Raw genomic sequence first — 142,116 nt, 5'->3', positions numbered from 1 at the left:
TTTAAAAATAGAGACGTTTCTATCATCATATTTTAGTCTATAGTTTTGGTCCAATCCTTAATTTTTGTGTACATTTATTTCTTTCACTTCTTATATTTTAATGTCTAGGATTCAATCAACTCAAAGAAAAAAACCAAAACATGAAAATTTGAAGGTTTTTACCGAAACCACAGGCTGTTTAAAATTATGAATTAAATGTCTCTATTTTAAAATGGAAGACCAAAATTACACAGTGATTAGAATAGAAATAAAAATATATTTAAATAATTTTTTAAAAAGAATATTTTAAAAATTGAAAACACATTCAAAACAAAAATTTATGTTAAGTTTATAAGAGAAACTTGTTTTCGTAATAATAACATCAATTCAAACTTAAAGATCACTAATTTAAAATCAATTTTAATAAACAAAAAATGTTCGGTCAAGTCAACATTATTTTGCCCATTCCAAAGAAATAAAGCCAAAAAGGTCCACAAAATTGGTTGGTAGATGGGTGATTCCTTAAACATGCGAACATAAATTCGATTTCTTGTATGAAAAAACTTTGTTAAGAGAAGTAAAAAAAAAACTATTTTATGATCTTTACATTTTAGGATATATATTAATATTTTCACTTTCAACTATAAAAATATTGCTTTGGAAAGAAACCAGTAACACTAAAAATAAAATAATGATAATAATAGTAATAATTTTATTTAAAATTCATCATACCACTCATCCAAACAAATAGTTACAAACATATTAGAATAATAGGAAAACAATTAAGGTTTTGTTTTCCTCATATTGTACGAAAGATTTTGTATTTTTTGGCATAAAAAAACAATAATGAAGTGTGGTGAAGTAGGTTCCAAAGCCATAAACTATGCAAGTTTCACGTGAAAACCAGCTGGCTAATGATGGTAATGGTGATCTTTGCATTTATTTGTTTTTATTTTATTTTTCTTCCATGTCTCAATCTTCATTGATTTTTGCATACTAATTGGATCCCATAAACAATGCCATAATAACCCTCTTTTATTTGCAACTTTTTCTTAGTAGATCACACATAGTTGACCAAAAAAGATAATTAGAATTCACAACATAGTTCTCGCCAACTTTTTCCTCTTTATATATAATAATATATTCTTCTAGATCACATCGATGTCATCATGATCTTCTAATATAAAAAATAATAAATCTTTGGTCATCTATAAACAAATAGGCTTAGAACCAATAATGCATATTATAAAAAACAAGATATTTTTTCATAAACAACTATTAAATGAGAGAGATGACATCATCAAATGTAAATAAATTAAAATATTGATTCATTCATAAATACTACGAATTCATAGGTAAACTTTGCGTTTAATTCAATTTTGTAATGTAAAATGAAATTTGTACTACTTATATAATATAAATTAATAATATTTTTAGTTTATTTAAGACTTTTAACATTTTTTTCATATATTTTGAATGAATTATCTGATAATGTGTAAAATAATAGTTAATAGATAATAAATTTTGTTAGGATAAATTTTAATTTACGAATTTGAAATTATATAATCAAATTAATTTTATTTATAATGATGTGAGTCTTTCAATGAATATTATATTATTATATTTAACGTTTAGTTAATATTAGACATAAACGTAAGATTGCAAATAGAATATTATTATGTCTAACGTTTAGTAAAAATTAGACATAAAGATAAGATTATGTTAGCTTAAGTAATGAATATCATGTTTAAGTTTTAATAGTTGCATTCAATATTTGAACAGAAACTTTTCAAGCGTTATTAATTTTTATTATATGTAATCTAAATTAAAAAGAACCATATTACTATGTCCTTTTCTAGATGGGAAAATATACACAACGCAGATTATATTAAATATATGGTCTGATTGCTATTCTAACATGATTTTGACATGTTTTGTTTTGTACTCACAATTTTCATAGTGTTTGTAAACATGGATTATACTTTTGTCTCTAATATGGTTTTATACATACAGTCAAGCATGTCTTGCATCTTAATTCTTCGTTAACACGTCATGATTTAAACTTATTTTATTTGCGTGATTTCCGTCGCAATTACGGAATCAATTTTACCATTTACAATAATAATATTTAATTTAAACATGATTACAGAACGGGGAGAAAAAGAATTATATGCTTTCGATTGTTTAGATTGTTTAGAGTGTAGTTAAATCAAATTATTTATTTCATATTCAACTAATCTCTATTAAAAATAGTCTATTTTGGGATATAGTTAGTTTTCATTTTCTTTTACCAGAAATAAAGTTTTCGTGTCAATGCATAACTGATAGTGTGTGAACTTTTTTTTATAAAAATGAAATAAAGTTACAGTGTTTTCATATTAATTTATTTTAATAAATTTGTTTGTGTGATAAAATATGAGTTTTATATAAAAGAGAAAAGTATGACCATTGTCAAATTATAAAAAAGAGTAAAATAGATTGACTAAGAGGAAGTTTTAGTTAGATTAAACATTTTTTTTCTCTCATTTTTTAGTGGAGGGTTACTCCCTACACCACTCCACTTTGCTCCCTGCACCACCACATTTTTTTTTAAATTTCAAAACTATCCTTCATATTTTAAAATATCCTACATCCACACCTCTTTTCTTTGACGGATGTCAACATCCGTTGAAGAAAAAATACTTCAACGGATGTGTCACGTCCGTCACATCCGTTGAGTTTTTTTTTTTAATTTTTAGTTTTTTAATTTATTGTATTTTAAATTAATATATAAATATTATTTAATTTTTTTAAAACTATTACTTAATTATTTATAAATTAATTTTATTTTATTTAATAAAACAATTATTATTAATTTAATTTATGTATTATTATTTAAATAATAATTAAAATATTTTTTATAAATGTATTAAAACGGATGTGGATGTGGTGACATCCGTCGACTTTTTTTTTAGTTTTTAGTTTTTTAATTTTTTATATTTTAAATTAATATATAAATATTATTTAATTTTTTTAAAATTATTACTTAATTATTTATAAATTAATTTTATTTTATTTAATAAAATAATAATTATTAATTTAATTTATATTATATTATTTAAATAATAAATAAAATATTTTTTAAAAGTCTATTAAACGGATGTGGCACATTCATTAATGGATGTGGCCACATCCGCTGAAGTTCTTTTCTTTTTAAATAAAAACAATAAATTAAAATATAAAATATGCAAACGGATGTCAACATCCGTTCACGGATGTCAACATCCGTTGAAGATGAAACAGATGTTAACATTCGTTTTATAACAAGGGCAAATTAGATATGGAGTGGTGCAAGAAGCAGTTGGTGGTGGTGGAGGAAGGGATTCTCTTTTTAGTGTTGGATAATTGGTGGATTACTTGGGACTTTATTGGAATTTTAGAAGTGTCAAAAGAAATACTTAAGTTTGTTAGATATATGTATATGAAAGATGTTATATGTCGTGATAATATAAAGCATACATGTTGGATTAACTTGGAGTTGAAAAAATGTAAAAGGATTAATTTGGAGTTGAAAAAAATGTAAACGAAGCATTTGATGCTTTGGCATAAAGGATGGTTGAAATTTTCATTAGTTTTATTTTCTATTGGTTAAGAATGGGTGTTTTAAGTTAATATTGTTAAAACGATGACCTATGTTATGTAAAATATTATGAATTTTAAGATATGTATATAAAATTTATATATATTAATAAACTAAAAAAAGTGATTATTTTTCTTAAATTATTCAACCAGCCAATTTAAAATTTAATATTATAAATTATAATTAATGTTTTTTTGTATTTATTTTTAAAACATATTTTTCCAAAAAACTTAGAGACAGTAAATAATTTTTATATTAAATCTCAAACGGAAAATTAAGACTAATTCAATACAACAATATATTTTAGCATATAATAAATCACATGTCAAACATACAAAAATGAATAACCTATTGCAACATTATATAAAACTATATTCTCATATTAAAAATAAATTTAAGACAAAATAAATATGATCCTAGGAAAAAGGCGGACAACAATGGAGAACAATGTAACTATTTGTGTTTTGGAATGGACCAAAAGCCCATATAATAAACAATACCTGGACAGAAATATAAAAAAATATATTAGCCTCATTAACCAAAAATAACTAAAAAAGGTAAAGAACGAAGGAACCAAAGTTTACCATGGAAAAACATGTTTAAGAATGAAAGACCACTAAGTAGGAGTTTAGACCATGTCAATGAGGCAATGACGGCGGTGTTGGAGGCAATGATCATGATGTTCAGAGTCAATTGAGCAATATTAGCATAAAGGAGGGGGCGTTCAAGAGCAACGAAGAAAAACGTAAAAGAAATTATAATGGGATTTTGTGAATTTTCCTTTTTTTTACCATTGTGAAGACATATTGCCTTGATTATTTTAATAACTGAAGCAATAAGGAGTCTATGTCCTTGGTTCTACGAAGAACCAATGCCAAAATCATCCCAAATATTTAAAAATAAAAGTTTTGGAGTCATTTTTGACTTTTGGCTCACACCTTTAACATCAGATCTTTGTAAAACTGAAGAAAAAAAGAGTCTATGACATCGGTTCTTTGAACAACTAAGGACATATAAGCATTTTAGAATTTGAACAGTTTGAAGTTCAATCATAGCATGCAAAATCAGGATCCTATGACATCAGTTATGCAAAGAACCAAATGCCATATACCTATTCAGAATCTGAAAAGTCTGACACATCTCTCTACAAGGGAGAATGTTATTAGGATCTTATGACATCGTTTATGAGAAAAACCGAAGTTTCAATTGTTTATTAAGTGAAGAAAAGAAAAAGGAGAATATGACATCGATTTTATATGTTAATTTTAACATTTTTTATTTTTAAATAAAAAAATATATGGTGAAGTGATATTGAATCGATTTTTTTTAATGATAAAAATGTAAAATTTTAGATTTAGTATTTAAATCCATCAATTTAAGATGGTGATTATCATATGAACTTATGGTTTTGTAATTGCAGTATTGATTTTAATAATAAGAGTAAAACCTATAGTTAAGTTATTTATGAATTTAATGTTTGAATTAAAGAAAAATTATTTGAAACGAATTGATAGGCTTTTGGAACCATTAGATTAAGTCTAAAGCTTCTGGAATGATTAGATTAAGTCTAAAGGCTTTTGGAATTATTAAATTAAGTCTAAAGGTTTTTGGAGTTATTCATACAATTGTTTTGGTGGAAAAAAACACACATAATTATTTTTATATGTCTAATTTAAAATTTCTTTTGAGTTTTTGTAATTGTTATGATAATTTGAAAGTCAAAAGAGTAAGTAAATGGAATTGATGATGGAGGAAGGTTCGAGTAAGTGTGTGTGTGTGTGTATATATATATATATATATATATATATATATATATATATATATATATATATATATATATATATATATATATTTATTTATTTATTTATTTTCTCAATGTTGGTTTTTGATCTATGCAGTAGTGGATATATGTATTATATTTATCTTGCTAGTAATATAATAATGTAATTTGTACCGTGTTGACGACATTTGATACATAATTATGTGTGTGATATATGTATAATACATTTTAAATACTCAATTATGTAACTAAGATATTGTTGTTTGAAATTTGTAAACTTTATTATTATTTTAATATCGAAAAATCCAATTGAATTAAGGAAAAAGTACACATTATTTTTTTATCTCGCTTTTCAAACTATATGGATAAGAAATTATATATAATGAGATTATTGTTTTCTATATAGTTATAAAAAATCGTGCATAAGAGAATTAATAATTCGTTGATAATATAAATTTGTGAGTAAAATATGTTTTTAACTTTTTAATATTCAGTATTAATCTTTATTTAAAATTTTGATCAATTTAGTTTTTTAATTCTTGAAATATGCGAGTTTAATTTTTTTAATAAAATTTTATTAAATTTATTTAACGTTTTAATTGCATTTCACGTTAACATTTGTTACTTTATTGTTTTAAACGTTAATAAGATTGTGTTAAAAGAGAACTAAATCTATATTAATTATTTAAAGTTCTGAAAAAGAATTAATTTCAATTTTCATTAAAAATTAGAAAACAAAAAATATATTTAATTTTAATGTTTTTTATATGATCACACTCTTAATATTAACATAACTTCGACAATTTATATCTATGTTTAGAAGCAGCTAAACTTTAGGTTATTAGAATGTTGTTCACCATGATATAATATAATAAAACCCATTTGTAACAGTGTTTATTTAAAATTAATTATCGAGCACGGAATATCTATTATTATATTTAAACAGATATTTGGTGGCACTGAAAAAAGGGAAATATTTTGTTAGTTATCCAAAAGTGGTATTTATGTCGACCTCGTTATCTCACCGTCCACCGTTCTCAAATTGAAGGCAACAAAAGGAATTCAAATGCAGTTGAATTGAGACATGTGCAAAGGAATTGATCTTATTGCTTTTTTTTTTTTTTTTATAACTAATTGAAGGAAATGAATTGATAATTTTGGTTGTTTTATTTAGAGCAATCTCTAATTCTGGTTTAATTTTCAGTTCTGTCTATATTTGTTTCATAAATTTCAATTAAACCATTTCTAAATTATGTTAACTGAATGCGTTATATTTAAGATTTAATTTGATTAGAATGAATAAAACGTATGTAAAACTAAAGACTGTAGAAACTGATGAGTTTTTAAAAATAAAAAGACCAAATGTTTTTAAAATATGTGAACAATGTGAACTGAAAAAGAAAAAGCAGAAAAATAAATTGTGTTGAGTAGTTGAAAAGTGGTAGACACAAAAATGAACCATTATAGTGAGAAAATCCTGAATTTGGGTTGGAATTTGATGGCAGGGGAGACCGTAGAATATATGGAAGCGCAAATCTTTCAGCCAGCCATTGATTTTAAATTTGTGTTCATACTTCCTTTTTTTATTTATTGTAGCGTAAGGGAAGAATTCAACTTAAGAGGTTAGATCACTCTCACACCCACTGACTGATATTGAAAACGATTTTTGAGGTCAAATTGAACGTAAAATTTGTTTGAAGATGTTAAATATATAAAATACATTAAAATTAAAGAACACATACTATATATATATATATATAATGTATTACTACTAATTAGTTTAGTAATCATTAATATAAACAGATAATTTATATATAAGTATAAATAAGTTTACATAATTATATTAACATAATCATTGAAGGAATATAAATAATCAGTGTAAAATAAGGATTTAACGTGTTGCGTTAAATGTTAGAAAACGATGAAAATCAAACGTTAAACATTATTGGTATTATTTTTGTAAATAAAAGTTTAATTAAGATGTTGGATTTAGACAACAATTTGTTTTCATTTTCATTTTCAAGAACTTGTTTGTTGTATTGTTGAACTTGTTTTTCATACTACACTACCCAAAAATCCATATTTAATAATAGTGAATCGACAAACCAGAGCAAATGTTATAGTTGTTTAGAAATCCATAGCAGTTGACTTTCTAAATAAGTTTTATACATCACAGATAGAGACCAAAGTAAGGGCTCGTGGTGTTTTTTTCCTGAACTAGGGCTTCTAATGAATAGTAAAAACAATACAACCAAAATCAATAAGTATAGTTATTAAAACCAAAAATCATAAGTTAATACTACTATTGTTATAACTTTTGTTTATAATTTATAATTCATAGTTCATGCTGTATAAAATACAAAAAAACTAAATTACATTTTAATAGATCACAATTAATTAAGAAAACAAAAAAGTTGATTACCGAGTCGAACAAACGCAAAAAAAGACGTAACGTTAGATGACATCAATTAATATCGAAAATTGCTCTATATCTAATGTCAATTAACATTTGAATTTTTTTAAATCTCATGTCAATTTAACGTCTCCCCGATACGATGTCAGTATTTTTTTGGACGTTAAAGGACAAAAAGCAAAGACAGTTAAAACCTTTTTTTGTACTAGTGAATATACACATGTGCATATATAGAAAATATTTATATCTTAGAACCTTCCTCAATCTTATAGCTTAGTATTCCCATATAAAATACTTATGTAATACATGATAACAATATGAAAAGTAGAACCATTATTGGGGTAAATTTGTGTATTTAAAAGATCACAAATATAAGATACGTCAAATATTCTATTAGTAAATTTAAGCTATTAAATATTGTGTTAGCTATAATTCAGACACTATTATAATTTGTGCAGATTTATAAGCTGACGATAAGGAATTATAGGACCCTTATATGTATATATATGATAATAAAATTTTATTTCTATAAGACCCTTCTATGTACATATATGGTAATAAATATTAGGAACGAAATCTCGTTTTATTTTTATATTTTGTAATATCACTCCTTTTTAACATGTACTTAAAAAAAACTAAAGCTACTTTACAACCTAATAGTAGAATTACGAACTATTATTCTCATATAACATATTCTAAATAAATTCTCTCAATGCTATTTTTCAATATCAATATATCAATATGTAAATGAATCATTTATTTACTCTCTTTTAATAGTAAAACAAAATATGGAGTTCTAATCTAAAAATTGCAACCTCATCAAACATGAATTTGTTTAAATCTAAGCAAGTAGTTTAGAATTGAAATCTCAACTATTTGTGTTAGAAGGTAAATTGGCATTTCAAGCTTCTTTATTAAGCTATAATCCAACATGCCATGTCGTACTTGTTGAAATCTTTGGGAATGCATGTGATTTTTTCTGATGTGTCAAGTCATTCTATCAAAATGTCAAATGTCTGTTGTGTTGTTCAGTTTCTTTCTGTGATTTCCTGAGGACATGAAATGGTTCAAGTTTGGGAGAGTTGATAAGTGTGAAAAAGAGTTGTTTTTACACTTATAAATGATCTCAATCTTCTAATTATTCATGTTATTACTCAATGAAATATTGTAATAGGAAGTAGATTGTTTTGTAAATTATTGTACAGGAAAGGATGTATAATTGGGAGTCTGTAAGCCAATTCTCGCATAGCGCAAGCCAAAACTCGCATTGCCCGGAAACGGAAATTCGCATAGCGCATCATTACTTGTGCGTTGTGCGAATAACATCAGTTGAGAGGCAGCAGTTACACGAAATTCGCATAGCGCACACACACCTGTGCGCTGAGCGAATTAGTGAAGTTATGTGGTTTTAAAAAGACGTGACAGAAAAGAGTAAAACATCTTCTGACACATGAAAATAGCCAGAAAAATACTGGAGAATTCAGGAGACGATCAGGAGACCTTTCAAGACATCAAGACTTCACTTTATGCAAGGAATTTTTGTAAAGAGTACGTTTGAGATGTCTAGGATAGACTAAATTTTTTGTTCATTGGAATTGGTTGTATGACGAATCATTAATGTAAATTTCCTGTGCAATATATGTTTCTGTTCTTGTTCTTTTCTTGACTTGCTTTTGATTATACGGAAGTATTAATCTCTTTAAAAGTTCTGTTGTACTGGGAAGTATTTTTAGAACCAGAAACGTAAGAAAAGAAACTAAAATTAACTACGCTAGGAATAACTTATGTGCTTTTGGTCATTCTCAACATCTGAATTTAAAGCAAAATTATCCGATGAATTAATTAAGAAATTAATAATTCAATAGATAATTTTAGAACTTGTTTTAAGGAATTAAACCAAGATACTCTCATGTGAATGCTTGAACAGAGAATATATTTTGTCTAGGATCTTACTGTAATGTTAGTCAAAGACCAATTCCAGTGATCTTTTATCGCAATTTTTAATCTTAATTTTTTTTACGTTGTTAATTTCATGTTTAATTCCAAATTGAAATCCTAAATGTTTTCATCAGTAACTGATCTTGATAAACAATTATAATTGAATAACGTAACTCAAATTCCCTTGGGAGAACGATACTCTTTTACTTATTCACTGTATTACTTGAAACGATTTGGTATACTTGCTAAAAAGTTATCCGTGACTCAACATAACTCAGAAACCTTAAATATTAATGACTCTAACTGGTTGTATATGAGAAAATCCAATGCTTTCTTAAGTAGAAAGTGACCTATTTGAACTAAAATAACCTTTTATTGAATCAGTTTGACTTATTGATAAATCAATTCAGCTTATGCTAAGAGAAATCATGTCACTAGTAAAAGCAACATTTAAACTCGCACAATAGGCCTCAGTTTAGGAGAAACCGAAGCTTATCAGAATTTGATGGCATTTTTATAGTTTACTCAAACTTATATGCCTCGGCTCAAAGGGAACCGAGGCATATAAGTTGTATTACCTTGGTTTCAATTCCAACCGATGCCTAATGCCCTAAAAAATTCAACTAACCCCTGCAAAACTGACTTCCCACGCTTGACAGCTTTTCAGATCCTACCTACTACCTCGGTTTTGTGGCGAACCGAGTCATATAAGTTGAATGTAATTTCAAAAATGTCATTTTATATTTATTTATTTATTTATTTATGAGGTGTATAGGCATTGGTTGCTTTGTTAACCGAGGCATATAGGCATCTATTGCCTCGGGTAAGTGAAGAACCGTGGTAGTATAACTTTTTATACTCTAGAACGCGTTAAAAATTTTAACCTACTGTTTAATCTTCTTCTTCCTCCCGCACCCAAGAAGTCTTCTTCTTCCTTGTGCAAGCCTCCATTGCTCTGGTGCCATCCTCATTGCTCACTTTCTTTACACGTTGGTGCCTCCGGTTCTCTCGCTGCTACTCTAAAGCGTCTCGCTGCATCCCTCCAAAGTGTCTCGTTGCTGCTCCAAAGTGTCTCGTTGGGCTTGGTGGAGTTTCGCGAGATCGGGAGGAAACTCTTTTCTCATGGCGCAGCGAGGACGCGACGACAATGACATGGTGGCGGTTAGGCACTGGATCTGCGTTTTGCGATTTAAGGCTTGATTTCTGGTTTGGTGATTTTTGTTTGTAGGTCGCGAATGGAGTTTCTGTGAAGACGAAGCTTGCAATGGTGCTGTCTCACAATTTCCATGGTGGCACGATGGCTTCACATGATGAAGATGAGTTCTTAAGGTGGTTGTTGCATTGAGTTTCGCGTATGGAGGAGATCGCGACAAGCTTGCGTGCTTGGAGGTTCGAAGATGTTGGCTTCACGACAACGCAATTTAGTGGAGGCGCGGAGAAGGAAGAAGACACAACTAGGGTTTTTTGAAAAATGGATGTGCGATTTGAACTAAAAGAATAAAAGAAAAATAAAAACACTCTACTGCTTCGGTTGTTTGTGAACCGAGGCAGATCCGAACCCTTTTGCCTCGGTTCAGAACCGAGGCAAAAAGTCTACCCTTTTTGCCTCGTCTGTATATGCCTTGGTTGCGAAACCGCTGTCTATAAGCGAAAATAACCGTTGTCGTTTCCCTTAACTGTAGTAGTGTGTTATCACACAAACATCCATACACTTTCACATATATAAAAAAAACACTATTACTCGTCATAACTCACCACTAATGTCATTCACAAAAATAATTCAACCAACTTAACAAAAGAATAATCAAATAATTAGTTTTCTTACCTAAACTTGAGCTACTATCTTAAAAAGCTCCAAAAACTCTATCTCACACAAGATACTGTATTTGTACAAAGAAAACTCAGATTAATGATTTGAACGCACCCTAACAAAGATTCATCTTAGATTGACACGTGCTTAAGCTCAACACCTCCATATAGTCAAATTTATAAAAGACTCAAAGAAAATAAAAAAACATGAATGTATTATGATTAAGCTTTTACTCGAATAAGATTATAGTAATCTCTATTAGGACTCTTATGACACATTGCAATATTCAAACAAACGAATTATTGGTCATGAGTGTAGTGAAAGAAAAAATTACACTTTTTTAGAGGAAAATTTTTTCAATCAACTAACTAATTTCTATTTATTGCTTTAGCTTTTTAATAATAAAATAATTGAGTACTATTTATAAAATTACTTCTATTCTCTTGGATATTTTCTAGAGCTTTATATAGAAAAAAATGAAGGAAAAGGAGCATCTTTAAGAACAACAAAAGAAGCTCTTCCTTATACCAATCTCTTCATTTTATCGATTCAAAATTTAGGAATTGTGTCCCAACAAGAGAAAATTCAATGCATGATCAAAACACATTAATATATCTTAGGATATAAAAGTGTTAAAAAAATATTTATCTCATACATAGAGTATCATAATACACCTATTTTATATCTCAAAATGAAATTATAGAAAATTTAATAATATAAGATCCGAGATCATATAAATTTTTGTAACATCCCAAAATTATAAAGTCAGCAACTATATAATAGAATATTTACATGTATTAATATAACAAAACAGTCTTACAAATAAGGAGATAATTCTAGCAAGTGGCCGAACGGCCTTACATAAATACACAAAAGTTTACGAGCGCTCAAAAAGTAATAAGGACGAACGGTTTACAAAAATAAATACCGAACGTCCAACTATTCAACTATAGCAAAAGGGCGCTCGTTCTAAAACGGCCCACTAACCTAACTAAGCTAACATTGTAACCGAACGCGCTACTGTTCGGCCTTCACTTCAACCTCCACAAGATTTTCTTCAGCAATGAATCCTTCTTCAAGCGTTTCTTCCAGAGACGCATCTCCCTCTGCTCACATCCACACGGATGATCATTGCAAGGACAAGACGGACATACATATACAGACAACACAATGGAAAACGCAAGGGTAAGCTTATTGAATTTAATTCAAGTAAAACATACATTTCATACATATCAAACACATCAAATAAGTTACAACACATACGTTCAATTCATTCGTTAACTCAGTCAAATTCCTGATACTAGACTGACCGTCCGGACTGTATGAATTCTGTGTAGCTACGACGTCCATGCACCCAGGTGGGATAACTGGAATACTCGTCAGCTGCCACCTGAGGTTAGTCCGTTCTGTCCAAGTTACAGTTATGGACTAAGACCTCCTGCCATTCCCACACATGACATACTCCTCTCTACTTGAGAACGAGCACTCACGGAATATCAGGATGACCCGCCAGCTAAGCTTACCACATTCATACTTTACAAATCTCAATTTTCATCCAAGAGTCGTTCCTCCCTGGAACGCTCGTTCAAAATCCACAAACATAATTTCATCTCTTGAACTGTTCGCACATCATAATACATCCTTTTATTAACATTTTCATTCTTTGTTCCACTTCCATAAAAAGACGAGCGTTCAATCCTCTTCATAACTAGGACGAACGTCGAGAGTGAGACTGAAAGAACTTCTTTTCTGAAGGGATAAAGCTGGCCCATCTTTCATGACGAATGTCATTACAATTTGAATCAGTTAAATGAACTGACTCTAGAACGATTCAACTTATACTTAGAATAATTCAAAGACCAAGATTCAGAGTCAATTCAACTGAATGAAGATACCAACAACGAGTACTAAATGTACTAAGTACAATTTAGTTAGAATAACCGACTGCCAGTAAATAACCGAACGCGGTACTCGAATTTACTGAAATTTAGGACGAACGCTAATTAAGTTTTAGGACGAACGCTATTTCAGCTCGTTGGAAATTACGGGAAGAACGAACGTTCGGTATAGGACCGAGCGTTCCTTTATAACATACGCATTGAGACGAGCGTTCGGTATAAGACCGAGCGCCACTTAGGACGTACGCTTTGGGTCGAGACCCATCGCTGATTCAAAATCATAAAAAATGGAATTTATATAAGATGAGATGTTTACAGTCATGATTTTAACAAAATGGTTAAGTGTCCGAATGTATAATTTCAAGCTTCTCAAATTCTCACACAACACTCAGGATATCTATGTTTGGCCGAAAGCTCAAACGTAAGACTAATATAAGAGGGCGTTCGTCCTCGACTGGAATCCTTTCCGAATGAAAGAATTCAATCCCAACGAATTTTGGTAATAACACCGAACGGTCAAAGACCGTTCGATGACGAACGTTCAATATCTTATAAAAATTCATATTTAAAGTTTCATTTACATTAAACACATTTCTCAGCATATACTTTCATATATTCATCTCATCATACATTTCATATTTCAGTTTACTTATACCATAGTATATTTCATCATTTTCATACATCAACTCATGATCATAATCATATACCAAAAATCAAATATCACAAATTCATACTTCATACAACACATAGAATGTGCATACAGTACAGTGCAAACATAAGAATTAAATTTAATAAGCTTCCCTTACCCGGATTCAGTAGTGATCGTTCTAAGAGTGAGTGATCTTGACTCGTCCAAATATGGCTCTCTCAACTTTTCTCTTAAGTTCTCCAACTAAAACTAATCAAAAGAAAACGAAAGGGCTTAGTTTACACCCTTGCATGCAGCTGAATCTGGGTTTGCATGAAATCTAGAAACGAGCGTCTTAGGTTGGAAAACTCACCGGATCCAGAACTGAAAGTTGTTCGGTCTAGGATGAAGCTCGCGGTGCAGGGGACGTTCCTACGGTGCTGAAACGTGAACGGAGAAAAGGATGATAAGTTGCAGAAGAGAGAAGGAGAAGGGTTTTTAGAGAGAAGGAGGAGAAATGAAAAGTCTGAGTTTTGGAAGGAAGAAGGTGCGTGCAGGAAAAGTGGGATGATTTTTTTCCAGAAAATACTTTTGTTTCATCCACTTCCAAACGGACGAGCATTCCCCTGCCGACACCTGTACCCCCAATACTGACTTCAGAAACTTCTACTGCAACACGTGGCTTTTGGTGCATAGATTACTAAGTGGATTTTTAATGCACCGAATGAGTGACGTGAGTGCATTAATGTAAGCAACTAGGTGACTCAACACCGAAATAATGAGACGTGACAATTTTTAATCATTTTAATATCATTATAAAAAATAATATTCAAATCTAACTCAAAATTATAAAATTAATTTATAAAATAAAATTCACACTTACTTTATACACTATAGTTTAACTTTATATAATACTTGATATAAACTTTTATTGTGTATTTTATTATTTATATATTTTCTGTGAGACTAATAATAATACTTTGATAACCATATTCCAATAACATAGGATAGATATGACTATAAAAATACTAGGGACTAACGGAATGGATAAGGGTTCTCTTCTCATCCCACCACATTCCATTTTTGAGAGGCAAACAAGAGATAGATAACTGCATAATCTTATTTGTTTACATATATAATAAGCTCATGAAAACTTTTATTTATTTAATGTTATATAAGCAAATCATATTAATTGAAGCCACAAGCCGCATATACTTTTGAAAAGGAAAAATATTAATAATATATAGTTTCAACCTATTTTTTATTACTAGATCACTAGACAAAATACAATCAACGTGAATGCAACGAAACGATTGTCTTAGTCTCAACTCAATAATTCTTTACAAATATGTGTGGCATAAGTTATTGCAAGCATTCAAAGTATCTTGAATTTACCCATAAAAAAAGTTTCCAATAAATATAAAAATATAAGCATATTTGTTGAGTTTTTTAAATGCTAAATGAAAAGTAAAAAGTCACATCGTAACTTTATTAAAAATAGAATTCATCCAATTCAGTAACGTGAAAGTTTGATAGTGAAATAATGGAAGAAATTTAGGTCATGGCGTGCGTTATTGTTTATTATTATTTTAAGGACTTTTAACTTTTGGATAACGTCGATTCCATGTGCGTTGTTAAGCATGCTTCATATGTTTTAACATTTTTGGATTTTTAATTATTTTTAATAACCTGAATTCAAAAATAAAAAATATATGTTTGAGTTGGAAAACGACTTAAAAAATATAATTAAATATATATTTTGATCATAAATTTAAATAAAAGTTTAAATTTGTTTTTATATCAAATTTTAATACATTAAATGTTAGTCTAAAACAAATTTTAACAAGAAAAAAATAAAGTTAAATTAAAATGATTATATTTATTTACTTTTAAAAGTTGGAGATCAAAATATAACAAAAACTAATTTCAATTTGGTTTAATAACTAAAACCATATTTAATTTTAAAAATTACTTTGGAGTTAAATGTCAGAAAACATTTTTTTATTTTTTAAGTTCAGGTTTCGAAAAGTTTTATGATAATTTAAACACGATATATAAGCTTTTGATCTTTTATTTTATCTGAAATTACTTTTATAAAAATTTGAACGATAATTTAAATTTGCTATACAATTTTTTACTAAACTTCTTCAACGGAGTATGTCTTTGAATGGGTTTCTCAAATGAGATTTAAAAAAATTTAAAATAATTTATTTTGATAAACTAAAATTAATTTATATGAACTTATGAAAACTTAATTTATAAAGTATCTTTTTATTTAAATTTTCAACTTCTCTTATGTCTTATGTAAGCTGATTTTAACTTATAAACAACTTTTTTCCTTTTAAAACTTCTATTAAAAATAATTCATAAAACATATATTAACTTGTTAATGTACATTGAATTTAAAAGAATTCCTTTTAAACATCGATTCAAGGATATGCTAGCTAAAATCCAAACATTAATACAAAAAGTGATGAAAATCCCATGAGTCCACTTATTATGATATTAAATAGAAAGGTTGTGTCTTTCATGTAAGTTATATGTTTTTTGGTTTATAAGTAAGTATTTAATCTAGCAATTGGTTTAGAGACTTTTTTTTTAACCTTTTGAAGTGTTTCTTGAAAAAGATGTAATAAATAATATTTACTATAGTTATTATTTTTTTTAAGCAAATACAGAAACTATATGAAAAGAAAATTTTAAAAAACTTAATTGATTACTTTCATTTTTTTGCGTTGTTTCTGAAAACAGAATATGAATAATCTATTATACCACCATTTAATTGATTAAATATGAATCGCAAAGGTAAGATAATTAATTGTTTACCAAATAATTTATTAGATATGAATGTATGTTTTAGAAAACGATAAGATAATAGATTATTACTAAAAATAATTAATTGCTTATGTAAACTGATAATTAATTATTATGTTTTAAAAACCAATGTATTGTCATGATAATGCAATGAAATGATTAAATTATTTTAATTAATTATTAGATATTAATTAAGTTTATAGATTAAAACAATATAAAAAAATAGTAAAAGAAAAACAAAAATGAATACGGATAAAATAGAATTGGTGGCAGTGCACTGTAGTATGCATTTCTATTTCAGAAGGCCCAATTCATTTGTATCTGGGCCTAGCTAGTGACCCAATTTGTTCCAGGATACTAGTAAATAACAACAGTAGTAAGGAAGTTTACTTCATCTTATATTCTTTTTAAAAGAGTGTTTTTTAATAAAATAAAATAAAATAAAATAATGTTTTACCAAATATTTTATTTTAAAATTAATTGTATTTATGCTCTATGATAAATAAATTTTATTTAATTCTTAAATATGTGATCTTTTTAAAATTATTTATTTCAAAATCACTTATTTTAAATTTATAAGGATGCATTTTTTTTTCCATAATTTAAACATTTGTCTTGTGTTATTCTTCTTGTATTGTTTCATAGTGTTATCAAATACACTAGTTCATATTTTTTATTGGATTTTTTCTTTTTGTATTATCCTCTGTTGAACATTAATAATACTCTTATGATTGTATTTTAAAATTATTTTTAATATATTTTAAAACATCAAACTCAGTGTTTATTATATTTTAAAGACACGTTGAATAACACCGAAAAATGTTACATAGAATCCAAATTCCAAATACACCCTTTTATAATATAATTGTAACTTATTGTTAACTACATTTAATATTATTAATCAATTAAAAAGTATTCTAAACGTAGTTTCAAATAGTTAATTTATTATTGAAGTATTAAAAATGCTAAATTATATTATATTTCTATTTAATTTTAGTATTTTTTGCAGCTTAATTGAACGATATTGATTTGAAAGTATTGTAAAAAAAAAGATAATGATAATTTGACAACATTTTTTTGACAACATTTTAATATCATCTACGTGTCATTATGTGATTGGTCTATGTTAGTGTTTATGATTATTATTATTGATTGTGAAGTAATTTTGGACCAATAATCATGTTAAGATGTCAAAAAAATGTTGTCAAAGTATCATTATCCTAAAAAACCAATATATTAAATGATAACACAAAGATTAAAAATTGTGCAATAAAATATTATAGTACATAAAAAAATTGATTAAATTCAATTTCTTTTTTGAGTTGATTTAAACAGGAACCTTTTCTTTTTAAAATATATTGGATAATAAGGTATATACATTATCAAATAACATAAACCAAGATAGATAAAAAAAATCTAGTGTAATAAATATAAAAATTTATAGCAAAAGATGAAAAGTGAATTAAAATGACAAATAGTTAATGCAATAAAAGTAAATACTGCATGGAAGCAAATATGGAAGAGCATTCACTAACTTGAAGCTATGAAAAACAAGCATATACAGAGTTACTGCAAACATCTCTCACATAATCGATACAAGTGTTTCTTGGACTGAATAACAAGAAGCAAAATCGAAAGTGAGGAGACAAAAATGGTAATGCACAAAGCTATGTATGTACAAACGAACTTATGTTGAGGAACAAGGACATAAAAGACTCATGCAACACCATCAGCAATACTCAGATCCTACGAGATGAATGTAGCCAAAATCATTTGTAAGTTGTAACTAGCCGGTCTACTACTCATGATTATTTTTTGAGAAAACTGAGATGTCAATACCGTCGCCTAGACAAGAAAAACTCATAATCAGGATGTCTGTTAGTACGTGTTTGGTTCCCCTTGTTCACCACAGCTCTTGCCAGCACACATGCTGTTTCCTCGAGTGTCTTCAAACGTTCTCTCAGGACTAAAGAAGGGTCTATGCCCACCATTTCTGCTGCTTCTGCAGAGTGCTTCAGCTTCAACCAGCATTCTCCCTGTTCTTATCACACGTCAAGCTCTAATTTTGAATGCATGGAAGAATAAGATGGAAGATAATTCATTCATACCTGGACATTGTAGCTTTGAAGACCAACAGCTGGAGATACTATGGAAGAACCTGATGTTGACAAATCTGAACCTGTTCTTCTACGAACCAAATGTCCAAGTGAATGGTAAGTCAAAAAAGATGCACGAAAGTTGCCATCTGGTATTCGGTAAATAGGATACCATGCAACTGAGAACCTGCAAATGAGGTGGTCTTAGTGCTACCATTTGAGTCAAGAAAAAAAACACTTCTTCACCACGTTTTCAAATGTAGATAGATCACTTACCAAGAGCTAGGGTGAAGATCTCGCAGCTTTATTGAATCCAGGTTTGTTGGGTCCCCATATGTTGAAGATTGGATTGGCATATTTCCTCTAACCAGTTCTTGTATCCTGTAAGAACATCAAAATCAAATTAAGCACCTGTTGAATCAACCAGCAAACCTGTTTCTTATAGCAGCCAAACATCTATTACTCCATGGACAAGAAAAAGATGAAAACCTCCTGTTCCTAATTCCTACACGGTATAATGTCATAAATTTTGTTGATGATCTTATTAAAATTACTCAGCATAATATAGTATGTCAAGGAACAACAAAATGTCAGGACCGTCTATCCCAGAAAACTTAAGACAGATGAATACCATTATGTTCTGATGATAAAGGAGAAATTCTTACTTCTCATAAAGAGGCTGTCTTTGTTGGGGTTGCTCAGATTCAAAATATTCAAAAAGAAGTTCTAAATCAGCAGAGCACATTGAGTTCATACACGGAATAGATCCATTACTGATAGAAGCTGTCTCGTTTGGTGTTTCGATGCTTGCATCCTGATTACGAGGATTAGGAAAGAGAGCAGAAAATATTGAATGTTGAGTGGCAGTAGATGAGTTTTCTGAAATATCAATCATTTGACATGCCTCTGAAACGTCACAATCTGAAAGCTTGTCACTGCTATTTACACATTGATTTTCATGGTTCTTAAACAGCTGAACTGCTGATAAAGAAGGGACAAAATACGCGCGGAATGGAAAATCACCAACACCTCCTTGTCTCTTTGGATTCTCATGATCCTGAGCACTTATTTCTAACCCATAGCTCCCATGTTTCTCATACCACTGCCACAGGCATCCCAAAGACAAGTTAGGGATCTCGTGTCTGCACAGTGAGACACCACCAGCATGGTTGCATGAGCAGGTTGAACAACTGACAGAATCAACTGATTTAGAAATCACAGGACTACCAAAATGAAGTAGTCTTTCAAACTCTGCAACTGGACCACCTGTAGCCATGTGCACCGCTTCACAAGCTAGTTGTGCCCTACATGCATCATTCACAGCTTGAGATATTCTGTAAGAATCCTTTTCTAACATTTCTTGCTTTTTTCTTTCATTAAACATGTGATTAGAATCTTCTTGCTTGTCCTTGTGTTGTGTCAAAGTAAATGCCTGCCCACCCAATTTTTTGTTCACACCCTCACCTAGACAAGACACATTGTTGTAAATCTCGCCATTTGATGTTCTGCTTGCGTTTAGTGAAGAATGCTTACTTTCAGAAGAGGCCACTTCTTGTTCAACACTGCTTTCATGGTTAATATTGTTCCAAGAGGATGCGTCAGAATAATCTGGTGGTGAAATATTAGATTCTGATATTTCCAACCCTGTATCTTTTTTCCCAACTGGTATCCATTTCCAGAGGGTAGTTCCAGAGAACTGGTTTTGTGCATTGTAGTCTGCAGAAGAAGCTTCTTTTTCTGTTTGACCAACCTCATCACCTTCAAGATTGCAAGACTCTGGAGACAGCTCCACATACATATTTGATTGATTGACATTCTCACTTGGCATTACTAACAACCTATCCTCACTATCTATACTTTCATTGTTTGTGTTTGCAACAGTATGGCAGGCACTATTTTTTGGATCTGACTCCTCCAGATGAAATTCTGCACTGTGAAGTTTTTCAGATGTTACCTGTTCAACCCCATTGGTCTGGACCCTTTCCATCAAGGAGTGCACATCAGAATTAAATCCAGAGTCATTGTTCAATCCATGCTGATCAATTTCCTGAGTTGAGATATGCAACATATCATTCTGTTCAGCACCAACCTTCCCATGATCATTTGACAAAGACCTGTTAAGATGCAAACTCTTTCTAGAATAATTGCTATGTCCCTTTTTTGATGCTGAGTCCATTTTAACTTTAGATTTCTTACCAATTTTATTTTTCATTTGTTTCTTATCCTCAGTTTTTGATACACAGTTCACACCAACAGATTTACATTCTTTGATAACCGAGGGATCCTTTTGCACAATAGAAGCAAGTTGTGACAAAGTAGTGTTTACTTTCTTCAAATCACCGCCACATTCATCAGAACTATTCTTCTGAACCTTTTGCCATACAGAATGACTGTTTTCCTTCCCTTTTCGACTGTGCAAAATTCCAACACCCCCAAATTTGTTTAAACCTGAACTGTTCGACATAGCTCTCTTCTGCTTAACTCTCTTATCATTACTGATGCAATTTTGACCACTGTGCATAATCCCCTCAATATGTTCACTGTTATTGTGAATACCATTCGTCAACTTTTGACAAAAAAAATACCCGTCTCCAGAATCTAAAGTGGTTGTGCAATTTGACTTGTTGGATTGTTTTCCTATATAATCTGTGTTTATACTCCCATCACTTCTGGAACCAACTGAAGCTGAATATAGCACTAAAGAGTCTTGTATATCGTTAAAACTGCATGGCTGAGCATGCTGGATGTTCTTAATTTCTCTATCAATGACTTGCTCAGGGCCCCTACCTTTGAGCTGATTCTTGGATTCAAATGTGGCACATTCTCCTGCAGAACTTGGAATAATAGCTGCAGAATCTTTTGACATCGCTTCCTGATCCAGATAAGAGTTACTATTGTTAGGTGCTTCCATAACTTTGACATTGTCATTCATCTCATTTCTGTCACAATCAGATTTTATCAATCTATCATCAGAAGTTAAAAACTCTGCCACGCCCTCCTTATCCCCAACATTGCTGCTGCAGGTTTCAGAAGTCAAACTTGGACAGACAAATTCCTCAGTAAGAACTTCACGTTCAGTTGAGCCACTGTCACTCGACTTCTTCTTACTCCTCCTAAATTTCTTTCTTGCCCGTTTTCTTGAGCTTTTCTTCAAGGACTTGTCGTCTTCCTTGGAATTACTTGCGTACTTATCAGATGAATTAGCCTCTGCAGAAGTATCAGGGAACAAACCAGGACTGCATACTAATGAGCTTTGAGAACTGGAATTGTTAGGGAGTTCGTTGAGTTTAGAAGCTCTGCTAGAAATCTTGTTTTGATATCGACGATGTACATTTGAACTGGTAAAGCCTTTTTTGGAACATGATTTAGCTGAATAAGCAAAGGAAGGAAGAGGCACTCTGGGGCCCTTACATTGATCAATCTTCAGCATATTAAGCGGAGGAGAGACGAGCAGTTGCACACCATCCATATTTACACCAGCAGCTAAGTTAATGTAACTGAGACACTGCCCTGGTAGGGCAACAATTCTCCAGGTTGCATCAGGCTCAAAGTTGAACGAAATGATGGCACACCTGATCAATGATTGGAAGAACTTAACCATGAATCACTTCCAAGAAAGCACCTTTGGAACATAAAAGTACATAATGACAAGTAGGGATAAATATGGTTTTACTACTTAAAAACACAAAATTAGAATTTGTCGGCGTCACAATAGATATATTTTGGTTTCTAAATTTTATAAATGAATGAATTCGTGTCCTTTTAATCCATTTAAGATAAATTTTTGACATTTCAAACACATTCTATGTTTGTATTTGAGTTGTTTATTATGTTTGACACATTTCATATCACATGTTAGTTTAGAATGCATGTATAAGAAACCCAAAAAATTAATGTCATTAGATTAATCATTTTCTAAATTTAGCGATTATAATGTATCAGTTTGAGACATGAACAATTTGGCTTGAAAGTTTAGATACTAAAACCATATTTATCTTTAAAAAAATATTTTACCTACTATGAGAGTTAATCCTTGACAGAGAAGATTCTTGACAACCCTGAATGAAAGAATTAAGTTTAAAGAGAAAACAAAACATACGTAAGGATCAACTGCCTTGCCAAACTCAACTAAAAAACCATGGAAAAATAGGGCTGAAAATTATTCCGACCTCTAAGTATGTGAATTTATGTTGTTGTTGATATGGAATCCTTTCTTGCTTCTGAAACTTTTGGACTATCATTACCTATCTCTTGAGGGGCACAATACATCTTCCTCGCCTGTGCATATTAGAATCATTGGCCAACAAGAAAAGGGAAACAATGAGAAGAAAGAAATGACAATTTTCAAAACAAAGATAAACAAGGTATTACTCTAGATAATTGATGCTTAAATATTTCTACTCTTTGCATTATCAACTTGTAATGATTCTCAATAAACTGAAAACCATCTAGATTTGAATTCCTAACCTTGTTTTGGCAATATTTGAATGCACCTTCTTGATTCTAACATAATGTCAGACGGCATCTAAACCCAAGAAATTCAACTTGTAGCTGATCCAATCTATGCAAGAACATTCAATTAAACAAAAAAGACAATGAAGCCTTTGTTCCCCCTAGCTGCTGATAGCCTTTGGTTCATATTCTATAGGACATGCATGAAAACTTGAAACTCCTCCACTTTTCCTGGTTTTCATGAACAAATGAAGTTGACGTCTACAGAGAACTATTCAAAATTAAAAAAAAAAATGAAGAAAGAATGCAATTCCACACACACAATAGATATGTGCAGGAAAGGAGAAACCTCAACTTGGGTTTCTCCAAATTAAAACCAGGAAACGATTAAATTAACCCAAAGGGAGTTGAGTTTTATCTACCAGTCAAAACAAAGATTACCCTTTTCTAATTTAACCAAAACCTCACTAAAGCCTATACAAAGCCAATCTCAATAACTCAAAACTACATAAATAAGAAAACCAAGAGGAACAAACAAAAACAAAGAAAATGAAACTTGAAAGCATGGCTTATTTGAACCATCCACACAAAATCTACAAGTAATTTTTGACTGAACCACAAATCCCCTACCTAAAATATCAAAAAGAAGGACTACCGCATCCTTAGCCATAAAACTCGCCCCCATATTTAGGCCAAAGTTTCAGATTATAGATACGCACTACAACACCCAAATTAGTCCATGATTTTCCAAAATTAGATTCCACCCACCCCATAAGCTCCATCATCTTCCTTGAAACGATTCAAATTGACATTAAATTAAATTCTTGTACTATAGACAATGTTGTTGTTGACTCGTATGATGAGATATTAGATAACTAAGTGTAGTCCACATGATATGTACATTGCATTTAGTATACTACTAAGTTTATATTTAGTTAATTCACATGCACATAATAGACCGTTGATCTAAGTACGTAGATACAATTTGATACCTTATATAATTATACTTTTCAACAACATAACGTATATTTTGAGACAAATGTAGTTTTTTTTATAAGGTGACATTGAAGGTATGCTTCTATAACATGAAAATTCTTATTTTTATGAAAGATGCTTAGATTTTATCATGTTGTGATGTTATCATGTTGTTGATAGTATAATAATAACTGCACAAGTCTCTTAAACTACTTTGAAGCAATATCTTTATGTTCTAACGAGTAGTTTCCAAAAAGGATAATGATACTTTGACAATATTTTAACACGATCTACGTGTCATTCTGTGATTGGTCCATATTGGTGTTTATAATTATTATTAATAATTGTGAAATAATTTTGGACCAATCACAGAATGACATATAGATGGTGTTAAAATATTGTCAAAAAAATGTTGTAAAAAATGTTTATCATTATCCTTCCAAAAATGCATAAATTTAGGCATATACAACTTAGTCACGACACATAAACAAGATACACATTTGTTACATGTATCTCCTATTTCCTAAGTATATCATTTTATCCATATATACTTTTCTTTGTGTAGGATTACTTGTACATTTCAACGATAATAAGATATTATTATCAAATGTGTATTCAAACAATATGAAAAGGAGAGCAGCAGAAAAGAAGTTGTCACCATAGTTTCTTGATTGACATTATTTTAGTATAGTTCTCTTCAAAGTCAATAAAATATTTTTGTATTCCACTAAACTCTTAATCATATTTGTGAGCTTGTGATTATGATATATACGAAACAACTTCACAATGACATGCAAATCTTTGTTATACTTGGATAAATACTGTATAACGTTATTATGTTAAAAGCGACTAACTGTACATTTAAAGTATATTTGCCTTGGATATACTATCATGGAAATCTATAGCAAATGCTTCCAATGGCGTACTCTTTTAGGATAATGCACTCTAAAATTTCTCCCATTTTAACTATAAATACTAATTTCCAGTAGGGTAGGTACCTTTAACTTCCGTAAAATATAATATATAATAACATAGAATCCAAAATTAATATTATAGATTATGCAATCTAAAATATTCTGATTTATTAAAAAAAAATAAGGTGACCTTATTAATTTTCTGATCTATTCTATTGCTACTCGAAAAAATATTTCTAATGCATTTTAATGCTTACCACGCAACTAAACACCGTCAACACCTTACTAAGTGTCAATAATAAATCTCATTATTTTTAATAACGAAAATACATGGCTTATGCGTATATGTATTCACATTTTTATTATATTAATATATATATTTTTTGTAAAATTAATATTAAAAAAGTTATGTAAACATTATTTTAGAAAATATATTTAATTATTTTGGAATAAAAAGAAGTTATTTATTTATTTCTTATTATATAAAGAAATACATTATTTTTTAAAAATAATATTAAAAAGTTATGTAGCTATTACTTTTTTAAATTATTTGATTATTTTAAAATAGAAAATCTATAATTATTTATTTTATTAAATAAATAAATTATTTTTTATTTACTAAAGAGTAAAATTGTTCAATAACATCAAAATGTGTATCTTTTTATATAATGGTACATAGTATAGTATCATTTTCAAAATTTAGGGTGTGGATAGAAATTGTGGAATGAAAGAAGTAAAAGCAGAAAAAGTGAGTTTAGTGGTAAAGTACAAGGAGCCCAAATGACTATGTAAATATACCCTACTTCTTTTATTTGAGTATAAGTATGCTTTTAAATATTTTATGTTATAACTACTTATTACTTTTAAAATGTTTGCATCTTATTGTACGAGTGAATATAGCAAAAGAAAAAAAAAACTATTCGAGCATGATTTTTGTATTTGAATTTTATTGCTATCATTTTATGAAAGTCATAATTTTTTTAATTTATTGACATGATAATACAATGAAATTATTAGTTTTTGGACATTAATTTAATTTATAGACTAAAACTACATTCAAAAGTTATAAAACACAAAAACAAAAATGAATTCATATAAAATAGAATTGAAGTGTCAGGTTACTGTAATGTGCACTTCTATAGTGAAGGGCCGGTAGGCCCACATCATTGGTAGTTGGGCCTGACAAGTGACCCAATTCATTCCATAAAGTAAGGGTATTGCTTACTGCATCCTATAATATTTCTCCCAACATCCTATCATTCCAGATTTCAATTTCTTGAACACATTAAAACAAATTCGGAAATTCTTTCTGGAAGACAATCACTCACTTCTATTATGGAAAAATTTTTCCAGAAACTTTTGATGAAGTGGAGTTAGAAATTTGATAGGGTGTAGGAAGAAGCTTTTGCCTAATAGTAAATAGTAACAATAGGATCTTACTTTCTGCACTCCCACAATTTCTTTGTGCTTCAAAATGATCAATTTATCCTCTATACAAATAACTTCCGGACACATATTTCAGAAGCTTTCTGGAATAAACTTTTTGAAAAGATATTTTTGAAATAGAATTTCCAAAGCAATTTTCGTAAAAAGATCTCTGGAATAGAATTTCTGAAACACAAGAAATACATTTCGCATTAAAGTTTTCCGAATAGAAGTTATGGAACAAATTTTTTGAAATAGATATAGTGCTTTCCAGAATAAATTTTTCGAAACATCCTACGTGAAATATATTTCGGAAAGAATTTTTAGAACATATGTGAAATATGTTCTAAATATTTTTTTCCAGAATGAGCTTTTTTTATTTGTATTTTCTCTGCAGTGTTCTTTCTCTTTTCTTCTCTGTAGCAGCAGTATGGGGATGGCGGTAATGATGGTGGCAACAGTGAGAATAGTGATGCGGTGTGATCTGATGCAATGATGCAATGACGAAGAAAGGTGTTTAAGTTTTTACCTAATGTTTTGAAGGTGTAATTAGCAATTATAGGAATACTGAAAGCAATAGCCCAACAATAATAACTAAGTTTATTTCATCTTATTCTTTTTAAAAGAGTGTTGTTTAATAGAATAAGAAAATTATGTTTTCTGTATTTATCTAATATTTTATTTTTAAAATAATTTATTTATGTTCTTTAATAAATAAATCTTGTTTACTCATTAAATATGTGTTTTTTTTTCAATTTTTTATTTCAAAGCTCTTATTTTAAATTTGAATAAGTTGGTCCAACATGATGTTTAAATGGAACAATTAAATTTACCATATACTTATTTCTTTTCTAAAACATTTATGGGATTGAATAAGATGATATAATTATTTTATGTTTTTTTAAATCATAAAATAATACTTACAAATCAAGAAAAAAAATGAAAATATATTTTGATTATTTGATAAATGATGAGATAAGTTTTTATTATTGAGTATAACAAATTCTAAAAATAAAAATACCCATTAACTATTATCAATTATCATTATTTTCATATTACTTTTATGACTTAATTATATGATGATCGTTACTTTAGAGATAGGAGTGTACTTAGTATCTGTTTTTTAAAAAAAATTAATTTTGTCCCATGTGTTAATGTCAATTAAGTCCTTTTTTTTCATGTTATTTAAATTATTAACGTTGACTTATTAGATATGTTGTCGTGACATCTTTTCTTATGACATGTAACCAACAAGGTCTTTCTGATGTGGAAATTAAACACTTTCTATATGAAAATTGAGGACTCCCACGGTGAAGAAGATCAGAAAAATTGGGGATTCCATTCATAGTAAAGTGAAAGAGAAAAATAATAAAAATATATTAATTTTTAACTTTTTAAATTAAATTTAATTAAAAATAAAATTAATTTATATTTTCTAAGGTTAACTTTAATTAAAATTAAATTTTAATTTAATTTATATTATATTATATATATTTTTTGTAATTTATTTAAAAAATGTATAAAATATATTCTTTTAATTTTTTGCAGGTATCCGCAGGTTTGAAAATATTCGCAGTATTTTCTAAGCGGATACTCGTGCAGGTAGCAGGTCAGATTTTTTTTACGGATAGGCACTACCCGTGCCTGACCCAACCCGTTGTCATCCCTAGTTGAAATTGTTGTGTCATATGGTGAATATTGCCACACTCAATGATCAAATTCACTTGTATGTTGTACACATGTTGTCTGAATCTCAAATAATAAATATATTAGAATATTTTCCTCTTGAGGGTGATTGTAACGAGGGTGGTTTTTTGGATGAGGTTCATGTGGAGGGAGAAGGTGATTGTGATGAAGAAGTTCATATGGAGGGTCAACCTTAGGGTGTTGTGGAGGGAGAGGGTGATTGTCAAGAAGAAGTTCATATGACGGGTGAGGTAATTATGGAGGGAGAGGGTGACTGTGAAGAAGAAGTTAATGTGGATAGTCAGTCTGAGGTTGTTGCGAAGGGAAAGGGTTAGCTTGAGGTTGTTGTGGAGAGTCAGGGTCAGCTTGAGGTTATTGTGGAGGGAGATGGTCTCCTTGATGTTGTTGTGGAGGGGGAGGGGGAAGGTTAGAATGACTTTGATCTTATTGGTTGGAATGAGTTTAAAGATGATGTTTTGAGTGAAGATGATCTAGTGGATGTTAGTATTAATGGAGATGAAGTGGAAGATGAGTTCTGGAAAGGTAGTGTCGAAGTTGAAGTCGTTGGACGAAGTGGGTCTTCTAGTCGAATGAAATTTGTACAAGATAGAGGTTTGTTTGACATTGAATGAGAGTCTAAAAGTTTATACATTGTTGAATTTAGTGATTTAAGGGATAAAAATAGAGACCGATATGGAAACTTTGGGATAATTCTCAATGCCCAAAAGTATGGAAGACTATAAATGAAAAGTTGACACATACTTCCCTAAAAAGGAAGAGTTCACTAAAGCAATAAGAACTTATGGTGTGCATAATGGTTGAAAATTGAAGATTTTTAAAAATGACAAATGATAGGTTTGTGTGAAATGTTGTGGTGCAAAAGGCAAATGTCAGTGGTACACTTCTTGTGCTTATAAGGCTGCACAAAGTACATGGCAGTTAAGAAAAATTATCAACAAGCATACGTGTAGTAGAGAATTTAATATCTATTTAATAACTTCAAAGTGGTTAAGTGATAGGTTAGAGAAGACCATAAGAAAAAAATCCAAATATTAATCTAATTGACCAGTGAAACAAAGTTTGTAGGATATAGAACATTGGTGTTTCTAGGTCTACAACCTTTAGGACAAAAACAATGGCATACACCAACATTGATAATTGCTTCTAAAATTAATATAAAAGAATATATGATTATGCTGATGTGAAGTCAAATTATGGACCTACTCTAAAGGTAAATATAGATCATAATAAGGACAATCTAATATCAATAAAATATTTAAGAGATTATATGTATGTTTGAAAGTATACAATGACAATTATTAATCCATAAAAAAGTATTCTAAATATAGTTTCAAAAAGTTATTACATAAATAAATAAATTTACTATCAATAACAAGTGTTATTACATAATAATATATAAATATTTACACAATCAATATTTTATAATTAAATTTATTTGAGAGGTACATAGCAGCACAATAACTTATTAAATGCAACAACAAATATTCAAATTACAAAGCCGACAACGTTAAAGACAGTTTGAAGTATTAAAAAAAGGCTAAATTATATTTATTTATGGTGTTGTTTGCTCCATAATTCAACAATATTGATTTGAAGTATTATAAAAAATAATCTAACATACTATATGATGAACACAAATGTTAAAAGAGTGCAATAGAATATTGTAGTGCATAAAAAATTTGATTAAATTCAATTTGTTTGAGTTGATTAAAACCGTAAACCTTTCTTTTTTCTTAACAATATTGGATAATAAAGTGATACAGCATGGCCAACAACACATGGTTCATATAAAAGAAAATTTAAAATGATCCATAATCATTTTTAAATGAATTTCTTCGACCATGGAGGTTGGTTGTACAACCCTTAATAACTATGTTCTCTGTAATTAGGGTTGTTTGGCCAAACTTTGTCCCTATTTAGGAGTGACATGTTTATGAAATGGAGCAGAGAAATATTTTACCCTAGTTCTTATGTTCTTCACTCATATTTTAGTATAATTGTAACCAAAACCTAACATAAAGTATACATAAACCAAAAATATTTATAAGTTTTATTGTAACATTATTTTTTAATTCCAAATTTGTATGTATGTTTTGGCTCCATATCTAATTATGATTTGGTAAACAAAACGAAACAGGATCAGAAACGATGGCACACGGTAAAGTAAGAAAGAGGAACATGAAAAAAAAGGGTAAAACTGGAAAAATAAAAAGAAGATATTTTTTAAAAGAACAATATAGGGGGAAATTCAAAAATAAGATCAGAATAAAAAAAAGAAAAAAAAATACAAAAGAAATGAATCAGGATTACACTAAAGAAAGTGGATTTAGACAGATTTTATTTGGAAAGTTGATGTATAGCTATAAAATATTTACATAATTAAATGAATACACTAATAATTAAAAGAAAAAGACCAACGGGTATTTGAAAATTCAAGTATAATTAATCATGTACGAAAATTCTTAAGTGTATGTAAAAGATATTATCATTTAAGAAAATACCATATTGAATTTAAAAAACATGTAAAAAATTGGAAAAACATAAATGCTAATTTTCATTTTTGCAAATTAAGATACTTAGCTTCAATAAACATAATATATGAGCCAGGAAAGAGGTTAAATGGTATTATGAAATGTTTAAAAGGAAATAAGATAATAGTAAAGAATTTTGTGAGGATAATACATGTTGATCAAAATACATAAAATTTATTACAAAAGATGCAAAGTGGATTAGAATGACAAATAGTTAATGCAATAAAAGTGATACTGTATGGAAGCAATATGGAAGAACATTCACTAACTTGAAGCTATGAAAAACAAGCATATACAGAGTTACTGCAAACATCTCTCACATAATCGATACAAGTGTTTCTTGGACTGAATAACAAGAAGCAAAATCGAAAGTGAGGAGACAAAAATGGTAATGCACAAAGCTATGTATGTACAAACGAACTTATGTTGAGGAACAAGGACATAAAAGACTCATGCAACACCATCAGCAATACTCAGATCCTACGAGATGAATGTAGCCAAAATCATTTGTAAGTTGTAACTAGCTGTTCTACTACTCATGATTATTTTTGGAGAAAACTGAGATGTCAATACCGTCGCCTAGACGAGAAAAACTCATAATCAGGATGTCTGTTAGTACATGTTTGGTTCCCCTTCTTCACCACAGCTCTTGCCATTACAGATGCTGTTTCCTCAAGTGTCTCCAAACGTTCTCTCAGGACAAAAGAAGGGTCTAAGCCCACCATTTCTGCTGCTTCTGCAGAGTGCTTCAGCTTGAACCAGCATTCTCCCTGTTCATATCACACATCAAGTGCTAAACTGTTAGCAAGCCTTAAAAAGTATATATCCACAATTACTTTCTAAAAGTTTTAAAAATTCATTTAAGCTTATGGAAGCAGCTTGATTAATTTATCTTCTGATTTTCTTTTCATATAAGTTTCTATTGAAAAAATTATCCAAAAGAACACACAGCAAGTATAATTTGAACAACTCCTTTCAGCACCATACTTCCTACATCTAACAATAATATTACAATAATATTCCTAATGTAAATAACTTATCCGTCATCTTCTCTTTTAGCAATCTAAAAAAGTTTCATCTTTTGCATTCTTTATTTCCTCAACCCTGGAAAGTCTGCTTCCAAATAAACTGTGATTTACATTATTAAATATGCCAGTAAAAGCTCCAATTATCTTGAAATCAGCCACAAAAACATAATAACTGTAAATGTGTCAAAATATTATTTGCAATGGAGTCATCCAAAAAAAAATTCTTGACCAACTGAAAGGTTAATTTTCAATGCATGGAATAATAAGATGCAAGATAATTCATACCTGGTCATTGTAGCTTTGGAGACCCACAGCTGGAGATACTATGCAAGAACCTGATGTTAACAAATCTGAACCTGTTCTTCTACGGACCAAATGTCCAAGTGAATGGTAAGTCAGAAAAGATGCACGAAAGTTGCCATCTGGTATGCGGTAAATAGGATACCATGCAACTGAGAACCTGCAAATGAGGTGGCCTTAGTGCTACCATTTGAAACATCACTTAAAATTAAGTCAAGAAAAAAACACTTGGTGTCATCTGATAAGGAAGATGCAATCACATTTTCTTTAGCACGCAGAATATAGTTGACATGTAGATCACTCACCAAGAGCTAGGGTGAAGATCTCGCAGCTTTATTGAATCCAGTTTTGTTGGGTCCCCATATGTTGAAGATTGGATTGGCATATTTCCTCTAACCAGTTCTTGTATCCTGTAAGAACATCAAAATCAAATTAAGCACCTGTTGAATCAACCAGCAAACCTGTTTCTTATAGTAGCCAAACATCTAGTACACAAGAAAAAGATGAAAACCTCCTGTTCCTAATTCCTACACAGTATAATGTCATAAATTTTGTTGATGATGTTATTAAAATTACTCAGTATAATATAATATGTCAAGGAACAACAAAATGTAATGACCGTCTATTCCAGAAAACTTAACACAGATAGATACACTGAAAACCATTATGTTCTGATGATAAAGAAGAAATTCTTACTTCTCATAAAGAGGCTGTCTTTGTTGAGGTTGCTCAAATTCAAAATATTCAAAAAGAAGTTCTAAATCACCAGATCCATTACTGATAGAATCTGTCTCCTTCGGAGTTTCAATGCTTGCATCCTGATTTCGAGGCTGAGGAAAGAGAACAGAAAATATTGAATGTTCAGTGGCAGTAGATGAGTTTTCTGAAAAATTAATCATTTGACATGCCTCTGAAACCTCACAATTTGAAAGCTCGTCACTGCTATTTACACATTGACTTTCATGGTTCTTAAACAGCTGAACTGCTGATAAAGAAGGGACAAAATACGCACGGAATGGAAAATCACCAACACCTTGACTCTTTGGATTCTCATGATCCTGAGCACTTATTTCTAACCCATAGCTCCCATGTTTCTCATACCACTGCCACAGGCATCCCAAAGACAAGTTAGGGATCTCGTGTCTGCACAGTGAGACACCACCAGCATGGTTGCATGAGCAGGTTGAACAACTGACTGAATCAACTGATTTACAAATCACAGGACTACCAAAATGAAGTAGTCTTTCAAATTCTGCAACTGGACCACCTGTAGCCATGTACACTGCTTCAGAAGCTAGTTGTGCCCTACATGCATCATTCACAGCTTGGGATATTCTGTAAGAATCCTTTTCTAACATTTCTTGTTTTTTGCTTTCATTAAACATGTGACTAGAAACTTCTTGCTTGTCCCTATGCTGTGTCAATGTAAATGGAACCTGCCCACCCAATTTTTCGTTCTCACCCTCACCTAGACAGGACACATTGTGGTAAATCTCACCATTTGATGTTCTGCTTGCATTTATTGAAGAATCCTTACTTTCAGAAGAGGCCACTTCTGGTTCAACACTGCTTTCATGGTTAATATTGTTCCTAGAGGATGCATCAGAATAGTCTGGTGGTAAAATACTAGATTCATATTTTTCCAACCCAGTATCTTTTTTCCCAATTGGTATCCATTTCCAGAGGGAGGTTCCAGAGCACTGGTTTTGTGCATTGTAGTCTGCAGAAGAAACTTCTTTCTCTGTTTGACCAACCTCATCACCTTCAAGATTGCAAGACGCTGGAGACAGCTCTACAGACATATTTGATTGATTGACATTCTCACTTGGCCTTACTAACGACCTATCCTCACTATCTATACTTTCATTGTTTGTGTTCGCAACAGTATGGCAGGCACTACTTTTTGGATCTGACATCTCCAGATGAAATTCTGCACTGTGAACTTTTTCAGATGTTACCTGTTCAACCCCATTGGTCTGGACCCCATCCAACAAGCAGTGAACATCAGAATTAAATCCAGAGTCATGGTTCAGTCCATGCTGATCAATTTCCTGAGTTGAGATAAGCAGCATATCATTCTGTTCAGCACCAACCTTCCCATGATCATTTGACAAAGACCTGCTAAGATGCAAACTCTTCCTAGAATAATTGCTCTGTCCCTTTTTTGATACTGAGTCCATTTTGACTTTAGATTTCTTACCAATTTTATTTTTCATTTGTTTCTTATCCTCAGTTTTTGATACACAGTTCACACCAACAGATTTACATTCTTTGATAACTGAGGGATCCTTTTCCCCAATAGAAGCAAGTTGTGACAAAGTAGTGCTTACTTTCTTCAAATCACCGCCACATTCATCAGAACTATTCTTCTGAACCTTTTGCCATATAGAATGACTGTTTTCCTTCCCTTTTCGACCTTGCAAAATTCCAACACCCCCAAATTTGTTTAAACCTGAACTGTGCGACATAGTTCTCTTTTGCTTAACTCTCTTATCATTACCAATGCAATTTTGACCACTGTGCATAATCCCCTCAATATGTTCACAGTTATTGGGAATGCCATTTGTCAAGTTTTGACAAAAAAAATATCCATCTCCAGAATCTGAAGTGGTTGTGCAATTTGACTTGTTGGATTGTTTTCCTATATCTTCTGTATTTATACTCCCATCACTTCTGGAACAAACTGAAACTGAATCTAGCACTAAAGAGTCTTGTATATCATTAAAACTGCATGGCTGAGTATGCTGGATGTTCTTTATTTCTCTATCAATGACTGCCTCAGGGCCCCTACCTTTGAGCTGATTCTTGGATTCAAATGTGGCACATTCTCCTGCAGAACTTGGAATAATAGGTGCAGAATCCTTTAACATTGCTTCCTGATCAAGATAAGTGTTACTAACGTTAGGTGCTTCCATAACTTTGATGTCATTCATCTTATTTATGTCACAATCAGATTTTATTAATCTATCATCAGAAGTTAAAAATTCTCCCACGCCCTCCTTATCCCCAACATTGCTGCTGCAGGTTTCAGAAATCAAATTTGGACAGACAACTTCCTCAGTAGGAACTTCACATTCGGTAGACCTGTGACTTGACTTCTTCTTACTCCGTCTAAATTTCTTTCTACCATGTTTTCTTGAGTTTTTCTTCAAAGACTTGTCGTCGTCCTTGGAATTACTTGCGTACTTATCAGATGAATTAACTTCTGCAGAACTATCTGGGAACAAACCAGGACTGCATACTAATGAGCTTTGAGAACTGGACTTGTTAGAGAGTTCGTTGAGTTTAGAAGCTCTGCTAGCAATCTTGTTTTGACATCGACGATGCACATTTGAACTAGTAAAGCCTTTTTTTGTACCTGTTTTAGCTGAATAAGCATAGGAAGAAAGAGGCACTCTAGGGCCCTTACATTGATCAATCTTCAACCTATTAAGCGGAGGAGAGACAAGCAGTTGCACACCATCCATATTTACACCACCAGCTAAGTTAATGTAATTGAGACACTGCCCTGGTAAGGCAACAATTCTCCAGGTTCCATCAGGCTCAAAGTTGAATGAAATGATGGCACACCTGACCAATGATTGGAAGAACTTAACCATGAATCACTTCCAAGAAAGTGCCTTTGGAACACAAAAATACATAATAAAAAATAAAAGAGTAAGGAGCTATACAACAATGGTAAAACTTTTTGAAAATGGAATCATGTAGCCATTACTAGCTTTCAACTTTGTGAAGAAATTAAAAAAATGTAATAGTTATTCCAAAAAAGGGTGCTATGGTCTCTTTTTGTCTTTTATAACCCTCAAATTGCAAGGAAAGACCAGACCACCTCATGGAAGTTTTTGCCACAGGTATACATCTGGGGAACAATTTTTTTCCAATCTCATTTTCTCTGTTGACAAGATAAAAACATTAAGGAATACTAGAATAATGCAAAAATTAAAGATGACAAGAAGATGTAGCATAAAGGGAGCAACTACTTTACATGGAGGCCAAACAAATGACATCATTATGACAATGCCAACATGGACTCAGGTTCCTTTACACCATGCACAGAATCAATACAATACCAACTTCATGTATAAGCCATATAATCATTCTATAAATAATATATTTCAAAGGAATATCATAGAAGGATAGAAGTACATTTTATATTAACATGTCAACAATGTCAATCAAAGAAATACGTAAATTAACAACAAAATCATATTACCATAAGAACAAAAGATAATGAAAGCAATGCTAGTCATAAAAAATATTTTACCTATTATCCAAGTTAATCCTTGAAAGAGATGATTCTTGACAACCCTAAATAAAAGAATTACATTTAAAGAGAAAACAAAATAGACGTAAGGATCAATTGCCTTGCCAAACTCAACTAAAAAATCATGGAAAAATAGGGCTGAAATTTATCGTCACCTCTAAAGATGTGAATTTATGTTGTTGTTGATATATTGTTGATACGGAATCCTTTCTTGCTTCTGAAACTTTTGGACTATCATTACCTGTCTCTTGAGGGGCACAAGGCATCTTCCTCGCCTGTCCATATTAGAATCATTGGCCAACAAGAAAAGAGAAACAATGAGAAGAAAGAAATTACAATTTTCAGAACAAACATAAACAAGGTATTACTCTAGATAATTGATGTTTAAATATTTCTACTCTTTGCATTATCAACTTGTAATGATTCTCAATAAACTGAAATCATCTAGAGATCAGTTTAAGTTATAAACAGACCAGGGTAACTTAAGAAACTTGAAAGCTAAAATAAGAACATGAGGAAACACAGCAATGATAATTCCAACACAGCACCACCATTTAAAAACAGTGACTGGGATAACTAATAAAATCAGCAGCCACATTGCTGAAATACAATAATTAGCCCTATTGTTTTAATCTGAAAAAAATGGCCACACAGAAATGGGACTTCTTTCCAAGAATGATAATATTGATATAAAAATGGTCGAAATAGGCCAGGAGTTATCAGTAATACAATGACTAGAAAACAGAATTTCGACACCACAAATTAAAAATTGTGACACACTGAAGGATAATAAACTAATAGAACTGTCATGGACTAAAGCTAGAGTCCAATTGGCATGCCAAGCATAACAAATAAGCCAATATAGAAAATAATTAACTTCTGTCAACAAATTTCATTGGAAAATTCCATGTCAAACAAGAAAATTCCTAACTTTGTTTTCGCAATATTTGAATGCACCTTCTTGATTCTAACATAATAACAGAGGACATCTAAACTCAACAAATTCAACTTCTAGCTTATCCAATGAACGCAGTACATTCAATTAAACAAAAAAGACAATGAAGCCTATGATCCCCCTAGCTGCTGATAGCCTTTGGTTCATATTCTATAGGAAATGCATGCAAACTCGAAACTCTTCCATTTTTCTTGGTTTTCATGAACAAATAAAGTTGACGTCTACAGAGAACTATTCAAAATTAAAAAAAAAAAAAAAAGGAGCAAAGAATTCAATTCCACACACACAATAGATATGTGCAGGAAAGGAGAAAACTCGACTTGGGTTTCTCCAAATTAAAACCAGGAAACTATTAAATTAACGCAAAGGGAGTCGAGTTTTATCTACCAGTCAAAACAAAGATTACCCTTTTCTAATTTAACCAAAACCTCACTAAAGCCTATACAAAGCCAATCTCAATAACTCAAAAACTACATAAATATGAAAAAGAAGAGGAACAAAGAAAAGAAAGAAAATCAAATATTATAGACACGCACAAGAACACCCAAAGTAGTATAGATTCCACCCACCCCATAAGCCCGATCATCTATCCCCACATAAAAAAAATCAATTTTTTATTCAAAGAACCAAAGAAACGAGCATAAAGAATCCCACCCCACCATCATTTCCAATTTCAAAACCCAAAATTTTCAAACAATCTAATCACACATACTCAAAGCTTAAACAAGGTCATCCCAAAAGCATAATAAAAAAAAGAACCTAGACAGAAACATAGTAAAAGGTAAAGAAACGATGATAATCGGAACAAACCATGCTACAAGTTCCAAAGGGCCGGAACTGAATGGCTCTCTTCCAAGCCTCAACGGCTCTCTTTTTTCTCAAGTAATCACCCGTTTTGTCTTTTGGGGTTGAAAAGCTCTTTTTCCCTCTTTATCCCTCTCTATCTTGTCACTTTCCGCAGAGAGAAAGCGACTGCGGTTTCTTTTGAGAGCACAAAAACATACACAGAGAACACTGAGGTAGTTCAGTGCCCACAAACAAATACACACACAAAACAGACAGACAAGCTCTTGAAGAAAATGAGAACTCACAAAAGAAAAATGATTTTGATTTGACTGGAAACTCACATCATCTGAGGACAATATCGTCACATAAATGGCCTTTAATATGCTAATCGTTTTGGCAAACAAGGAAATTCATTTTCTCTCTGTGGGGTTTTTTCTTTGTCAATTTCGAAGCTCTACACCAATGTGACTAAATTCATCAGTGGTTGGTGTTGGTGTTGGTGTTTCCCTTTTCGAACACGTGCCACCAATAAACAAAATAAAAACAAAAATTAGCTAGCCAAGCGTGAAGCATGCAGCACTGTGCCGCGAACACAAATCTTTTTTTTTGCAGAGAAACCAAAAACAGTAGACAACCAGCCCAAACAGTTTCTAAAATACAAAAAATGGAAACAAAATTGAAATAATTTATGTTAAAATTATTTGAGAAATAAGAAAAGTTTTTATATACAAGCTAATTTTAATTTATAGAAAAATTAACTTCATTTTTTCTTGTTTAAGATGTGTTTATTTGGATATATTTTAAAAACCCACATTTTAGAAAAATAGAAAACAACTTTTTAATTAAAAAAAATGCTAAAATAACAACTAGAATGTACATTTTTACAAGCAATTTAAAGTTATTTATTATAAATAAAAGTCAGTCAATTTATTATATATTTTTATTTAATTATAACATAAAAATTACTACATCATAGGGAAAATTAATTCATATTTATGCTACTAAATAAAATTAATTAATATAATTTAATTCTTCTAATAGCATTTAAAATTTATTCTCTTTAACATTAAGTACAATATGACAAATACAAAGATGGCATTGAAAATAGAACACTTAAATTTAAGGGGTCTTACAAAATATAGTTAATTAAAAATCATGTGACACTTTTTTATGTGTAGTTTTTATAATTATTTGTAGTTAATTGTTAGTATTAAATTTGAAAATATTAATATAAATAATTAAGGTAATAAAAGTCTTTTAACTTATATTTAAATCACTCTATGTGCATAATTTAATTAAATAATTTATTTACTATTTTCTATAAATAACTTAATTATTTAATTTTTATGCCAAACGTAATAAATTTTATTTTTAAAATAATAATGATTTTTATTATAAAATGTTATTTAAAAAAAATACTTAAAGACTACGGTAAAAAAATGTAAAAGTAACAAATTATTTTAATAGAACAAATATCAAATAAAACTATACTATTAGCACCAAGACTATCTTTAAATAAAAATACAATATTAGTTATTTGAATATTACTTTTGGATGATAATGTTGCATGAAATAAAAATTAATTTATTTTTTATTTTGATCAATAAAATTTCGAGTGTGTGCACGTATCGATGATGTAAAAAATATATTTTATTATTATTATTCAATCATAATAAGTTCTATAAAACCTTTTACAGTGATGTCATATAGAAATAAAAATCATTTTAAAATTATCAAAATCTATTTATTTACTTTTTAATTAATAGTTATATACATCGTTTTAGGAGAGAATCTTTTTAATACCGAGAACCTCTTGTTTAGGTAAACAAAACAAATATTTATATATATATTTCATTCTTCCCATTCCAAATAGAATACAGAACCAAAGAAAAGGAAACAAGATGAAGATAAGTGTAAAGAAATAAAAGCTTTCTAATTATATGATTAAAGAGAAAAGTAATGTATTTTTATGTTTATTAGACAGAAAAAGTTATATTAAATATTTTTACATTCGTTTAATACAAAAGGCCTTGTTTTTCACTATCAAAAAATTATTCTTTTCTCAATTTTCTTCATAAGGAAGGGAACATTTTATTTTGGGCATATGATTTTCTTTCCTTTTTTTTATGTAGTATGCTAATAGAATTTCCTTTTTTAACTTTACTCTTCTATAGGTTTGTTCTTACTCAACCAAAGAATAATAAGTACATGCTAATAGAAACTGAGTAATGTTAATTGGCTTCCCTTGGTATAGAGAAAGAGTATTAAATTTAATATCTTGAAAAAATAAAAAGACATTAATATTTACTATACAAAAGTAAAAATACATTGCAAGGGAATTCAGAAAACTATACAATGTAAACAATTGTTTGATCATTTTGATGTAACATAAAAAGAAATGGTTGATCCAATTGATAAAAATAAGATTCATAGACATGAAGTTTGTTATCATGTGAAAACCTTAAATGTTGATAATTTGTAACTGTAAATTTTCATTTAATATGGAGGTTTCTCTAACATTGGTAAACTCAGACTGATCTTATCCTAACTTGAATAAAAAAATAATAAAATTTAGGATATTTAATCAGTATATGTTTAAAAGGTGAAAACTTAGTGTCTATTTTAGGGATTAATTTTTTTAATAACATGTTAATAGTGTTGAATTTCTATACTCAGAACCGATTACAAAAGCAAACCACTCTTGAGTAGCCAACTCTAAGCACCACATAAGAAATAAATTATATAATAACATTATAGGTATATACAAAATAATGTAATCAAAATAGACAATTTTGTATTATTGGTTTTTAATTTGTTTTGTGAGAATTTTGAAAGAACTCCACTACTTTTTAAGTTTGATGATAGAATTTAAATAAATGGAGAATGAATATCTCTTTAAAAAACTATAGATAGATTTAAACATCTTTATTCATAATTTATAGTATAATTTTATCTTAATCAACTAAATAATAGAATTTTCTCCTAATATAAATAAGTGGAGGTGTTGACTTTTATACATTAGAGATTTGGAACTAATGTAAGAATTTTTTAGATTTCTTGAATTTGAGTTGAAAGTACTTAGATGTTAGAGTTGCATTTTATTAAAGCATGTTAACTATAGGTACGGGTAATGAACCTAAATTGTAGAACTAGTTGGTTTTGGCATTTTGGAAATTTGTTGAGTTTGGTGAAATGAAATTTATATTTCGATGTATTTTTGGTTATTGAATTGAGTAGTTAAGAAAATTGTGTGATTATAGTTTTAAACGTGATTTTAGATTTGTGAGTAGTCAAATGGGATAAATACAATTATTTTGAACATGTTCCATGATCAAATGGTGGGAATATGTGTTATAAAGTGTGTAGTACAGTTAGATTTTAGCAAAGTTTCCTTGTCCATCTTTATATATGTTGTGATTTTATGCCTTCTGGATACAGCACTTGGTTATTAAGTTAATCGTTCAAATGAGTAAGTGATAGCATTTATGGTATACATAAAATTGTCTTTCAAGTGTCAAAGTGGTTGTTTTCAAGAGATATATTCTTATTATAGGTCATTAATTGAAATTTGATTGAGAGAAATGTCAAAGTAATTATTTCTTTTCTATAATTTCATTTCACAAATGATGAATAATAAAAAAATGTGATATAATATTATAACTTATGGCTTGATGTTAAAAGTCATATTGATGAAATGATTTTGAGTGATGAAAGTTAGTATTGAATCTCGACGTTCAAACGATTGTTTTTGGATGTTTAAACGAGGAAAAAATCAAATAAATTATCTCTCCTCAAAAGTTATTATTGTTGAGTGACACGAATTCACTCAAGCAAAAATGGGATATTACTTAACTAGTGGATATCAACTTGAGCAAGAGATATTCCTCTATTTATTAAATATATAGGTTAGTTAAGTGACATATCCCTAATTTCAATTATGTGTTTTTAAGTGAAAATTTTTAATTTTTATGTGTGTGAGGTTATGATTATATATGTATGTAATGATATAGTTGATTCATGAATGAAAATATGTCATTAGAAATGATGATTTATAAAAAAAAAGAATAAGGTGTGATAAATTATGAAAATCATATTAACTATTGAGATTATGGAAAGTTTTATGTTAGGTATCCAGTAATATTGATGGATTGAGTTGGTTATTAAGTGAGTTTATTAGATTGATATAATTGAAAATTTTATTTAAGTGATAAATTAATGATGAAAGAATGAGATAATTTCATGATTAAGATATGTGATCCTTAATGGACAAGTAAATATTGATACATGGTTAAGTTATGGTTGTGTTATTAAGTACCTGGATCTTTTTAGAATAGAAGATATCTTGACTTCACTGATTATCAATTTGATTAGGGTATCAAACAATGAGAAACTTCAAAAAAAAATTGTATTACTATTGTGTATACATTTTGAAAAAAAAACTACCCTAATGTCATATAATCGAGGTGAGTATACTTGAAATGAGTTAAATATAAATCTTTTATATGATACACTTAATATGAATCTTTCAAAAAGATGTTGAGTTGTATTGAATTATTCTAATTTCATGAATTTAATGTTTTTAAGTCAATGGTGCTTAGAATGAGTTAACATAATTTGGTAGATGATATTTATCATCTCTTCATTGAAAAATGACGATGAATTAATGTTTTGTTGAAATCAAATTGTAATATGAAATAATATTATATTTACAATAATTTTCATAAATTAAGACTTTAAAAACACATACAATATTTTAAAATAAACAACAAAATAATAAAAAAATTATATATATATATATATATATATATATATATATATATATATATATACTATTAAATTTCATATGTGTAAGGAATTGAGTATAAAGTCTAAAACATATAAACTAATAACTTTATAAATTTTTTACATGCAATGTAATTATCAAATTTATAAACAACCTTAATTTCTTAATTGAAAAGAACCTAAATGCCTTTAATAAGTCCCAAATTTTTTTTCAATAGAAAATAATTTCCTTTAAACTCGATGATTAAAAAAATTCTTAGATACATGATTCATTGAGTTTTACCTAAAGTTAAGACAAAGAAAGTATTTTTAAATAAAAAACAATATTCCTAAAGAGTTATGAATGGTATTCATAGCAGGAGGGTGTCGTTGAGCGCAACTTTTTGTGAAAAGAATAATGTTGAACGTCAGGGTTGTCACTAAGTGTCACCTTTTGCGAAGGGTTTGGCGTTGAGTGCCACCTTTTGTGAAGGGTTTGGCGCTAAGCGCCACCATCTGCGAGAAGTCTAACATTGAGCGCTACTTTTGAGCACTAGTGTTCATGTTTTACATTTCTTATTCCATGGTTGTTCGAGATAGAATTTTCAATGTATTTGTTCATGTCTAAAAGTATTATTGTGTTTATTCATGTATGATATTGTGATGATGATGAGTATGGTATATGTGTTTATGTAATTTCATGGATCTCGTGAAAAGATTATATAGTGGTGTTTCATTAGTGTATGTATTGATACGTGAATTTCATATTAGGAGTTATCTTGTCGCTTTAATAACCATCTAATCTCAAGTAGAGAAGGGTGAAGTATGTGGTGAAAAAAGCAGGAGGTCCTACTCTAGGGCTTTACCTTGACCAAAGATGTTAACAAACTAACCTTGTGTCTCGTAGGGTGAAACTCATTAGCAATGGTTCTACAGAGCAGTAGAGGTCATCACAAGTGCATAACTCTATATCTAGATCGTTATTTAGTGCAGAAGTTTCTTGTATTTAGAAATAAAAACACAGCTGCTGACTTTATAAGAGAAGCGTTTAGACAAGAGAGAATTAACAATTGCATAGAAAATTTCATATTGGTTCACTCCAACTGAGCTACGTCCAGTCTCCTCCGTAGAGGGTTTCACTATAATCTTCCACAATATTAGAACTGAGTATTCACACTACTCTCGGTCTTATCAGTCAGCGAGTAACCTCCTATTACCCTAGACTGGATGAGTATTCTCACCACTCCTGGTCTCCTAAATTGGACGAGTATTTGCACCACTCTTAGTATTAAGCAATGTTGCCTAAATTTCCTTAACTCAACTGAGTTCAACAAATGTTTTAATTCTCTTCAGAATTGCAATCTACGATTATTTATAAGTCTTCAGACTACTACTCTTGTAGAGAGGATGTAATTACAATACAATGTAGTTTAAACACTCGCATGTGTTTCTCTCTTTTCTCTTTCTCTCTTTCTTACAATTAGTAAGCGAATATTACAATGAAACTCGAGAGTATGTTTTTCTTCTTTTCTCTTCTTTTTTTCGGCTCAAATATTCTTTTTTTCTTAAGCTCTTTCTATGCTTTTCTTTTGAATGCTTCTCAAAGGATGAATATTTTCATTGTATGTTATTTGCTTAATTCTTCATCTAAATGATCTTATATTTAAAGGCTCTTGGATAAGTGTCTGTTAGATTGAGCTCTTGGCCTTGATTCTTGTGTCTTCTCTTTCTTTGTGTACAATAGTTGTTGGTTAGAGTCAACTTTTCAGAGAAGACTTACTTTTTCAGTATTTTGCTTGAAGTAAGTTGTACTTTCTTTTAGACACCGCTTCAAGTGAAGAACATTTTGTGAATATCTCTTTTGTCTCTAACGTCCAATTCTGATATTTTAATTAGAAACTTGTGGATGTGTGTAGTGTAGGTTATCTACAAAGAATAGAATAGATAGTGTATCCAGTAAATATGTCTTATCTCTTATTACTTTTGTTGTTTTTGAACATTGAACATTTAATGACATTTAATGCTTGCTCAGAACAATAAAGTTTTTTTTTTTATTTTCTACCGTTGAGGTAGCGTTTTGACGATTAAGCTTTTCTTCTAAAGATACCAAACGTTGAGTAAAGATTTCATCGTTGGAAAAAATACTAGTTTAGCTCATGTTATCGTTTAGACTGATGTAAACGTTTTTTGTGATTTTGCCTTTTTAGAGCAATAACTTTTAGCATTATTTGTATTTTCTTTTGATGTTTTAGGTTTAGGCTTTTAAAATGTTTTTGTCAAAAATTTTGTCTTGACACTTCTTCGTTTTCCCGAGACTTGAATTGAATACCTCTCGGGTATAATAAACTTACGCATTTAGCTTCAACTTTCTTAGACGCTTTGACTTAATAGTCGTTTAGCATATCGTTTGGTTATTTTGACTTAATGTTGTTTTTCTATTTTCTAAAATCCTAAATTTTCCTAAGGTTTTTCTGTGTTAGGGATTTTGGTCCTAAATCTTATGTTTTTTCCTATGGTATTTTCATATTATTATTTCGTTTAATGTTATTTGATTAAACTTCAAAACATGAGAGTGTTTAGATGTATAGACGATTTTGTTTTAACACACCCTAGCGATCTTTAATCTTCAAACAAATGAATGATAATGAAAAAATCTAGAAAAAAGGAGAGAGTTATAGAAGGAAAGGATTTAGAAAGATGATGTGTTTTTAAAATAATGAAATTTATCATAAAAATTATATTTATACTTTGAATTTTTATTATTAAAATAATCGAGTCTCACTATTTTAAAAACACTCTTAATTTTAAAACACGATTTTCTAGACTCTTACAATAAAAAGAGTAATTTAAAGTTTTTTAAGAAATTAAAATCAAGGAAATTTTTTAGGGAATAAAACTGATTTTTTTGCAAAGTAGAGAGATGCACAATTATACCTAAAATTAAACACACATCACATTTATTCTTAAAACTAATGACAACGTCTATATAATTAATAATTAAATTTATAATTCCCGTATTTACAAAATAATTTCCTATTTTTTACAAATGATATAGTAATTATTACTTTGGTAATGTATTAAAGTAATTATTACAAATGAATCAATTAATTGTGCAACAAAAAAAATGAATATACTAATTAATTAACTTTAATATTTTTCATTAATTAATTACCTTTTCAATCTCTTGAAAATATTACCATACTCGTCTTTTAAATGACATAGATTAATTAATTAATGATTTAGCATTTTTCCATTAACATCTATTCGATGTTGAAAGTATTACTATTTTTGAAGTTTTCAATTATGGGTTAAACATTCATGCAGTGTAAAATAGTTTACATTGTCAATTAAGCAAAATTCATCCTAATTAAGTAATATGCGAGTTAATTACAAAAACAAATACGATTTTTAGACTCTTCATTTAATAAGAACAACATATTATTTTGATGATAATGACAAAAAAATGGTAAAAATAAACATTTACTTTTTACCTAAATCAAAAACTGTTTTATACATCATACACGTCTTCTTCTTCTTCTTGGTACAAGGAAGGAAAGAAAAAACCTAAAAATGTATGATAGCTAAAACATCCTCAACAAGGTAATAAAGTACTTTATTTGGAGGCAACTTCCACCTGTTATCCATATCCACTTTATTTACATTCCCCATTAGCCATTAACTTCTCTATAGATAAGGGAGAAAGTGATTCTTCAATTGCAAAAACAAAGACCTATTTTTCTTCAACTTTCTCTCCATGCACACGCACATGCACAGAAACAAGACCCATCCACCTATATTAAGAAGCATAACAACTTCCTTTTTATCAGATTCACACACCACATTTTTTAAGTCCAAGATTTTTACAACGTTGAATCACTTGTCATTTAAAATTCTGAAAATAAAGGGATCACCTTTACCAACATGTTTTGAAAACCTGAACTTCATTTTCCCACAGCATCACGAATAATATTGCTCCAATTCCCATGGATTTAGTTATAAATATAAAACTTTCTGTCATTTAATTAACTTTGAATTGGGAGCTACAATTGCAGTGAATTCATATTTCTGAAATTTACATCCATTCCATATTATATTACCATAAAAGAATACTACTTTTACCCTCGCATTCAATGTAGTTTAAAACTTGATTATTTGTATAATAACTTGTAAACTTGAAAAGTGAGAGTATTCCCTCAAGAAAAAACTTGAAAAAGAATTTTCTAGAAAAAGTGAGTAAAAATAATATCTATGAAAGAGCAAAATTCGTCAAAGATTATCCAAACTACAGAGCATCCATTTGAAATTCAAGGTAAACTTTGAATATTTTCTCCTTTTTAATTGTTTGTAAATGAGAGATGTTGTTGATGTAGGTTTTGACATTTAAGAGATTTACTTATAGTCCTCTTAAATGTCTAGTGGTGCCAAAGGAAGATTTTGCTTGAAAACACACTACCTTAAGGTAAGATGGGTTAATGTTAACATTTAATTTATATTGGGTTGTTTTACTATTACATTAAAGGGAAATGACAGTGGTTATTTTCGTTTATACGCAGCGGTTTTACAACCGAGACATATACAGATGAGGCAAACTTTTTGCCTCGGTTTTGAATCGAGGCAAAAAGGTGTGTGTTTTTGCCTAGGTTCAAATCCAAACGAGGTAGTAGAGGAGTTTTTTTTTCACCATTTGGTTCAAATTCAACCGAGGACGGCGCGCTATCACCACCACTTGTAGAGAATCAATCAAACACCATCACTCCTGTAGAGAATTAATCAAACAGAAAACAACTCAATCGAAATCAGAAAAAGGGGAAGGAAGGAAGTTTCCTCCTTTGTTGCGAATCAAAACGGAAAGAAGAAGAAGAACAAGAACAACCACGGTGCCCTTTCGCCCCTTCGCGTCTTCGTCGCATCTCCGTCGCACCACTTATAATCCCTTCAGGTTGGTTGTCCACGCGAGACGAAGAACCCTAAGCTAGGTTGGATGCACGACTTGAAGCAAGATGGATCGGAATAGAGAAGAGGAAGGAAGCCTCCCTTTCGGCAACGCGAAAGAGAAAACCCTCTTCAGCTTGGGCGAGACCCCCGGTGTTGCCCCAAAGTTGGGTCTCTCCGTGAGAAAAGAATTAAGACGAAGAAGGAGAAAAGAAATCTCGCCCCCTTGTGCAACACAGATCAAGATGAAGAAGAAGGGGGGTTCTTATGTCGAACAGAGAAGAGAAAGAGTGATCATTATTTTACGTTTTTAAATTTTAACTATCGAATAAGTTATTACCTCAGTTAAGTAGAAAACCGAGGTAATAAAACTCTACTACCTCGGTTCTAAAAACAACTGATGCGTAAACCTTTCCGAAAAAAATAAAAATGGAAAATTTAAAGATATTTCTAACTATAGGCATCGGTTCGCGGTTAAACCGAGGCATAAAGGCCTTATGACATCGGTTCAAATGGAGCTGAGGCAATATAGCTTGACAAAATGGATTTACAACGTTCAGATATAGAGGTTGTCAGCTTTTGGCAAGACATACTGCATCGGTTCTACACAAATATGAGGCAGTAGTTCTATTTTGGAAAAGTTGTCAAGTGAAAAGTCTAATTTGCAGAGGAAAAGCAAGGTTTTTTGTCTTGGTTGGTCAGAGAACCGATACAGTATACTCCTTAGGCATCAGTTCCATTTGAACCGATGCATATAATTTCGTAAAAATTACGAAATTGTCACTGCATTTTGATACACTTCGGTTTTTTTTAAATCGAGACATAATTAACGAGTTAAAAACCCTTTTTTTAACTAGTGTTTAGATGTGTGAAGGATGTGGTAATTGAAGTATTATGTGTACGGAAGTTGTTTTTCATGCTTTTGCAATAGTGATTTTTGGAGTAATGTGAATATATGTGATATTAGTGATGCTTTTGTGGGGTTTATTAATAAATGTTTGATGTATTGAAAAAACGGTGCATAGTATTTTGGGTAATCTTGTTATTGATTTTTACGTAAAGTGAAAATGGGTGCAATATATAAATCAAGAGTAACATTAATTAAGAGGTATGCAATAATTACCTTTATCATCCTATATTGCTTGAGCAATAATATGGCCGCTTAAACAAGAGTTCGTAACTAAGAAAAAAAAAAAAGAGGTTAGGACAAATTAAAGATTGATGATTGAGCAACATATTGGTTGCTTAAGTGATGACCATGTCAACGGTGAATGAGTTCTAAAATATTAGAGACCATGTAGTTATGTGATAGCACTAAAACAATGACACAATTGCTCAAACGTTGATAAAATGATGAATTTTTATTTTGAAACTAGTTGAACGAGATATAACAACTATGATATGAATCGCGACAGTTAGTTTTTATTAAATTTTACTAGTAATTACAGTATGCTTCGAAACCATCAATAATAAACTTATGAGACTAAAATAATGTAATGAATTAAGTACAGAAACACATTTTAAATCATAAACACTCAACAAATCAAATATTAGATTAACATTAAATTATCACCTTTTAATTCCTAAACAAGTAACGATTCAATAAATTAATTATTACTGACTATACGAAGAGGTACTCATATAGTTGAAAAAAAACTTCGGTTGGAGAAAGTTACCAATGTGGAAGAGATTTAGAAAAAGAATAATAGAAATAAAAAAAAACATATAAAAATAAAGACAGATTAATTCATTGTTTTAATATTTTGAATAAAATATTGTGTCTCTTGTATGATTGAACTGAACTCATAAGGTTTATAATTATATAATTATGCAGGTTTATAATTATGCATGAAATATATGTAGATTGACAAAATGATAACATGAATGAGTTTGTGGTGTTTCATACACATACATATAGGTGTTTAATGAGAAATGCATTGGGATGATATTAATAAGAGATACTCGAAAAGAAACGTGTAAAAAAAATTAATCATTTTTATATAATAATATATGTAACATCTCAAAAATACAATAATAAACTATATAGTAGAATTAATTACATTTAATAATATATATCAGTTCAGTCTTACACTAAATAACGTACGCTTACGGCCGAAGAACCTTACATAAGCTTTCCAACTAAACTGTACAAGATAAGAGAAAACATGACCGAACGATTTACAAAAGCCAAATACCGAACGGTCAGTTAACAACAAAAGAGAGGAGGTGACCAAACGGTCACCTCATAATAATCTACTATCTACTAACCGAACATCCTACGGTTCGGCCTTTACTTCCACTTCGACCAAGCTTTCTTCTTCCAGCGCCTATTCCAACAGCGCGTCTCCTTCTGCTCACATCCACACGGATGATCATTGCAACGATAAGACGAACGCACAAGACGAAACAACACAAGGAAAACACAGGGTAAGCTTATGTAATTTAATTCATGCATCAACATATATGTTAAACAATCCAACACACAAGAGCATTTCAACACATGTATCACTACGAAGCCTATCACTAGACTGACCGTCCGGACTGTATGAAATTTGTGTAGCTACAAGCGTTCGTGCACCCGGGTGATGTAGTAACTGGGATACACTCAACCGCTGCCACCCGAGGTTAGCCCTATCTGTCCAAAGTACCCCTAAGAACTAGGACCTCCTATCGTTCCCACACATGACCTACCCTCCTCTACGTGAAGACGAGTACTCACGGAACATCAGGATGAACGGCCAACTTAGCATGCCCACAGTCATACTTTACCAAATCCAGTATTCATACATGAGTCGTTCCTCCCCGGAACGCTCGTTCATATTCCACAACATTTCCAAATCACATTTTCTTCATCTTTCATTAATAAATATCTCAGTTAACTATCTCGTACAAAGATTCCAATAAACTTTAAAATAACGAACGTTCAACCTGAACTGAGAACAAGATCGAACAGGTGGAGCGAACACGAGAGATCTCAAATTTTGAACTAGATTAATATCAAGGGCTGATACCGAATTGAGAGATAACGAGTACAATAATATATTCCAAGAACGAATGGGACGAACGTCAATTTCAACGTTGAGTCAATTAGATGAACTGACTCTTGAGAACTCACTCAGAACCTTAAAAGACTAAACCAAGAATGTGGACTCTAGGGTGAAACCTATGAATAAAGATATTTCAAGGCATTCAAAAACTGGTACTTAGAGTGATTCACCGGAAGAAACCGAACACTTGTGTTTAATTGAGTTTAGTATCTAGAAATCAAAATGTCAGTCAAAGACTGAACACTATAGAGAGCGAACCCTAGAGGGCTTAAACGAACGCTCGTAAAAAAAAATTTGTTTAAGGAGATAGAAAGAGTGCCCGGTGTAAGACGAAACACTTTATTCGGACGAACACTTGATATAAGACCAGGTGTTACTAACAGGATATCAAGACAGAACTATGCTTGGTCGAACGCTCAAGCACAGTCTTTCGAAGTGTAGACGCTCGTCCTCAACTAGGATTCTTCCCAAATGAAAGAATCCACTACAACTCTCAATTCACTAGAAAACCGAACGGTCAAGGACCGTTCAGTAACGTACGTACACTTTCTTAGGAAATTTCTTACCAGAATCGTTATTATTCAAATTCAGTTCTTAACATACAATTTCATACCTTTATACATTCACACAATAATCCATTTTTCATATCTCATAGCATCCAAACATAGAAATTTCATACATTTCATGCATCATAACATAGCACACTCATTTTTCATATCCAATCAAATCAACAAACGTTCATGCAACACATAATCATATAAATTAAATTAATAAGATTCTCTTACCTCTTAAGATAGCCGAACGTTCACAGATACAGACTAGGGTTCTCCTTCTAACAGAGGCCTTAACGTTCTACAACACGTTCTAAGAACTATAACCAACATAAAACCAGAAAGATACTCAGAATGATAGGATCAACTCATGCAACCAAGAATCTGGGTTTGCATGTTACAAAAAACACACGAATGGAGGAAAGATGAACTTACCAGTTCAGAATACTAAACTAATCGGTTCAAACGATCGTTCTTTACGCCGGAAGAGTAGAACTGGTGCCTGAAGGGTGATAGGAGTACATAAATGGTGAGTTTCGGTAGAAAGAAGGGAGAGCTTTTTAGAGAGAAGAATGAGAAATGGAAAATCAGAGGTTTGGAGAAGAAGGTGCATGCAGCGAGAGTGTGACGTAACTTTCAAAAACTCAGTTTTACTTAAAACGTACGTTCGCTCAGCTGCTGACATCTGCATTCTACTGTCTGATTTTCGGATCCTCGTTGCTTGACACCTGGCGTCCGCGCAGAGGGTTTTGGGTGCATTTTTAATGGTTCTGACAATATAATATTATACATAATTTTGTTTTTCTTTTGATAATAAACCCATTTTCAAAAGAAATAAAAAAAAACTTGTGTTAGTATTATTTACCAAAATTGACATATTCATTTTCAATGTTAAGTTATGTGAAAAATCGTCCGAGTTGAAAATTTTATTAGAATTCGGTCTGTGAAAAACCGAACTCTCAACTTTAAACAGTAATATCCGAGACTGAAAACTTGAAATTTGGCTTCTAGAAGGACGAATCTCAGCTGTAAATGCTGTCGTTGAACATTAAAAACTTTTCAAATTTTTCTGAAAAAATGAATAATAGGACAAATACTTTATAACAAGAAAAAAAACAAAAAATCGGCTCCCAAAATTTCAACTTATTTTTTAACACTAGTGACACTATTTTAAATTACAAAATCATTTTATAAAAAAATCAATTTTCAACGTAAAGAATGAAGATATTTATTCTAGAAAATAATACTGAAACAAGTTTATTTAGAAATAATTTGAAATAGGTGGCCTGTGGAAAAAATTATAGAATTACTTTTCATGATTTAATAACGTTGAAACAAAAAGAAGCTATGGGCATAATAGGGTTAGAAGTTTATCCATGTAGTCCCCATCATAAGGGAAGTCTGTCCCACGAAACAAAAAAGGACAATGATTGAGGTAGAGTGCCTTGTTATTTATGGCGAACATCTTTTTATGTTTCACAAGCTATCATTTATGACAAAATGAAACAAAAGAGACACTGAAAAGAAAGTGAACAGTTTGGTTTTACGTAACTGTTCAAATAGGATATACCAGGAATATTTTTTTTGGTTTAATTGCTTCCTTTGTCCCCAGTTTGGTTGAATTGTGTCAAATTCATCCTCATTTTTTAAAAAGTTTCATTGTCGTCCTCACGTGGTGTAAAAGTTTCATTGTCGTCCTCACGTGGTGTAAAAGTGTCAATTGAATCCAAACATAGAAAAAATTTGTGTCAAAGTAGTCATTTTTCCTATATCTCTGTGTCTTCCTTTCATACAATCAAGTACAGATATTCATTTTACCTTATCCAATTTAAGGTTTTTCATAGCTCCAGAGAAGTGACATATGAAAGGAAGACACAGATATATAGGAAAAATGACTACTTTGACACAAATTTTTTCTATGTTTGAATTCAATTGACACTTTTATACCACGTGAGGACGACAATGAAACTTTTTTAAAAATGAGGATGAATTTGACACAATTCAACCAAACTGGGGACAAAGGAAGCAATTAAACCTATTTTTTTTTCAATGATAGATAATCTAATATGAATTTCACCCTACATTAAATATTTTCACACTGTGTAAATATAAAGTATTTAGCTATTATTGTTTAATCCTCGCTTATTTTCTTCCCTAACTTGACATTTTGAATCTAATCTGTGTTCTGAAATAATATATAACTACTTTAATATAAATTATTATTTCGTTTCATTAAAACTATAAAAATTTTTGTGTGCTGATATTTAACTGTTTTTTAAATTTGTTCTATTTACTTTCCATTTCTCTTAGATATTTTTTGTTTTTCCCTCAATGACAAAGCTACACCTTAATCTTTCATATGGAAGAATACATATTTTCCAAATTACATGCTTTCTTTTTTCCTACCCCGATTTTTGTTTTTATTTTCAACTAGTAACAAGAATTAAAAAAACAAGAGTTATGGAGTAAATAGAATTAGTGTGAAAGTACCTTCCACTAGTGACTGAATTTTCGCTAGCTAAATTTCATAAATCAACCAATAATAAGTTAAAATTTTCTCTCCAACTACTTATTTATTGCAAATTCATAATGAATTCAATGAGTACATATTTGCAATTTGCAATTATTTAGTGATTAAAAGTTAGTGACTAAAACCAATAAAAATACTATTTAAGTAAAAATAATAATAAAAAATTTAACCATCACTAATTCAATCACTAGTAGTGAGACAATTAAACTAACTAAATACTTTAATTAAATAATAAATTAAAGTGTTATTGGCAAAATTAGTGACTCAATTAAGATTCAATAACTGATTTAATTGATGCATTTGATGACTAACTATAAAATGAAAAGGAATTTTTTATTGTTCTTTTGACTTCATTAGCGATGGGTTAAGTTAGTTAAGTCTCAAATTAATTGTTAAATTAGTCTTTCGATCTTTAAATATAGTAGTTAATTTCATTTTTTTTTGTTGCAAATTTAATTACGAAAAAAGTATATGGTAATAAATAACACTTTTTTTTTACCTTCAGCTATACTTGAGTATCAAAACCCAAATGAAGAATCAAATTTAAAGTATCATAATATGATTCTCAAAAGTATTATAATATATTAAAATCTAGTATTAAAATAACATGGTAGGAGTTAGGAAGATTGTTGATATGTTGATTTGATGATGTAAGCACCTTTTTTCGTTGATTCTTTTCTTCAAGTTCATTATCTTAGTTTGATAAAAATGTAAAAGTAAGATTATGTTAAAAATAATAGATGTTAAAAAATAATCAATTATATTAAAAAATATTTGATTATTTTAATTAAAAATAATTTTTTACATGTTTTACAAATAATCAATTATTTCAACTAATAACCGATTATGTTAAAAAAAGGGTTAAATATGTTTTTAGTCCCTGAACTATCAGACGATTTTGTTTTTAGTCCCTGCTCAGAACTTTGATGGTTTTTAGTCCTTATAGTTTTGAAACTCTGAGTATTAGTCCTTAAAAATGGACGGTGTTAAGTTTTTGTGGATGTGGCAAACGGCGATGCCACGTGATCACTGATCTCTGCCTTCACTCTCTGCCACGTGGGATGTTTAACTCTTGAACTGAGGTTATTTGCTGTAGTCAGAAACACTAAGGTTTTCAAGCTCTTGTTTGGGAGCTTGCGAGAGGTAACCATGGCCGCCACAACCAACGCCGCTGCCCCGCCGCGCCAGCTCTCTCAAAAGGAAGCCGACATCCAGATGATGTTGGCAGCCGACGTTCACCTCGGCACCAAAAATTGTGATTTTCAAATGGAGCGCTACATCTTCAAGCGCCGCAACGATGGTAACTAACATTTTTATATTATCTCTATCGTTATACAATAGACAACAGCCTTGTGTTATATAATTTTGAATCTGCAATAGCTACAGGAGCGCAATGTGGTTTTGATTTGTTGTGGTGTGGATTTGGTATTAGGTATTTATATTATCAACCTTGGTAAGACATGGGAGAAGCTTCAACTTGCTGCTAGGGTTATCGTTGCAATTGAGAACCCTCAGGATATTATTGTGCAATCTGCTCGGCCTTATGGTCAGAGAGCGGTTCTCAAGTTTGCCCAGTACACTGGTGCTCATGCCATTGCTGGAAGGCACACTCCTGGTACCTTTACCAATACTCAGTTCAAGAGTTAAACATCCTACGTGGCAGAGAGTGAAGGCAGAGATCAGTGATCACGTGGCATCGCCGTTTGCCACATCCACAAAAACTTAACACCGTCCATTTTTAAGGACTAATACTCAGAGTTTCAAAACTATAAGGACTAAAAACCATCAAAGTTCTGAGCAGGGACTAAAAACAAAATCGTCTGATAGTTCAGGGACTAAAAACATATTTAACCCTTAAAAAAATCATCAATTCATGAACAATCAATTGATAATAATAAATTATGTTGGTTCAAAATGGCTTCTAAATTACATAAATAGCATATTAATCAACTATATGTAAAAATAATCAATTATATCTGTGAATTTCTTCAAAACTTATTTAAAAATAAAGTATTTGCATTTTAAAAACATAATTTCATATTTTTCAAATCTAGAGAACTTTATTGTGATTTAGAAATCTTTTTTAAAGAGGTTTGTGTGTGATTATATGTTTTTCATTACAAGTGATATATTTATTTTATTTTTCTTGTAATTTGATTTGAATTTCATGCCCTAATGTATGGTGTGTTAGTGTATACAATTGAGAATTTTCATTATTTTTTTGAAATGTGTTTCAAGTAATGATTTGTATATTTTGTTCTAGTTACTTATGTGTTTTCTATAATTGGATAATTCAATATTATAGTAAAAAATCCAATTTAAGTTGCTTGAATTAATTTGATGTAGATTTTGAAAGAATTGAAATGGTATAATTTTTTTGGTGTGTTCTTGAATTTTATATTTACTTATTATGTTTAATCTTTATTGTTTTTTATGGTCATTAACCATTCCATTGATTTTTTTTTTCTATTATGAAAATTTTAAGTAAAGTTTTCTTTAAAACATTTAGTAAATATTTTTACAATCAATTCACATTGTCTCTTAATTGTGAATGAGTTAATATATATTAATTTGTTCAACATTGATGTCTTTTTATGCTTGTTTTTTACTTAATAAAAAATTAGATGTTTACTAGTAGAATTTATGGAAAGAAGTTTCCTAATGATACAAAATTATTTCTATATAATGGATTATAAGTTTAGTGTATAGTTGTTGGAATAAAAAGAGGTCAAATATATGTACTTAGATCTTAGTCAACCAAAGCAATATAAAAATTACTCTTATCTTTGTCCATTATATAAATTGAACAACTAAATTTTTTAACAAGCAATTGAAATAGAGATAATTTTCATTATAGAATATTAAATAATGAAAAATAAATTAATAAATTCACCAAAACAAAAACTGATGGAACTATGTATGAAGAAAATAAACTTTCAATCTTCTCAAACATGGAGTTAAACATTTATTTTACTTATCTAAATTTTACATTTTTATAAGTTTTCTAAGTTTACAATCCGTCTTACTATGTATGTAATGTTTTAACAACATTGGATTACTGTTTATTTTTCATAAGTAAATAAATATTTATAAACTAGTTTTACACTTTTCCTCACACATATATATACAGATATATTAATATTGGAAAAGAAAATTAAAATTAATACTATTAGTAACTTATTAGTGATTAATAAGAGATATAATATAAAAATCAAATATGTAAATTTAAAATAAAAAATAAAAAATATAATATAATATTTTTTCAGCATTACTTGTATGTATCACACATATAATTTATACGTGTAAATGATTAAGATGAAAACGTGTAAAATTTTAGATATACCAATAAAATAGTTTGGTGAATTTCTTTTACAAAATAGTAATAAATTTTAAAATATACTATTAAACTTTCTTTTTTATTTTTATCTCTTTGTTTTCCACCTATACAATTGATATTGATTTTGTGTATATAAACATTTAGGGTACATTGTTGTACATAATAAAGTAACTTCAATTCATATCATTCTTTTTATTTTATTTTTATAATTATTTTGAAAAAATTATCTAAATTTATCCTAATACTTGGTGATTGAATTATTATGACATTAACCAACCCTTATCGACCTTAAAAATATGTACTTTTATTTAAAAACTTTTTACGTAAAAAACGAGAGACATTTCACTTCGACCAATTGGCTAATGCTATTCACTTTTATTTTATATTATTCTTGAAAGACAATGAACAATGTGAAATCACAAGAAAAAAATTGAAAAAGATCATGACAACCACAATGTGTATATCTTTTTCATCTTAATTAGAATGAGTCGTTATTATGTTTTTATAGATATATATTATTTTAATAAAATGTTGAAAAATAAAACCAATTTAAAAAAATATAAATATAAATTTTATTTTATAAAAGTAAATTAAATTTAAAATTTAGTTTTGAATCTTAATTTAAAATTTATCTTAATAAAATTTAATATTTATTAAATATATTATTTCATCCGCTTTCAATCTACCATAGTAATAATTAAACTTATTCATTAGCTTGTAAGAAAAGTTATAAAGTTATTAAAGCGATTACATACTTCATCCAATTCATTTAAATATAAAAATTTAAACACATATCTGATTAGGACAATGACTAATAATCAATATAATCATTTAGTAATATATTTCACAGTTAATCCAAAAACACAACTCTTATACTTATAAAATATACAGGTTAATAAAAAAATCTGTTTTTTTTTCTTTAAATTTATGAATTAGTTCTTTTATAAAATATTAGTTTAATTTCCATTTTATATATTCTTGTGGCACATGAATAAGATTAGAATACGATAAAAAAAGCTTCTTAAATAAATTGTGGGTTTAAATAAATTTAGAATATTTATTATAAAAGTATGAAATAGAAATGTGTAGAAACATAATGTGTGAGAATATAATAAGATGAAATAAAATAATAATATTTGGAAAGTGAAGTGGGGTATCTTGACATGTTGCTTTATGATAAGAAAAAAAGGTAACATGAAAAGAGTATCTTTAATGTGATTTGATTAAGTGGTCCAAAACTCTGCATTGCTCACTCTTTTTCATAATTTCTCCAACTTGATACTGCTATAATCCAAATGGGACCATTTTCTTAAAATATTATTATTTTCTTTACTTTATGTATTCAATGCCCATGAAAAATTTATATTATTTTATAATAGATACCGAATATTCTTCTGTACCCGTTGGTTTCTTCCATAAAAATTATATTTAAATTTAACAGAGGTGTTTATGTCTATTAATAATGTTTGTAGAGTTTATTCAATCCTTTTCATTTTATAAAATAAAAAGTATAATTTTTAATTCTATTCTCAATCATCATCAGTTTATTAAAGATAGTGCCATATAGTGATATTTTTAGAATAATCTAACAATAGATATGAAGATCTTTTAACTAGAGTAAACTATGTTTTTTTTTATATAATTTTTTGTCTTAATTTATTGGTTGTTATATTAATTTAGCAATTTTGTTCTTGTTATTAAGATTATATTGCATTTCAAATTCTTCTTCAGATGCTTCACGAGCATACGAGACATGCTTTAATCGGGTTATATAAGTTATTTGAAGAAAAAAATAAATACTATTTTTTCTTCTTCTGAATATAATCCCAATTGTTTAAAATACGATTCCTTTGTTTACTATTATAAATACAAGCTTTTTGGTATGATCAATATTAAGATTTCAAGAGAAAGTGTTATTACAATCTGTTTTTTTTTTCTTTTTATTAAATTTGATTTTGTGTCTTATGAATCGGAAACATAAATTTTAAAAGCATGAGATTTTAACCATTTTTTTTAATTAAACTTTACCAATTTAGTGACATCTTTTATCATAAAAAGTTGAAAGAATAATTAAACACATGTTTTTGAAGTGATGCATCATTAATTCATCAATTTTCTATTATATGGGTTGATTGGTCTATGTTCACCGATCGGTCAACCACAAAAAATCAACTTCACGAATAAATTGCAACTGGGTCAATCGAACGATCAGAATTTGTGACTAGGAGTGTTCGGTTTGACGAACTAAAAGTTTGATTAACAAGATAAAAGCGTACTTAAAGAATATTGGACTGCAATTGGGTCAGTTGTAATTGAAAGTCCACTTAGAAACTTATAAGTGCAAAATTAAGGTAAAGAGGTAGATCATTGCATTTATTAAACATTTAAAAGCTAATTATAATAACCAACCGGTAATCAAAAACTAACTTGAGCGTCAAAGTGCTTTTAGCGAGTACTCATCGCTCGAATTTGGACTATTTTCAAAACATAAGATAAAACATTTTTTCCTTTTTCTAATGTCCATGTTTTTATTTATTTTCATGTAACTGTGATTTTAATTTTTAAAATTATAAATATCAGTAGATAGTAAAGATCATGTAAAATAATTATTTTAGGGATGTGTGATTTCTTTTAAGATATACGAAGAGGTCGAAAACACACCGACCTACATAAAGCTGAAGATTCCTTTTCTACACCAAAGAGTCGAAGATGTATATGTCAATCATACAGTAATGATCTACATAAGTAATAAGACATTATGGAAAGATTAAGAAAAAATTATAGAAATTAAAAAACTCTAAAACAAGATAATCTGATGAATCTTCAATCTACACCAAAGAGTTAAAGATATATGTGTTAATCCTGTACTACGAACTTACATAAGTAATAACCGAAAGATTAATAATAATTATACAAATTAAAAAATTCTAAATCAAGATAATTCTACGAACCTTAAATCCAAGATAATGGTTAATTCAAATACTAGATACAATCACTATACAAGATATAGTAGAATCATTTCAACTTTATTATTTTACTCTATTAACTTACTTGAAAGTTGGAATAATTTTACAAACTCTCACGTCAAGATCATCAAATCCTTATCAAGGAATACATTGGCATAAATATTAGAAGACGGATCAATTTGAAAATTGGGAAGTAAAGTGGACATATAAACTTCCTTATACATCTTAACCTAACAAAAAAACTTGTATATTTATAAGTATATGTCGGCCTAACAAAAACAGTTAACATACGAAATATAGGTTTAAGCTATCGTTTTTCATATAATATTAAGTTTAACTATATAATCAGAAGTTATATGTATATGCTTTTATTGCGAAGGTATAGTTATATTTTAGCGGCATAAATGAAACTTTTGATTTTTTTTCCGAGATATAAATTATATTAAATTTATCAAATAAAAAATATTTATTGAATAGAAAATGAAACATGTATTATATGTATTATTAACATGATATTTGATAACAAAATTGAATAGTAAACAAAAAAATATTACAATAGGTTGTCTAATGGAAAAGTTTTCTATAGAGGGAAGAGGTGATCTAACTGACAAAAGGTGGGGAATTAATTGAACATCTCCATCTTTATTTACTATTTCTGTGGACTCCGAGAAAAAGCAAAAGTATATATAGCCTTTTAGTAAATTGGTAATGATGGTGTCATATATCAGTATTTCTGGTACATTCTACATTATTCAGAATATACCAAACTATATAAAAAATTTAAAGGTAAGATTCTGATGATTTTTTTATACTGTTTCTTTGATGAGTTTTTAAAAGTGTTAATGTTGATATATTGAAAATTTTAATATATTTAAAAATATTAAAATTAATATATATATATATATATATATATATATATATATATATATATATATATATATATATATATATATATATATATATATATATATATATATATATATATATATATATATATATATATATACGTGTGTGTGTGTACTTTAAAGGCACATCAGGCAAATAACATCATAAACTGATCATAGAATCAGATTCCAAAATTTAAAGTTTTTCTGACTGATTTCTTCCAAGTCCCTCCAACTGCAAACTTAATCAATTCTGCAAGTAAATGAGTCCATCTCATAATACATTAACTAATTTAGGTAAAACGTGGACCAAACACATGGTCAATTTTAATGTGAAACTCGTGATCGACTAATACAGAAACCAAATTAATCATGTATTCACTGATATAAGGATTAAACTAACCATTTATTCTATCATTAGCTTTGTTTTTAGGAACCATTAAATTATAAAAAAAATTTAACAAAAAACAAATTTTATTAAAAAAATATCTTAGCACATGATTTGTCAATTTTGGTTAAAAAAAGTCATGCAAACTGCATAGTTACATTTTTATTATACCCTTAATCTTTCAAAAAATATTTGAAAATTGAATATATGGAATCTTTCAAAGTGCAAGGAGGCATGCCACAGCAAGCATATTTCCTCAAAAATTAGTACGGCCCAGCTTTTTAAAAGCACTTGCAATCCAAAAAACAATCCACCTAATATGTAGATAGCCATCATGCAACATCGCATGCATCTTTTCATTCTATATTTCCCCTGTCCTTTGCTTTGCTTCTACCAGTAATTTCATTCAGATTATCTTCTTAAGCAGCACAGAAGGCATTATTAACTTATAAATGAATGATTGAAAAAAATTCTACCGGAGCAAGTTCCAATTCTTCTGTTCTTCAGCATCGCTCAGAGACTCAGCCATATGATATAATAGTGTACTTACTTACAAATACTTTGTTGATATAATCAAGAACGTCGAACAAATGATGTCATTAACAAGTTTACAACTGATCTGCTTTGGACATATTTCCAAAAACATCCCCAAAAAGCATAAAAAAATAGCATCTTAAGCAAACTATGATGATGGGTATTAAAACAAAAATGTAAACAAGAACATGAGACGACTAACCAAAGCATACACACAGTTGATCTATTTTGAGCAGCAAACTCTACAATAGAAACTTTTTCTAAACCATACTAGTGACAGTAGTAAAATTGCAAAAATAGTAACAATATATTCACATTTAAAAGTTTTCTTTTCTCGTTTTCTAAAACATCATCCAAATGCAAACTGTAGAATTACTCAGACCATCGTTGTATTATAAGTAGTTCTTGAATATCACAAGACCAAATAAAACACATGGTACATATGCAGCACATTTTCATCATGGCAATCACTTGCCAATGCCACAGCAGTTTTCTTCAGCGGGCCTCGTATTGGACAACTGCATAAAAAACACTATATCTTAAGTACAGTACGAAAAAACATGCAGCTAAAACGTGCAAAGTTTATATTAGTTATGATATTTTTATGCCAAGTCCAAGTAGTTCTTCCAATGGACTTGCCCAAACTTGTGTTTATCCATTAACAAATTATTCTTATGATGCTTCATACTCGTTAACACTGGAACTGAGCGAAAAAGGAGAAGAAAAAAAATGTTCACTTGAGTTGGAATATGCTACGTAGTACTTCCAATTCTTTGAGTTCGAATAAAATTAGCTTTATAAAATAGTCCAAACCACACTATACTACAATAAAATTCTCATAAAATAATCAATTACGTTTTGAAATTGTTTACAGAACAAGTGTTTTAGAAAAATCCAAAAAGGATAAAAAATCCGCTAATAGATGCTTTCTCAAAGTCTTTTTCCCCCTTTAAATGCTCTACTCAAGTGCTCAAAGAACAAAGTTATAAAAAAGAATAACGCTCAACACCTCTAAATATGCTCTGTGGCATAAAAAAATGTTTTCAAAACTTTAGTCTATACACTGTTAGAAGGACTAATACGAGAACCTAGAAACAGAGATACTTGTTTTAAAACAACACTGATCTCTAACAATTTCACTAACACATTATAAAAACACATAACCGAAAGAGAGATAATTTCCAAAGGCAACTATAATTACTGATTACTTCTATTGTTTTAATTAATATACATAAGTGAAAAAAACAAAAAAAGATAACTTTGCAGCCACAAACGAAACAGAGAGTATGTAGAATAGCGAGTTAACGAAATCAAAGCTTACTGCGACGAGTGCGCTTCTTGTAAAGGATACGGTAACCGCACTCGCGGCACTGTATAACGTCACCGGGCTTCAGCGTATTCTCCATGCCACAATCTGAAGCATACGCACACTTATAATCACAATGCATCCTCAAAACCCTAAACACACATTTATATTTGTAGAAAAGGAGAAAAATAGAAACTCAATTACGACAAAGAAAGATAAGATTAGAGAAGAAACCTCCGCAGATGTAGCTGACCGGTTCAGGCTGAGGATCCATTGATGATTCCGGCAAACTGAGAAAGAAGAACGTTCTAGGTTTAGGTTTGGCGGAACTGACGCGCACTCACAGAAGAAAATTGAACATGCTGAGTCTAAGCTTTTAGAGGGAAAGATTGGGCTTCATGTTCTTGGGCCCAAATTTGCTGGGTTTCTAGGAAAAAAATGACTTTTAAATTTTTCAATTAAATTATTGATTTTTAGATTGTATAACTTAAAAATTAATTATTAATTTTTGGATTGTATAATTAGAAAAATAAAATAAAAAACTAATGTGGTTGCATGAAGTAAACTATGGAGGTGAAATGATGAAATTGCCAAAATCGGAAACACTTCTATTTTCTTCTAATATGGATTGAAATTTTTAAGTTATACAATCTAAAAATAATGTATGGAATATTATTAAATAAATGTAATTTTATAGTTTATAACATTAAAAACTAAAATAAAAAAAATCATTATTACATAGGTTCTTAACTTCCAAGTTTAAAAGTAAACGAAGAAATATAAATAAATATATCATAATATTTACTTTTAAATTTTAGAGAAATAAAATAATAAAAAATATAAAATTAATGTAGTGTAAAATTATTATTAAATTCTATATAAATATATATGTATATTGATTAATTTGCAAGAGAGAAAATTGAGCTTTCTATTCTTCTATATTTCCAAATCAAATCAAGAAATAGTAGTCCATTCTAGAATAGTCAATGATGGCCACCCTTTGGTCAACTAACCATTAAATAGAAAATCAAATTCAAAACCAGTGTATACCAGCTTTCTTTGACTTGGAAAATATTCGAATCCACTTGCATATTCGGCTTAAATTTCAACCTAGTTAATATCCAGAAACAATGCATATTCTGTGAAAATCAAGACAAGAATTTGTCCAATATACCAAATTGTATTTTGATTATAATAATTGCTACGAAACTTGTAATACAAAGCTTCCCTTGAACAGCTGATAACAAGAATTGTAGCTAATAATACAATCTATCAGCATATTTTGAAGAATTCTGTTTCGAATATCAAATGTCTGAAATCACGATTATGAAGTCTTGTGCTACCTCTCCGGGGAGATCCATTACTTTTCCACATCTTGATGACAATTTACCACAAAATCAGATTTCTGTTGCTAGCTGTTCTTTCAACGACAAAGGTAAGAAAGAACCAGCACTTCATTCCTTGGTTTTATACTTTGTTCTCATCACTCGAATATACAAGACTAAACCAGTAACAGACTATAAAGGGAGTTTTTTTGTACCTTCTGCAGGTAAAGAGAATGACATGAAGGACACAGGAAAAAACAGCAGTTTTACATTTAGGATTCATGACCATGGTAATTCAAAGTTGAGAATCACACACATCAGAAAAAACTGATCAATTCTATTGAACATTAAATTAACTCAATATTAATGCATGACTGCAGTGAAAATGGGTCCTAATCTGTCTGAGATTCTGAAGGGGAAGTTGAGTTTGGGGGCAAGGATTATACAAGAAGGAGGAAGAGGGAACATCTTCAAGAATGTTTTTGGGATGCAAGAAAAAGAGCAATTGTTAAAGGCCTCTCAGTGTTATGTATATACCACAGCTGGTCCTATTGCAGGAGTTCTCTTTATCTCAACCCAAAAGGTTGCATTTTGCAGTGAAAGGCCAATAACCTTCAGTTCTGTGACAGGAGAGTTAGCCAAGGCACCATACAAGGTAGTCTTTCATACGAAAGAACCTAACTTTAAACTCAAATTAGTTAGTTATATGCAAGGTTTAAAAAACGACAGTGATGCAATTTATGCACAGCATCAAGGTTTTTGAGGATGGCTGTAATTGAAATTGTGTCTGCATGACTTTGTTTATCCAAAATTGCAACTAGAACTGCAATTTGAATCTTGTTTATATGTTTTTCACCTATTGCATTCTTCTGAATTCTGATGTCATCGTGCTTTTTATTATATATGCAGGTTTTGATTCCAATAGGTAGAATAAAAGAGGTCAATGGAAGCCAGAATGTGAATAATGTAGAACAGAAGTACATAGAGATAGTGACAGAGGAGGATTCTGAATTTTGGTTTTTGGGGTTCCTGCGGTACGAGAAAGCTCTTAAGAATCTGAACAAAGCCATTTCCATGTCCAATCATAACCTAAAGGAGTGAATGTTAGCATTCTATATTTTGTGAAGAACTTAGTTTTATTTTTCTGTTTTGGTTGATTAACAGCTGCTGATGACCAATTTGTATAGGCTTAAGGTATAAAAAACAATTGGGTTGAAGGAAGTATTAATCTTTGTATAGGTTTAAGGTAGCATTAAGGTCTAACTTTATATGACAATTTTGTACCATATGTGTGTTTGTTTCACAAGTTAACGGAATTCTCAACTTGGCACAAAAGATAAATAAGATGATAAAGGGGTTATGCATCATTGATCACCAAAATGTGAATCAAAGGAGTGCTTACACTTCAACCATAGCAGCATATGCCATTTATTATATTCATGTAAATGTCCTTCCCGGAAGAACCATCTAATCTGATTTGACTGGTTTTATTCATTCTGGTGGGAAAATTAAGCCCTCTTGAACTTAACCTTGAAGGATGGAACCTTATCACTGAGAGACAAATGCTTGTTTCCATCATCACCAACATATAAGCCAAGTTCCCTACACAAAGTCTGGCATTTACACACTGAGGGACAGAAAGAAATGACATAGTCTTTGTCAGCCTTCTCAATCTTGAACCAATTGACGACAGTGTCAATCCCTGGATTGCCTTCAACACCACCAGTGCTCAAAAACCACACCCCAGTTAACACCTTGAGGAGCTTCCACACAGGGGGTTTGTCACAGGAGGTGGTTGGCCCATAGGACTTGATGTTGAGATCAGTTGAAGTTAGAACAACACCACTTTTGGCATTGTATGGTGTGAAAGTAACTGGGGAGCCATTCAAGACTTCAAGCTTCTCTTGCACCACAAAGAGTGGGCATGTGGTGTTGCCACTGGTTGAAACAGTTAGACCACCGCCTTTGCCCCTCAAGACTGGGAGAATGTAGTACTTGACACCTGTTCTCAGTTTCTGGCCGGAGGTGTCAACCACCGGCTCAGGTGCTGCCACAGCAACACCCACCAAGAGAATGGAAAATGCTAAGAGTGAGGCCTTCATGTTTCTGAATGATGTAAGAATAGATTTGGTGTTTCTGTGTGTACTTGATGGATTGGGAAAGATTAGCCTCTATTTATAGGGGCTTAAAAGGGGACATCATGAGTTTTGTGTCTTTGGATCTCTATTATTTAGGATAAATGATATTTTAACAGACACAAATTCTTCATATTTATTTGATGTTATTTTTTGTAATTATTTTATTTTTTATAATATGTATGAAATAATTGTAATGTGTACTGTCTCGTTACTTATTATTCAATTTGCATAAGAATACTATTATTGAGACAAATGATTAGTTAGAGTAGTGGGATGTAGGCCATAGTACAGAGTTAGTATTATCTTAAAAGTGTAACACCTAAACTTTTACACATGCTTTATGTTTATTATTTTATTTTTCAATCTTTCTAATTTTTTACAAATATAAAATTAATTTTTTAATAATTAAAATATTTTTAAAAGTAAATTGTCAAATATTTTAGTCTAATTAAAAAAAAAATATAAAATGTGTGTAAAAATGTATTGATGTAAAAATAATAATACTCATACCTAAAGTTTTATATTAATGAAATTGCCTCTTATCGAAGTGAGGAGACGGTTCAATTAAGGCATCAACGTGTATAATTGTGTGTCTTTTTCGACAACCTTATGTTTTGGTAACGTGCCAATTGTTTTGCACATGTTTATCGGGAAGAACTGTAACGAGAGTCCAAAACCAAACTAGTTTTATTAAATAAAAGTCTAATTTATTTTTATTAAAATCATATTTATATATTATAATTAAATTTCAATAATTTATTACGTTGATTATTATTTATTATTATATTAATTTTTGTTATACTCCTTAAATACTATTATAATATAAACATAAACTCAAGTTTAAGAGTGATCTGATAAATCATTTTTATAAGATAATTTATTAATTTTTTTATTTTTGCTTTTGAGATTCAATCCAATCTGACTTGTTATTTGAGTCCTGCTTAATGTATCTAGCATTGGTAATTGGTGTATTTTCTGGTTTTGGTTTCTTATTTTGTGATGGAAAAGAACAGAAACACATGGAAAAAGCTTTTGCAGCTACTGAATGGAATTTAGAAAGAAGCCACCCACTGAGTGCGTTTACATTCAATGGCCGACATATAATTTTCGTTGACTTCCTCTTCTTTTCGATTTTTTCATAACTTTAATAGTTCTTTCTCATGATTTTTTAAATTTTATTTCACTATTTTTCAACTTACTTAATCTGATATTTTATTTTTTTAAATACATTAATAAGTTATTTCATTAACATGAATTACTAAGTGACGTCTTATAAATAATAAATACAATAACAAATGATCCCTATAAGTATGTCTATATATATATATATATAATAACTAATAACAAATAGTGAGTTATATATAACTATAACAATGTTGTTACTAAAAATATTATGTTAATTTATTTATTTTAAATAAAACTAAATAAAAATATTTAAAATAATGTCACAAAATTAAAGAAATTTATAAAGAATAACTATTACACTTTGTTTACGAGAATTCAAATATTCAAAACTCTTTCTTATTTAAATATTTATTTTTTAGCACATTTTAGTTTATGAAACATGGAAATATTCGAGATTTGAAGTATCTGCCTTGACTAAATTAAGAAGGACAATACTTTGATACTAATTTTCTTTTATCCCATTTGATCCTATCCTTTATTACATTAGTTTTTAGAATATAAAAGTTTATTTTTTGTTAAAATTATTTTATCTCTATAAATAGTTGTTAAATGGTAGTTATTAATATAAAATAACCTTTTTTCAATTAAGAAATCTAAATAAAGTTCATATTTTAATGTACACGAGATTGTCTTTCCTTCATATTTTAAAAAGAGTGTGTGAAGTATTTTGATATAGAAATTTTTTAAGAATATAAAAACAAGAAATGTAATACTATTTTTAAGAATATAAAAATTAAATTGGAGCTCTCTCACTTACATTTTTTTACTTAAAACGTGAATATTTAAAAGTAAAAAATAAAAAACTATAAATTGACCCTTGATGCTATCTTTAACACAATTTCTACAGTATTAACACATAAATGTCCTAATTACATAAGTTTTTAAAAATTAAAATCAGATTAAAACTAAAAAAACCCTTGAAAGAACAACTTACATTAAAAAAAACCAAATAATTAAATAAACCTATCTATATCTATTAGGTTGTGTTCGCATGAGGGGAAAACACTGTTGGAGAGAAATTGCGAGGAATTATTTGCGAGATTAATTTTGTTCGTTTTTGTTGATCTGCGAAGATTTGCAAAGATGGAAATGCGAAGATTTGCGAGATATCCTTATTTTAATCATCTCGCTTTCTTGCTCGGATTTGCGATGATTTACATGGAAATATCATACCTGTCATTGGTGATTTGTAAAATGCTACGAGAATATTAATACTTTAAAATGTTATTTGAGCTTTGAATTTGAAAACGAGAATGGGCTTGATGGAAGACGAAGAAGATGCTTGATGTTGAGGAGGTTGATAGATGAAGATGAAGAAAGCTTGAAGCAGGGGTTGAAGAAGAGTGTAGTCGTTCTTGATGATCGTATATTCGGTTCCACAAATCTTGTATCTGATTCCACTGCTTAGAACAATTTCCACACAGGTTGTATTCGGTTCTGGCCTTCTTTTATTCGGTTCCAAAGCTGAATATATATTATAAACAAAAACACTCAAACTGCTACTGCGTACGAAAATCAGAAATTGCGGAAATTCTTACGTGCGAAGCAGCCTATCCAACGGTTGAGTAGGCCATCAATGTCGTCGGAGAGGTCGACGACTTCCGAAACTGTCCAGCCCTTCTGGAAGCGGTAGCGGGTGGCGATGTTATCCTTGTAGAGGTCGGAGATTTTGGTGGAGACCTCGTGCAGGCCCCTGTTGTAGTCGACGAAGCCTTCTTTCGTTTCCTTGAATGCCTTATTCGATTTCTTCTTGCAGGAAATGGAATTCTTCAGTGAGTGCACACGGTGGTGCCAGCTAGTTGGAGACACTGAGTTGCGGTGGTGGCCATGGACTATGACATGGAGGGAGTGTAGGTGGAAGAATGGATTATGGATAACTGTTCTCACAAAAATTAGATATTTTTTTTTGTCATCTTCCTCCGAGAATTAGATGTTTGTTTTATCTTCTTCCTTTCATCTTCTCTTTACATTTTCACTTTCAGTATTAAAAAAATATTACAACTTGGTAGTAAAATATTAGAACTTGGTAATAAAATCATATTTTAGTAAATTATATTACAAAATATTATATTTAAAAATAAATTTATTTTAATAAATTACAATTTTTATACATTTTTAAAATTAATTTTAATTAATGTTAATTTTTTACTCTTTATAAATATTTTTACAATCAAATATAACATTAACAAATATCATTTTATATTATTTTAATAACTAGGGACATTTTGATAATCTTTAATTTCTACCCATTAAAATAATTTTTTAAATCTATCACATCAATCAAATCTTATAGTAATCCTCACAAACTTTACTTCCAAATCTACTCTCAATTACCCACAAATCCACTAAAAAACAACAAAAAAATATTCTCAAATTCATTCAAATCCATTCAAATCATCTCTCTCAAATCATCAACCCCAAATCACTACAAAACATTAGAGATTATCTCAATAAGAATAAGAATGTTACAATTATATATATATATATATATATATATATATATATATATATAAGAATGTGAAAGTCTGCCTCATCTATTTAGTGGGCTAGCCTTCAAACGTCTATAGAATGGTTTGGAAAGTTCCACATTACCTGTCTCAACCCTAAGTGTGATTAAACAACTTGATTTAATGTCTATTAATTTTAAGTTGACATTTAACGTTTTAAGATCTTCTACACTCAATGTGTAAAACTATACTATATTTAAATTGATATTATAACCAATAACACTTTTCATAATCAGTGGGGAAAAAGTAATCGCTTTGATTCATAGTTTTTTTTTTTTTAACAAAATTTGATTTATAAGATTAATTGACTAATATAATATTACGCTGTCAAAGTATACTACCCTTTGCGGATGCCAACTATCACTGGCTCCACTTTCCAGTATCTACAGTAAAGATAGAGGATTTAAAATTCAATTCTTTTTGTCTCAATTAATTGTTATTAATAATCTATTTGAAACAATTATTTAATAATACTATTGATAGAAATATTAAATAAAAACTTGCCCTATACATATGGATAAGTCTAGCCACGTCACAAGTTTGTTTGTGTATGAAAAAGGTAAAATAATCCATCTGTATCCAGTTCACAAAGAAGATACCGTTTGCTTGTTAATATAATGGCTGATAAGAAGTTTAGTATCTTAAGAACTTCATTAAATATGAGTGATAATATATATATATATATATATATATATATATATATATATATATATATATATATATATATATATATATATATATATATATATGAAAAAAAAATTAAAACTATGGGACGTATGTGAATCTATCCATTAAAATCTGAGTTTTTAAATGGAAACACAATCAAAATAATTAATATTAAGCCAGCAGTTTTCATGGTCAGAAAAATATCTTTGACCAATATGCATAGTTTATACATTCATAGATAAGGAACAATTATAAATTGATGGTTCTCAATTTCCATTTCTTCCATTCATTTCTGAAACACAAACTACATCAATCATTTGAAAACGATGAAGATCAAGCACGTAGCATTTCTCCTCGTCTTTGCCTTGATCTCTCAACCGCTACTTGGAGCTGGTGAATCTGTTCATGAGCCAGTGATTGATACATCAGGGAAGAAACTGAGAGCTGATGCAAATTACCATATCATCCCTGCTGTGCCCTTCACCATATGTGGCTTTGTTAGCTGTTTCACTGGTGGAGGCCTTGCACTTGGCAGCATCGATGATGAATCATGTCCTCTTGATGTTGTAGTTGAGAAAGCCGATGAAGGCCTACCACTGAAGTTCTTACCTTTCAACACTAAAAAGGGTGTCATTCGTGTCTCCACTGATTTGAACATATTTTTCTCCGATGCTGATGAAAGATGTCCACACCATTCCACTGTGTGGAGGCTTGGTGACTTTGATGCCTCTACTGGTCAGACATATGTGACCACTGGTGGTGTTGTCGGAAGCCCAAATCACCACACAATTCTGAATTGGTTCCAGATTCACAAGTACGAGGATGCTTATAAGCTGGTTTATTGTCCCGGTGTGTGCCCCTCTTGCCACCATTCGTGCAAGGATGTTGGAGTGTTTGTGGATGGGAATAGGAGAATGCATCTGGCACTCAGTGATGATCCCTTCAAAGTTAAGTTCAAAACAGCCTGATCAGCTCTTTCCATTCAAAACTCACAGTGAATGCTTGTGTTGATCATAATGATCCATGTATTAGATTCCTTTCTGAAAAATAAGTGAAGAACACATAATAAAAGATATGTATCTCCATCTCCAAGAAAATGCACAGAAAAACTACACATTTTGTTCTCAGTTTTTTTCCTCCTTTAATTTCTCTCTTTCTTTTAGTTTAGTCCCTAATTTTAGGAACGATGACTTGCATAATCTAATGGACATATCACTTCAACATTCATTTACCATCACACACTACAAATTAATAGCCCCACACGGATACGATACATGTATCAAATATAAAATAGGCTTAATTACCTACTTAGTCCCCATGTTAGGAGGTAATTTTCTGTTTAGTACCCGATTTTAAAAATGTAGGCATTTGGTACCTATGTTTTGAAATTTGTATCAATTCAATCCTATCCAGTTAACGGCGTTATAATTGATGCGAGAAATTAAGGACGTTAATGATAGCCTGGGTGGAATAGCTATCAAATGTTTGAATGCATCTTCATTAACGTCCTTAATTTCTCGCATCAATTATAACGCGTTAACTGGATAGGATTGAATTGATACAAATTTCAAAACATAGGTACCAAATGCTTACATTTTTAAAACCGGGTACTAAACAGAAAATTACCTCCTAACATGGGGACTAAGTAGGTAATTAAGCCTATAAAATAAGTATTTGATACACCGATGAATTTATTTTAAAAATAATAAAATACAATACATAATATATGCAAATTGAAAAATGTATAAAATTTCTAAAAATCATGAAAAACATCATTTTTATTATGTGAATACAAATTAAAATCAAGTTTATTAAAATTTGTATAGTGAAAGCTTTATAGCTTAACTGAATTTGGTCGATTTCCCGATAACTTGTCGATCAACCGATCTTTATAAGGATTGTTTGAATCGAATTTCGGTTGAGACCTACTTAATCGAGTTTTGATTGTGTTTGACTTGACCAAATTCGATCAATTTTTTTTGTTAGGAATGACTTAGCCGAATTCAATAGATTTTTGATTGGGACTGTCTCGACTATTTATGGTTGTTTATATTGAATTTTACTGATTTTCAACTAGTATTGATTCGGTCGAATTTTGCCAATTTCGATTGGGACCAACTTGACTAAGTTTTGATCATGGCTGTCTCAGCCGAATTCAGCAGGGGCCAACTCAGCCAAATTCGACCGATTTTCGGTTAGGACTAAATTGAACGAGTTTTGACTGGGACCGTTTGAACCGAATTTGTCTGATATTCAACACAGACCGACTCGGTCGAATTTTAGTTGAGACCAACTTGACTAAGGTTTTGTGGCTTTCTTGGTCTAATTCGGTTGATTTTAGGTTGGGATTGACACTCGACTGAGTTTTGATTGTGTCTTTCCCAGTCGAATTTGACCAAATTTCGACCTTGACGTATTTCGACATTTTGCCCGACTTGACCCGTCTCAACCTTTGGTCCAACCCAACTTATATCAATTTTTTATTTTTTTTATTTATGGGAGAACCTATATTATGAATGAAGTGAGTAAATACTACCTTTTTTAGTTTTTTAAATAAAAATTATTATATCTCAATTCTGAATTAGTGCAGTTTGGTTAAAAAATTATGCAATCCAGTTCAAAATTAGTGCAGTTTAAAAACATGTTAAAGGTTAAAGTATTTAGCAGTTCAGTTCACATTATAATAATTCATTGCAATTCAGTGTAGTACAGTTTGATAGAATAAAAAATAATTTAGTTCAGTTCGTCTAAATTAATTTTCAATTTAATTCATTAATTTTCAATTTAATTAAGTTGAACTAATTTTTAGTTCAATTTAGTAGTACAATTCCGTAAGGTTCATTTTCCCTATCCTTATATTATCAATTAGTATAGAAAGAATAATAATAATAAAAGGGACTGAATTTCATTAGTATATACCGTAACATTGAGACATAGCGCATTATGTAAATAAACCTGAAACAACTACACAACGATAAGATATTTCTTCTTTTTATTAAAACTTTTAACATAACATGCATGCAAATCTAACTTATGAAAAAACCTATAAGCACTGAATGAACTTGAATGCTATAAAGAAACTAAACACACTTATTGTTTGTGATTTATTTATTGAGCTTAATTTGATTTTGCAAGCTGGAACTTAACTTTGAATGGAACATCGCTGAGAGCCAAACGCCTATTGCCATTCTCATCCACAAAAACACCAACATCCTTGCACAAGTGTTTGGAAGAAAGGCACACACTGGGACAATAAACAATTTTATAAGCACCATCACACTTGTCAATTTTGAACCAGTTGCGTATGGTTCTCCTACCAGGGTTCCCCTTAGAGCCACCAGTGGTCACAACCCACTCTCCTTTAGAGCCACCAAAGTGGTCCAATTTCCACACCAGAGAATACTCATCACAACTAGTACGATCGGTGGAGAACACGATGTTCAAATCAGTGGACTCAAGAACAACACCTTCGTTGGTGTCAAAGGGTGAAAATGACAGTGGCAAGCCAAAAGATCTTTGCACAACCACAACGTCAAGAGGGCATGTCTCACCAATGTTGGCAAGTGAAAGGCCTTCAGCATTCAAACATTCGAACTTTCCACATCTTGTGAAGGTTCTCATAGCTGGAACAATGTAGTAACTCTGACCAACTTGGAGTTTCTTCCCTGATGTGTCAACTACTGGCTCTGCTGGTGCATCAGTTGCTCTGAGTGGTGGTTGTAAGCTTAGGGCAAAGAGAAGAACAAAAGCTAGCACTGTGTTCTTCATTACTGGTTTGCACATATATTATCAGGTACTTTGTATCTGGTTATACTGAGCGAGCATAATTATAAGAACATTAGTGTGAATTTATAGATAGCTTTAATTAGTTAATCATTAATTACTAGTTCTATCTTTGAATCCTTAGTATAGTATATATATATTATAGTGTTTGAACAATACAATTGGCCATGTTAAACCAATGTTCTTTGTGGAGATGGGTTTTTGTTTTGCATCTATCAGGAGTCATTTATGCATCTCTTTAGGTCATGATTCAACTCTTTGTAGAAATAGTTTTTGAAGAGTGATACGTTTTTGTTGATTCTATGGTCTTTTGGCTTATTCTATGGTATGTACGAAATGAATTTTGTCTATGTACGGAAAAGAATTCAGCATGATGGGGCTCAACATTTTCAAAACAGAAGCCCAGCTCAGCAAGATAATCGTATATATATAATATTACGCGGATATATATCACACAGATTTAGACACAGCAACAACTTGATTTCATAACAACTAGTACTATTAATATCTCCTAAAAGTAATACGGTCAGAAAACATTTTCAAATGTTCTGTTCTGATCAATAATAACAAAATTTAAGTACATAGTATTCTTCTACTCTTTAATAATTAAAATTTTAATAACATAAACATGAAATTTCAATTAAAAATAGTACCAAAAGCAATTATATATATATATATATATATATATATATATATATATATATATATATATATATATATATATATATAATAAAATGAAGTTAATTCATCGGTAATCATTAAAATCTTTCCGTAAATAAAATTATAGGTGATTTACCGATTATTAAAAATTCATTGATAAAATATTTGTCAAAAAATTACTAATGGATAGGAAAATCAATAGGTAAATATCAATGTCCAAAAATTTGTTAATAATTACGGGGATTAAAATTTATTTATAATTATCCATACATAAATATTTGTCCATAACATAACTACTGACGATTTTGATCATCATTAAAATTTATTGATAAAAATTATGATTTGTTTCTCATCTTTCTTTTCTTTTCTTTTTCCTTCTTTTCTCTACTTTCTCTTTCTCCTTTCTCTGTTGTCATTGTGTTTGTAGTCATCGTCGATTCTTTTTCTTTCTCTTTTCTTCCTCATCATCCTCTTCCTCTTTCGTTGTTGGCCATTGCTGCTTCTATTGTTGTATTGTTGCCTCCACAGTTGTCACCTTTATTGCTATTGCCACCACCTCATCTTCCTACTTCTCGTTCTCCTCTTTCTCTTTCTCCTATTTTTCCTCGTATTTTTTTTGTTTTCTTTTTTCTCATTCACTTCCAAATAATTTTATCATATTTGACAAAAATTTAATTATCGATAAATTTATTAAATAAATTTAAAAAAATTTAATTACCAAAAATTTATTATTGATGAATTCTAAAAATAATAATTATCTAAACTTTGATTGATAAATTTTACCGTGATAAGGTCAGAATGGAAAACAGTAACTTTGACTCTCATTTAAGAGACTGCTTTAATATCAAAATAAATTAAATAGAAGACTCCAACAAGTGTTTACATATACTTATACTTATACTTTTACCGTGATATGTTCAAAGCTGAAAACATAAACTTTGACTCTCATTTAAGACAATGCTTTACAATCAAAACAAATTAAATCTATATAACTAATAGTTGCTTATGTAGACTCCAAAAAGTGTTTACATATACTCGAGAGATGTTCAACTTTTGGTATATGTTATTATTTCAATTTAAAAACACAATAAATGACAACAGAAAGAAACTAATCAGATCCTAAACATGAGATAGGAAGAAACTTGCCATATTCTGACGTGTAATTGTAAGCACAAAACAATACAAATGGATGACATTTCATTTTATGATTATTGTATCTTGCAGCGTAGGATTTCTTACTTTCCATAAATATATTTCTGTGACTGGTCACGTCTGTTCTTCCGTGTAACTCTCATATATATCTCCATTAAGCATGGGTTTTGAATACATTATTCAACTTTTTATTCTCCCTTAATTTGATGTTCTTGAATACTAAAGTGTCTATCCACTTTTCCAAATTTCAATTCCTATCCTATATAGATGACAAAACGAGACAAATTCAGAAATATAAACCATTTACTGCCACAAAATTTATTCTATAAACTTAAAGATATAAGAGTGAAGATATTTCTTCATTTTATTAACTTCTTTTAACATAACATGATTTCACAATTAACTTGATAAACACTGAATTAAAATAAAACACACTTATTAGTTTCTCAGACATTAATTTGTTCAGGAGAGCTGAAACTTGACTTTGAATGGAACATCGCTTAGAGCCAAACGCTTATAGCCATTTTCATCCACAAAGATGCCAACATCCTTGCACAAGTGCTTGGAAGAAGGGAACAGAGTTGGACAATAGACAATTTTATAAGCACCTTCAAACTTCTCAATCTTGAACCAGTTTCGTATGGTTCCCCAACCAGGGTTTCCGACAGAGCCACCTGTGGTCACAAACCACTGTCTTTTAGCAACATCAAAGTGGTCCAGTTTCCACACTGTCGAATACTCAGCACAACTGGTATGATCGGTGGAGAACATGATGTTCAAATCAGTGGACACCCGAACAACACCTTTCTTAGGGTTAACGGGTGAGAATGACAATGGCAAGCCACGAGATCCTCTCACAAGCACCACATCAAGAGGGCATGATTCACCAATGCTGGCAAGTGAAAGGCCTCCACTATTCATGCATCTTCCGTATCCTCCGCATCTTGTTGAGGGCACAGCCGGAACAATGTAATAACTGAGACCAACTCGGAGCTTTTTCCCTGATGTGTCAACCACTTGCTCAGGTGATGCATCTGCTGCTCCAAGTAATGGTTGAGAGCTCAAGGCAAAGAGAAGCACAAATGCTATCAGTATGTTCTTCATTATTGATTTGTGTGTAATTCAGGTTATTTTGGTTAATGATGGATGGACCATACTGGAGATGCGAAGTCTGAATTTATAGATTTCTTCGTTTAATATTAATTCCACCTTTTGGATTCCTTGTAGTTAGTACCTTTGAAATAGTATATATTTTCTTTAAATAATTGAACAATACCATTGGCCATATCAAGTTGATAATTAATTGATCTAAAATCATGTAGCCATGGCATCTATATATCGGTTAATATGTGTAAAAATGGTTGACATTAATGTTCTTTGTGGTCTTAGGATTTTATTTACAGCTAAATGGAAGCCATTTTGCGTCTCTCTAGGTGATGGATAGGATTTGCTGAACGATAAATGTCTTCTTACTGATTCTATGGTCTGTTCGCTCATGTTGTTCATGACTAGATTAGTTGACTTTTTCAAAAGGAGTAGGTAGCCCAATCTGTGTGTTAATGTTTAGAGATATAGTTCCACGGGTATTCTGAAAGAGATAAGAAGAAAATTTGAGATAAGATGTAATAATGCTATGAGTAAATAATATTTGAGAAAATATTAAATATCACTATATGGTATCTCATAACATAATTGTTTACGCACTTTTAAATTCTCGAGTTTCGAGGCTGTCAGTAATAAAAGAAGAAACAAGTCTATAGGAAATATGTAGTTTTCTTCAAAAACAATGTGATATTTAGCCATATACAGTGAAAAAACAAAGTTCAGGGCTCCGTGAATGTTCAAAAACAGAAGTCCATCTAAGAAACAAGCTCATTGATGCTGACTAACCGCGTTTATATTCCTCAGAGATTTAGACAAAGCAACCAGATTTGATAGCAAAACATTGGATGCTATTGAATGTTACAATTACTACAAAACAATCTCCTGGAATGGAATACTGGCAGAAGATTGGAGAAAGCAGAAACATATGAAAGCAGGCCATGGCTTAAACAGGATTCGACTTACCCGCAAAAAATATTCAAATAACAGAACCTAAACATAAATTTGCGATGTTTTTTTTAGTGAATTTCTTATGTTGATGGGTCCAACAGTATTAAGCAAATAAAGGAGTTTAGTAATATAAATGTGGATGTTTATCCTGAATCCCATGGATAAGAAGCAGACTATAAATTGATGCAAACCATCTTCCTAAACTCCATCCATCAGCCAATATACAAATTACTCAAACCAATTCAAAATAAACAGTGATGAAGACAGCATTGTTCGCTTTTGTCCTTCTCTTTGCCCTGGTCTCACAACCACTTCTGGGAGCAGCCGAAGCTTCACCTGATGAAGTAGTTGACACAGTAGGAAAGCTTCTACGTGCTGGCGTCAACTATAATATTCTTCTGTCCATGCCCTACACAAATAGTAGAAATCCAAAAGGCCTTGGCCTCTCAAAGATCGGTAAATCATGCCCACTGGATGTAGTGGTTGTGGACAGATATCATAGTTTGCCACTAAGGTTTATACCTGTTAACCCCAAAAAGGGTGTTATTCGTGTCTCCACTGACCTAAACATCATGTTCCCTCCTAACATCACTTGCCCTCACCATTCAACGGTGTGGAAGCTTGAGAGTTTTAAGGTTTCTAAGGGACGCTCACTCTCGTTGGTGTCAACCGGTGGTGTTAAGGGCAACCCTGGTCGGGAAACCATTGGAAATTGGTTCAAGATTGAGAAGTACGGTGGTGCTTATAAACTGGTCTATTGTCCGAGCGTGTGCCCTTATTGCAAGCATGTTGTGTGTGAGAATGTTGGGATGTTTGTTGATGAGAAAGGGAATCACCGTTTGGCTCTAAGTGCTGTTCCATTCCAAGTTAAATTCCTCAAGGCCTAACCATAGTACCTCTTGTTGTGCATGAACAACTAAATGTTTAACTCTTTCTGATAATAAGGTGTTCGTTCCATGTTAATTTGTGAGGATACCCTAATTATAGGTGAAATCCTTGTTATGAAATAAATAAGTACTCAAATAAATGGACAATTGTTTTCTTCTAATCTGTATGTTATTTTACTAGTGTATATGACCATTTCCAAACACAGAATAGCCACGCCTTTAATTACAATCCAAAAATGCTTTATTACCACTGTGCATAATTCTTCACTAGGATGATCCTGTGACTGTGTTGATTATTGATCACATCAAAACCATTCATTCCATTCACAATTCACAAGTTATATCTTTGTCCTCCATTGATTTTCATTCAACAATTTTCTACACGGCGCTTGATATTAAATAGTACAAAATTTATAAACATAAGAAGGAAAGTTATTAAGAAAATTCATGTATAGTAAAGATGAGTAACAGTACATTTGTTTATTAATTAATTATTAAAGAAGAGACTATATATATTAATTAATGGTATCCCTGCAGGAACAGGAAGAGGGAGTATGATTAATATTCCTATCCTCCTAATGGCAAGGGGTTTATGGTAAGAAAAGTTTGAGGTATTTGTTCATTAATATTTTTTGTTACATTGAACACTTATGAAAGTAAAACATCTTGTTATAGAAGAGGAGCATGGTATTGGATCTAATTCGTGAATAGGATTTTTGTTTATGTGCAGAGTTACTTTTTGTCTTTTAGATGTGTCTAAGATAGGTATGTCTTCCCTTATTAGCTTAAAATAATTTAGAAATGAGAAAACTAACTATAAAAATGAAAACAAAGATAAAACTTGAAAGGCAGAAAACGCATCAAATCTTAATCAATCATAGTTTTGGGATTTGAAAGGAAAATTACAATGCAAAACTAAATAGAGTGGTGATACTCAGGTTGGATTGTTTGTGGGGCTAGATAAAATTAATAATAAAAAGGAAAGAACAACCTAAAAGAACCTGTAAAAAACTTGCATGTCAACAGTAAACCTGTGTGTATTTTAAGAAAGAATGGTTGTGATTGGGAAGTGTTGAGATGACTGTCTTCATTTGTGTTTGCGTAAGGATCATCTTATCAAATGTCTTCCATGATGTTGTTTTCCACTTTCACAACATGAATTCCAATTATTTTAACGAGGGAGCTTTCTATCAAACCTTCATATGAGATCTCCACATGATTCCATTCTTTTTCTAAAGACACTTCTTCCACTTTTCATCTTCCTCATTCTCCTTTTCTTTCTCTTTTTTTTTATCATGTAGAACATCCATATTTTTGTAGGATTTTCTTAATTAGGTTCTCGTATTGTAAAATCTCTCAATTAGGTCCTTAAATGTGAAAAATTGGATCAATTTAGGGTTTGCCGTTATCTTGGGTGGACGACGTTAACAATTGTTGTGAAAACTCCGGAAATGGACCCCTTCCTCGATTTCGATTACTCAGACTCCTTCCCCGACAACAACTCCTGAAACGACAGTGTCGTTCCAGTTCACCTCTCTACCATGGCTTCCTCTTCCCTCCTTCTCCCACTCTCTCTCACCCTTCTCTACCTTCTCTCTGCTCCCTCCTCTGTCTACAAGTCTTCTCTCGCCCTCCCCGTTATCAAAGACCACTCCACGCACCAATACTTAACCACCCTTTCTTATGGCACCCCTGTTGAAGAGGCTAACTTTGTGCTTGATCTCGGCGGCTCCTCCCTCTAGGTTGATTGTGCTTCCCGAACCGCCTCATCTGCATCTCTTGCCATTATTTCCACCGTTCTGTTTGCTACCTCACCGCCAAGGGTCTTGAAATCGAGACTCACAGGTGGCTCTCCAGCCTCGCTAACCCTGTGGATCAAGACCAAGTGTGTCAGATTCCTGCCGAGAACACCATCACTAGGAAAAGGGTCACCGAAGGAGAGCTTGTGGAAGACCTCTTTGGACCCTCTCACCAGTTTCTCTTCACCTGCGCACCCACCCTTCTCTTGAACGGTTTGGCCACCGGGGCTAAAGGCATGGTGGGTCTCGACAGATCTCGCACCTCATTCTCGTCTCAGGTTTTTCACTCTGTTGGAACCCAGAGAAAAATCTCTCTCTGTCTCTCCCCATCTTCTGGAGTTGTTCAATTTGGGAACATGACCCAGGAATCTCAGCCCGGCTCCGAAATCCTCAAATTTCTCACCTTCACCCCTCTGCTCACCAACCCAGACCAGAACCATCCTTCCATCAATCATTTTATTTCAATAAAATTTAATTTTTAAATAAAACAAATCTAACTCAGATCACCATCAGTAAAATCTTCTAATGTCACCAACATTTTTTAACGCCCGTGCATCCGAGATAATGGTAAGCCCTAAATTGATTTAATTTTTCATATTTAAGAACCTAATTAAGACATTTTATAATATGAGGATCTAATTGAAAAAACCCTGCAAAAATAGGGATGTTCTACATGAGTAAACCTTTTTTTTCTTCTACTTTCTCGTCCTCCTTTTTCTCTGCCGTGGCTGTGTCTACCATCACTGTCGATAGTTCTTTTCCTTCTCCTTTTCTTCCTCATTGTCCTCCTTCTCCTTTTCTTCGTTGTTGGCTGCTGCTGTCTCTATTGTTGTCATTATCGCCTCCACAACTATTAGTGTTGATGTTGCCATTGTCACCTCTATTGTTATCGCTATCACCCTCTTCTTACTTGTCCTTTTCCTCCCTCTCTTCCTCTTCCTCCAACTTCTTCTTTCTTTCTTACCTTCTTCTCGATCGCAACCAATTAACTTCACCAGATTTGACAGAAAAATTAGTCCACGTTTTACTGACAAATTTATTGAGAGAATTGTGGATGAATTTTAGTAAAATGCAATTACTAACATATTTATAAATGAATTTCATAAAATTTGAATTATCGATGAATTAATTAGTTAGTTTTCAAAAAATTTAATTACCAACAGATTAAAAAAATTTATTAATTACAAATTCTGAAAAAATATCATCCATAAATTTATTGATGGATTTTACCATGATATGAAAGTTGAAAATGGAAACTTTGATTCTGATTTAAGAGAACACTTTACAATGAAAACAAATTATGAAAGAAACCGAAACTTAAATTGCGCCAAACTCTTAACCAAAGGTTGAAGTTCGGTTATAATCTCGCCGGTTCGAAATCCGGTTAAAGCCTGACACCAAACTCTCGGTTAACATTTGTAACTCATAACTTACCTCTTTCAGCGCACAACACCACACGCCACCAGAAAAGACACCACCACCGGACCACCTCCAATGGCAGATTGGGACCACCTCCAATGGCAGATTGGGACCACCACTCCAACGATCAACCGACCACCACTCCAACGATCAACCACGATAGGGACCACAATCAACCCAACAACAGACAAAAAAAACCAAAGAATAATGTTGCAAAGTGAGCATATTGCAGTGTATTTCGAAAATGTAGGGGGTGCAGGAATACATACCATATTCTTTCAATTGGTTGGTGAAAAATGAAGTAATCATTAATATGATCAATAACTTCCATTAATGCGACTGAACCGTGTGTAAGTGGATGAATATTAAAATAATTATGGGATGCGTAAGCCACAACTTTTGCATATTTTCATAAGGTTGCAGATTTTCAGAAGGTTATTAAAGTAATTTTGGGGTGAAGAGCTTATGTAAATAATAGTTGGTTTTTAGATTGTGTTTACATATACCGGTGAGATGTAATAAATTATTCAACACCTTTATTATGTTATTATTTCAATTTAAAAAGACAATGACAACAGAAAGAAACTTGCCATATTCTAACTTGTAATTGTAAACACAAAACAGTAATGGATGACATTTCATTTTATGATTATTGTATCTTGCATCGAAGGATTTCTTACTTTCCATAAATATATTTCTGTGACTGGTCACGTCTGTTCTTCCGTGCAACTCTCATAAATATACTTTCCATAAGTGTATGTATCAGATTTTTGTCGTATATATCTCCATTAAGCATGTGTTTTGAATACACTATTTAACGTTTTTCTCTCCCTTAATTTGACGTTCTTGAATACTAAAGCGTCTTTCCACTTTTCCAAATTTCAATTGCTGAGAAAATTTATTATAAAATTTAAGACATAAAAGTGAAGATATTTCTTCATTTTATTAACTTCTTTTAACATAACATGCATTCACAATTAACTTGATAAACACTGAATTAAAACAAAACACACTAATTAGTTTCACAGACATTAATTTGTTCAGGCAAGCTGAAACTTGACTTTGAATGGAACATCGCTTAGAGCCAAACGCTTATAGCCATTTTCATCCACAAAGATGCCAACATTCTTGCACAAGTGCTTGGAATAAGGTAACAGAGTTGGACAATAGACAATTTTATAAGCACCTTCAAACTTCTCAATCTTGAACCAGTTGCGTATGGTTCCCCAACCAGGGTTTCCCACAGAGCCACCAGTGGTCACAAACCACTGTCCTTTAGCAACATCAAAGTGGTCCAGTTTCCACACTGTCGAATACTCAGCACAACTGGTATGATCGGTGGAGAACATGATGTTCAAATCAGTGGACACACGAACAACACCTTTCTTAGGGTCAACGGGTGAGAATGACAATGGCAAGCCACGAGACCCTCCCACAAACACCACATCAAGAGGGCATGATTCACCAATGCTGGCAAGTGAAAGGCCTCCACTTTTCACGCATCTTCCGTACCTTGAGCATCCTATTAAGGGCGAAGCGGGAACAATGTAATAGCTGAGACCAACTCGGAGCTTTTTCCCTGATGTGTCAATCACTTGCTCAGGTGATGCATCTGCTGATCCAAGTAGTGGTTGAGAGCTCAAGGAAAAGAGAAGCACAAATGCTAGCAACATGTTCTTCATTATTTATTTCTGTATAATTCGGGTAGCTGTGTTCTTTGTATTCTTTTTTGTTATTGATGGATGGACTATAATGGAGATGAGAAGTATGAATTTATAGATGTCTTTATTTAATACTAATTCCATGATTTATATGCTTAATTGTTAGTAAAAGAGAAACTGTATATATTTTCTTTCAATATTTGAACAATACCATTGGCCATATCGAGTTAATATCTGAAATCATGTAGCCCTGTGTACTTACGTATTACTTACTATAGCTATGTGTAAACAGGCTTGCCATATCCGTGTTCTTTGTGGTCTTAAGCATTTTATTTGTAACTAGCTGGAATCCGTTTTTGCGTGTCTCTAGGTGATGGATAGGTTTTTAAGAGCGATAAACGTTTTCTTATTGATTCCGTGGTATGTCGCTCTTGTTATTCATGACTACATTAATTGACTTTTTCAACATGCAGCAATCTATGGGTCAATGTTTAAACATGCAGCAAAGGTTAGTCAAGATTTTAATATTATGTTAATCTTAATGATTGAAAAACCTTTATCTTTCTGCTGGCTTTGTAATTAGACGACTTTGACTTTTAATTTAATTCAATGTGAATTACAAATCTAGCTACAGTCTTATGTGACATTAAAGTGGTTCAAAGTTTCATGCAGTATTCTTAAATACATAGTTTCAAGGATATCCCAAATAAGAAGAAAAGAAGGAATTATTTGAGCTAATATACATAATTAATATCATTTAATCTATATCAATATGATATGTCGTACGGATTTTGAAAATTTTCAGTTTCAAGCCTGTCAGTGATAAACAAAGAAATGAATAAGAAATTTATATTTTTTTTCTTCAAAATGTTGTACATTTTCATATAAATAGAAAAAGGGTTAAGGTTTACAGCTATAGCATGTTTAAAAGAAAAAGTCCATTTCAGAAGCAACCTCATTGATGCTGACTAGTCCTCAGAGATTTAGACAGCGCAATCAGATTTGCTAGCAACAATTAGATATATAATTGCTACAATACAGTCTCGTGGAAAGGAATACAGGCAAATGATATTTGTTTTGGACAAAGAAAAAACAAATTAAAGCAAGCCATGGCTTAAACAGGATTAGACTTTCCGGCAGAAAATATTCAAATAATAGCAGCTAAACTTAAACTTGCTCAGTTTTAGTGAATTTCTTATGTTGATGAAAATATGGTTCCAACAGTATTAAGCAAATCAAAGATCTTATTTACATATAATTGTTGATGTTTATCGTGAACACCATGCATAAGAAGCAACCTATAAATTCATGCAAGACCATCTTCCTAAACTCCATCCATCAACCAAAATACAAGTTACTCAAAGCAGTACAAAATAAACAGTGATGAAGACAACATTGTTAGCTTTTGTCCTTCTCTTTGCCCTGATCTCACAACCACTTCTGGGAGCAGCTGAAGCCTCACCTGACGAAGTAATTGACACATCCGGCAAGCTGCTACGTGCTGGTGTCAACTACAACATTCTTCTATCGATGCCTTACAGTAATTGTAGAAGCCCACAAGGCCTTGGCCTCTCAAAGATTGGTAAATCATGCCCTCTGGATGTTGTGGTTGTGGATAGATATCATAGTTTGCCACTAAGGTTTATACCCGTTAACCCCAAAAAGGGTGTTATACGTGTCTCCACTGACCTTAACATCATGTTCCCTCCTAACATCACTTGCCCTCACCATTCCACAGTGTGGAAGCTTGATAGCTTTCAGGTTTCTAAGGGACGCTTTGTGTCCACTGGTGGTGTTAAGGGCAATCCTGGGAGGGAAACCATTGGAAATTGGTTCAAGATTGAGAAGTATGCTGGTGCTTATAAACTAGTTTATTGTCCCAGTTTGTGCCCTTCTTGCAAGGATGTTGTGTGCGAGAATGTTGGGATGTTGGTTGATGAGAAAGGGAACCATCGTTTGGCTCTAAGTGCTGTTCCGTTCCAAGTTAAATTCCTCAAGGCCTAACCAGAGTTCCTCTTGTGCACCACCAACTATGAATGTTTTCAGTGTGTTTCTGATAATGATGTGTTCTTTCCATTTTAATTTGTGAGGATATATACCCTAATTATAGGGGAATTCCTTGTTATGATGATGAATAAGTATTGAAATAATATGGACAAATGTTTTCTTCTAATTTTATATGTGGAACTGCAAAAATGTTATATAGAGGAATTGGTGAGAAGTGGAAGATTGAACTCAAATTTTCTTGTTTGAAAATGCCAAGTACTTATAGGTACTAATGAAGAGATCTAGACTCTCTTCTAAGAGCTTCTTTAATTAAAACTCCACTATATAGAATTTTCTACATCCTTCACTAATAAATGCTTTCTAGATTTTCTAAACGTCATTTTAGATATTTCTACATTTCAAATTACAATAATATTTCTCCCTCTTAATTTGAATTTTTCTTCTACACACTAATATTTGTTCTTAGTCTTTGATACTTTCCAAATTTTAATAGGTTCGTGAAGATATTTGTAATTTGATCTTGAGTATTGACTTTCTGAGCCTCACTCCCTTTCTAACAATGAATTATCTTATGAAATTATGTCTTATGCCTATATGCTTGTTTCGATTATCAAATACCAACTTCTTCGTCAATGCTTGTGGAGACTTGTTGTCTATGTAAATATTTGTAGCTTTCACTCGCGTTTTGTGTTTAATTTTGAATTCTTAATTAATTTTTTTCCTTAAAAGATTATTTTAATTAACATTTAATTATAATTGAATTTATTGAACATGAGTAACAAAAATATGTTAAAAGTAATTTTTTATAGATGCATAATTTTTTGTTGTTGCCATTATTAGTGCAGCTGTAGCTAAGTTAAGCTAATAGAGATATGAAAATAAATTGATTAAAGATTTAGGATAACTTAAAGATAAAACCAATAATAAAAAATAATCAAAATCACAAAAAATCTAGCAAAACATTGCATGAAAAAGGTAAGAAAAAATATGAAAAAGTGAAGAAAATTTGATTGGACCTTGATTAAAGAAAAGTGAAGAAAAAATATGAAAGGTTGTACCTAAGTTAACCAACACCACGGACCCTTGAGCATGTTCATTAAGCCACTTCATTATCCAACTTAATATTCTCCGTTAAAATGACGCTCTTGAATTCTTAACAGTGTTTCTCCCCTTTTTTTCAAATTTCAATTCCTAAGCTGCAGATGACAAAACGAGACGAATAGTAGGGCTATATTCACAAATATAAACCATTTACCCAGACCAAATTTACTGTAAAAACTTAAGACATAAAAGTGAAGATGCTTAAAGTCAAAATTAACCTTATAAAAACTGAATTAAAGAAAACACTCTTATTAGTTTGTGATCAGACATTAGTTTTTTCAGGAAGCTGAAACTTGACTTTGAACGGAACATTGCTTAGAGTCAAACGCCTATAGCCTTTTTCGTCCACAAAGACGCCAACATCCTTGCACAAGTGCTTAGAAGAAGGAACAGTTGGAAATCCAAGTGTGAATTTAAGTCTCACATTGAATAGAAATGAGAAAGTAGAGCATTGTATAAAGATGAAAGACCCATTAACTAATTGTCTTAAGGTTTTTGGTTCTTATATAGTTAATTCAGATCTCATTGTGTTGTATTTCTTCGGTGAACCTCCTCTTTGTTAGACCCAATGGTACCTGGCAAAGGGTATACAGATAAGTAAGTCTCGTTAATGATGGATGGACCATACTGGAGATGCGAAGTCTGAATTTATAGATTTCTTCCTTTCATATTAATTCCACCTTTTGGATTCTTTGTAGTTAGCACCATAGAAATAGTTTATATTTTCTTTAAGTAATTCAACAATACAATTGGCCATATCAAGTTGATAATTAATTGATCTGAAATCATGTAGCCATGTGCATCTATATGCTTACTATGTGTAAACATGGTTGACATTAATGTTCTTTGTGGTCTTAGGTTTTTATTTACAACTAACTGGAAACCAACTTTTGGTCTACTCTAGGCGATGGATAGGTTATGCAGAACGATAAATGCTTTCTTGTTGATTCTATGGTCTGTTCGCTCATGTTGTTCATGACTAGATAAGTTGACTTTGTCAAAATGAGTAGGTAGCCCAATCTGTGAGTTAATGTTTATAGATATAGTTCCACGGATATTCTAAAAGAGATAAGAAGAAAAATTGAGATAAGATGAATAATGCGATGAGTAAATAATATTTGAGAAAATATTAAATATCATAACATAACTTTTTACGCACTTTTAAATTCTTAAGTTTCGAGGCTCAGTAATAAACGAAGAAAAGAGTCTATAAGAAATATATAGTTTTCTTAAAAAAAAAGTGATATTTTGCTATATACAGCGAAAAAATAGAGTTCAGGGCACCGTGCATGTTAAAAAACAAAAGTGCATCTAAGAAACAAGCTCATTGATGCTGACTAACCGCGTTTATAGTCCTCAGAGATTTAGACAGAGCAACCAGATTTGAAAGCAAACCATTGGATGCTATAATTACTACAATACAATCTCCTCGAAAGGAATACTGGCAGAAGATAATTTTTTTGGGAGAAAGTAGAAACATATGAAAGCAGGCCATGGCTTAAACAGGATTCGACTTTCCCGCAAAAAACATTCAAATAATAGCAACTAAACATAAATTTGCCCAGTTTTTTAGTGAATTTCTTATGTTGATGGGTCCAACAGTATTAAGCAAATCAAGGATTTTAGTAATATAAATGTGGATGTTTATCCTGAATCCCATGGATAAGAAGCAGCCTATAAATTGATGCAAACCATCTTCCTAAACTCCATCCATCAACCAATATACAAATTACTCAAAGCATTACAAAATAAACAGTGATGAAGACAACATTGTTAGCTTTTGTCCTTCTCTCTGCCCTGATTTCACAACCACTTCTGGGAGCATCTGAGGCTTCACCTGATGAAGTAGTTGACACATCAGGCAAGCTGCTACGTGCTGGTGTCAACTACAACATTCTTCTATCCATGCCTTACGGCAAATGTAGAATTGCACAGGGCCTTGGCCTCTCAAAGATCGGTAAATCATGCCCTCTGGATGTAGTGGTTGTGGACAGATATCATAGTTTGCCACTAAGGTTTATACCTGTTAACCCCAAAAAGGGTGTTATACGTGTCTCCACTGACCTAAACATCATGTTCCCTCCTAACATCACTTGCCCTCACCATTCCACGGTGTGGAAGCTTGAGAGTTTTAAGGTTTCTAAGGGACGCTCACTCTCGTTGGTGTCAACCGGTGGTGTTAAGGGCAACCCTGGTCGGGAAACCATTGGAAATTGGTTCAAGATTGAGAAGTACGGTGGTGCTTATAAACTGGTCTATTGTCCGAGCGTGTGCCCTTATTGCAAGCATGTTGAGTGTGAGAATGTTGGGATGTTTGTTGATGAGAAAGGGAATCACCGTTTGGCTCTAAGTGCTGTTCCATTCCAAGTTAAATTCCTCAAGGCCTAACCACAGTACCTCTTGTTGTGCATGAACAACTAAATGTTTAACTCTTTCTTATAATAATGTGTTCGTTCCATGTTAATTTGTGAGGATACCCTAATTATAGGTGATATCCTTGTTATGAAATAAATAAGTACTCAAATAAATGGACAATTGTTTTCTTCTAATTTGTATGTTCTTATTTTACGAGTGTATATGATAATTTCCAAACATAGAATAGCCACGCCTTTAATTACATTCCAAAAATGCTTTATTACCACTGCATAATTCTGCACTAGGATGATCCTGTGACTGTGTTGATTATTGATCACTTCTAAGCCATTCATTCCATTCACAATTCACAAGTTATATCTTTGTCCTCCATTGATTTTCATTCAACAATTTTTTACATGGCGCTTGATATTAAATAGTACAAAATTTATAAACATAAGGAAATTTATTAAGAAAATTTTATGTATAGTAAAGATGAGTAACAGTACATTTGTATATTAATAATTATTAAAGAAGTGACTATATATATAGATATATATATACATATATATATATATTAATTAATTAATGGTATCCCTGCAGGAAGAGGGAGTATGATTAATGTTCCTATCCTCGTACTGGCAAGGGGTTTATTGTAAGAAAAGTTTGAGGTATTTGTTCATTAATATTTTTGTTACATTGATCACTTATCAAAGTAAAACATCATGTTATAAAATAGAAGCATGGTATTGAATCTAATTCATGAATAGGTATTGTGTTTAAGTGCACAGTTACTTTTTGTCTTTTAGATGTCTAAGATAGTTATGTCTTCCCTTATTGGATAAAATAATTTAGAAATGAGAAAAGTAACCATACAAATGAAAACAGAGATAAAACTTGACAGGCAGAAAATGCATCAAATCTTAATCAATCATAGTTTTGGGATTTGAAAGGAAAATTACAATGCAAAACTAAATAGAGTGGTGATACTCAGGTTGGGTTGTTTGTGAGGTTAGATAAAATTAATAATACAAAGCAAGAGAACAACATAAAGGAACCTATAAAAAACTTGCATGTCAACATTAAACCTCTTTCACAGAAGGGTTGTGATTGGGAAGTGTTGAGGTGATTGTCTTCATTTGTGTTTGCATAAGGATCATCATATCGAATGTCCTCCATGCTGCTGTTTTCCTCTTTTACAACATGGATTCCGATTATTTTAATGAGGGAACTCTCTATCAAACCTTCATATGTGATCGTCACCTGATTCCATTCCTTTTCTAAAGACACTTCTTCCATCAGATCATCATCAGTGGAGAAATGTGAGTGTTGTAGATCAAAGAGATGTGTATAATCTGATTCCAACATCTTCACTTGTCTGTTCAGATAATGTAACAAATATTGTTTTCTAACTCTGCCATTGATGAACATAATGTATCTAACCAATCCTGTCACGTTATCACCCAGTACAGGTGCAATAAGAAGACAAAGAACTTTGGCAGGGAATTTATTTCGAAACCAGAAAGAAATTGAAGGTTCCTTCCTCTGTTTATGGAACCACTCTGGAATACTTCCTCCTGGAAAGATAAAATCAGTCCCTCCAGCCTCGTGAAGCTGCTGTTAATCATAATTTATCAAAAATTCATTAAATGAACTACATATTATCAAATCAAATTCATTAAAAACATGACAAAACCTGATTTAACAGCATGCTTGAACCCGTGGAAGTCAAGGATGTACAGTTTATTGCCCTGAAATATTTCAAGTTTGGTGGAACCCCTCTAATTTCCTGAAGATGCTTGCAATCATTCACATCGAGAGAAAATAGGCTGTGAAATTCTTTGATGCATTCAGGAAGGAATGTGACATTACTTTCCCTTAGCCTCAAATGACTCACTTGAGCTAACTGCTTGAAACTTGCTGAAAAAAAATCATCATTCAAGTTGCAAGATAAAACCCAAAACATATGTATCTTTGGAGATACCATTGAACCCTCTTTTTCTTCACCCTCTTGTGATTTTACCCATTGCCACCCCTTGCCTTTATGAACTCTAAAATCAGACAGTTCAGGCGTCAAGACAGTGCTACTTAACTGAACAAAATCACAGCTCATCTCTAATTCTTGTAGTCCAGTAAGATTATGAAATGAAACAGGCAAGTTTTTTATGGGAAGTTCAAACAAACTAAGTTTCCTTATGTTTCCCATCTTTCCTAATATTTCTGGAAAATTCTCAAGACTTGAACAATATGAAAGTTCAAGTTGTTCAAGAGAGGTCAAGTTGAGAGGTGGAAATCTCCTAAGCTTCTTGCAACCTTTAGATTTCAATATTTTAAGTTTATTCAGAAAACCAATTGAGTCGTGAACTACTATTAATCTCCCACACTTTTTAAATGAAAGTACTTCCAAATTTAAGAGATCAGACAAGTTAGGTATCTGCGTTAAATAATTGCACTTGTCAAAATTCAAGACGGTTAGATTCTCCAACTTCTGCAAAGAAAATAATGGAGAAAAGGCATAAGAACCGATTGAATACATTTGAAGTGTATTCATCAATTCACAAGATAAAGAATTTATTCTCTAAACTTGCCTTTGATGAACCATGAAACCCAAATGACGTAAAAGGACTGTGAGGTAACTTGCATATCACAAGTTTTCTCGGATCAAAATTTGATGGTAAACAATTTGAAGGGTATCCATGCCATTCCAGTACTCTCAAACTTTCTGGAAAATAATTGGGACCTTCAGAAAATTTACCATTTCTTATGATAAGTATTTTAAGGTTTTTCATCTTTCTGAAGGCATTTCTATTCCAGTGTATCGTTTCTTCTCTCTTAGATATGGAGATATCTAGACAGATGATATCAATTTTACCAGTTCCCTGTTAATGCAAAGAGGCACAAATCAAGAGGTTATTAGTTATATGTAAGTAATCAATTCACGTGTAGAGAAATTTATAAATTGTCAAGAAAAAGAAAAATTATGATATGAATATATGATAAACGAAAAAGACATATCAATTTGAGAAACAAAACAAACAATCCATGAGTCTCACTTACCGTGTTGTATTTTAAAACTTGAATTATATCTTTTGGTAACCATAGCCTCTTGTGTTTTCCTGGCTCTTCAGGTGATTCATGTTGGTCAATTTGTCTACCCATAGCATGAATCAAGTCGTGCATTTCGACCGTACTACTCTGACTAATCTTTATGAGAGATTTTTCAACCAACACACTAATATGATGTTTCATGCTGTCATCATAAAGAGCACGAAGCATATGTTCAATCTCTGTCAATTTACATCCTTTCAAGCAACAGGCAATGTCAAGAAAAACATTTTTCTCTTCTCTTCCCAAAGTATCAAAACTTACTTTAAGTATCTTTAGGATTTCATCACTAGGAATTCTTTTGTAATGTTCAATAGCAGAATCCCATTCTTCTACACTTTTTCCAACCAAGTTGGAACCTATTACTTCCAAGGCCAATGGAAGGCCAGAAGCATAAGTTACTGCACGATGCAAAACTTCCTGATAACTTGGATCAGCCTTTTCCCTCTTAAAATTTTTCCATGTTAGTAATTGAAGAGCATCATAATAGTTCAATTTATTCACAACATAAGTTCTTTTAACGTCATAAGATGTCAGAAGATGTTGGTCCCGAGTGGTAATGATGACTCTGCTACCGGGACCAAACCAATTACATCTGCCAACAAATGTCTTTAATTGCTCAATCTTGTCAACATCATCTAGAATCAAGAGAACCTTCTTTCGCCTCAGCCTCTGCTGTATCATTGATGCTCCTTCTTGCCAACTTGTTAAGATGATATTCTTCTGTCTTAGGATTTTCGAAAGAAGGATGCTTTGGAGGTGTTTTAGCCCATATTTGTTTGATTCTTCTCTCACATTTTGAAGAAAACACGATTCATCAAAATTAGCAGCAATCAAATTATAAACTGCCAGAGCAAGTGTTGTTTTTCCTATCCCACCCATTCCATGGATCCCTATCACAACACCATCATGAGATCCTAAATCCAAAAGCTTCTTTACCTCTTGGACTTTTGACTCTAGTCCCACTAGGTAATCATCCACAGGTAAATGAACACTGCTAATCTCCCTAGAGACCCGCTCAACAATCCTCCCAATAAACTCGTGTTCATATTCATTTCTGTTCAAACAAAAAGTTAAATGATACGTATATCAATTGACAAGGTTAACAAGTATTTCTTTTCTTTTCAGAATTTCAAGTTAAATCGTTAGACAAGTAAAACTAACCACATATATAAATTACAAGGTAGTATGAAAAGTAAGACAAGTACCCATGTTTGAAATGATAACCAGAGAGATCAGCCACTTGTTGGAGAGCCATCTTCCATTTCTGCAACTTTTCAGCTTTGAATCTTTTCTGATGCTTAGCTAATGCTTCCCCATAAGTACCTTTCTGGTGTCTTACATCTGAAGGGTCCATCATATAAAAGACTGGTATGACCAACAGCCCTTTTGTCCTGCAGTCAAGGATGGTTGTAAGTTCATCTAAGCAAAACGAGGAGGAAGCATAGTCTTTAGAGAGCACAGTGATGCCAATCCTGGACTCTTCAATTGCATTCAAAAGAGCAGGTGTTATTTCCTCTCCGCTCTGAAGCTTCTCATCATCAATGAAAGTGTGGATTCCCTTGTCATCAAGGGCTTTGTAGAGATTGCCAGTGAAACCGTGACGTGTGTCTTCGCCTCTGAAACTGAGAAACACCTCATAGATGAAGGAAGAGGAACATGATCGCAAAGCCATGAGGACCCAGAAGAAAGGCTACTATGAGTATGGATGGAGAATGGATTCCAGAATCAATCAAGAATGAAAGATCACTTTGTTTCAATTGAAACTTTGATTAACGTAAAATAACCAATTCAACTAAGCTTGATACTGCAATCAATAACATAAAATTGTTTTCAAATGTATTAGTCTTCTGGATCCACCGTCCTTCGGCTATAAAATCAACATTAATAAACGTCCTCTTATACCTTTTGAAGTAGTATATAATTTAACAACAATATAAATTTCATTGAATTGGCCAAAATCGTTGACCTTATCCTTTATGCATAAATTATACAAGTCTATAATAGAGAAACATTGAACCATAAATTGAATCTTTCAGGCTACTAAAATCCCAACACCCACGTAATTCAGAGTAAACAAGTTACTAAACCGTGAAGTTTATCTATCTTTTATTTGCAGTTCTCCTTTTTTTTTCTGCAGCCAGCCAACCCTCAGTTCTTTTCACCCTTTTCTCTCTGCTTTCTCTTTTTTCTTGTTGTGGAGAAAAAATTCTCAAAGGAAGTTGTTTTTGATATGCATATCAGGTAGCATTGTATTACAAGATGTAGTGAGTCCACTGTGTGGAAGTTTGATGCTTTTAATGATTTAACTAGACAGTGGTTTTAAGAATATGATGATGATTACAATCTCGTGTTCTGCTCCAAACTGTGCAACTTTTGCAAACCTTTGTGAAAGAATCTGAGAGTTCAGTAGTAAGGGGGACCGACAAAATTATCATGGACAAAAAGAAAATCAAATTTAAAGATCTAAAATTCAAATAAATACATATTAAGCAAGGATAAATATTGTAAATATTTACTTAATATCTTTTTTGTTTAAATTAGTTTTTAGGAAATATTTAAATTTTAAAATATCTTCCAGTTTTTAGAAATTAGTTATTATTTAGAAATTTAAGATTAAGATATTGTAAATATTTAATATTTTTTTACTTTTATTTTATATATATATATATATATATATATATATATATATATATATATATATATATATATATATATATATATATATATATGAATAAGAGCCCTATAATTCCCAACAATTCAATCTTTAAAAACATGAATAAAATTGATGTGTTTATATTGTTTTAATATTGTCTGAATGAATTACGTATTAATCTCTTCCTGACGTGCTTTTGTGATTTGGTTCAATTTCCATAGTGATCTTAGATTATTTAAGAATTATTTCTGGTCTCTAATTATTTTTAAAATTTCAACGGGAAAGTTCCAAAAAAGAGAAGTTGATTAAGTAGGCACTTTGTTTTGCAATTAAAAACTGCATGATCCATCTATCTAATAATAATTTATTTCCAATATGACTAACTCTTATTTCATGACATTCTGACCAATCTTTCTTTACGAACAACTTCTCCAATCACAACCCTCAATTCGGACATACTTACCGTAAAAAACATCTCACGCACCAAAATTGATTTTGTGGTAATTTTTAATAATTATTTACAGATCATAATTTATTTCATAATTGATTAACAATGTAAAACTCATTTGTAAGTTTCATTGATGTAAAAAAACTATATATGTAGTTTGTGCAAAAATAGTAGTATACCTAATTTTTTATTATTTATTGTGAACCTCATTTTCTGTCCCACCACCTGCCTAAATTTGGGGAAAAGAACAACCAACATAAAGAAAACAAAAACAAAGACAGAGAGAGTGAGAGAAAACAAGATATTCATTAATTTCAAATGGAAATGCACTAAACTATGTGCTTCTTTATGCTTTGCATCCTAAACAGAGGAAGAACTTTCTCTCTAGTCTTAAACATGGTACAAGAAGTTAGGCTCTGAAATATTGAGCTTAAACCAAACTGTAACTTCATCAGAAACTTAAAAATCTAGCCAACCACAACTTCTTTTACAAAATTGAATCTTTATAGGCCAATTGTATAAGAAGAAATCCATGACTTTGGTGCACATGGGTACACAGATTCCATCCCCTTGCTTATATAAATGTAAATCTCACCCTTCTTCCATATCCATCTCACAGGAGTTACAAGAAGAAAAAAATTAAACACAGAAAAATGAAGATGACATTGGTAGCATTGATACTAGTGGTTGGCTTGAGCACAAAGGCACTACTTGGGGAAGCAGGTGCTGCACCAGACCAAATTGTGGACACATCAGGGAAGAAGGTGCGAGCTGGTGACTATTACTACATTGTTCCAGCATCCTCTGATGTAGCTGGCCTTAATCTCTCAACCACAGGTCAAGATTGCCCTCTTGATCTTGTAGTTGTTGATGGTTACCAAGGCCTGCAATTTATGTTTCTACCTGTTAATGAGAAGAAAGGTGTCATTCGCGTTTCCACTGATCTCAACATTTTATTCGCCACCTACACAGGTTGTCCAGATTCCACAGTGTGGAAGCTTAAGGACTATGATTATTCAACATCACTGTGGTTTGTCTCAACTGGTGGCGCTTTGGGCAACCCTGGCCCTCAAACCATCCAAAGTTGGTTCAAGATTGAGAGGTTCGAGGATGCTTACAAGATGGTTTATTGTCCAAGTGTGTGCAATTATTGCAATTATCCATGCAGTGATATTGGAATATATCAGGACCAATATGGCAAGCGTTTGGCTCTTACTTCTGAGCCATACAAAGTGCAGTTCCAGAAGGTTTAATACTAAATTTTGGTTTATATCAAAATCTTAATGAGTAAAGTGTATGGCACTTCTTGCACTTTCCGTACAAGATTATTCTCAAGCTGAGTTCCATGTACTGAACTATACATAATGAATAAACAAGATGTCTTCTATTGAGTCTTTTTAAAATTTCTATTTTCTGTTTGTGGTTATTTACTAGTAAGAAAATCTTCCCTGAGATCGTAAACTCCTAAGACTATATTTAAGCTAAGAAAAATTTCATTCGTAGAAGAATTTTCCTTTAAACAATTAACACTACCATTATGGCTTGTCTAAATATGAGTAAGGCACACCCAAAAAGGATGTCTGCTTCTGATTGTTCAGGTGGCTTTTCTTCCAACAGGTGCCATGAGCCACCTCAACCTATTTCTCAGAATAGCAACATTGTTTATCCATTATTGTTGCAAAGTCACTTTCATCTCTTCCAAACCCAACTCACTATTTTTTTAACAAAGAAATAAAAAGCATTAAACACAAACACTGAACCTAATTGGAAATGTAACCACAGAATAAAACAACAAATTCCTGTATGAGCAGCTGTTTGCATACTATATGATGCAATTGAGATTGCGACTGTATTATTTTCTGACAGAATTTCAAATGCAGACTCAAACTTAATATTGTAAATAGGCAAAATAGTAGTGAGTGACAATGCTTAGTTGACTTGAGAATTCCTCTTCCACTCCTCAATTAGTCTCTTAACAATAAGCTCACAACTTCCACCAACACCACAAGCCTTCCTTGCTGCCTCCTTCATTTCTCCAGCTTTGACCCTCAAAGACTCATTGCTCATCATCTCTTTGATTCTCTTAGCAATCTCCTTCCCTTCCACCACCTTTTGTGTCCCCCACCCCCATTCCTCATCCCAAATCCCAACCCCACTCATCCTAATCACCTCTGCATTAATCTTCTGATCCCCTCCCTGAGGCCATGTCAGAATATTCACACCTTCCCTTATATTCTCTGTTATAGAGTTCCAACCTCCATGAGTCACAAATCCCCCCACTGCAGGGTGCCCCAGAATCTTCATCTGATCTACAAATTCCTTCACAACCACACCCCTTTCCCTCACTTTACCCATCAACTCACTCCCTAACACATCCTCCAAACCCTCATCCTCTTCTCTGTCAACCCTCTTCAATTTCACCACCCACAAAAAACTATACCCACTTTCTATTAAGCCCAAAGCCATGTCCTTTATCTGCTCCCTCCTTGTCTCAGTTCTGCTCCCCAAGCTAACATACACCACCGACCCTTCAGCACGTTCATTAAGCCACTCCAGTATCCAACTCATGCAACCCTTTTGAGCTTGATCTACATTCTCAAACTCACACGTCATTAAGGGACCAATTGCATACACCGGGGGCATCCCTCTAACCACTTTTCCTTCATTCAACGCTGCTAGTGCCTCTCCTTCCAGTTCCTCAAACGAGTTGATGAAAACCCCATCGTGCTTCGTGAGTTTGAGACTGTCCTCCATCATCATTCTCTGAAAAGAGTTGCTACCTTCAAGAAGAAAAAGGGGAGGGACCGAGGATCTTGGTATTGGTAATGTGAAGCCCGGGATTTGAATAGCATCACCAACGAACGTTGAAGGGTGCGGTTGTATTCCTGGATCGGAATCAGCAAGAACAGAAACGTATGCAAGGAAAGATAACATTCTAGCTGAGGAGCTGAAGTTAATGTAACTGGGACAAAATATTTTGTCAACAATTGAGGCTATTGAGGAAACTAAGAAAACATCGAAGATGAAAGCTGAGAGAGAAGTGGAAAGGGAAGACAGGATTGGAGATAGAAGGTGAACCGAACGACGAATGGTTTCATACTGAAGGAAAAAAGGGTCATTGGTGTTAACCGTGTTTGGATCCAAAGGGGTTATGTTGAAGTCAATTTGACTTACCTGATCAGGGAAAGAAGAACAAAAGCGAGAGATGATGTTTGACTCAGAGAGAGAGACAATGGGTTTGGGAATGATGAGAGTGACTTTGCAGCCATAACGGAGGAACACTGAAGCTAGTCTGAGACATGGGTTGAGGTGACCCATGCCAGCACTTGAGAGGAAAGCCACATGAACAGCAGGTTCAGGAACAGACATTCTTTGTTGTGTTGGATCTCACAAGAGTTGCTGTTGTGTTCTGAGATCAAGAGAGAAAAAGATAGAGTTTTTTTTTTTGTTTGGTACAGCTGAAAATCTATTGCATTGTCTTATTTAGATTTGTCCAAGGAAAAAGTGAAGCAATGAATACAAGAAAGGAACATACATAACAGACATAGAAAAATAAGTAATTTGGAAAGGAAACAATAGAAGCAAAGGAAAATAAGATAATTGCTTAATTAGTAATTTTATTTAATATTTTTAATAGTACATTTTAATTTGTTATATTTTAATTATAGAAAAAAAAACACGCAATTGAAAAAATATAATAGATTGTGGAGTTTATTTGTAACTTTTGACGTGTTTTTCATGAAATTGTAAAAAAAGTTGCATATCTGCATTCCAAACTTTACGCTGTCTTTCGACCGATACTCTCACAGTCTGTCAACGAACTTTCTATTTATGTTAATTATTTTAACATTCCAAATTTTGTTTATAACTATTTCACATTCTTCTTCATTATTTTTTACTTTTTTTTTGTTTTTATGAATATAAAAAAAGTTATTACTCTACTCTTTTTTTTTATGTTAAATATTCTATTTGAGTATCAATTAATGTCAAACAATTTATCTTTTAGATATTTTAATAAACAATAATCAAACACTAAAGTTTTACTAGCAGCAGCAAGGTAAAGCTTACATATGTAAATAATCTGCACACACTATATTTTTATTTTATTTTTCAGTTTATACATATCCAGTTCAGAAAAACATTATTTTGTATTGTCACGCTCAAGTATTTTGTGAGAAGGACTGGAAATGTAAAATAAGTGACTTATTTCCTTATTTTTCACAAAGATACATTGCATTATGTAGATAATCATACTTTATATAATTTAATTTTATTACACATCTCCATCTAAAAGATAGATTTTGAATAGTGTTGACAAAAGTCATAGTTAATTAATTATTTCATAATAATTAATTAAATAAAATAAAATTTATTTATTTAAATTTTGATAATTTTTTTAATATATTTTAAATTAAATTAATTTATTAAAAAAAATCTTTTTACATTAAAGTATTTTTAAATATATTAATATATCAATCCCACTATTCATAAATTTTCATAAAGTTTCTTTCCATTTTTTTTCATACTTTTCACTATCTTTTTCCTAATTTAAACAATCTTAATTTTTTTTTCTTATTATTTCTTTTTTCTTCTAATTTTTCAAATCTACTTCTATTCCAAAACTCTTAAAAGTAGTCATTAAATATCTTAAAGAGAGTAAGATGCAGGTTATAAAGTTTCACAAATTTTCAGAAAAAAAGAAAAGAAATGTATTGATAACTTAACTAATTTGGTGATTATAAGTAGATTTGATTTTTTTTGGTTTGATTTTTAAGAAGTGGACTAATTCTAACTTAACTCCACAAAAATGATTTGTAAATAAGGTTTACACTCATTTATACACTACAAATTTGTCTTATCTCTAATTGATGTGAGATTTGTAACACACACTTCTCATGTTGAGAGACTAAACATTAGTGAGTGGTTCAATATCAGCCCGATATAAGTGAAACAATGTGTCAATAAATAACAAATCTCGTTAAGATAGACTCTTACAATGACTTTCACCACTCAATCCAGTTTGCTTATGCCCCTACTCCTTCTCATAATCAAGCTGATCATGAGAGTTTTACGCTACCTGAAACAAACTCTAACTAGGAAAACGGATATTTACTGTTGTAAATAGTGACATTCAACTTAAAGGGTACAATGATTTTGAGTAGACAAGATGCAGTTATACAAGAAAGTTTGTCACACGATACCTTATATATCTTGGGAACTCTTCTGTATCTTGGCGTTCTAAGAAGCAGTCGACTATTTTGAAAAGTTCATTCAAAGTTGAATATAAAGCATGGGCTACTACAACTTGTAAAATACAATGGTTATTTTTTCTACTAAATGATTTGAGAGTTATTACAAAAAGCCTTTTTTCCATTTAATGTGATAATCAATCTGCCATCCAAATTACATTCAATCAAGTTATGCATGAAATGACCAAATATATTGAAATTGACTGTCATATTGTTTAGAAACAAGATTAGTATTGGGCTTCTTAGGCTTCTTCCGATTTCCACTAGCATTTAACTAGCGAATATTCTCACTAAACCTTTATCTCCTGTAGTGTTAAAAAATATATGCTCCAAGTTTTGACTGTTTGATTTGTACATTCAGCTAAAGGGGGTTGTTAGCTTTTGTTTTATTTTTCTGTTTTGATTTATTGTCTTATATATATATATATATGTAAAACCATTGTATACCTTTTCAATTACCTTTTAATAATTTTTTTCTTTCATTGTCTTTGCTTTTCTTTGTTTCTTTATCCTATGTCTCATTTTTCTACAATGGCTCATTGCACACTCAAGGTTTATCTTTTCCATTATAGTATCAAGGTTTTGGATGTTCTGAAATGGTATCAAATCTCTACTTAGGAAGGACTTTGTTGCGCATAGTCTGTCTTGGTTTCGCTCCTTAAGAGCTTTTTTGCATATTTGTTTCTTTCCTTCTTCTTACGCCTCTTTTCCTTCTTTTTCCTTTCTTGCCATGGCATAAGTTTCCATACAGAGTCATTCATACATGCATCCCAATGAGAATCCCTCTATCATCCTTGTCTTTCTTGTTATTGATGATAATAATTACCATTCTTGGAGTCGTTCCATGGAGACAACTTAAGTGCTAAAAACAATTTGGTATTTATCGACGAGTTACGAAGGAACCAGAAAAAACACATAAATCGTATAGAGCTTGGCAAAGAAGCAATAATATGATTATTTCATAGATCATTCATTTGATTTTTTAGTCAATCGATTAAAGCATGCTATGAATGGACAAGGCCGAAGACATCAAGAAAGATTTGAGATCAAGATACATTGAAGGAAACTTGTTTCGCATATCGAAGCTGAAGATGAAAGCATCAACTCTTAAACAAGGAGATTTCTCTATCACAATATTTTACCAAGCTTCGTATCATGTAGGATGAATTGGAGAATTTTCACGTGCGGAATTAAATGTTCCTATAAATTTTTTTGTATTATTTCTTAAAGAAAAAGGAAAGATCAGATAACACAATTATTGAATGAGTTAAATGAACAATATTTTAATGTCAAATCCCATATGTTGTAAATTGATCCTATCCCTCCCATGTCCAAGATTTTTTCATATTTATCTAGTAGAGACAAATAAAATGGATATATTGTACAGGGTGAATCAAGGGTTAAAAACACAAACTTTTTAAATTTTATTAGCACTAATAATTATAAATTTTGTGGTCGCGTAGGACACATTGAATTTGTGTATTACAGAAAACATGACATCCTTTCAAATCAAGAAAACAAGAACTTTAGAGGGTAGATAATGTACTTATTGTGGAAGAAATGGTCACAAAAAAATACGAATTTTCACCTGGGCACACATTTCACAAGAGTAATGTAAACAATATTGAGGGAAAGATGTGATACACACTAGTGAAGAAGGTGATTCTACTCGTAAATGAATAGTGAAAATTATTTTTTTTCATGTATTATTCAAGATATAAAGACTAAGGAGAGGATTAATACAGTTGATGTTTAAGAAGTAAACTTTAAATTTAAGTTAACTTTAAAAAAAACTTGAAAATTATATGGTATAAATTTAAGTTGATGTAAAACATTGATTAATTGTTTTCTTTTTATATTTTTTTTCTATAGATATAACTGTTTATACTTTTTTTTTAGACTTTAAAGATTTACTTTACTTTGCCAATATATTCTGTATCTTTTTTTCATCTTATTTATGATGCAAATAATGAATGAACTTTAAAGTTGTAACCTAGGATAAAGTACTATAATGCCTAACGTGATTAAAAAACATAGCTTAGACTTTGTAAAACTTTCTTCTTCTTTTTTTTGTCTTTTTTTCTTTGAATTTAGTTATTTAGTTTATACATTTTCATTAAAAAAAAATCATAATAATAAATTTTAAGTTTTAATTACTTTTACTTTTGCTTCTAAATTAGAAAATTGATAAGTATGATCGAAAATAAATTTAAGAAACAAATGAGTAATATTATTTCTAAATTTTTGTATTAAAATATTATATAAATATAGTTAATAATTTTTAATAGTTTTTTTTTCTCAAGTTCTTATTTCCTTTTAATTTAACTTGATCTCTCGTGATTCGTAAATAGACATATTCATTAGAATACTTGTGTCGCTATTGAATAATAAATATTTTATTTGGGCTGCTATAAAACAACATTTGAGAAATAAAAACCTGAATATAGAATCCACAATTATATAATTACACGTGAATAATTAAGAATAACAACGTGTTAGATAGCTGTCACATCAAACTTTAATAAGAGTTTTGCTTCTCTTTCTTAACACAATTCATTTTATCATCAGATCTTTCCTCTCTACTTTTATTGTTCAAACTTACATATTTAAAAACTCCGTAACTCATAAAGTACTCAATAAACCCCTCTCTCTTTCTCTTCTTAATAATTGTTATATATTATGAACACATCGTGGTATTAAAAAAGCATATCTTACATTTAATTTACAAAATTAACTTGTAAAATTAAATTTATATTTATTTATATATTATAAAATTATTTTATTTTTTGTTTTCCAACCATGGTCAACCCTCTCATAATTGATATGAACACTATTTTATGTGTAACCCTCCAAAGTAAAGTATTGAACACTCCTTGTTTTCTAGAAATCACCTCCCCCACATGATCCTGTGGTTTATTAGGTAAAACCATTCTCAGCTATAACACTCATTCCAACCTAATCTCTTCCTCGCAGTTTACTGAGTATGTTTCGTTGATGTAAAAAGCCAATGTCATTTAAGCATAATAAAATGTTTCTTAAACAACCTTTTTTTTTACAATTTTTTTACGTTTCAAATATACAAACCATGAATAAAATAGTGATGCATAGTGTATTATCAAAAAATTAGTTAAAAAAGTTATTAATACATCGTACTCTTTTAAGTAAACATTGTAACTTAAGAAATGGAAAAATCTAGTAATTCAATCAAAGTAAAGTTTAGAAAAACAGTGTCATGTAAAAGATATTATTTTTAGTCAATAAAATATTATCATCATATATAATTTATAACTAGTTATTGTGAAAGTTAAAACAAGAATGTGAGAAACGAATGTAAAAAACTTTAGACTTAGTGATTTCTACATATAAAAGTTGCAGCACGTAGAATTTGTTGAATTACGGGTTTTCTGGGTTAGGGACACAAAATATTTGATTATTGATTGTGCAGCCTCTTTTTCTGCCCCCACATGCCTAAATTTGAAGAAAAGAACAATGAACCTAAGGAAATAAAAAAAGGAGAAAAACAGGATATTCATTAATCTCACAATGCAGAGCTTAGAAAATGGACATGCACTAATCTATGTGCTTCTTTTGCTTTGCATACTAAACAGGCGAAGCACTTTCACTCCTGTCTTAAACATGGTACAACAAGTTAGGCTCTGGAAGACTGAGTATAAACCAAATTATAACTTCATCAGAAACTTATAAATCTAGTCAATCACAGCATTCTGAACAACACAGTTCCTTTGACAAAAGTTGAATTCTTATAGGCCAATTGTACGAGAAGAAATCCAGGACTTTGGTGCAAATGGGTACATAGATTTAGATCCATCCCTGGCTTATATAAATGTAAATCTCACCCTTCTTTCATATCCATCTCACAGGAGTTACAAGAAGAAAAAATCAAACAGCGAAAAATGAAGATGACATTGGTAGCATTGGTCCTAGTGGTTGGCTTGAGCACAAAGGCACTACTTGGGGAAGCAGGTGCTGCACCAGAGCAAATTGTGGACACATCAGGGAAGAAGGTGAGAGCTGGTGAGAATTACTACATTGTTCCAGCATCCTCTGATGTAGGTGGCATTGCTCTCTCAAGCACAGGTCAAGATTGCCCTCTTGATGTTGTAGCTGTTGATGGTTACCAAGGCCTCCAATTGAGCTTTCTTCCTGTTAATGATAAGAAAGGTGTCATTCGCGTTTCCACTGATCTCAACATCTTTTTCTCCACCTACACAAGCTGTCCACAGTCCACAGTGTGGAAGCTTAAGGACTATGATTATTCAACATCACAGTGGTTTCTCACAACCGGTGGTTCTTTGGGTAACCCTGGCTCTCAAACAAGAAGCAATTGGTTCAAGATTGAGAAGTACGAGGATGCTTACAAGATGGTTTATTGTCCAAGTGTGTGCAATTATTGCAATTATCCATGCAGTGATATTGGAATATATCAGGACCAATATGGCAAGCGTTTGGCTCTAACTTCTGAGCCATACAAGGTTCAGTTCCAGAAGGTTCAATACTAAATGTTGAATATCCAAACCTTAATGAGCAAAGTGTAAGGAACTACTTGTACTTTTCATACAAGATTATTCTGAAATCGAGTTTCCTGTACTGCATAATAAATAAACAAGTCTATTTCCGTTCTTTTTAATTTCTTGTTTGTTTGCCGTTAACTTGTCAGAAAATCTTCCGTAAGAACGTAAACTCCTAAGCTAAGAAAAATTTCATTCCTAGAAGTATTTTCCTTTCAACACTTAACAATACCATTATGGTTTGTTTAAATATGAGTTACGCACACACAAAAGAAGGTCTGTTTCTGAACCTGATGTTCAGGTGGCTTTCCTTCCAAAAGCTGGCACGGATCATCTCAACCCTTTTCTCAGAACAGCAATATTGTTTCGAAAATTGTGGTTGCAAACTCACTTTCATCACTTCCAAACCCACACTTTCTCTCCATAAGACCTGTTAAAGTTCCTTTCCTTTCTGTTATTCTGTTTTAGGCCTTAGCTTTCGTTTAGGTCGATATATATCTCTTTACGCTTCACCTTTTAAGTACGAAATGATACTCTGTTTAGTGCGAGTGGTCTCAAAATAATATTTTTCTTAGGAAAATGTTATTTGGACAACAAAAGTTTGACACAATTTTGACAACGGCGACTCAGTAAATTGAAAACAAACCAGAAAAAACCCAAAATACCCCTCACCCCGGTTCACTGAGCCAATGCACAGCTGCCACGTCGCCGTTGTCAAAATTGTGTCAAACTTTTGTTGTCCAAATAACATTTTCCTTTTTCTTATTGCAAAGTTCTGTTTTACGTTCTTTCTCTCTCTTCCCATTGCTGCTTTCTCATGCAAACATAATAACAGTGTGAATATCGGGTTCTGATAAATTTCCAAACCCAACTCACTACTTTTGTAACAAAGACATGAAAAGCATTAAACACAAACACTGAACCTGATTATACATGTAACCACAGAATAAAACAACAAATTACTGTTTAGGTAGCTGTTCGCATACTATATCATGCAATAGAGATTGCGACTGTATTATTTTCTGACAGAAATTCAAATGCAAACTTAAACTTAATATTGTGAATTGGCAAAATAGTAGTGACTGCCAATGCTCAGTTTACTTGAGCATTCCTCTTCCACTCCTCAATTAGTCTCTTAATAATAAGCTCACAACTCCCACCAACACCACAAGCCTTCCTTGCTGCCTCCTTCATTTCTCCAGCTTTGACCCTCAAAGACTCATTGCTCATCATCTCTTTGATTCTCTTAGCGATCTCCTTCCCTTCCACCACCTTTTGTGTCCCCCAACCCCATTTCTCAGCCCAAATCCCAACCCCACTCATCCTAATCACCTCTGCATTAAACTTCTGATCCGCACCCTGAGGCCATATCAGAATATTCACTCCTTCCCTTATACTCTCAGTTACCGAATTCCAACCTCCATGAGTCACAAACCCTCCAACTGCAGGGTGCCCCAGAATCTCTGTCTGGTCCACAAACTCCTTCACAACCACACCCTTCTCGCTCACCTTACTCATCAACTCACTCCCCACCACATCCTCCAAATCCTCCTTCTCTTCTCTGTCAACCCTCGTCAACTTCACCACCCACAGAAAACTATACCCACATTCTATTAACCCCAAAGCTATGTCTTTTATCTGCTCCCTCCTTGTCTCAGTTCTGTTCCCCAAGCTAATATACACCACAGACCCTTCAGCACGTTCATTAAGCCAACTCAGTATCCGACTCATGCAACCCTTTTGACCTTGATCTACATTCTCAAACTCACACGTCATTAAGGGACCAATTCCATATACCGGGGGCAGCTTTCTAACCACTTTTCCTTCATTCAACGCTGCTAGTGCCTCTCCTTCCAGTTCCTCAAACGAGTTGATGAAAACCCCATCGTGCTTCTTGAGGTTGGGACCGTCCTCCATGATCATTCTCTGAAAGGAGTTGATACCTTCAAGAAGAAAAGGTGGAGGGACCGAGGATCTTGGTATCGGTAATGTGATACCCGGGATATGAATAGCATCACCAACTAACGTAGAAGGGTGCGGTTGTGCAGCTGGATCGGAATCAGCAAGAACAGAAACGTATGAAAGGAAAGATAACATTCTAGCTGACGAGGTGAAGTGAATGTAACTGGGACAAAACATTTTCTCAACGATGGGAAGTATAGGAGAAATTAAGAAAACATCGACAATGAAAGCTGAGAGAGAAGGGGAAAGAGAAGATAGGATTGGAGATAGAAGGTGAACGGAACGACGAATGGTTTCGTACTGAAGGAAAAAAGGGTCATTGGTGGTGTTAACGGTGGTAGGATCCAAAGGGGTGAGGTTGAAGTCAATTTGAGTAACCTGGTGAGGGAAAGAAGAACAAAGGCGAGAGATGAGGTTTGATTCAGCAAGAGTGACAGTGGGTTTGGGAATGATGAGAGTGAGTTTGCAACCATGGCGGAGGAACACTGAGGCTAGTCTGAGACATGGGTTGAGGTGACCCATACCAGCACTTGTGAGGAAAGCCACATGAACTGCAGCTTCAGGAACAGACATGTTTTGGTGTCTTGGATCTCACAAGAGCATGTAGTTACTGTTTTGTTGTGAGATGAAGAGAAAAAGATACATTTTTATTGGTACACTTGAAAATATAATGCGTGGACTTATTTAAGATTTGTCCTAAAAAAGGATGAAAAACAAGAAAGGAAGGAAAGAGAAAGAAAATAATTAATTTGGAATGGAGGAAAAAACAGTAAAGAAAAATGAGATGATTGTTGAATTAATAATTTTATTTATTAGTTTTAACAGTGTATTTTAATTTTTTATATTTTGATTCTAAAAAAATAATCATAAGTAATTGAGCTCAAATCACACATACATAATTTCTTTTCAATAAACTATCCTATTAAAAAACTTATTGATAATATCTATTAAAATACTTATAGATGATATCAAATTTAATTATTCATATTGGTAATCGGCTTATAATAATAATAATAATAATAAGGTAATACAATTATATGATAATCATATCAATATTTGTTCTTCAAGTCCAACTCATAGGTTTAGAGTGGTTGGTCAAAAGTGATGGATCCAGAGTGATTTGTCAAGAGTGGTTAGTTGAGAATCGATCCATGATAACAGTGATCAATACACAAACAGTAGAACAACAACAATATAAGTATACTATATATTTGAGAAGAAATATACTATATTAAGAATAATTAAAAATGAATATAAGTTTTTTTATTGAATATAAATAATAAAATTAAATACTATATAAAAAGTTCATGAATCAGTTCAAAATTTAAGATTAAATTTATTCATATTCCTTATCATTGAACTCATGTGTTATATACATAAATATGAATATACCATTTCAAGATAATCTTGAAAAAACATCAGCCATCTATTATTGTTATTATAATATTAACAATAAAAATAAATTAACATAAAGAATTTATAAAATAATAATTCAATAGATCCTAAAATTTATATATAATATATGCTAGTTGTGACATTCCAAAAGAATAACTCTATTTATAAGAATCAAAATATATATATATATATATATATATATATATATATATATATATATATTAATTTATATAATCTTTTAAAATATATTAAATTTTAGTTGATAAAAATATTTTTATATATTATAGATTTTAAGTTTTAAGTCTAAAAATATTTAAATAATTTCAAAGTTTTTTATTTTAAATTAAAATAAAAATTATTAAAATATTTTAAAGTTATGTATTTTTTATGAATAAAATTATTTTTCTCAATTAAAATTTAGTACATTTATTACATTCTTTTATATATATATATATATATATATATATATATATATATATATATATATATATATATATATATATATATTTAACTTTTCAAGTACTTTTCTGCATACCAACTGTCTATATTTACGTTGAAAATCTTTCCTGTGACACTGACACTTAGAAAAGTTTGTAAACAAACTTTAAATAATATTGAGAATCTTTCCATGAGCTTGAACAGTTTGTCAACAAACTTTGAATAATACTTGTATTTGATTTGAGAATCTTTCCATGAGCACATTTTGTCAAGTAAATATAAGGCATAATACCCAATTTTGTCCCCACTTTGGTTCGGAAATCTCAAGTTAGTCCCTTTATAGAAAAGTGAGTTGAATGGATCCTTACTTGTAATTAATTGACTCTAATGAGTCCCTTCCGTTAAATAGAAGGAAACGGAGTTAGTGGACTGATGATGTGGCAGTTGTTTTGGTGAGGTGTCAATACGCAATTGTTTGCAGAAAGCTTCAGGTTTGCGATGGCCATTTTTGGTTGGGAGGCCAGCGAACTGCAGGGAGAAGAAAGAAGAAAAAGACTCTGGGTCTCATCCCGTTGGAATGGCGCGGAGAGAAGAAAGAGACTCTGTAACGATAATAATAATAGTTTATATGAAGAAGAAAGATAAATGAAGAAGGAAAGAAGAGAATAAGTGCAGTGATCTTTGTGCGTGTGTTGTTGTTGATCTTGGTTGGGTGTGAGTCTTGGGTGTGAAAATGTCGCACAGCGATACCATACCTCTTCACCCATCTTCCCAATCCGACATCGACGAGATCGAGAACCTCATCAATGCCAGCGTTCACCAATCAGTCCCTCCCGCACGCCCTCCAAGTCCCCCACGCGCCTCCATCCCGGTCTCCGTCTCCGCCGCCCCTTCCCCCTTCATTTCTTCCAACCTCCCTACGCCGCCGACGGTCCCCAAATCCTCCTCTTCCGCTCCTCCCCCTTCCCCGCCTCCGCGTTCCGACATCTCCGGGTTCGGACCCGCCCCCAACACCCTCACAGAGCCCGTATGGGACACTGTGAAGCGCGATCTTTCGAGAATCGTGAGCAATCTGAAGCTGGTTGTCTTCCCTAACCCTTACCGCGAGGACCCTGGTAAGGCACTCAGAGATTGGGATCTGTGGGGCCCTTTCTTCTTCATCGTCTTTCTCGGCCTCACCCTCTCTTGGTCTGCCTCTGTCAAAAAGGTATATATCTATTTCTATCTTCGTTGTACTCTTTCTTCCTAATTGGTAGGGTTTGCAATTCAGATCGCAAATCGCACTTTGTTGATCTGTCGTCATCACCTTCTGATCTACTTTTAGTGGCTAGCTCAGCTGAAATTTTCGTGGTTGTTAAGTGGCGTGTCTCTGGATAGAATCGTTGGGTAGAATTCACTTAGGAGTTTCACGTTGTGCCTGATCTTGATCGTATTGCAAATGTGTACTACAATCACTTGGCTTTAAGGCTTCAAGTATTGCTCTCTGTGTTGCAGTCACAACGTGAAAGAATTGCGTATTGACACGTAAGCACGCAAACCTGAAGCTTTCTGCCACATCATCAGGCCACTAACTCCGTTTCCTTCTATTTAACGGAAGGGACTCATTAGAGTCAATTAATTACAAGTAAGGATCCATTCAACTCACTTTTCTATAAAGGGACTAACTTGAGATTTCCGAACCAAAGTGGGGACAAAATTGGGTATTATGCCTAAATATAATACCCGTATTTACACGCCAAAACACGGTTCTTTTAAATAAACATAACATATTTATTATATTAATTTAAATTTATAAAAGTATAATTATAATTTAAAAATTATAAATTAGTTAATATAAATTTAAAATATTATAATAAAATATAAAATAGATATCAATATTACTTAAAATTAGTTTATCATTTTATTAATCTTTTATATATATTATTTCTTTATATACTTTATTTATATATAATTTTGTTAAAGGCTAATCATTTTAATTACATGATAAATTTAAAGTTAAATATATTTTTAGTTCCTCAATGAAGAATTTTTGGTCCTCCACGTGTGTTCACACAGTTTTGCTTCCTATCTCTTGCCACATGTGATTAATTGTTTGATGACATGTGTTAATTGATTTTTTACGCGAATGAAATTAGGGTTGTTGTGCTTAGAAAATTAGGGATTTTTATACGCGAATGAACTGAGGTTCTTATACTTAAAATTAGTAACAATTGTCTTGAAAATACTTAGGGTTCGTGTTCCACCTTAAATGATAATCTCGTCTTCGCTCTTCACCCTTCACAATACACTTTGAAGCAAACTTTACCAATCAACCTAATAAACCAATATTCTCACTTTACATTAAAAAATACCAACGTGGCAAGAGATAGGACGCAAAACTGTGAACACACTTGGACAAACGTTAGCAACATCAGCTGGTTTTTAACGGTGTTAGTTTTTGAGGACCAAAAATTAAGGTTTCCTTGAGGAGGAGGACTAAAATGTACCTTAGGGACTAAAAACATATTTAACCCATAAATTTAAATAAAATATAAATTAAATTAGATACATTTATATATATATATATATATATATATATATATATATATATATATATATATATAAAGAGAGAGAGATGATATTCATACGTATGATAAAAAATGAATTAAAATTATTGAAACATAGTATTTTAAATGCAATAATTTAAGTTAAATATAACTTTTATATAAATTAAATAACAATTTTAGACATTACGAAAAATAATTATAGCAATGAATCAAATGGCAATCCATTCAAGCCATTTCAAGGTCCCCTTCCATTGTGTGTAATTCTGGCAACAATTCGTACTTTCCACACTCTAGAAGAATAGAAATCATTCAGCTTTCATTACTACTCCACAAATCTAATAATAAAGTTATGGAGAAACAGTTCAAACATTGCTTTTAAATTACATAAAAAAGAACATCCACGTCGATTGTAAATGAATGGTCAAGAGAACTTAATAATAGAGTAACTGACGAAACTATCAAAAGATTACAAAACTTTTAATTTGAACATAATACAGAACATCGTGTGTGTCTACATTAGAGCGGTCAAATGAGCCCCTTTAATAAGATTTGGCTCTAACCTACGTGGGTTGGGGCCAAAAAAGTCCACAGGACCAAAAAATTTCTTTATTAAAAAAGTCCACAGGGCTAAAAATCCCTAAAGCCCTATAGGCTAGGGCCAGCCCATGGGCTTTCCTTTTTACAAAATTTAACGTCCAGAAACATAATATCATCATACAAGTAATCACAAATCATGTGTATTTTTTATCTATCTTTCATTTTATCTTTGTTAGTAATAACTTATAATCATAATTGATTCATGTGTAACTATATTTTTTTACCAATAAAATTAATTTTCTACTTCATAACTGTTTCTATATTAATTAGTTTAATAATAATGCTTTTATACAATTATCCTTAATTTCCAAATTTTGTTTTGATAATTTTTTCATATTAATTTTGGTTTCTTAATTTTGGTTTTAAATTTGACGGTTCAGAGATATCCACATAAAATAGGTTTAAAAATTAAAAAAATTTAATTTAATTTGTAAAATTTTGATGGACTAACGAATTTATTTATAGATGGTAATCTATTTTGTCACTAGTTTAAATCAATATCATTCGATTAAGATTTGTGATCAAAATTACATTATTTTTAATTGGTGTGAACATGTTAAAATTTTAACTTAATAACTTTTTAATTTTTTTAATTTTCCAAATTTAATAAAATTAATATTTATTATTTATAAAGTTATATAATTCTTTTAAGAAAAATTTATGAAACCTATAATTTAGTCATTTAAATCAATTTATATATTTTTATGTTTTTTTTCATATATTTCATATTATATTCATTTGTCTTTTTTATTAGTTTCTTATTAAGAGACATTGATGTAATTTATTTATTATTATAATTATTATAATTTTTATTTATTTTATATGTTAATAATTAAATACAATAATAATTTTAATTTTAGTATTATAAATTATAACATTATATTTATTTAAAAATATTGTATCTATTATTTAATTATTTTTTATTGCAATCGGCTCAATTATGATAAATAATTCAATAAAAACGATCTTTATTGGATAAAGATAAGTCTGATTTTAAAATATTAATTTAATCTAAAAGGTTAGAAAAAAAATCTGATTTTATAACCACTAGGATTACATGTAGATCTTGTATACTAACATATATGATATTTATAACAATTTTTCCTAACAAGGATTTTCACTAAAAAGTTAGTTCTTTTATTACGTGAAATTAATTTTAAACTTTATAAAGTTTGTGGTTTAATTTTTTAATGTATATATATCTATACAAAACATTCAACAAAAGAATTTTATATGACAAACTATAAAAAATAAAAATTTTACACCGATATTAAAAATTCATCCAATCAGTAGATTTGAATTTAAAATCTATCCATAATTAATATTTCAAATATTTATATACATATCAGAATTCGATTATTGAAAAATCAAATTTTCAACTGTGTTACTTTTATAATTTCTTTTTTGAAATTTTTTTCATTTTCTTTTAAATAAAAATAATAATAAAAATTTTCTTTTTTAACTTTCCAAAATAATAAAATTATATATTTAAAATATGCTTATAATTAAAAATTATTTTAAATAATTTTTTCTAAAATCAATATTTATACATTTATATTTAATTAAAAAGATATTAAATATCATGTAAATTTTGGAAATTATTGAACTTGTAAAGTAAATAAAAGAAATAACTAAAAAAACATTAAAAGTGAATTAATTTAGTTTGGGGGTAGCTCCACCCTAACCCTACCCCAGCCCATTTTATGTGGAGCTTTAGGGGTTGGGGCTTTTAAAAAGTCCCTATTAAGTGGGCTAGAAAATTGGGGCTTGATTTTAGAAGGGGTCAGGGTCAACTCATGGGCCAGGGACTCAAATGACACCTCTAGTCTACATACTCCTTTATGTCCCCATATCAAGTGCAAAAATTTATTCAGACCTTTCATTCTTCAATTTCATCATCCATTAGCTTGCATTTCAATGTCTACCACCTCTAAGTTTCTAAGTTGAGAAAAATATATCGGATACAAACCACCTAATAGTGTCGGATTGGTTATAGGCAAAATCATTCTCAGCTTAACCCAGCTATAACACTCATTCCAAACTAGGATTGATTTTCTAGAAGTCAGAAACAAGTGTTGAGTTGTCTGTTTCTGATATTGAAAATAAAGGGCATGCCAGAACTTCATTGTCTTGTATCACCTTCCTCCCCTCTGGAAACTTTAGAAAAACACCGTCACGCAAAAGAAATTATTTTTGTTGGAATACAAAGTATCAAAGATAACTCTGTTTCTTTTTTTAAATAAGGAACTTTATAGAAGAAGTTCCTTTTTGCTTCAACTTCGAAATGGTTGTTGCATATCTCGGTTTTTATTCTGATGAGTTTCAACTGTAAGGATTAGAAGTCATATTTCTTCTTTCGCAAGTCATTTGGAGGCTTTAGTAGCAAGATTCGCGTCCAATTTTTACATCTCACATCGTTCAGTTCTGCTGCAAGTCATGGGATTCATCCGTGAACCATGGTGGGCATATCGGATCTATTGTAATTTTTCTCAATGGACTATGGTTTTTTTATCCATTTTCAGCATCTATAAATATTGGTTTATGCCCATCTCCGAAAACATATTTTTAGCATTTATAACTAACTCAAGTTTTGAAGTGTAATAAAAAACATTAAACTGAAATATCACTTTGAATTAAAGTTGTTTTAAAGAAATAGTGTTTAAAGGAGAAATATTTTAGAACATCTTTTATAGATAAAGACAAGCTCATAATAATGTTTTCTAGACTATATTGTTTGATAGACAAAACTTTTTGAATAACGTCCAACAAAAAAATTGTCTTTCTTATTTAATCATTTAACAGACAATATGAACAACAAACAATGTTTCATAAACATCTAAATGCCTAAATGAACCACATCTTATAATCAAGCATTTTATGAATAAAAGTGTCTATCTCATGATAACACTGAAGCTTAAAATATATTTTTCCAAAACAGTGTTAAGTTCAAACAAACGTCTTATGAAATGAATCATCTAAAGAATGACCACTAAATGTTGCATGTGTATTTTGATAAAACATCTAATGTTTTACACCTTCTAAAGATCATATATGTTGAATGCCTTACCAAATCAAACATTTATTAATGAAAAATGACATACAATAGAATGTTTTGAACATCAATACGGCCCAACGCTTATCAACATTCAAAATATTTAATGTGTGTATGACAAAGTACCTTGATGCTTATATACTTCATTCTTGATATTTGTGCATATCACTAAAGTAGAAAGATATGATTAGAATAACTATACCCAAGAGAAAGATGTTGAGAGATGTGAAGAACATTTTAGGAATGTTTCCTTGAAGTCTTATGCTCTGCCACATCATATAGGCTATGTTTTGATAAAGGCTATGACAAAGCACTATACTTCTGCAAAGTAGACTTCACTGACTTCTAACCAAAAAGCTACATGTTCTTCATGAAGTCAATCTTTTTGTCTAACAGTCTACTCATAAGAAAAGTTATAAATAGACGAAAGTTTGAAGAAAAAAAAAAGGACTGATATTGAGAACTCGTGAACACTAAAACCAGTTAACTATTCTTATATATCGCCTGAAAAGAAATATTTTCTATGAAAGAAAAATCTTAGCAAAATCTCATATTTCTTTATATTGTTTCTATCCTCTCTTTGAGAGTTATCAATCTGTATTTTCTCATAACACTGTTTGTGTTGTACATTCTGAAGAGAATTAAAACATTTGGTGTTTAAGTTAGTTGAGTTAAATAATCTAGACGTGTTGTCTAGGGTTAAACCAAAAGTGGTAAATACTTGTATATCATGAGTGGTTAAATTCGGACTAGTCGTGTTGACTAGGTGAACCATGACCATTTTTTGTAATCCCGGAGAGGTAAAACTTGTGTAATCTTCTTGAAGATTGGTGAAACCCCTTAAGAGTTCTTTAGAAAGAACTGGACGTAGCTCAGATTGAGTGAACTAGTATACAATTTGTGCTTTATTGCTTTTCTTCTTCAAACGTTTTCATAAAGCTCCTTTTAAACATCATCGTCCAAACATATCTTTTGTTTATCAATCTTTTGAAAACCTATCAAACGCCACATGAAAAGTTTTAAAAACATTATTCACCCCATTTATTGTTTTCCTATGTTTTTCACAACTTTAGCTTCTTCATCTTAATGTTGATTTTTTGCTCATGCATATGACTGCTTCATGCATTTAGCATCTGGTCTCTTCCAAGATCTGAATAGAGACTGACCCATTTTTTCACAATGTTGACAAGGAGGATAAATTTTTTTTCACACTTTCCTTTGTTGTAATTATTTTCATTGCTTTGATTTCTGGCGGATGATACTTCTTGTAGCTTTTTGCTTGTTGACTCTTGGCTAGAAGAACACATTCAATAGCATAATCTTCCATCATCAATCTATGTTGCTCTTGGGCTGGAAGACATGTATCATTTTAGCAAGAGTGATTTTAGAAATATTTTTTGTGCTCTCCAACGAAGCAATATGCTTCACACCTTTCTAGTACTGTCACCAAAATTTTCTCAATAATTCTAGTATTTGCAAATTACTTTTCAATAATTTTATCTTGTTGGTAATATCTAACAATTTGTTTGAATACTCTTTGATTGTGTTAAACTCTTTCATTATCTGAAGTTCAAATTCTCTCGTTAAGTTAAGCACTTACATGCTTTGAATTATTTCATCTCCAATATATTCTATCTTTAGATAATCTAAAATTTTTTTTTGTTGATTTGAGAGTCATGATTCTAGTAAAGCTAGTGGTAGAGACACCAACATAAAGACATCACTTTGCTTTTGTTTTTCAGATTTTCTTCTCCTTGTGGCTTTTTATTTAGTCCATGATGAGATTTTTGACCGTGGAAGAATTTCATAATCTTCTCCTGTGACTTCCCAAAAATCTAAAACTTCTAGGGAGGCTTTCATTTTAACGTTCCAAATATTATAGTTTTTCTCGTTAAAAATTGGAAGAGCTGTGTGGGAAAAATTTATTTCAAAATCCATTATAAAGGTTCGGTAAGAAAATGGTTGTAAATGTAGTTGTTGACAATTTATAAGAAAGTAGAATTTGCTTAATAGAAAACATGAATAAACAGAAACGAACAGAAAAAATATTGAAGAAAAACAATGAAAACTCACTTTATTAAATCAGAAAACATTACCATTTATAAAACTTAAAAAAAAAATAAAAAACTAACTTATTCCTTAAAACTAGGAAAACAATGAAAAAATAAATAAAAAACAGAATTATGAACATGTTTCCTTAACCATTTTTCTAACAATCTCAACCCATCTCTCAGAACAGCAATATTGGTTCGAAAATTGTGGTTGCAAACTCACTTTCATCACTTCCAAACCCACACTTTCTCTCCATGAGACCTGTTAAAGTTCCTTTCCTTTCTGTTATTCTATTTTAGGCCTTAGCTTTCGTTTAGGTCGATATATATCTCTTTACGCTTCACCTTTTTAAGTAAGAAATATTTTTCTTATTGCAAAGTTCTGTTTTAAGTTCTTTCTCTCTCTCTCTCTTCCCATTGCAACTTTCTCATGCAAACATGGTAACAGTGTGAATATCGGATTTTGATAAATTTCCAAAACCAACTGCAATATTTTTGTAACAAAGAAATAAAAAGCATTAAACACAAACAGTCAACCAAATTGGAAAATGAAACCAAAAATTACAGTTTGAGTAGATGTTTGCATACTATTTCACGCAGTTGATATTACTACTGTGTTATTTTCTGAAAGAAATTCAAACGCACACTTAAACTAAATACTGTGAATCGGCAAAATCGTAGTGAGTGCCAATGCTCAGTTGAGTTGAGCATTCCTCTTCCACTCCTCAATTAGTCTCTTAATAATAAGCTCACAACTTCCACCAACACCACAAGCCTTCCTTGCTGCCTCCTTCATTTCTCCAGCTTTGACCCTCAAAGACTCATTGCTCATCATCTCTTTGATTCTCTTAGCAATCTCCTTCCCTTCCACCACCTTTTGTGTCCCCCACCCCCATTCCTCAGCCCAAATCCCAACCCCACTCATCCTAACCACTTCTGCATTAATCTTCTGATCTCCATGTTGAGGCCATGTCAGAATAGGCACTCCTTCCCCTATACTCTCAGTTATTGAATTCCAACCTCCATGAGTCACAAACCCTCCAACTGCAGGGTGCCCCAGAATCTCTATCTGGTCCACAAACTCCTTCACAACCACACCCTTCTCACTCACCTTACTCATCAACTCACTCCCCACCACATCCTCCAAATCTTCCTTCTCTTCTCTGTCAACCCTCGTCAACTTCACCACCCACAGAAAACTATACCCACATTCTATTAACCCCGAGGTCATGTCTTTTATCTGCTCCCTCCTTGTCTCAGTTCTGTTCCCCAAACTAACATACACCACCGACCCTTCAGCACGTTCATTAAGCCACTCCAGTATCCAACTCATGCAACCCTTTTGACCTTGATCTACATTCTCAAACTCACACGTCATTAAGGGACCAATTCCATATACCGGGGGCAGCCCTCTAACCACTTTTCCTTCATTCAACGCTACTAGTGCCTCTCCTTCCAGTTCCTCAAACGAGTTGATGAAAACCCCATCGAGCTTCGTGAGTTTGAGACTGTCCTCCATCATCATTCTCTGAAAAGAGTTGCTACCTTCAAGAAGAAAAGGAGGAGGGACCGAGGATCTTGGTATTGGTAATGTGATACCCGGGATATGAATAGCATCACCAACTAACGTAGAAGGGTGCGGTTGTGCAGCTGGATCGGAATCAGCAAGAACAGAAACGTACGAAAGGAAAGATAACATTCTAGCTGACGAGGTGGAGTGAATGTAACTGGGACAAAACATTTTCTCAACGATGGGGAGTATAGGAGAAATTAAGAAAACATCGACAATGAAAGCTGAGAGAGAAGGGGAAAGAGAAGATAGGATTGGAGATAGAAGGTGAACGGAACGACGAATGGTTTCGTACTGAAGGAAAAAAGGGTCATTGGTGGTGTTAACGGTGGTAGGATCCAAAGGGGTGAGGTTGAAGTCAATTTGAGTAACCTGGTGAGGGAAAGAAGAACAAAGGCGAGAGATGAGGTTTGATTCAGCAAGAGTGACAGTGGGTTTGGGAATGATGAGAGTGAGTTTGCAACCATGGCGGAGGAACACTGAGGCTAGTCTGAGACATGGGTTGAGGTGACCCATACCAGCACTTGTGAGGAAAGCCACATGAACTGCAGCTTCAGGAACAGACATTTTTTGGTGTGTTCGATCCTACAAGAGTTTGTGGTTGCTGTTGTGTTGTGAGATGAAGAGAAAAAGATACATTTTTATTGGTACACTTGAAAGTCTAATGCATGTCTTAATTAAGATTTGTCCGGAAAAAGGATGAAAAACAAGAAAGGAAGGAAAGAGAAAGAAAGTAATTAATTTGGAATGGAGGGAAAAAAAGTAAAGAAAAATAAGATAATGGTTGAATTGGTAATTTTATTTATTAGTTTTAATAGTGTATTTTAATTTTTTATATTTTGATTTAAAAAGAGACTCGTAAAGCTCAAGGATATAATTTCTTTCTAATAAACTATCTTATTAAAAAATTTATTAGTTATACTAAAACAAATTATTCATCTTGGTAATCAACTTAAACCGATGTAATACAATAATATCATAACTATAACAACCTGATCTAGAAACTCGGTAAAAAATGTTCAATCCAAAACAGTTTATCGAAGGTGATCGACTCAAGATGGTAGTGATTAATACATACAGTATAACAATAATATAAATAAATAACCATGACATATAATATATTAGGAATAATTAAAATAAGTATAAATTTTATATTGAATATAAATGATAAAATTAAACATCATATTAAAAAATTATTAAAAAATCATGAACATTTAAAGTTAAATTTATTCAAATCCATTATCTAAATTGGACTCATATATGTTATATATATAAATATAAATATATTATTTCTTATAATCTCAAATAAATAAATAAAACATTACTCATCTATTATTATAATAATAATAAAAATAAAATAAAAAAATTAACATAGAGAATTTATAAAATAATAACTCAAAAGATCCTAATAAGAAATTTACATATAATATATACTTGTTGTATCATTCCAAAATAGAATGAATCTATTTATAAGAACAGTACAAAAGATGCTAATTTTGTTAAGAAACCGTTCAAGTGTCATGGTCTCAACATTATTTAAAGTTTGTTGACAATAGATACAGCGGGATGCAGTTGCAGACATGTCAATTTTCTATCCAATTTCATAAAAAAAATCCTTGAAAAGTTACAAATAAACTGAATAATCATTATTTCTTTTATAATGGAAATTTATGGTATTCATGAAATATATATATATATATATATATATATATATATATATATATATATATATATATATATATATATATATATATATATATATATATATATATATATATATATATAAAGAGTGAGAGATGATCAAACGTATTGTAAAAAATGAATTAAAATTATTGAAACATAGTACTTTAAATAGAATAATTTAAGTTAAATATAATTTTTATATAAATTAAATGACAATTTTATAAATTATGAAAAAAAAATCATATATCTTATTTTATATAAAAATAAAAGGTTTAATGTCTCAATAGATCCCTATTTTTGTTCAGAATTTGAAATAGGTCCCTTTATTTTTTGGTGTCTCAATTAGGTCCTTATTTTTGTTAATTTGATGGAAATAAATCATTTCCGTCAATTTCATCAAACGGCGTTAATAACGCCGTTTGATGAAATTGACGGAAATGATTTATTTCCATCAAATTAACAAAAATAAGGACCTAATTGAGACACCAAAAAATAAAGGGACCTATTTCAAATTCTGAACAAAAATAGGGATCTATTGAGACATTAAACCAAAATAAAATAATTGATAACTATAAAAATAATTGAAAATAAAATAATCATATATCTATTATTAAGAAATGAAAACATTTATATCGAAGAATAGTTGGTTAAATTAGTTTAAAAAACGTGGTTAAATATGTTATGAAGTTAATTAAAGTTTCATATAAATCTCCTTAAACATTTGAATTTCAAAATCAATATTTTTTAAGATTTGAATTCCTAAAGATTTAAATTTTCTATTTTTAAAATCATTTTTAGTTTCATAGAAATCTCCTTAAACACTTGAATTTCAAAATCAATATTTTTTAAGATTTGAATTCCCTAAAGATTTGAATTTTCTATTTTTAAAATCACATTTAGTGATTCATAATTAAGAGAACAAGATTTTATTAAGGAATGTAAATATTTGGATTAAAAAATAATTTATTAAATAGTTCAAAAGAGTAGCTAAACAAATTATATAGTTGGTTAAGTCATCATATAGCATGACACAACCAACTTGGCCTTCACTTTATAATTATAAATCCCACAATATCTTTTAATTACTTAGCAATCATTAACACTTTGTGGATAATTACTGCATTAATTGTTCTTTTACATTCTTCTAGAAAAATGTTGGTTGTATTGATTGTTCTTTTACATTCTTCTAGAAAAATGTTGGTTAAATGAATTCAAAAAGTGTTTAAATATGTTATAGGTTTTGTTAATCACTTGACTTCAAATAATAGTAATTATATTTTGTATTCAATATTTCTTTATTGGTAAATATTGATTTTATGTAACAATTTAATAAACCATACATGCATTCCCATTAAGATGTGGACTATATTAGTTAAAAAGGTGATACAGTTGGTTAAGTGATGATATAGATAACGACTAACTTCATGTATACATTCAACCAAAAACGAATGGATTAACTTAGTTAAATATAAGTTGTTAAATAATTTATAAAATTTCTTAATAAAAAAAAATCAGTTTCGAGATGGTTGCTGCATATCTCAGTCTTCAATGTTGATAATAATCACAAACAATAATTTTCTAAGACGTGTAGATTCATTATCTTTAAGAACTTATCTACGGTGTATTATGCAAAGAGTTTCCAAGATTTTTCGAAGATCTCACAACTTACAAGTAAACTCTTTTTAAAAGACTAAAAGATATCCAGAATATTATAAAAGAAAATATAAGATAGATAAGAGAATGAGAGAAAATAAAAGGGAGTCTAAGTATATTTTCAGAGAGGTAAACATAAGTAGATAAGTAGATGTTAGAAATGGATAAAAAGACCACGACCCATTAAGAAAAATCAGAACAGCTCCAAGATGCTTACTATGGTTTCGGATGAATCTTATGACTTGAGAAGGTGAACATACCCAATCCCGGAGAATCAAAACATTGTTTCTGAAACCCAAACAGTCTCACAAAACCATTTCCGAATGTGTCAAAAATTGAGGTCTTTTTTAAATATAACTTTCGGTGTTGGCAAGGGTGTGTCTACCCTTTTAGACAAGTATGAAATAGTTATTGTTCTTTTATCTCCAAAACCTGACTCTAGTCTCCCTTCAAATTGAAAACAAGTTGAAGATTGGATTCATGCAAACAAAGTATCATTTTGTCAAATACACGGTTGAAGATGTCATCAAACAAAGGTTCGTCATACGAAACTACTACCGCTAGAATATGATTGAAGATAAGAACATAAAGTCTCAAATCAATTAGTACCACAAGTTGCTTGAAGATATCAACGTAGATAACATTCTTCTATCTGATGAGTTTGTTTCAGAACTTCTAATCGAGAAATTGTCGTCATCTTAGGCTAGTTACAAACAATAGCTAAAACACATACACAAACAGATGTTACTTTCAAAGCTCAACACACATAATTATTGAAGATACCAACATGAAAGAGCGTGTTACTGCAAGAGCCAAAGCTTTACCTACAAAGGCAAATATGGTAGAAGTCAAACCTACTCCCAAAAGGTATGAACACAAATTTAATAACAATAATTTTCAAAAATCTCGTCCTAATGGATCTAACATGGCCTTTAAGAAGAAAGGAAATTGTTTTGTATACGAAAAGTCGGGCCATCATGCACCATAATATAGGCGTAATATAAGATACGACAATCTTCCTAGGACAAATATAGCCGAAGGAGATGACACTATAGTTTGAGTCGTTTCACAAGTAAATTTGATAACCAATTGAGCAAGTGGGTGGTAGACTCTAGTCACTAATACAAAATGGGATACAACGTCTAACGCTCAACATCGGATAACCAAGCATCACACGTTAAAAATGATCGGTGACAATATTGTAAATAAAATTACACGATTGACGTGGGTTGGTTAGAGGAACAAAAGTTAGTTGCCTTTTTGAAGTCTGTTGGTAAAAGAACATACACCTTTAGGTTTCAAATTCTTAAAAAATTGATCGTGAAGATATTTTAAGAGACCCATTAAACGTCGATTGATTAGAGGAACAGACGTTAATTGCATTTTTGAAGTCTGGTGAAATAACATACGTCTTTTAGTTTTCAAATTCATAGAAAATTCAGCGAAGATATTTTAAAAGACTCATTAGACGTCGTTTGGTTAGAGGAATAATTGCCTTTTTGAAGTCTGTTGGTGAAAGAACAAACGTCTTTTAATTTTCAAATTAAAAAAAAAATTGAGCCCAAAATATTTTAAGAGACCCATTAGACGTCTATTGGTAAGAGGAACATACGTTAATTGCCTTTTTGAAGTATGTTGGAAAAAGAACAAATGTCTTTTAGTTTTCAAATTCAAAAAAAATTGAGTGTGAAATATTTTAAAAGACCCATTAGACATCTCTTGGTAAGAGAAACATACGTTAATTTGAGCATGAAAATATTTTAAGAGCGCGAGAAAGAACACTTGTTTCACTACTTTTGTGTGCACTTTCTTCATTGCGGGTCGAACGTCTCTAGGGAAGCTTTCGGCGACCACCAAAGGTAATGTTTCTTCCACTTAACACAAATGTTCATTGATTGATGACTTTATATATATGATTTTTTTTCATTTTAACCGATTAGTTTCGTGCATAAACATCATTTGGAGCACCGTTGAGTTCTCTTCGACGACCCCAGAAGGTAATGTTTCTTCCACTTAACACAAAAAATCGTTAATTAATAACTTTATATATGATTTCCTTTCATTTTAACCTATTAGTTTCGTGCACATATACAATTTGCATGCAAGATCCATGTCCAGATTCTACAGCTCATAATGTTCACCTCCACAAGTCACAATATTCATCCATGAACCATGGTGGGCATATTGGATCTTTTGTGATTTTTCGTAGTGGGCCATGGTTTTTTATCCATTTCCAAGTATTCATCCATGAACCAAAGTATTCATCCATGAACCATGGTGGGCATATTGGATCTTTTGTGATTTTTCTTAGTGGGCCATGGTTTTTTATCCATTTCCAACATTTATAAATAGAGTTTTATGCTCACCTCCAAAAATATACTGTCACACTCTCTTTTCTTCTCTCTCATTCTCTTATCTATCTTATATTTTCTTTTATAATATTCTGGGTATTTCTTACTCTTCTTAAAAGAGTTTTATTTATTAGTTCTAAGATTCTTGAAAAATCTGAGAAATTTTTTATATATTATGGAGAACTTACACAACACACCTAATATAAATCCTTTAAGACAATAGATCTACATGTCTTATAAAATCATTATGAAATTATTTTTAGTGATTATTATCAACATTTTACAACCATTTTCGTCAATAAAATATTATCCTTATATCCTGTTTATAACTAGCTATTGTAAAAGTTAAAGCTAGATTATGAGAAATGAGTGTAAAACATGTAGGCTCAGTGACTTATACTAATAAAAAATGCTGCACTTACAATTTGATGAATCTTATGGGTTTTCTGCACAAAAATGGAGTTCTTGATTAGGGAGATAAAATATTTGATTGCTGATTGTGGAACCTCTTTTTCTGCCCCCACATGCCTAAGTTTGAAGAAAACAACAATGAACCTAAAGAAAAAAAAAAGAGAAAAACAGGGTATTCATTAATCTCACAATACAGAGCTTAAAAGATGGAAATACACTAATCTATGTGCTTCTTTTTGCTTTACATCCTAAACAAACGAAGCACTTTCACTCAAGTCTTAAACATGGTACAAGAAGTTAGGCTCTAGAAGAGTGAGTATAAACCAAATTATAACTTCAGAAACGTATAAATCTAGCCAACCACAGCATTGTGAACTACGCAATTCTTTTGACAAAATCGACTCTTTATAGGCCAATTGTAAGAGAAGAAATCCTGGACTTTGGAGCAAATGGGTACATAGATTTAGATCCATCCCCGACTTATATAAAGGTAAATCTCACCCTTCTTTCATATCCATCTCACAGGAGTTACAAGAAGAAAAAATTAAACAGGGAAAATGAAGATGACATTGGTAGCATTGATCCTAGTGGTTGCCTTGAGCACAAAGGCATTACTTGGGGAAGCAGGTGCTGCACCAGAGCAGATTGTGGACACATCAGGGAAGAAGGTGAGAGCTGGTGAGAATTACTACATTGTTCCAGCCTCCTCTGATGTAGGTGGCCTTGCTCTCTCAACCACAGCTCAAGATTGCCCTCTTGATGTTGTAGCTGTTGATGGTTACCAAGGTCTCCAATTAAGCTTTCTTCCTGTTAATGATAAGAAAGGTGTCATTCGCGTTTCCACTGATCTCAACATCTTTTTCTCCACCTACACAAGCTGTCCACAGTCCACAGTGTGGAAGCTTAAGGACTATGATTATTCAACATCACAGTGGTTTCTCACAACCGGTGGTTCTTTGGGCAACCCTGGCTCTCAAACCATCAGCAATTGGTTCAAGATTGAGAAGTACGAGGATGCTTACAAGATGGTTTATTGTCCAAGTGTGTGCAATTATTGCAATTATCCATGCAGTGATATTGGAATATATCAGGACCAATATGGCAAGCGTTTAGCTCTAACTTCTGAGCCATACAAAGTGCAGTTCCAAAAAGTTCAATACTAAATGTTGAATTATATCAAAATCTTAATGAGTAAAGTGTATGGCACATCTTGCACTTTTCGTACAAGATTATTCTCAAGTTGAGTTCCATGTACTGAGCTATAAATAATGAATAAACAAGATGTTTTCTATTTAGAGTCTTTTTAAAGTTTCTAGTTTCTGTTTGTGGTTATTTATTATTAAGAAAATCTTCGCAAAGAAAGTAAACTCCTAAAAATATATTTAAGCTGAGAAAAATTTCATTCATAGATGTATTTTCCTTTGAAGAATTAACACTACCATTATTGTTGTTAGTTAATCCTATAGAGCTGGCTAAATGAGTTACAGACAGAAAAGAATCTCAGCTTCTGAACCTGTTGTTCAGGTGACTTTCCCTCCAAGAGCTGGCCTGGTTCACCTCTCCCTATTTCTCAGAATAGCAACATTGTTTCTCCATTATGGTTGTAAAGTCACCTTCATCACTCCCAAACCAATACTCTCTCAGAATCCTCTGCATCCAACAATGAATATTTTTAAATTTTCGTGGAAATTATTACTGAATTTCAAATCTACCGGAAATAAAATGCACATTTACCAATTAAACACTCTTAAACCTTAAAACATTTCAAATTTTCATAAATTTCCAAACCCAACTGCAATATTTTTGTAACAAAGAAATACAGAGCATTAAACACAAACAGTCAACCAAATTGGAAAATGTAATTAACCACAAATTACAGTTTGAGTAGCTGTTTGCGTACTATTTCACGCAATTGAGATTACTACGGTGTTATTTTCTGAAAGAAATTCAAAGGCAGACTTAAACTTAATACTGTGAATAGGCACAATAGTAGTGAATGCCAATGCTCAGTTGACTTGAGCATTCCTCTTCCACTCCTCAATTAATCTCTTAATAATAAGCTCACAACTCCCACCAACACCACAAGCCTTCCTTGCTGCCTCCTTCATTTCTCCTGCTTTGACTCTCAAAGACTCATTGGTCATCATCTCTTTGATTTTCTTAGCAATCTCCTTCCCTTCCACCACCTTTTGTGTCCCCCACCCCCATTCCTCAGCCCAAATCCCAACCCCACTCATCTTTATGGCTTCTGAGGTCATCTTCTGATCTCCATACTGAGGCCATGTCAGAATAGGCACTCCTTCCGACAAGGTCTCAGTTATTGAGTTCCAACCTCCATGACTCACAAACCCCCCCACTGCAGGGTGCCCCAGAATCTTCATCTGATCCACATATTCCTTCACAACCACACCCCTTTCCTTCACTTTACCCATCAACTCACTCCCTAACACATCCTTCAAACCCTCATCCTCTTCTCTGTCAACCCTCTTCAATTTCACCACCCACAAAAAACTATACCCACATTCTATTAACCCCAAAGCCGTGTCCTTTATCTGCTCCCTCCTCGTCTCAGTTCTGCTCCCCAAGCTAACATACACCACCGACCCTTCAGCTTGTTCATCAAGCCATTCCAGTATCCAACTCATGCCATTCTTTTGACCTTCATCCACATTCTCAAACTCACAGGCCATTAAGGGACCGATTCCATACACCGGAGGCAACCCTCTAACCACTTTTCCTTCATTCAAAGCTGCTAGTGCCTCTCCTTCCAGTTCCTCAAACGAGTTTATCAAAACCCCATCGAGCTTCGTGAGGTTTCGACTGTCCTCCATGATCATTCTCTGAAAGGAGTTGCTACCTTCAAGAAGAAAAGCTTGAGGGACCGAGGATCTTGGTATCGGTGATGTGAAGCCCGGGACTTGAACAGCATCACCAATGAACCTAGAAGGGTGCGGTTGTGCAGCTGGATCGGAATCAGCAAGAACGGAAACGCATGCAATGAAAGACAGCATTCTAGCTGAAGAGGTGAAGTAAATGTAACTGGGACAAAAGAGTTTGTCAGAAATTGAGACTACAGCGGAGATTAAGGAAACATTGTATATGAAAGCAGAAAGTGGTGTTGCGAGTGAAGATAGGATTGGAAGTAGAAGGTGAATGGAATGACGAATGGTTTGAAACTGAAGGTAAAAAGGGTCAATGTTGGTGGAAACTGTGGTTGGATCCAATGGAACGGGGTTGAAGTCAACTTGAGTTACTTGATGAGGGAAAGAAGAACAAAAGCGGGTTATGAGGTCTGATTCAGCCATGGATACAGTGGGTTTGGGAGTGATGAGAGTGACTTTACAACCATGGCGGAGAAACACTGCGGCTAGTCTGAGACATGGGTTGAGGTGACCCATGCCAGCACTAGGGAGGAAACCCACATGAACAACTGCTTCAGAAGCAGACATTGTTTATGGAATGAATGAAGTGTTGATAAAGAAAAAGAACAAGAAGTACAAGTTTATGGCTCCTGTTTGGAAAGGGAGAATGGTCGTTGTCCTGTCCGTGTTTCATAAATTTTATATAAAACTAGGTTCTTGATCAGTGTGCAGACACACGGACCTTTTCTTAAAATTTATTTTTTAATAATAATAAATTTAAAATTTATATAAATAAGTTTTATATTTGTAAATATAAATGTTATAATTATATATAGTAAATACTTATCTAATTTAAAATGGATTTTTAGATATATATAAAAATAGTTAAATAGTGTTAAAATATTATATTCATATTTTTGAGCTTTTTTAATAAAATAATATAATTAATAGTGTCTTTATTACATTGCTTTTTTTCACAATTATTATCAATAGTTTGTGTCTTTATTTTTATCTTTTACAATTTAAGATATCTTTGTTAAGTATCATATTTTTCTAAATTTCTTCCTTGTCCTTCTACATAACAACTTAGGTTTTCATTACATTGTAATCAAAACATGGATAATGCTAAACAGTCTTGAATAGAGTTCATATTGCTTAGTGGGTTGTATGTTGAGCCTTTGTAAAATTTGGAGTTATATTGCTTACCATCTCAAGTGAGAACATAGACAAATTTTCAATTGATAACAGCAACCATCAGTTTACATAATTACAAACTATCTAAAATACCAATTTGGTTTTAATTTAAGGGTAACTCTGCAGTTAAGATACGAAATCTCATTTAAAGAGCTTCAAGTGTGCTTGATAAGTTACTCCAAAAACACACAAACACCTTTGACCAAAAATATATTTGTTTGAAATACACACTTATTTTCTAATCTTTCTATTTATTTTCACAAACTATTTTAATTTAATTTGTATCTATGACAGAAAAGTTAACAAAAATACTTGTTATTATGTGAATAATTAAATATATCATTATACGTCATTCGACTTATATCAACACATTTTATCAACACTGTATCTCATTTAAGAAATTACATATTTTTCCATATAACTCATTTTGAGTAGATATGGTAAAAACGAACGTCTCAACCCAACCTAGCCAGTTCCATCTTACTAGGGTTTAATTACAATTTTAAAATATTATAATAAAGTTTAACTCTTCAAATTTAGGAAGCAAGAAATGATCACTACTACAAAATAGATTTTTTACAGCGTGTGTTTATATCTGTTCAATTTTATCAGGTGTAAAAAATGATACGGTGGCAAAATGGTAAATAAAAATAACTTTTTTACACCAGTTACTCTAAAAATAGATATAAAAAATAACATAATGACAATATCGTAATAAATAATAAATAATTCTACACCGGTTACATTCAGAAGCAGAATAGAAAATAATTTTTATACCTATTTTACTTCAAAACCGGTGTGAAATATTAAATGTACCCACTCCTATTCCTATTCCCATTCCCGCTTCACTCTGCGCGCATCTTCTTTTCTTCTCTTAGTTCTCTACATTTCTTCATCTTTGCTTCACATCTTCTCCTAATTCTCTCTGGCACGCGCGCGATTCTCCTCCACAAGCTCCTTTGCATTGAGGGCAAAGTTCAAAACCTCCAATGTCGCGACTCTTCCCGATCGACTGCTCGTTAAAACTCTCGTGTTCTTGGACCGCGACTCCTCTATAAGGTTAGATCCTCTCTTTTGCTATGTTTGGGGGATTAGGGTTCCGCGCAACACAAGAATGAAATTTAATGTGTGCATATGCTCTGTTTTGTTATATCTAGCAATATACCTACTCCAAAGTACCTTAGTTTATTTGCTTTAGGAGCTGGGAGCATTATCAGTTTATGTATTTTGTTTCCTTATCGTCAATCTTGCTTCTGACTAAGATCTGGGCACTGTAGGAAGCTTTCCTTATTTTTTGAACTTGAAGAATATGAAAATATGACCTGCATTTTCACTTCTTAAGATCTTTTTAGATTGTGTAAAATGGAATTGTATACATAATTTCATTTAAGGGTCAGAAGACAGGATTTTATGCATACCAGCGTGAGAATCGGAAGTTTATATCAACAATTTCAGATGGTCTAAAGGTTCTTGATCTTTGCTGCTATAGTGGTGGTTTTGCTCTAAATGCCGTGGGTGGAGGTGCTTTAAATGTCACAGGTGGTTATATATTTTTAGTTCTCATTTTTTTTCTAATAATTATCACTACTTACAATTGACATTATAATGTTGTTGATACTTTGCTATTTTACTGTCTCATGATTAAAATTTGGAAAGGAAGGATGCATACACCTTACCATCCTTGAGCTAGTGATGTTAAGTATTCCTGACTCGAATCCAAACTTGAAACTAAACTTATAACATTTATTGCTAAATTTTAATAGTTAAACCTATTAATAGTTAATCATTAATCAAGCCAGAGTCTTCCTCTATTGTGGACCATTGATTTGAACGGCTTTGAGTCATCCAATTGCCTGCATATCATATGTATATTGGCTGTGACTCATCCTGTTTGTTAGAGAAGAAGATTAAGAATAGGATGAAAACTTAAGAGTAGGAATGACCGACTCTGTATAGTTTTTCTCCATACCAGATATATAGGCCCACCCGAGTGGGTTATAATAACCTAAGAACTATTCTGTATCACTGCTGATAGTTTTTTTATTTTTAATGTTTTAAAGTAGGTGAATTTCTTTTCCCTGGCTTGAAATACTATATGTCTTCAGAAGTAGATTTGTCATTCATCAGTAACAATTGAGAATTTTCTTTTTATATTATAGTAATCTTTTAAAAAGTTTTTTTTTTCAATCTTTTTAAAGAGCTTTTATTTACTTTTCTCTTCCAAATGTGTAACTTTTGCTATTGCTGCTTCATCCTTTATAATTAATGTGATATGTTGGAGCAAGTGAAGATTTGCTCAAGAACAGGACTTATGGTGCCTACTGAAAATGATGCAGAAAATTTGGAGTCGAAACATAATTCTGTCAAGCAATATCTTGTTAAGTGGAAGGGACTCTCATATTTGCACTGCACATGGTAAATTCAATGATTATTTTGTTATTTCATAACTTTATATTCCTTTCTTTGAATCTTGCAGTCTTGTTCTCTATTATTGTATCAGTGCAATTATTATTTTGAATACATGTTCATTAATTTTTCTTTCAAAACTGCATGTTGATTTTTTATTTGATCTTAATTTATTTACTTGTGCAGCCTTTTTATTTGATCTTAATTTATTTTATTGAAAGGTATAAGCAGCGTTCTCTGCCCATTATTTTCAAGGTTTTACTTTAATCTTATTATAGATGATACTACTTTCAACCTGACGCTTCAAATATGTAACTTTTGAAACATGTTTCAGTTTTATAAATTTAAGAGTCAAAATTTAAAATAATTTAAATATTTTTTCTTTTTTTCATTTTTTAAAATATTTTTTAAGAACAAAACTGTGATTAAAAACATATTTCTATACATACTTCTATGGAACTAAGCCTTCTACACAACATAATATTATTTGAAATATTTTGTATATCATTTGTGCATTATTTTCTAATTGACGTAAAAGTATTCTTCTCCAGTACCAAAAGAAAAAATAGTTTTAATTGTGTACCATAATGACGGTTGGATATCTAATCTTGAATATTTGAATAACATGACAACATTATATTTTAGAACTTTGGTTAGTTTCTGTCAATTGTTGTCGCAAAACCCTTCTCTGAATAGAGGTCTTTTCTTCCCATCTATTGTGTTTCCAACTTTTCTAGCAAAATTAAAAGATGAAAACAAATTTTTCTGATGTATCTGAGCCAAGGGATGTTACTGAAGATTTCCAGTCTGATTTCTTTCCAATGCTTCGTTATGTGACAGTTGTGTAGTGGAGTTGATGAAAAGGCAAATGAAGCGTGCTCCACAGTTTCTTTCCAGGCATTGCTTTGTCATTTGGTGGAATTATCTTTGTCCTGTCTACTGCACTGCTGGTATGTCAAGTTAGAAATGCAAGCAAACTCAATACTTAATACTATATTATATTAGTATATGAGCTTGATAATTTCAGGAAAAGAAAATTGCTGCCTGGTTTCCTTTTGATATTATCTATGTTTTTTTTCTTTTTCAGGCTCTTCTATCTGGATGTTCTGTAGGAGGTTTAGCTACCATTATACATTGTGACGAATTTCGGGAATTGTTTCCTAGAACCATAAGAGTAAAATGCCTGAGTATAGGTAATATTCATGTTTGCAAATACAATAGCAAGTAATTACTTTCTTGAGTCAATAACATCAATTTTTCAATTTGGTGTTAGAGCCACCTACAGCAAAACAAGATTCAAATGATCAAATCTCAAACAGTTTTTTCAATGAAAGCTCAAATTCTGGTGTCCAAGTCCTGTTGTGTCTTTTTCCTTTGTTTTTTTTTTCCTTTTCTCTTTCTTGGGTGATATTTTTGTATGGCAATTATTAGTTAACTTGATGCGTATTATGATGCATTGATATCTCTTCCAAAGCAGCTTAGTTCATAGTGCATGTTTCTGGAAGTAGTATTCTTTTAGAGCCTAATGTGTCTTTGACAAGTGATTTCTATTATATGATACTTAAACATTGATACGACCTCTGTTACTATTGTATTTTCTCAAAAGAATGTTATAAAAGATGTTGAAAAGGTCCACAGAGAAAGCTAGTAAGAGAGAAAGCTAGTAAGAGAGAAAGCTAGTAAGAGAGAAAGCTAGTAAACATCAAAGTTAAATTCTTGATTGATTTTGATTCACCTTATGAATGAGTAGGGTTATTAGTGTGTTATTGGGGCTGAAGGGGTTCTTTTTATAGGATTTCACTTGGATTCCCAATGAAATTCAATCTCAGTGTGGAAGTTAATAACCTCGTTTATATACACGTCTTGAGTTTTGAGCCAATTCTCCCCCACAAATAATGATTCTCCGCTTCTTCTTTTTCTTTTTTAAATTTAGTTGCAATGGGGTTTACTGTTTTAATTATTTTATTTTTTCCTTGCAGTGATATTGTGTCTAATAATCCTAAAAACGTCTTCTACTTAGCTTTTCTTATATGGAAGAACTTAAAAGATGAAATTATATTTAATTTATAAGCTTTGTTATGCCTAGTGTCAAGAGTTTTGTTCTTTGTTATAAAATTATATGACTTTATATTTGTGAGTTATAAGTCAAAGAAAACATTTCATTGGCAAAGAAAATATTTAATGTTTTACTTGACTTAAACTATTCAATGTGTAGATATTTGATGACACATCTCTAATGGAGCAACATGTCATAAACGATGTTCGGAGGCAGTGGGCTGCAGTTTTTAACCATTTGTAAATGATTAAATATTTCGATATTACATTTTGAGTTTAGAAACTATTTTATATGTAACGATGTTAAGTAACTATGTTATGTAAATATATATTTAGAAATTTTGTTAGGTAAGTATTATATTTTGATGTGTTAATAGAAATGATATTGATTATTTTGTTTAATATTGATTATTTAGACTGGATTATGTAATTGAATTTTAGGCACGTCTAGATATGGATAATAGCACAAACAAATCAAACATTTTAAAAAAAAGTCATTTTTTATACCGGTTAAAACCAAAACAAGTATAAAAGTCTTGCATTTTTTACACCGGTTATAACATCACAAGGTATAAAAGTAAGATTCTTTTATACCTATTCTATGACTAGCAGGTGTAAAAGTGATATCATTTTATACTTGTTTCCAGATTAGGTATAAATAACATACTTTTATACCTGACGTGTAACAGGTGTAAAAAAGTGAAAACATTCTATACCCCCCACTTCTATACCAACAAAAAAATAGGTATAAAAAGTCTATTTTAACAGGTATAAAAAGTGTATTTTACACTAGTGGATCATTCTTCCATCACAAAGAAGAAAGAAGAAAGAAGAATTAAGATAGTATATATAAGAAAGATGCCAACGTAACATGTTGGAAATAGAATTCAGAATTCACAACCATCACAATTCATTTTCACCTTAATAGTGTTGATGGAAAGTCAACTTGCCACATTTCAGGTTAGTGATCGTAAATTAAATCTATCACATATATGAAATGAATCAAAAGAATGTAACTTCACATCACTTATAATATTATATCTAAAAGAATAAACATTTGATGAAAATATAAAACATGTTGTTAACTAATGCAATAACTTCAATCGACAAAATTGAATGGGGTTGATAACCAAGAACTGCATGAAGAGAGCCATATTATAGTAAATATTGATGAACTACTAACAATAAAACACAGATAAATTAGGAATGATTACTATACAGAGAGATATGCTAGTTTAAAACATGCAAACATGCTTTAAATCTAGCTCAAAGGATAAGAAATAAATAAGTTCATTCAGTACACTAATGAGTGAGGGAGGAAACAAATCTAAACTAAATGTCTCTATCAATAAATCAACATTCATCTGTAACAAAATACCTCACTATTGTAATAACATTTCAATCTAACATAAGCCAAATACAAAGGAAATCATCAAGGCATGAGCTAAAAGAAATAAATGCATTTCACACTTCTAAATCAGTCACCAGCACACCAGAATGTCAATGTCGGTCACGAAAATAAAAACCTCCAATACCATAAAATAATCCACAAAATGAATTGAAACAAAAAAATACAAATACAGCTAAAACACATGCTCAATCAAACATCAAAACATAAACGACTAATATTTACATTCCACTTATGCAATCATTCTCAATCAAAAAGCAAAAAGCACTTACGGTTGAAGATTTCAAGTCATAAAGAAGCTTTACAGTTCCTTGAATTTTTCAATTTCATAAACATGGCCACAATCAAAGGGCAAAAACTATGTTCATAGATTTTGGAATCCAACCAGTCAACCTGTCCAATCCCACCATCTCGTCCAAACAAAAACTAAAAACCCATGCTATGAAAACTAAAAAACGAAGTTAAGAAGGACAAGATAATAACAATCCAAAACAACTTCTTTCAGAACCACGAGACGAAAAGAAATGTGGTTGAAGAAAACATAACCATCAAATTTATACTAATCCAAAAAAGTAGAAGAACAAACTTTGAAGAAGAGGAAAAATAAGAAAAGGAAGAATTTAGAACTAAGTAATGTAGGTTCAACAACACCTAAACTTCAAAGTGATGGTACTTGAATAAGAAAATGAGGGACTGAGAAAATAATGTAGGTTAAAAAAGAACTAAGGTTCAAACAAATAGTCATCTTTGATGAAGTAGAAGAGAAGTGAGAAATTTAAGTGACATATATCTATCAATCCATTCTTTGTATGTCTGTCAAGCAAACGAGAAAGAAGCGACAATGCAAAATTACAAAAATAACATTGAAATGCAAGACAAGAAGATTAAGGAAAGAGTAACATTGTAAATTGTGTAAAAAATGCAAATAATTAAAAAAAAATCATTGTCTGAAATAGGTGTCAATAAGATAGAGTGAATCAAAAATGTATTTTACGTATGACAAATAACTAAAAAACCAAAAAATTGGACAAGTGCCATTATATTAGGCTGAATATTTTTTATAATTATCAAGATATTGTTTTCTTATATAGATAGTTGATAGGTAGATAGTGGTAATTAAAAACTATGGAGCAGCACACTCGGTCAACAACTTTAAATAATATAGTAACTACAAACCGAAGATACCTATAATATTTTAATAAAAATATTTGATCACGTTTGAGCACATTGAAAATCGGTCATCTACAGCAATCAGATAGGAGTAAATTATACAAGAAATTAAAGCATCACATCTAGCTTAAAATTCTAAAATAATAAACTTGTAAGTGTTTATTCTTATATATTATTCATGTTGGTGGTTCTTATTTGAAGTAATACTAAAACTGCACAGCTATTGTCCAAAGCTATTTTTTGAAATTTTTAAACGAGATATTAACATCACTTTTACTTATAATATCGAAGATTGAGTTTATGGATTTTTTTATATTATATGTAATTTTGTTATTTAACGTGTGACTTAAAGTCACTTAGATTATTCTCAATCATCTTTCTTCAAAAGTGAGTCTCTTTTCGTATAGTATATTTCTCCTCAGGTGTGTGATGACCTTTATTCTATTAGTATGGTTATAGTGTTGTTATGTTATATTGTTGTTGTTACAATTATTTAAATTAGTCAATAAGATGAACCTAGGACTCTGATATCTCTTATAAATCTATTAGGAAATTTTTTTATAAATGTGACTTGAGTGCAATCCATAATATAAGGAATGGATTGACATCATTTTTAACTTAAAATATTAAGACATTAAATTTATGGATTTTTTTCTTATACATTTTTTATCTTCGGGCAAAGGATCTTCATATACGAATTCACATAATCTAAGCCCTCTATATAAGTTTGTATTCTTAAGTTTCTTGTAGTAATGATTTGTTACACACATAATTGTTTCATCTATTGATTCATTTTAAAAAGGTGAATTTCATTAATCATAAGTGACGTGCCTAAATGCCATCATAATGACTAACATGCTAATGGTCATACTTATTGTCTTCAAGTCTGGTGGATTGTATCAAGATCCATATATTAGTAGAGTTACTATATAATGCTGAGTATTGTATTGCTCGTTTCGAGTTCTGATATCTAAATATTTTTAAGAAAAGAAAAAGAGATCAACACAAAGATCGACTCCAAACCATCAAAATACAGGGTATAACCCAATGAATCTTCAAAATTGGTAAACCAATTACAGATTTATGAAGCATAAAGCAAGACATAGTTGAAAAGGAATAATCAAGTCGTAACTAGTGCGTAACCAAAAAAGGGTAGCAACTAGTTATCTTTTTAATACAACAGTAATCACAAACCATCAGAAAGGTAAAACAGAAATTCCACCTGCTATATATTGTACATGGAATGAGATATGACGGTATAAATAATCAAATATGCATGATCAGATCAGATACAAGGAAAATATACACTTCAAGATTTTTCTTACAAGTAAATACATAAACATTATTAATATTCTAGATTGGAAACATGTCTCTTTATTCATCACAAAGATAAATCGTTCAGACTTTTGGCTGACTGAAATCTCCGAATCTCTCCTGGATCAAAAGAATGAAATGACTGCAGAAATTGTAGTTCCTTGGTTTCCTTTTCTGTCATTTGCTTCAATAGCAAAGGCCTCCACACCACAAGTGTTGTTAAAAATTATATGTTTATGAGCACCACAAGTGTTAAAAATTATATGTTTCTGAGTGCTCCTTCATTCCTTTTAGCAAGTGGCAAAGCTCTGCACTAACATGGAGTGAAGAGTCTTTGGCAAAGAATTCTTTAACAACACCGTTCACATCAACCATACTACGACCAGGATTTTTTCTGACCCTCCTTTCCCTCATAAATTTCCTTATCTCCGAGGCTTCTTTCCACATATCAGCAACACAATACATATTCCACAGAAGCATATAAACACCATCATCATTTGGTTCAAGTTCAATTAACTTCTTTCCTGCTATTTGAGCCAATTTCAAATTCTCATGGACTAAGCAAGCAGTCAGTAATGATCTCCACATAGCAGCATCAGGGCTAAATGGCATCATCCCAATCACTTCTTTTGCCTCTTCCAGCAATCCTGCTCGGCCAAGAAGATCCACCAGGCATCCATAATGTTCAATATTTGGCTTCATGTAACGGCACTGAATCATTCTATTGAACAACGCTTTTCCCTCCACGACAAGCCCAGCATGGCTACAAGCAGTCAAAACTGACAACAGGGTTACCTCGTTTGGGTTAACACCTGATTCAAACATGCGACAAAAAGCCTCCAACGCAAGATGCCCGTCCCCATGATAAGCATAACCTGATATCATTGTAGTCCACGAAAACACATCCTTCTTCAAGATTTCATCAAATATCCTTACAGCCAAGTCAAGCCTTCCACTTTTGGAATACATATCCATCAGAGCATTGCTCACCGCAACATCCTGCTCCAGCCTCCTTTTCTTAACACAACCATGCATACACTGACCAAAATCAAGAGCCCCAACATCCGCACACGCGGAGAGCACCGCCACCATCAAATCCGCACAATGAAGAGCTCCCCCATCATCACCTTCCATCTGCTTAAACATCTCCAAAGCCTGAACTGGAGCTCCTGCTCTGACACACCCAGTAATCATAGCCGTCCATGAAACCAAATTTCTTTCAGGCATTGCATCAAACACTTCACGAGCACAATTCACATTGTTACACAACATGTACCCATTCAACAAACTAGTCCAAGAAAACACATCCTTGGACCCCATATTCTCAAAAACCAACGCAGCCATCCCCATCACCCCATTTCTACAATACATGTCAATCAGAGAATTCCCCACAACAGGGTTTTCATCAAAACCATTCCTCAACAGCATTCCATGAACAACCCTCCCTCTAACCAAATCCTTGCACTGCCCACAAGATGATAAAGCTGCAACAATAAGGAAGCTATCAGGTCTTAGACCCAGATGCAAGCAGTGAGAAAACGCAGAGAGGGACTTGGAAGGAAGGCCAGAATGAAGGTAGAGATTGAGGAGGCATGTCCATGATACTATATCAGGATCATTAATCTGATCGAAGACCCTCTGCGCTTGTTCTGTTTTTCCGACATTCTTATAACTTTGAAGCAACTTGCATGACAAAGATTGTTGGAGATTTTGTGTGTGTAAGAATCCCAGTGTCACACACAGTGCATGGATTCTCTTTAGCTGATCGAGGCTTACACAACTGTTCAGTGTTCTCTTCAAGGATAGGTACTTCATCGAATCAAATTGCTTCATAGTTCATATCGTTAAACTTAAAAATCATTTTCATTTTTTATTTTCCCAAAAATATTTTTTCTCTTTTATTTCTTAAATATGAATCAATTTAATCCTTTAGAAATGTTAATCTGTTTTTTATTACGAGACATGATTTTGGATTTTTTTTATTAGTTCAAAAGGTAAAAAACTTGTATCATTAAAATTACATGTATACAAGACACTTTCAAATGTATTTTGAGTTAGTTTTTAACCTTTTTATTAATTTGTAAATAATGTTTGAATAAAACGTATTCAGTAATAAGATAGGTAATTTTTATGTTGCGTGGAAAGAAAACTATAGCAGATATTGAATTTAGAAAGTTATAAGAATAACTTAATTATTTAAAAATAGATAATTAAAATTTATAAAAAAGATATTTTCTTTTTCAAATTTATGTAACTTTTATTCATATTCACTGTTTTAAATTGATTTTCATTGGGATATTATTTACCTGACTTTAATTTAAATTGTTCATGGTGATAATGGTGGTACATGTGTGTGTTTAGTAATAAGAAAGTAGGAAAAATTATCGTTTTTCCTTGACTTACAACACATCATTCTATTTTATACTATATAAGGATAAAAAATTCTGCAATATAATGTCAATATCTATAATAATACTAAGAAAATAGTAAAAGAGCTGTAGTGTTAATCCTTTTTATGACCAATCAGAATAAAACTAAAGACTAAAAGCACACTTACAAATGTAAATTATCAACAACACATATAAGTATTCAGAAAATATCAAAAGAATATAGTAAATTTATTTTTAAAATGGTTAACAAAAGACTAATGTACTAAAAAAATCACATCAGATAATTAATTAAGTTGGTATGCATACACAAATCGTAAAATAATTTTTAAATCATAATTAAAAGAAAACTTTATTCATCTCAAGTACATTTTGATATTTTTAAAGGATGTCAAGTTTTGGCGTAATTTTCTTAATAATTAGCTAGAAAGTGTGAAGTATTAATTTAAAAATATATTTTAATATTTATTTAAACTCTTAGAAATTATCTGTATTACAATATTTTAAATTGCGATTATGAGAGGAGACATAGGTCAAAAAACGTATGTGAACATAGAAAATAAATTTTGGTTTGTATATAGATTTGAGTAGATTAAAAATTTGTGAATAGATTTGAGGAGATTTAAATTCAAACAAATATTATTATAAAATTGTTTGAATTAAGAGAAAAATAGTTTGATTTAAATGGATTTAAAATAAAAATTTAAGTATATTGCATAGAGAAATTATAAAGCACATGAAAGAGTCTATATGAGCAAAGAAACTAAATTTCACTTAATTTGGAAAGAAAGAAATGCATATTGGTGTTAAATCATAAAACAGAAACAAGTACTGTTTCTGATCAGTGCCATGATTCTTTCCGCCGACACAAAAAATCCAGTTCTCTGTAGTCTTCTTCGTCTGGCTTATTCATTATTCAAAGTGACAACTCCTATAACTACACACCTCACAAACTACACAATACTGGAGGGTTTGTTCTCTTGGCCATTCATGAAAACCTTCTGGAACCTGACATAGTAGGGTTCAATGTTATCCCCGACAGCCATGACTTTGGTTCCATCGACATCTTCAAAGGTTCCGACAGGAGCACAGAGTGTACCAGGCACACTGGGGCAGAACTTGAAGCTGTAGATCTCATAGGCATGGTCCCCTTCGAGCCGCTCAATCTTGAACTTGCTTGTGATGTCCTCAGGGTTCCCTCTTGTGCTCACAAACCAGAACCCTGCTCCTTGCTTGCTGAGCCTCCACACTGTAGGCTGGTTGCAGACTGTGAACACAGGGAAATCAATGGTGAGATCGGTGAGAGTTGGAATGTGGCCAAGCCCTTCTGCATAGAATGCCACCGGTGACCCAATGAAAGAAGGATCACGGATAACATCAAGA

The 142,116-nt window shown here is 31.4% G+C and overlaps 10 protein-coding genes and 15 pseudogenes across 14 annotated transcripts in view; 11 read left to right on the top strand and 14 right to left on the bottom strand.

The window, feature by feature from the left end:
• Window positions 1-18,383: 18,383 nt before the first annotated feature.
• On the bottom strand, window positions 18,384-22,492 carry LOC148199777 (uncharacterized). Of its 2 annotated transcripts, XM_088114734.1 has the most exons (5): window positions 22,021-22,492; window positions 19,641-21,879; window positions 19,252-19,356; window positions 18,988-19,162; window positions 18,384-18,915 (listed from the first exon to the last, which is right to left on the bottom strand). In XM_088114734.1, exons 1-5 carry the CDS (start codon window positions 22,442-22,444, stop codon window positions 18,712-18,714), a joined length of 3,147 nt encoding a protein of 1,048 aa, XP_087970860.1. In that variant the 5' UTR covers window positions 22,445-22,492; the 3' UTR covers window positions 18,384-18,711. The 2 variants fall into 2 exon arrangements, with proteins under 2 accessions (XP_087970860.1, XP_087970859.1); XM_088114733.1 differs by having other exon boundaries at window positions 19,641-22,492.
• An 8,737-nt stretch (window positions 22,493-31,229) lies between these two features.
• On the bottom strand, window positions 31,230-38,790 carry LOC124832756 (uncharacterized). Of its 3 annotated transcripts, none has more exons than XM_088114425.1 (7): window positions 38,654-38,790; window positions 36,727-36,846; window positions 36,572-36,615; window positions 33,004-35,877; window positions 32,613-32,717; window positions 32,293-32,467; window positions 31,230-31,749 (listed from the first exon to the last, which is right to left on the bottom strand). In XM_088114425.1, exons 2-7 carry the CDS (start codon window positions 36,835-36,837, stop codon window positions 31,546-31,548), a joined length of 3,513 nt encoding a protein of 1,170 aa, XP_087970551.1. In that variant the 5' UTR covers window positions 36,838-36,846; window positions 38,654-38,790; the 3' UTR covers window positions 31,230-31,545. The 3 variants fall into 3 exon arrangements, with proteins under 3 accessions (XP_087970551.1, XP_087970550.1, XP_087970552.1); XM_088114424.1 differs by having other exon boundaries at window positions 38,337-38,770; XM_088114426.1 differs by lacking the exon at window positions 38,654-38,790 and having other exon boundaries at window positions 33,004-35,927; window positions 36,727-36,797.
• Window positions 38,791-55,216: 16,426 nt separating this feature from the next.
• On the top strand, window positions 55,217-55,780 carry LOC148199776 (small ribosomal subunit protein uS2-like). Its single transcript, XM_088112779.1, has 2 exons — window positions 55,217-55,433; window positions 55,566-55,780. The coding sequence occupies exons 1-2, from the start codon at window positions 55,283-55,285 to the stop codon at window positions 55,778-55,780; spliced, it is 366 nt and encodes a 121-aa protein (XP_087968905.1). The 5' UTR covers window positions 55,217-55,282.
• A 6,458-nt stretch (window positions 55,781-62,238) lies between these two features.
• NRPB12 (DNA directed RNA polymerase, 7 kDa subunit) lies at window positions 62,239-63,940 on the bottom strand. Its single transcript, XM_047325712.2, has 3 exons — window positions 63,783-63,940; window positions 63,564-63,656; window positions 62,239-62,760 (listed from the first exon to the last, which is right to left on the bottom strand). The coding sequence occupies exons 1-3, from the start codon at window positions 63,820-63,822 to the stop codon at window positions 62,738-62,740; spliced, it is 156 nt and encodes a 51-aa protein (XP_047181668.1). The 5' UTR covers window positions 63,823-63,940; the 3' UTR covers window positions 62,239-62,737.
• Window positions 63,941-64,733: 793 nt separating this feature from the next.
• On the top strand, window positions 64,734-66,066 carry LOC124848093 (putative GEM-like protein 8). Its single transcript, XM_088113962.1, has 4 exons — window positions 64,734-64,983; window positions 65,098-65,163; window positions 65,254-65,528; window positions 65,783-66,066. The coding sequence occupies exons 1-4, from the start codon at window positions 64,857-64,859 to the stop codon at window positions 65,972-65,974; spliced, it is 660 nt and encodes a 219-aa protein (XP_087970088.1). The 5' UTR covers window positions 64,734-64,856; the 3' UTR covers window positions 65,975-66,066.
• Window positions 66,067-66,210: 144 nt separating this feature from the next.
• On the bottom strand, window positions 66,211-67,051 carry LOC124848094 (kunitz trypsin inhibitor 5). Its single transcript, XM_047325714.2, has one exon. The coding sequence runs from the start codon at window positions 66,973-66,975 to the stop codon at window positions 66,382-66,384; it is 594 nt and encodes a 197-aa protein (XP_047181670.2). The 5' UTR covers window positions 66,976-67,051; the 3' UTR covers window positions 66,211-66,381.
• Window positions 67,052-71,673: 4,622 nt separating this feature from the next.
• LOC124827467 (kunitz trypsin inhibitor 5 pseudogene) lies at window positions 71,674-72,490 on the top strand (annotated as a pseudogene).
• Window positions 72,491-74,486: 1,996 nt separating this feature from the next.
• LOC124827468 (kunitz trypsin inhibitor 5 pseudogene) lies at window positions 74,487-75,257 on the bottom strand (annotated as a pseudogene).
• Window positions 75,258-77,415: 2,158 nt separating this feature from the next.
• Window positions 77,416-78,068, bottom strand: LOC124827469 (miraculin pseudogene; annotated as a pseudogene).
• A 1,205-nt stretch (window positions 78,069-79,273) lies between these two features.
• Window positions 79,274-79,903, top strand: LOC124827470 (miraculin pseudogene; annotated as a pseudogene).
• An 891-nt stretch (window positions 79,904-80,794) lies between these two features.
• On the top strand, window positions 80,795-82,766 carry LOC124827472 (putative aspartic proteinase GIP2; annotated as a pseudogene).
• Window positions 82,767-84,161: 1,395 nt separating this feature from the next.
• LOC124827473 (miraculin pseudogene) lies at window positions 84,162-84,913 on the bottom strand (annotated as a pseudogene).
• A 1,252-nt stretch (window positions 84,914-86,165) lies between these two features.
• LOC124827474 (miraculin pseudogene) lies at window positions 86,166-86,786 on the top strand (annotated as a pseudogene).
• A 2,862-nt stretch (window positions 86,787-89,648) lies between these two features.
• LOC124827478 (miraculin pseudogene) lies at window positions 89,649-90,278 on the top strand (annotated as a pseudogene).
• An 874-nt stretch (window positions 90,279-91,152) lies between these two features.
• LOC124827480 (disease resistance protein Roq1-like) lies at window positions 91,153-95,549 on the bottom strand (annotated as a pseudogene). The gene is made up of 4 exons (XR_015785821.1): window positions 94,556-95,549; window positions 93,300-94,404; window positions 91,939-93,121; window positions 91,153-91,859 (listed from the first exon to the last, which is right to left on the bottom strand). The product of XR_015785821.1 is annotated as a disease resistance protein Roq1-like (transcript).
• A 1,246-nt stretch (window positions 95,550-96,795) lies between these two features.
• On the top strand, window positions 96,796-98,009 carry LOC124827479 (miraculin pseudogene; annotated as a pseudogene).
• A 183-nt stretch (window positions 98,010-98,192) lies between these two features.
• LOC124827477 (UDP-glycosyltransferase 708D1 pseudogene) lies at window positions 98,193-99,985 on the bottom strand (annotated as a pseudogene).
• A 5,334-nt stretch (window positions 99,986-105,319) lies between these two features.
• On the top strand, window positions 105,320-106,838 carry LOC124827475 (miraculin pseudogene; annotated as a pseudogene).
• A 295-nt stretch (window positions 106,839-107,133) lies between these two features.
• Window positions 107,134-109,495, bottom strand: LOC124827481 (UDP-glycosyltransferase 708D1 pseudogene; annotated as a pseudogene).
• Window positions 109,496-110,125: 630 nt separating this feature from the next.
• Window positions 110,126-111,728, top strand: LOC148199775 (protein YIP4a pseudogene; annotated as a pseudogene).
• A 6,984-nt stretch (window positions 111,729-118,712) lies between these two features.
• LOC124822228 (UDP-glycosyltransferase 708D1 pseudogene) lies at window positions 118,713-120,439 on the bottom strand (annotated as a pseudogene).
• A 5,507-nt stretch (window positions 120,440-125,946) lies between these two features.
• On the top strand, window positions 125,947-127,245 carry LOC124822245 (miraculin-like). Its single transcript, XM_047294236.2, has one exon. It carries the CDS (start codon window positions 126,496-126,498, stop codon window positions 127,099-127,101), a length of 606 nt encoding a protein of 201 aa, XP_047150192.1. The 5' UTR covers window positions 125,947-126,495; the 3' UTR covers window positions 127,102-127,245.
• Window positions 127,246-127,429: 184 nt separating this feature from the next.
• Window positions 127,430-129,474, bottom strand: LOC124822236 (UDP-glycosyltransferase 708D1-like). Its single transcript, XM_047294226.2, has 2 exons — window positions 127,839-129,474; window positions 127,430-127,588 (listed from the first exon to the last, which is right to left on the bottom strand). Exon 1 carries the CDS (start codon window positions 129,385-129,387, stop codon window positions 127,945-127,947), a length of 1,443 nt encoding a protein of 480 aa, XP_047150182.1. The 5' UTR covers window positions 129,388-129,474; the 3' UTR covers window positions 127,430-127,588; window positions 127,839-127,944.
• Window positions 129,475-138,231: 8,757 nt separating this feature from the next.
• On the bottom strand, window positions 138,232-140,194 carry LOC124822528 (pentatricopeptide repeat-containing protein At2g22410, mitochondrial-like). Its single transcript, XM_047294542.2, has one exon. The coding sequence runs from the start codon at window positions 140,177-140,179 to the stop codon at window positions 138,599-138,601; it is 1,581 nt and encodes a 526-aa protein (XP_047150498.2). The 5' UTR covers window positions 140,180-140,194; the 3' UTR covers window positions 138,232-138,598.
• Window positions 140,195-141,484: 1,290 nt separating this feature from the next.
• Window positions 141,485-142,116, bottom strand: part of LOC124822552 (miraculin-like) — an 893-nt gene continuing 261 nt past the window's right edge. The window contains exon 1 of the mRNA XM_047294573.2: window positions 141,485-142,116. This exon is cut by the window's right edge and continues 261 nt beyond it. Coding sequence (XP_047150529.1) covers window positions 141,687-142,116 — 430 coding nt within the window. The 3' untranslated portion in view covers window positions 141,485-141,686.

Source organism: Vigna umbellata, chromosome 4 (assembly GCF_029865625.1).
Source record: "Vigna umbellata cultivar VRB3 chromosome 4, Vumbellata_1.0, whole genome shotgun sequence".
NCBI classification, from domain to species: Eukaryota; Viridiplantae; Streptophyta; class Magnoliopsida; order Fabales; family Fabaceae; genus Vigna; species Vigna umbellata.
The sequence above is the reverse complement of the archived record's forward strand: the minus strand, read 5'-3'. Positions and strand labels throughout refer to the sequence as shown.

Coding starts and splice junctions, on each gene's coding strand:
- LOC148199777 (XM_088114733.1), bottom strand. CDS start 22,444: ATGGATGGTGTGCAACTGCTCGTCTCTCCTCCGCTTAATATGCTGAAG. Junction 19,357..19,640: donor AGACAGCCTCTTTATGAGAA/GTAAGAATTTCT, acceptor ATGTTCTTACAG/GATACAAGAACTGGTTAGAG. Junction 19,163..19,251: donor GATCTTCACCCTAGCTCTTG/GTAAGTGATCTA, acceptor CCTCATTTGCAG/GTTCTCAGTTGCATGGTATC.
- LOC124832756 (XM_088114424.1), bottom strand. Junction 32,718..33,003: donor AGACAGCCTCTTTATGAGAA/GTAAGAATTTCT, acceptor ATGTTCTTACAG/GATACAAGAACTGGTTAGAG. Junction 31,750..32,292: donor TCCAAAGCTACAATGACCAG/GTATGAATTATC, acceptor TGATATGAACAG/GGAGAATGCTGGTTCAAGCT.
- LOC148199776 (XM_088112779.1), top strand. CDS start 55,283: ATGGCCGCCACAACCAACGCCGCTGCCCCGCCGCGCCAGCTCTCTCAA. Junction 55,434..55,565: donor CTTCAAGCGCCGCAACGATG/GTAACTAACATT, acceptor ATTTGGTATTAG/GTATTTATATTATCAACCTT.
- NRPB12 (XM_047325712.2), bottom strand. CDS start 63,822: ATGGATCCTCAGCCTGAACCGGTCAGCTACATCTGCGGAG. Junction 63,657..63,782: donor GGTCAGCTACATCTGCGGAG/GTTTCTTCTCTA, acceptor CGTATGCTTCAG/ATTGTGGCATGGAGAATACG. Junction 62,761..63,563: donor CAAGAAGCGCACTCGTCGCA/GTAAGCTTTGAT, acceptor TTTTTTATGCAG/TTGTCCAATACGAGGCCCGC.
- LOC124848093 (XM_088113962.1), top strand. CDS start 64,857: ATGTCTGAAATCACGATTATGAAGTCTTGTGCTACCTCTCCGGGGAGA. Junction 64,984..65,097: donor CTGTTCTTTCAACGACAAAG/GTAAGAAAGAAC, acceptor TACCTTCTGCAG/GTAAAGAGAATGACATGAAG. Junction 65,164..65,253: donor ATTTAGGATTCATGACCATG/GTAATTCAAAGT, acceptor GCATGACTGCAG/TGAAAATGGGTCCTAATCTG.
- LOC124848094 (XM_047325714.2), bottom strand. CDS start 66,975: ATGAAGGCCTCACTCTTAGCATTTTCCATTCTCTTGGTGGGTGTTGCT.
- LOC124822245 (XM_047294236.2), top strand. CDS start 126,496: ATGAAGATGACATTGGTAGCATTGATCCTAGTGGTTGCCTTGAGCACA.
- LOC124822236 (XM_047294226.2), bottom strand. CDS start 129,387: ATGTCTGCTTCTGAAGCAGTTGTTCATGTGGGTTTCCTCCCTAGTGCT.
- LOC124822528 (XM_047294542.2), bottom strand. CDS start 140,179: ATGAAGCAATTTGATTCGATGAAGTACCTATCCTTGAAGAGAACACTG.